The sequence below is a fragment of the Podarcis muralis genome, chromosome 3, assembly GCF_964188315.1.
Source record: "Podarcis muralis chromosome 3, rPodMur119.hap1.1, whole genome shotgun sequence".
In the NCBI taxonomy this organism is placed as follows: Eukaryota; Metazoa; Chordata; class Lepidosauria; order Squamata; family Lacertidae; genus Podarcis; species Podarcis muralis.
Genome location: NC_135657.1, coordinates 92,126,882 through 92,271,060, shown reverse-complemented (window position 1 = coordinate 92,271,060; position 144,179 = coordinate 92,126,882). Strand labels below are relative to the sequence as shown.

General features: G+C 42.8%; 2 protein-coding genes and 2 long non-coding RNA genes across 4 annotated transcripts; 2 read left to right on the top strand and 2 right to left on the bottom strand.

Moving 5' to 3' along the window:
- Positions 1-97,741: 97,741 nt before the first annotated feature.
- On the bottom strand, positions 97,742-128,743 carry LOC114593793 (uncharacterized). Its single transcript, XR_013392355.1, has 4 exons — positions 128,443-128,743; positions 125,814-125,886; positions 106,295-106,647; positions 97,742-101,517 (listed from the first exon to the last, which is right to left on the bottom strand). It is a non-coding gene; the product is annotated as an uncharacterized LOC114593793 (long non-coding RNA).
- Positions 98,479-112,005, top strand: HPCAL1 (hippocalcin like 1). Its single transcript, XM_077926350.1, has 3 exons — positions 98,479-98,856; positions 100,247-100,352; positions 110,891-112,005. Exons 1-3 carry the CDS (start codon positions 98,479-98,481, stop codon positions 110,986-110,988), a joined length of 582 nt encoding a protein of 193 aa, XP_077782476.1. The 3' UTR covers positions 110,989-112,005.
- An 18-nt stretch (positions 128,744-128,761) lies between the features above and the next one.
- On the top strand, positions 128,762-136,275 carry LOC114593792 (uncharacterized). Its single transcript, XR_003705784.2, has 3 exons — positions 128,762-128,889; positions 130,256-130,401; positions 136,048-136,275. It is a non-coding gene; the product is annotated as an uncharacterized LOC114593792 (long non-coding RNA).
- Positions 131,565-142,332, bottom strand: ODC1 (ornithine decarboxylase 1). The gene is made up of 11 exons (XM_028722525.2): positions 142,087-142,332; positions 137,866-138,009; positions 137,566-137,739; positions 137,247-137,419; positions 136,866-137,000; positions 136,676-136,757; positions 136,343-136,426; positions 134,586-134,748; positions 133,764-133,876; positions 132,975-133,189; positions 131,565-132,042 (listed from the first exon to the last, which is right to left on the bottom strand). Exons 2-11 carry the CDS (start codon positions 137,965-137,967, stop codon positions 131,901-131,903), a joined length of 1,383 nt encoding a protein of 460 aa, XP_028578358.2. The 5' UTR covers positions 137,968-138,009; positions 142,087-142,332; the 3' UTR covers positions 131,565-131,900.
- Between the last annotated feature and the right edge of the window lie 1,847 nt (positions 142,333-144,179).

Here is a 144,179-nt window from a genome sequence, read left to right as displayed (position 1 = left end):
TTATGAAAAGATGTTTATCCTGCATCTTTAGCCCTTGCTACCAAGCTACTTTAATATTTCACAAAATCTTAGAAGCAGTACAGGCCAGATGGCAGGATTCTAATTGGTCCATCTATGGGTCCCTGATGACCTTAATGATTAAATCTACCTTTCTGTTTCATAGCATTTAGCAGGATTTTCAAACGCTACCTCTCAAAAGAATGAGGGTCAGTCCTTTGGCTGCATCCAGCAGGGGGATAATGGACTGAGCAAATCAGATCAATAGAAGGGATTTTGAAGAACTGTGGGATTGAATGTCATGACTCTTCATTATTTCCTGTCTATCCCTCCTGCAGCTTATGTCAAAACCTGATAAAAAATGAGCACAATATAGATCTTGGAAGTCAAACTAATCCTCTGAAATGTCTTTTAATGGGTATTTCCAAAGAACCATTTGCAATCATTATAATTCATGGTTATCACACTAAATTCAAAATTTTTGAATGTCTTCCAGAAAGGCTTAGGACAAGTATGATTTAATGTAAGACCCTCTTAAATTCAGCAATGGTGGGATTATCCGGGTGTTTGCGAGCATCCAAATCTTAAAACACTTGAATATAGAAAATGTGCACTCTTAGGGTAAACACAACACCCAGAAATTAAGGAAATGGCTTGCTGGGCTGGGCTGTGGACAGAGTACAACCGTGAGGGGACACATCCTGTGGTGATCGGTGGAGCAAGAAGGAATCTGCTGTTTGTGGCAAATTGAAAAACAAAGCTTTCATCTAGCTTTTTGCTACTGGTCTAACAGATTTTGCAGGTTTATGTATTGTTTCAAAAACCTGCATCTGTCTGACCAGGTGGATCCATGGGGTAAAAGAAAGAAATGTGTTTACAATGGGAAGCGAAGCATCTCACAAATCACTTTTAATTCTCATAAAAAACGATTGGCTGTGTATGTCAGATGAAATAAAGGAGGATAGCTCAAAGTGTACTGTTCAGTGTGGTGAAGGCAGCACTTTCTACATACATGAGCTCCCAAGTTGATATATATCATCTTGTTGCTCTTGGCTGAATGGCTGGCTGCCCGTGCAGTCAATTCCTCTTTCTCCTGTATGGGAATAAGGCATCCCATTTCTGATTGCCTCCAATGGAAGAAGTTGGTGTCTCTTCCACTGAAGAAAGATGCACATATTTCCCTGTGCATTATTGGGTTAGGAAACTGACCCCAGGGTGAAAAAGTGGGAGTCTGCTTAAATGTATTTTGGTCCTTTTGGCATCTCGCGTTTTAAAAGAGGCTCCTTGGGTAGCACACCTGGGAAAACCATCTTCTGGGATCTTGGAGAGTAGTTGGCTGTCAGAAAAGACAGTAGTACTAGAGGGACCGAGTCAGTAAAAGTGTGCTTTTCTGTATCTTAATTAAAAAAAATAAAAAGTAAAAGCAGGCTTCAGAGAAACTCTTGGGATTAATTTAGAATAATTCATACTTACAAATGGATTGCCAGAAGGCAGATGTTTTCCATATCTGTCAAAACCTATAGCTTAATTTGTGAGAAGGAGGAGGAGGAGAAGATTCAAATGAAAACCTGGCAACACGGCAAGAAAGAAAGAAGAAAAAACATATTCTCTCCTTCCATGAAGAATATCTTTCTCTGCTATTCATTCCTTAAAAGTTAGACCTAACTTTTCTCATTAGCACTAAGTACGGTAGATTGGGAATGGTGCAGGGAGAGAGAGTGAAAGAATAACACTTTTATACTAAAGCAATGTTGGCTCAGCAATGCAAGTTAAAGGCTGAATTCTTTTCCATTTCCCCCATCCCCCATCTGTGGCACTGAATGTTAAAGATACCTATTAAGTAAGTCATCTGGATGTCCCATGGCATCTCTGATGTAAAAGATGCTTGTGTTTTTATTTCTGTGCAGCATATGATTAATGTACATTCCATACTCATGAGAGAGTTGCTTTAGGCGCAGAAGAATTTTGTTTATAGGCGAGAAAAAGAAAAGTCTCTCTCTTCCTTGGTATTTTTAAATGCTTTGGCTAAACAGTTGATTAGTCACAAAAATGTCTTCCAAAATCTTGTGTGTCATTAGCCTATGTTGATCATTTGATGTTAATTAGAATTGATAATGAATTGATCTGGAAGAAAGTCCCTTTCAGATATATTGTAAGGAATAAATGCTGTGCGCAGGAATGTACCATGGGCTGGTTTCCCCCCAGTGTGACGGAGGCACTTAAGTAGTCTTTCACAATTGAATTGTTCTCTCCCTCTTTCTGTAATTCTTTGATTCACTTCCTGCCCCATTCTAATTTCTTCCTCATGTAGCTCCTTCGTCCTCAGTCCCACCCGCACCCCGCTTCCAATATGCCATTCATTACAGATTCCTGGGAATGAAAAGGGAGAGGACTGTTGTTCATGCTCTTTCTGTGGGTATCTGGAATCCCTCTGGCTACTGTGGGAAGGCATATCCTGAACTTTTAGTCTGACCCATCATTAGGACTCTTCTATTGTTATTATTGATATTAGAGCCAGTGGGATATACTGGCTAGAATATCAGGTGACAATTTGGGGTAAGATCTAGGTTCTCATCCCTAGTTAACTTTGAATGTACCTAGTTGACACTCGGCCTGTCACAGTCTCTCAGACTAACCCACTATGTGTACCACCTCAAGGAGAGTTCTGCAAATAATAATAATAATAATAATAATAATAATAATAATAATAATTTATTATTTATACCCCACCCATCTGGCTGGGTTTCCCCAGCCACTCTGCGCAGCTTCCAACAGAATATTAAAATACAATAACCTATTAAACATTAAAAGCTTCCCTAAACAGGGCTGCCTTCAGATGTCTTCTAAAAGTCTGGTAGTTGTTTTTCTCTTTGACATTTGGTGGGAGGGCGTTCCACAGGGCGGGTGCCGCTACCGAGAAGGCCCTCTGCCTGGTTCCCTGTAACTTGGCTTCTCGCAGGGAGGGAACCGCCAGAAGGCCTGTGGAGCTGGACCTCAGTGTCTGGGCAGAATGATGGGGGTGGAGACGCTCCTTCAGGTATACTGGACCAAGGCCATTTAGGACTTTAAAGGTCAGCACCAACACTTTGAATTGTGCTCGGAAATGTACTGGGAGCCAGTGTAGGTCTTTCAAGGGCAGTCTAGTCCATATTCGTCCAAGATGCCTCCAAGGAAAGCATTACAGCAGGATGTAAGTACAGAAGCACTCCCCTCACTTGTGTTTCCCAGCACCCGGCATTCGCCTCCAGTACTGAAAGCAGACACAGCCAGCATGACCAGTGGCCTCCATGAATTGGTCTAACCTCCTTTTGAAGCCATCCAAGTTGGGGGCCATCACCACATCTTGTGGTACAGTCAAACCTTGGTTGTCCAACATAATCCATTCCAGAAGCCTGTTCAGCTTCCAAAATGTTCGACAACCGAGGCGCAGCTTCTGATTGGTTGCAGGAGCTTCCTGCACTCAAGCGGAAGCCGTGTCAGACGTTTGGCTTCCGAAATATGTTTGAAAACCGGAACAGTTACTTCTGGGCTTTTGGCATTTGGGAGCCGAAACGTTCCAAACCAGAGGCGTTTGGGAACCGAGGTTTGATTGTAGTAGAGTCCACCCACTGTGTGAATAAGTACTTTTGTCCGTCCAACTTCATTCAGTGGCCCCAGGTTGCAGTATTAAGAGAGAGCAGCTTTTAAACTGACCCCTGGGGGTAAGCTAACAGGAACTAATGAGCATCTGGATTGGGATGAATCATCCCTAAGGGGTGAAAATGAAACTGTTTATGATTGTCAGAACGGGGGCTTTTTTATTTGACATGCCAACAGCCTGGCTGAAGTGAAGCCGGCTCCTTTTGTACTGGCCTAGCCGTTCCCATAATATTCCCTAGGTTACTTGGCTAGCTTACAGTTCCTGTTTGCCCCATGCGCCTTGCACCATATGCATGGGGCAAGCAGAATTGCAATCATGTTCTTGCAGCTGCTTGCTTGTTAGATTTAATTAATTCTTCACAGTTGCGAAATCGTACACATTCTTTTAGGAAATGTCATTTGTATTTATTTTTTAATCCACCCCACCTTTCCTGTATAGTAAATTAAATTTTAAAGCTTAGCATGTGAAAGACGTGATGACATTGCTGGAGGAGAATTCCAGATTCGTATCAGCTCTGAAGCACTTTCTGCAACACACTTGTGCCTTTATAGTAGCTTATTATTTCTTTCCCATGCTTACTCTCTAACCTTTATCAAGATACAGATAATATTGTATCCATGAGCAGAATATTTAGAAAGCTTGCAGGAAAGCCATAGCAACTGGAAGAAAGCCAAGTAACCTTTACGAAAGGAAAATGAAAAGAATGAAGCAAAGTCAGTTGGCAATATCAGAAACTAGTTGAGTATGCCCAAGAGACGATTTAAATGAGAATTGTGAAAAGAAACAGACACAAGGCTATTTATTATTAGGCTTTTGAGTGGCGAATACTTTCTTCCTAGTTGTGGAAATCAGTAACTCTAATAAACACGGATCTGAGTCAGTTTAATATATTAATATTAATATATTAATATTTATACTGGACTTCTTGGGCTTTTTCTTTCCATAGGTCTCTCATTAAACCCACAACCCAACTCAGTAAACAGTGATTTGGTATAAAGCACTTAGGAAGAAGTAAAGCATATACATTAAGGCCTCATGCCAGGATGTACCGCCTCTTATATTTTCCCATCCTTAAGATTCACTTATTTACAATGTACTTTTGATTTTCCTTTGATATCCTGTGTAGGTTTATGCTTATAGCTTTCATAGATTAAAATGCATTTATTGGTTTTCTGCCAATGGATTTTAAATAATTTCCCCAAACTGACTTCACTGGGAATAGCCTCTGGCCTTATCTGTTTAACACCTTCCTGCTCTCTGGGGCAAATTGAAGACAGCACTTTCAGATGGCACATCAGGGCCAGATATTTCTTTTATCTGTCATTGCTGGGGAGACATATGGGTGATAAGTGGCTCAGCAGCAGCAACCATGCACCCCCCCCACTGTCTGCTTAAGCCCTAACGCATTATACCTGTGGCATTTCCCTACCCAGAAAGTAAACTTTGTACATTGTTGTCTTGTCTCATCATGTGCCACATGCACGCACAAACTATGAACATTTTTGCAGTTCAAAGTTGTCAGAGTTGTAAGACTGGTGTGAAGGCAAGGGGAGCTTTGGAAGAGCTTCAGGGTTGTTTAGTGGCAGAGCATTTGGGGGAACAGAAGGCAATTGTTCCTTCAGAGTGATGCACGGAAGATTCTCCTCCAATTCCCCAATCAGAGCCTTTTCATCTCTCTCAGGTCTCTTGTGTGTATCCGAAGCAGGGGAAGGCAACTGGGCTGCTTCTTGACTGCTGGAAGCCCTCAAAGAAATCACAGGTCTTGATTTTGAAGGAGCTGAACTTTCCCATTTGATAAAAGCCAAATGGCACCAAAATAACTTTAATGGCATTGCATCACATTGTGATATTGATTTGAGGTAACAGTCGAAGTGTGGTGTAAATAATTCACCAATAGGACTGAATGCTGTATTTCTTAAGCTTTAAGTTCTGCATTGTCATCTTCTTTTAAAAAAAAGTTTTTTAAAAATCAGCAGACAGAGAAGAGTCTGACTTAGAGAGCTATTTCCTGCCCAGCACTTCTCTGTTCAAAGGAGGACAAAAGAGGGGTGATATACAGGAATTGGAGGCTGCGAAATAATGGGTTAGTCTTCTGGTAAGAGCTAGTGCAGTATCTGAGCCAATTACAATTGATGAATGGTCTGTAAGAACCTGCTGCATAATTGCAGAGGAAGTGGAAGAATAGCAGATTCAGTAGCCGGAACCTAAATGATGCAGTTACAGTGTGAGGTTTCTTTTTATTATTATATAAAAAAATAGATCTTCTGTTAAGAACTGAGTTGTTCCTCAGAATGGGTTTTGCATCCCACTTGAACCTGCTAATTATAGATGTGCATGAATGACAAAAGTAGAGGCTGGTTATTATTTTTCTCTCTTGTTCTTTCTCAGAGGTTACTGACATTCCCCCCCTTCCCGCCACAAAGTCTCTTTTAAAGCAAAAACCATTACCCCCCGGGCTTTCTTTTCAGCCGGAACTCACTGGAACTCAGTTCTGGCCCCTCTCAAGTGGGCGCAATTGCCATTATAAGAGAACAAGTGAGGTTGTTCAAACACTTCTTTTTCTAGTAAAATAGCACTGACTACTCCCATAAGTCACTTGCAACCAGATAAAGTGTGGATCTTGCCAATGCAATGAACTTTGCTATGCAGGACTGCACACGACAAAGGGAAGTATCTTTTAAAGAACTTCTTTGTTTACTTTCTTATGCTCTTCTTAATTGCCGGATGAATTTAAAACGCCAGCAAAGCAACGTAGAGTTCCACTTTCACAAAGAGACTGGGTTGTTGTTTTTTAAAAAATGCTTTATTCAGAATAAAAATGTGATAAGGAAGGGTTTTCTCAAAGCCACGTGCATAATACTGCCCCTCCCCCACCAATCATATTGTTTCAGTAGCGCATTTGCACCACAACTGTATTGACTATCATCAACATTGTTTATGTATAAAAAACATTTTTAACCCAGTGTTCACTGAAAAGTTCCAGCATACATTACAAGTAAAATGTAGCTAAAACGCACATCACAGGCCCAGCTCATCCATGGCCACCTCATCTGCCTGCCTCCGTCACTGACAGAGAAGCGGCACTAGCATTGATATGGATTTCCAGTGAGGTATTGCTAAAATCTTGTGAAATCTCACCCAAGTTCTGAGAGATCTCACAGAGTGTGTGAGCTCTCGCAAGATCTGGTGAGATCTAACTGGAAACTGGCTCTTCTGATTCTCTGCCACCGGCAGGGCAGCGTGGTGCTTCCTGTTTTGCCTTAAGCCATGCTAGCCCTGGCACATCATAGCACATCGACAACAAAATGAAACAGATAAATCACAACTGAGTAACCCTCCACACACAACCCTCCACATGGGCGCAGCCAAGGGGGGCAGGGAGGGGCAGCTGCCCCCCAATCAATAAAAATCAATAAAAATACATAGCAAACTGAGTTCTTCCCCCTCCTCCGACAAAAGGCCTGCCCCCCGCATAAATGCCCAAGACCCTCCAATCTGACATTAAACTCCTGGACAAAAAAGCACTGGTCTTTAATAGGCACCGGTAGTTCAGCAGCATCAGTATGGGTCATATCTCAGAGGGGTAGAAGTTTCAAAGCTGGGGTGCCACCACCAATAAGGCTCTACTTTGCATTGTTTCCAGTTGAACTTTAAAGACAGGTGGCACCACAAAGGATGTTCCCCCTTGTGTGCTCTGAGTTTGTGTGACATGAGAACAGAGAGAAATAGCCTCATGTTCTCCTAACAAACTAATAATAATAAAAAAGGTTCTCTCAGATAGTGTACTATTTTTGCCCCTTTAGGACCATACATGCAACAGAAGCAGTATGTATTCTAAAAATGGAAAATCACTCCAGACAGAAACATGTTTCCCAGAAATTAGGCCATTATCTTATTGTCTTGGAATGAAATGCAAATAATAATTATCATAATTATTGGTTGCAAAACCAGCTGCAATATACAGAGGAAACACATCGTGTCTGCATTTTGCAGGGTGTTTGATGAAGTGCCAGTATCAAGCAGCAGGGATGATGAAAACTGAAGGCCTCCAGGTAAGCGTTGCCAAATCAATGGAAAGATGCCTTTCTAAATGTGTGTGTGTGTGTGTGTGTGTGTGTGTGTGTGTGTGTATCCCTCCCATCAGAGTCTTACAGCTAGAGTCGTTCCATCTTTCTCAGCTACAGAAATCAGCTATGGAAAAGATAAAAATAGAAAGACTCGTCTCCCTGTTCCAGGTGTAGAGAGGGAAATGACCAAAATGGACATTCTAAATCATAATTTTGAATAGTGATGGAGGGTTAACAAGGATTTAGAATTAGAACTGCACCCATACTGACCAGAATTTCCGGAGCGGAAGCCGTGTTAGCCTGTTTGCAGCAAAACCATCCCAGAGTCTTGTGGCACCTTAAATGTTTCAACAACCAAATGATGCATACAGAAATATATACAGTAGAAGAAATAGTGCACATAAATGCAGATATTAGTGACAATAACGCAAAGCACAATATATTAGAGATAACCGCTTGCAAAAATGTGCATGCCGGGCAAAATTGCATACAAAATTGCGCTGATGACCAAATGCAGGTTTTCGCTTTCATAAAACATTTCACCCAGAAACCACTCTATATTTGCGATGACTACAGTTGCTGAAATATGTGTCATGCATATGGCGATGGGTCCACGAGGCTTCATCTCTCTGCAGCACAGCAATGCCTTTCCCCCATGTTCATCATGGACTCACGGATCCATGACAACAAGGCCTACGTTTAGTAAGTTAATAGTGTTTACCTTTTTGAAAACATATTCTTTGATTATCATGCAAATTACAACAACTGTGCTGAACACAACCTTAGATACATGCCTTATTAGAATTTTTGCCCACAAACAACTTGGTGCTTTATTTAGCTATGAGGAGCTTAGCAATTTTAAAAACAAGGAATGCTGATTGGATGGTGTTACTATAATTACCGTATCAGGTATCACAGCTCATTTTAGCCTGCCCTATATATATATATACCTTAATTGAGCGGTAGGCGAGGTATATTTATAAGCTGCATATCTAGATTCAGAATCCCCAGGAGTGACAGGGAGATTATATTGGTTATGGTATCCTCATCAGCGTAAGAGCTTACTTCACCCCCGCCTTTTTTAGAAACTGGGTCTGGTTTCCTCCTCAAGATGGCATATTCTGAGCATGTTTTCAGATACCCTTTTTTGTCATTTTAGATCAACTATTTAACAGAGCATGTTGCTTTTTCATGAACAAGGGAAATATCCAGCTAATAGATGCATTATCAAATTATAGGGTAGTCGTTAGCAAAGTTTTACTCTGAGTAGACCCATTGAAATAAATAAACATGATTTAGCTAGAATGCAGGTGGGGCTGTGGTCTAAACCACTGAGCCTCTTGGGCTTGCTGATCAGAAGGTCGGTGGTTCGAATCCCCGTGACAGGGTGAGCTCCTGTTGCTCTGTCCCAACTCCTGCCAACCTAGCAGTTCAACTTAGCCATTCAGGGGTCCTTTACCCCCCCAAACCTTTTTAGTAATCCTTTCTTAAGTTTAATTGAAAAATGCAGATGTATTTGTGCAGCCTTAGTTTAACCTATAGACAGTGGCGGAGGAAGGGGGTGCGGGGTGTGTGGTCCACCCTGGGTATCATCACTGGGAGGGGTGTTACAAAATGACAAAAATATGTGCTTAAAAAAGAAAAAAGAAAAAAAATAGGCTCATGAAGCTTTAGTTCAGTCAACAAACGCAACCAAATGCGGCTGGTATGGGCACCACACCGTGGGGGCCGGCACTTACCGCAGGGCCTGCAGTGTGAGAGCCAGTGTGGTGTAGTGGTTAAGAGCGGTAGACTCGTAATCTGGTGAACTAGGTTCGTGTCTCCGCTCCTCCACATGCAGCTGCTGGGTGACCTTGGGCCAGTCACACTTCTTTGAAGTCTCTCAGCACGAATCACCTCACAGAGTGTTTATTGTGGGGGAAGAAGGGAAAGGAGAATGTTAGTTGCTTTGAGACTCCTTAGGGTAGTGATAAAGCAGGGTATCAAATCCAAACTCTTCTTCCTCTTCTCCTGGGAGTGACATGGGCACTTGGGCGCCTGCAGACTCTGCGCTGCCTTGCCCCCCACTGCAGGATGCGCGTGCCATACCGGGCACCCGAGCTGCTAGCTATACCTCTGCCGATAGATATCATCAGGCTGATATGTAGAGTAGGGTTGGCATATTTCAAAAAGTGAAGATCCTGACACAAAAGTTTTTGAACTCTTTTTTTGCAAGATTTTGAGTTATTTTTAAGGAAATACACCCACACCCACAAAATCAACGGTTCCAACATTGTGTGCCATACAACCAGGTTCCCCTGGACACTACAACCGATTTTCAAAAATTCCTCCTGGACGCTATTTACGACAGAGAAATTCTGGATATGTCCAGGGAATCTTGGATGTATGGCAGCCCTAAGTAGAGAGCCCTTCTGTTGTAGTGGATAGAGTGTGGCCAATACTTAGACTGGGACATGGGTTCCAGTCCAGCCTATTCATTAGGACTGATTTGATTCCCTTTACCACTCTCAGCAACACAATCAGATCTTGAGGTGCTTCAAACTGAAGCTGAACATCAGTCGAAGACTGCTGGGAGCGAGGAATTATTATTTTAATTCACGCACCCCTGCCCCAAGGGTTTTCGTTTTGATTACACACCTTGGCACAAATCTGCTCATGCAAAGGGCAAAGGGAAGCACAAGGGTGTTGTAATATAGGCTCCCCCCCCCCAAAAAAAAGGAGTAAGAAGCTTCCACACCGGCAGTGACTGCATATGTGTACCATCTTTACTTGATCGATTTTCCACTGTAATGGAAAATCTGAATTAAAGAGAGAAAAAGTCCAGCCTGCAATTTTGATTATGCTCTCATTATGTGGACGCTGTGGGTTTCTGAGCATGAGCATCAGTGAGTCCATAATAAATTATGTGTCAAGGCACTCTATTTAAAAAGAGAGAGAGAGAGAGCAGGGGAGAAAAGAAAATATTTCATATACAGGATAAACATATCACCTGTCTTCAATCTTTCATATTTGCATCTCTGATATGCTGACCAGCATAGACTGGAGAGCTATTTTCCTGCCTCCCTGGTTGGAGAATGACATGTTAATGGCTCTCAATAACACACAGTGAGTCCTCCCTTTTATCTTGCAAGGTGCTAATATTGAGGACAATACATCAAAACTCACACTGACCTTTTGTCTTTATTAAAAAGGCATCTTTCCAGATGCTGGGCCAGATTTCTCAGCTGGGGCAAATTGGCACAGGCCTATGTTAAGTCTGAAAACTTTTGCAGCAAAAGCAACCGAGAATCTACCCTACTGACTTCTCTCTCCCTCTCTTTAATAAATCTAAGCGAAACGGAAATTAATAACTATTCAAGTAGATAATGGTCTTTTCCCTCCCAAGAGCTGTGAAATAGCTTTCCCACTTTCCCTTTTGATAAACTAAACAGGGTGGCCTTCTCAGACAAAGATTCAATTAAAATGCAAATACCTGATTTCAGAAGGGGGGGGGGAGAGAATGTACTTACACTTCTGGTTCTTTGTGAATATCATTTGTAAAACATCACAAATTAAATGACTGGAGGAGGGGGGTTGAAAACCAGGTAATTGTAATTGGTGAGCACCTCTGAAGCTAGGAGTTTGATTTTTTTTAATGATAATAATCAGGGCACATCCTAGGCTAGGAGGGGCTTTTCTCATACTTTGCTGAGGAAACAAAGATCTCCTGCTTTTCTCACAATGTAGCCTCCAGCAGAGTCACCTCTGTCTTTCAGCCTAACCTGTTCTGAGGATACAATAGCAGAAACTCTTGGATACTGCTCTGACTTCCTTAGAAGACTGGCAGATTCAAATGCGATAAGCATAATAAAACTATAAGTGAATAAGCCACATGAACTCAACCCTACCTGCTGGATTTATTGAATAAAAGCTTTGAACACCTTCCCCCTAGAGTTGCACTCCTATGTTCCACTTACTTGGGAGCAAGCCCCATGGAAGTCAGTAGGACTCCCGGCATGTGTGCATAGAGTTGCATGCACATCTGTGTATTTCTCAGGAAGCAACCCTATGAAATTACTGTTACCTGGAAGTAAGCTTCAGAGAACTCAGTGGGACATAGACGTGCCTTGGATTTCACTGTTAAAGTGGTATTATCCACAGTAGGAAAAGAAAACTGTATCTCGACTAATAATAGTGCTTTCCCTCACTGTCACAGATACAATGCTTTGCTTAAAGCAATCTAAAATACACCATTTGAGGAAAAACCGTAGGTAATTTGTAGGCTTTTCTTGTTCTGCAATTTGTGCATTACATTTTCCTATCTGCGTTTCACTTTCTGGGATCTCTGTTTGCTTTACTGTTTATTCTACCCCAGCAGTACTCCCAATATTCCCCATACTCCACTTAAATTCTCAACCAAACTTACAAGCAGCTTTTTTCTTTTCTTCCTCCAGCTTTTGATTGGTTGGAAGTTGGAGAAGCGCATTCTCTAGTCCACCGTAAAATAAATTACTTTTCAACAACTCTCCAACCGATTATGCTTGTTTCTCTGCAGAAATAGCACGTCATGGGTAAAGAGCGCTGCAGGCAACATCCCTGGTCTTATTGCAAATTCAGAGAACTCTGCCTTCTGTACTCTGAACTTCTGTATCTCTCAAACCTCAGTTGTAGCAAACTCATACATTCAGAATGTCCACATTATAGATATGGTAATAATTCTGGCTCCCTTGCTCCAGAAGCACTGTGATGATGCTTCCCTGGCTTCTGGTATCATCCTGGAGCTGTGATGCTTCCGCTGCAAACCCTGATGCCGATCTTTTCATTACATTCTTCTGGTTTTTGTTTACTATCATGCCTCCGTTCCTTCTGGTATTCGCAGTTGTGTTACCTGGCAGCTTCGGGTGGACTCTACAGATGTGTGTGAGGATCTTTGTTAAACAACAGCCATGATTCTCCCGCAGCTCTCAATAAAACGAATCATTTCTAGAAGAAACCCTGACAGGCATCCCACCCAAACACTTGTTCATGTAGGGCTGGAAGCGCCTGTCCAGCTCCCTTAATAGAGTATCCGGTACCAGGCAGAGCTTGAAGTGCACAATGCCAGAGGTGTGATTGCACTGCAAATAATTTATGTTAGCAGGCCTTTGCCATTTATGTCCATCAAGCCAAAGACAAAATGCCATATCCACAATACACAGTGTTTATTCTTGATCCTCCCACCGCTATCCAACTAAGATAGCATTGCCATGGAATGGCTGAGATTATATACAGTCGTATTTCTTTCAATCTAGGGGTTGCTTTCTCTAACTTAAGATCCCAGAAGTCTTATACAGTGGTACCTCTGGTTGCGAACGGAATCCGTTCCGGAGGCCCGTTTGCAACATGAGCAGAACACAACCCGTGTCTGCACGTGTGCAGGTTGCAATTCACCACTTCTGCACATGCGTGTGATGTCATTTTGCACATTTGCGCATGCGCGAGCGGCGAAACCTGGAAGTAACCCTTTCCGATACTTCCAGGTCACCGCGGGACACAACCTGAAAATGCTCAACTTGAAGCAAACGTAACATGAGGTATGACTGTATTGTAAAAGCTTTAGTCCTTTTGAATGAACATCAGATCAGACCCCTGGTACTTACACCTTGTCTAGCTAATCCAGAAGCTTCATGCTTAGATTGTCGTATTGCCTAGTTTAGAGGTTTTCAACTTTTTGAGTCCATGGCTCACTTGACCAACAACATTCTTTCTGCGGCACCCCTGTGGAGCCCAGGAGCCCAGTTATGTCACCCCTTGCCTGCAGAGCTGGCAGCCTCTCACCATTTTTCAAACACCATCCCTTGTGTCAGCCTCCTCTCCTCTCCCCTCTCCTACCTAGGGAGTCCACTGGGCAGCTGCAGCTGCCCCCCCCCCGGTCTCTGAGCTGCCCCCCCCCCCGGTCCCAACAGGGCCTGGGAAGCTTGTAGTCAGGGCTGCTGCAACGAACACCTTTGCAAGCCTTTGGGAGGCAGAGACACAAGAGAGCATCAGAAGAGGAAGGGAAGGAAAGGGGGCAGAGGCCAGTGTTGCCCATGTTGAAAACCACTGGCCTAGTTGGTTTACTTTTGCCTGGACCACTAGTCATGCCACTCAGTGTCAGTTGGTTAATATGAATGCTGTTTAAAAAAAATATTTATTTATTAAGTTCCTGGTTAGGTGAATTTGTCACTACCAACCTGCAGGGTCTGTCCTTAAGGTGGTATGCTGCACATATACTCTCTCCCCCTCTTTCTCTCTCCCCCATGTGTACACACACACACATACCAATTATCCTTTTATGAAAGCAACATTTTAGGCACAGAGATCTAAGCAATATAGAAATGTGGCATTAAGAAGCGTTTGTTGCTGAGACTGAAGCTGTCTTTTGAGACAATAGACTTTCTTTTTTCAATGACATGCATATAAAAAGACGTATTCATGGATCTCTTCATAAATGCATCTCTCCCAATTATGCAATATTGATGCACTGAGAATATTGGGATAAGTTATAGGTTCTTTTAAGAAGTCTATGTCTTTTCATCAGATACTCTTCACAGCTTTATGGGAGGGGGAGCTTACAGCCTCCTAATTGCATCTATTTTTTATATTTTGAGATATCTCATTTCCCCAAGTGAGGCAGCAATATCAGACCTTATTGTCATTCTTATATGAAAAAAGGAAAAACAATTTTAAGAAATTTAATATTTGACAATAAAAGGGGCAGGCGGTGAAACCCATTTGAAATGGTGATGATACTCATCAATATGGGAGAAAATTGAGTTAGCACAAACAATAGCTACATTGAATATAGCCTATCAAAATCCTGGGTCTTTGAAATTACTGAACAAAGGGAAAGTGAAGCTCTGGGGAAAATTTCAATATTGTCAACAGAAAATAATGCTAAGGCCAGAAGCTGCGCTGGCATCAGAGTAGATACCAGTGTTTGGCTTCTATTCTTTATGATACAAACATATTGTTGTACGCCATCCTAATCTCTAAGTGGTGAGAGATTCCAGGAGTAACAGGTGCTTACCCAGGGTTTCCTTGGAATGAGGGGCATCAGAGGCTGTGCTGCCTCTATGATATATGGTTTATTTACAAATACATACAACCTGGTATAGGCCAGTGTTTCCCAACCGGTGTTCCGCGGCACACTAGTGTGCCACGAGACGTTGCCTGGTGTGCCGCGAGACGTTGCCTGGAGGGAGGCGGGCGAGTCGGGCAGCGAGAGGCGGGGCGGCGGCGGCGAGGAGAGGCCGCCCAGCGCGGGGCTCTCGCCATCTGCCTGCCTGGCTGCCTGCGTGGCGCTGACGTCACGGGGCTGTAACGTGCCCCACATAGTCACACGCGGGGCGGCGAGCGAGCTCCCTCCCACATCCCATCGCCGCTCGCTTCGGCCGGCCTACTGGGCTGTCGCAGGCGGAAGGCCTGCGCATGCGCGAGGTTTTCGCGCCTTCGGGATTCCCTTCACGCCTTCCTCCTCCCGGGTCCTTGAGAGCGCGGGAAGCGGCAGCGCGAGACCGGCGTTGAGCCTGGTAGGTATTGCGCTTGCCAAGGCAGTCATTTGGGAAATGAAAACTTGCAAAGCAAGCAACCAGTTCAATCTGAAGTACGTGTATGCTTAATATCCTGTATCTGAAACCTGTTCTGCCCCCTCCCCCACACTTGGTGCCATTTTCATCTACACATGCAGCAGAGTAAGTTGACCCAGAATAGTACCAATTCAGATGGCAGATGGGAGAATGACAGTGCTGAATGCTTTCCCATGTAGAACAGTCCCTGCAAATAAAAACCTAGCATATTTGGAAGAGGGATGCTAGCCTAACCATTACCTTCTATGCTGTTACTATTTTTTTATTTTTTTTACATAAGTAAAAAGTGACCTTTCCCCATCTGGCATGGTGGTGTGCCTCGAGATTTTTTTCATGAAACAAGTGTGCCTTTGCCTAAAAAAGGTTGGGAAACACTGGTATAGGCAAGCCTACAATGGAAAGGCTCACAGCATTAACACCCCAAGACGTAATGCTTCTCCTGTAGTCACAACCTTGGATTCAAGCAGAAATCAATCACTTTCTGGCTTCTGCCAGCTTCTAGTCCAGCTGCATAGCCAGCCGGCCCATAAGGCGGGGTGAAGCAGCTGCCTCAGACGGCACACCACAAGGAGTGGCATGCCTGTTCTGCTGTGCAGCTTTGCTGCCAGTCTCCCTGGCTTCTAATAGCAGAGAGGGACTGGCAGCAAAGCTCTGCAGAACGTGTCCCCTCCTGCCAAGCCAGTGAGAGGGGAGGCATTCCACAACTGAGCTCTGCTGCTGCGCCAGGAGGAAGGCCTTTAAAGCCCTAAACGACCTCGGTCCAGTATATCTGAAGGAGCATCTGTCTCCACCCCCATTGTTCTACCTGGACACTGAGGTCCAGTGCCGAGTGCCTTCTGGCGGTTCCCTCCCTGCGAGAAGCCAAGTTACAGGGAACCAGGCAGAGGGCCTTCTTGGTAGTGGCACCCGCCCTGTGGAATGCCCTCCCACCAGATGTCAAAGAGAACAACAACTACCAGACTTTTAGAAGACATCTGAAGGCAGCCCTGTTTAGGGAAGCTTTTAATGTTTGACGGACTATTGTATTTTAATATTTTGTTGGAGGCCGCCCAGAGCCACCCAGATGGGTGGGGTATAAATAAATTATTATTATTATTATTATTATTATTATTATTATTATTATTATCATCATCATCATCATCATCATCATCATCATCATCATCATTATCACCACCCCTGGCAGTGTGGTGGGACTTTGCAATGGCTTCTCCCTTCCAAGGGGGGATTGCAGAAAGGAGAAGCCTTTACAGAGTGTCCCCCCTGCCCCAATTGCGGGAGTGGCGGTGGGGTGTTTCACTTCAGGTGCCAAAATGTCCCAGGCCACCCCTGCCCATACACTGGATTGATTTCTGTTCTGGATATTCAATCTGCCAACATTTCTGGTTCATGTGAACACAGAGCAGATTGTAGAGGGCTATGATACCGCAAACTTCATTCCATTGAGTGTCACCTATAGTATCCTGGAAGTCCACTTCCCAACATTCCTTCAATTCCTGTATCATGGGCTAATAGACTTCCTCACAGTTTGTAAACCAGACCTCTTTTGAGCCAGTGTGGTGTAGTGGTTAAGAGCGGTGGACTCGTAATCTGGGGAACCGGGTTCGTGTCTCCGCTCCTCCACATGCAGCTGCTGGGTGACCTTGGGCCAGTCACACTTCTCTGAAGTCTCTCAGCCCCACTCACCTGACAGAGTGTTTGTTGGGGGGAGGAAGGGAAAGGAGAATGTTAGCTGCTTTGAGACTCCTTAGGGTAGTGATAAAGCGGGATATCAAATCCAAACTCTTCTTCTTCTTCTTTTGTTCACATTCACCAAGAGAAAAGAAGTTTATTAAATTCCATGAGAGCCCTGGATGTCCTGCTGTTAAAGAGGTGACCTGTCCGAAGAGCAACTAATTACTCCCAAGAGTTACCGTAAATTCCATAGCATCAAGCTAAATCATAGGTTAAACTGAAATGTGGATGAAGCAACAAGGTGCCATCTAGAATGCCAGATATCTATATAAAGAAGCAATTTCGAATTCATTCTTATTTAGATTTATAGAAGTCAGTAATTACACCCAGAAAAGGTGTTAGTTACTTGTTGTTGTGACTAGGACCTACATTCCTTTCCTCAGAGGTGCAGTGCCTATTTCCATTTCTGGTACGAATTTTGTTTCTATAAAATCCCCCACAGTTACAATGACAATACAGCATTACTCACTCTCCATACTAAGTTGTTGCAGGAGGTCACTGTGTGCCACACAACAGATGCAGCTTTTCAGCAGTGTGCAAAGTTTCCCCTATAAATAGTTTGCAGGGAGCTCTGCGATCATTCAGAACAAAAAGCTCCTAAATATAACCACGCAAAGTAACAGTTTATACAGCATTTTTTTATTTGCAGACCTCATATTCTTCAGTACACAAAATCATACTGAAGAATGCAAGTGTCATTCCATTTGCTTCCCCCAAAACCAAACTCTTTCAAGAGTTGCCATAAGGATGGATGATTACTATATTAATTTATATTTCCTGTTCACACTACAACTTATATTTGTTTATATTCTGCAGTCAATTCCATTACAATATTATTGCCACAGTAGTACTTCTTATCATTTGGGCAGGGTGATCCTATGGTCCATCTATGCTAGGAGCTATCAGCAAACCACAATCTGAAGCGATGTTTGCTTACAGATCTTGATTTGTTTTAACAATTACATGTGAACGCAAAAATTGAGTTGTGGGGACCTTATCCTTACCAGTGACCCACGGCAAATGTCCAAAGCAGCTAGACAAGGGCTGGTCCTACCATTAGACAGAGTGATCACCTCGGGCAACCAATATGGGGTTTCATAAAAGAGTGCCAAATTACTGTATTTTTACTCCTAGGAAGTGACATTGCCTCAGGTGCCAAAATAACTTGCCCAGCCATAGGCACTGTGTGCCTTGATTTGATGACAGGGGCCATGCTGTTCTGCCTCAGGCAGCAAAATATATTGGGTTGGCCCAAGTGTTATGGTGGAAGACCTCCTGCTTAAACATGAAGGCAGCTGAGGAGAATAACAGGCAGAGTAAGGCTCCCACCCTGGACATGGGTGGCGCTGTGGTTTAAACCACTGTGCCACTTGGACTTGCCAATCAGAAGGTCGGCGGTTCGAGGCCCCGCGACAGAATGAGCTCCCTTTGCTCGGTCCCAGCTCCAGCCTACCTAGCAGTTTGAAAGCACGCAGTGCAAGTAGATAAATAGGCAACGCTCTGGCGGGAAGGTAAACGGCGTTTCTGTGCACTGCTCTGGTTCTCCAGAAGCAGCTTAGTCATGCTGGACACATGACCCAGAAAAACTGTCTGCAGAAGCGGACGAACGGTGGCTCCCTCGGCCCTAGAGTCATTCACGACTGGACTTAACTGTCAGGGGTCCCTTTACTTTTACCTTTAAAGCTCCCAACCTATCTGCTAACCATCACAGGACCAACCAGACACACTGCTGAAAGAGCCAAGGCTTCTCCTGACCCACATCAGATGTGTGACAATCCTGTTTCTCCCTCCTCCCTCCAATCACTGGGTAGAAAAACTATCATGCCCTAGGACTTCCCCCACCCCACCCCGTAGATAATTAAGTAGCGCCTCCCCTTCTAATTTTTTTAAAAAATGAAGTTGGGAGACTGTTCCCTACAGTTGCGTTGTAACTTTTATCCTGGTCCTAAGGTAGGTCCTTATTTCCGAAAGAGGCATGTCTATTCCATTATGCTTTCTCTTTATGGGTAATATATCTTCCTTAGATCTGAGTGTTCTTCTGCCTCGTGCTATAATTATCGTAAAATTATACTCTTTCCCCTAACTCCATCCTCCGAAAGGTTTTTTTAAAAATAGGTCTCTGAATAAATTATTCAGGCTGCCGAAGCTTGCTGCTGCTTTTTTCCCACTTGCTCTTATGGACTGCAGTGCTTTTAACTAATGTGAATTGATGTACGCTTGGCGCACGCTTGGATTTTCCACACAGTAGAAAGGGAGTGAGCTACCTTTTGCTCCCCTCATAGCCAGCACCTGCATGCTGCACTATTGTCTTTTGAGCCTCCTCACTCTCTAATGCTGGGAGCTGTTCCATTTTACTGTCCCAAGACCAAGAGATGTCCAATTTCTTTTTCTTTGCCCTTTTTGAAATTGCTGTCTGATTCTTCTGGTGAGGTTTTGGGTCTTAGTGAGAGGGAACAAGATGTATGGGGTGCTGTTAAGGGAGTACAATTCAGCCAGATCTAAAGACCCCCCTTTTGCATATATTCAAGGTTCAACTATAAAAATTACAAAATGTTATAAAAATATGTGTTGTGACTAGGAATGATGGAGAACGTCAATTAAGTTCACATTTAAAGCCAAATGTATCAAATTCACACATCCTTAAACAATATGAGAGCCTAAACACAGCCATCCTTTGAAATTTGCATGTCACCAAATTTTGAGATGCAATTCTCCAACCAACGAGTGTTTGAAAAATGCACATATTGCACACAGGAATGCATATATTACTGCAAATAACACAGAGAAATGCATTATATTAGGACAAATTGCTAGCAATTGTGTCCATTCCTCTAAACAACATACAAAATGAGTTTATTGGGAGAAATTCGCACTAAAATGCTGAAGAATTTTCAGGAGGTTTTCTTAAAAAAAATAATAATTGCAAATTGGTGCAGAAATGCAAAGAACTGAATTTAAGATTGAAAACATAAGAAACAGAGAGAACTGAATTGGCAGCTCCTTTCTTCCCTAGTTGTGATTAATATATGTGTCATAATCATCTGAACATTTATAGCATCTCTGCAGTATAAGATTGCTAGATATAATTACCTCACTGTCATTGATTTTTATGAAATCATCTTTCCAACTGAAGAACAACTCTAATAAAGTTTCTCAAGTCAATCTACTCTTTCCAGTCCAACCTATTCTGTTTGCAGCACCAAACGAAAACAGCTGCAGGAACACTTTTCATTGGAACTGTAGGTGGAAAGGTATGGTAGGCAAGGCCAAATCCATCTTCCAAGACAAGCTTATTTGGTCCCTAGGGACCCTACCATATTGAATCAAAAGAAGATATTTAAACCTATCCAACATCCCATGAACTATGGTTATATTTAAGGGGGCATGCGCAGTGCAGGAGAGACTGAGCCAGTGCAAACAGGAACAAAGCAGGAAGAGCAAACAGTCTCCCATGCATTTGCGGGGTAATTTGCTGAGTTTTTGAGGAGTTATTTACTGAGGCCAATTCTTACCAGAAAATAGCAACAGCCTGAAAGCACCCAAAGTGGCTGAGTGTGACTTACAAGAAGTGATCGAGAGCTGCGTAGAATGTGGCAGTGGAAAAAAGAATGACCGCAGCTGAGATAATAAGACTGCAGCAATGATGTAAGATGGTGAGAGAACAGTTAAGTGGGTGGTCATGTGTATGACACAAACAGCAGTGGGGCTTCTGTGCTATTTTGAGCACGGGATACGCTTTAGAATTGGGCTAAGGGTGCAGACCTTCCCGGTCAGGGCAAAATGGGGGTGAAAAGAGTGAGCGTTTGCTTTGGCACTAGTGGATTGTTCTCGCTCTCTCCCTCTCTCTGGTATTTGAGCTAGTAAACATTTTTATCCTATTCGCAAGGTTGAAGTATAAATGGCTACTTCATGCTTGCGCAGTTATAAAAAAAAACGATGCAACATGAGAATCAGTCAGCCATAACAGGATCTGTGTGAAAACAAGCAAAGGAACTCTTTCTGCCAAATGCTTTGCTTCTTGGAATCTTACCGCTTCAGACTGTTTTTCCCCCTTCCTCTTTTCTTTTCTTGTTTTGATAATAAATAGGAAATTAATCTTGCTATCAGGAAAGCAGTTTCAGGCCAAACAGAGCTCAAGTAAAAGTGGACTTCTGCCTGGGCATTATACGAGCCTACAAAGCTCAGAATAACCTGGTCACACTAAATATTAAAGGAGCCAACAATTGCAAATGGAGCAGAGGAACTGGATGCACACTATACATTGAAAGCACATGGCTTCCCTCAAAGAACCCTGGGAACTGTGGTTTATTGACTACAGAGCTACCATTCCAGGCACTCTTGATAAACAGGATTCTTGATGTTGATATGCTATCAATGTATGATGTGTACACAGCCACATTCAACTTGAAGACAAAAGTGGTGTGTGGACAGAATGAACATCAGGCCAACTGAACTTGTTTATTTTTATTTTTACAGTTCCTTTGATGAGAAGGGGAAACTGGTCACCCTGTCCCAAAAGTGGCCTTTGCAAAATTAGTTTCAGGTTATGGTCCTAGTGAATTACAGGCAGTCCAACTGTATGCATGCCTACTCAGGAGGAAGCCCCTTTGAGTTCAGTGAGGCTTACGCCTAGGAAAGCAGATACAAAGGTTGCAGCCTGAAAGATTGCTATCCCATTTTTAGTGACACACCAGTTAAGTGAGCTGGTGGAAGTCATGCAGTAAGTCTTAGCTGGGAAGGCAAATCGGAACAATATCTATTTCACGCCTCATATTTATTTTTCATTTCAAAGATAACACTATTTTCTATCGCGGCTGGTTTTTCTTTTTGCTGTCACTGTGGAATCTTTGCCGAATGCAAGCAAAATTGCATTCTGTGACGATACGCTTACATGGGAGAGATAACCAGAGTCTGTATTCTAGTCAGATACTTTGGTACCATGTTCATTAAATGGATACAAAACAGGTGTCATGAAGCACTTAATGTGAAAGAGTAATACAGCTAAGAATTTGGGAGATACCCATCTAGCAACTTTTTATTATTATTCTTTTCTTCTTGCTTGTCAGCCAACGCAAACAGAGGGAAATCCATAGACGGTGCATAAAAGGCACCAAGCTATGTGAATATTATTTGATGTTCAATGTGATACCTAGCATCACTCATGACACAATGGGATCTTTCAGCAGATTTGCATATAAGCTATGAGCTGGCCTGATGTTTTCTAATATTTGTGTGATACACGGTAAGGAAAGTCAACTGTGAATGAAACTGCTGTCTGTTGCCTGCCTGATCCTGCGTGGAAACCAGCTGAAACAGAGAACACTGCAACATGTTTTTGAGGTTTTGGCATGGTTTATTTTATTCGGGGTGTTCAAGGTTGCTCGGATTAAATAATCCATAAACACAGCAATGCAACCAGTTTGGTTTGATTGTGGGTGAAGTGGCTGACCTGGTGTGTATTATTGAGACCTGGGGTTTCTGACCTTCCCAGTTGTACCCACCTGAGTATTCAGTGCAGCAGCAGTCAAGGTCAGAAGGACAGGTTACAACAGTGATCCATAAAATTTCCATCGTTCTCACCAGGAGGCCAATCCACCAGGAAGCTGAATTCAAGAGTTTGTACTTGGTCTTGGGAAGCAGGGACAGAACCAAGATCTTATTGGTGTACTGAGTCAGCCCCTGACTGAGCTGGCAGAGGAGGTCTCTGCCATGGTGTTGGAGAATCCCAGGACTGAATTTGAAGAGATTCTTTATTCTTTTCTACCTTTCTATTAGGCTATAAGGGATGCCGTATCTCCAACTATATGAAACTACTATATGAAACTATATGTAACACTGCACCCCCTGCCGTGCGCCGTCTTGCCTTGGTGCCACTCAGTGTGGGTGAACCAGTCATGCTCCCCTAAATCCACCTCTAGGCTGGAGGAAATCAAATTATTTTGCTGATGATGTCACAATGCTTTGTCTGGCTAGTTGAAGTCATGGACCAGAAGGTCCACAACTATCAATGAGGGAAAAGAAGATGAAAAATGACAAGGTCCAGGGAAGCAAAAGGGCACCGACTGGCATTGGAACAAAGCAAATATTCAGTGCTGTGGATTTCTTCTCATAATTTGTTGGGCTGCATCAAATATGCCACGTTTGAAGTGAAAGTCAAAACGAAAAAAAGATTGGCACAGCCTACAACCAGTAGATATCACACAGCGCTCAGTTCAATTTCCTAATCTCTGTGTACCCTGCATTTCCTCTGCCCTCACATATTTGGCTCTTCATATCTCCTAACTTTCCATTACACGTTTGATTGTTTATGGTATTCACACGCTACTTTGCAGGCAAACCTCACAAAGTAGTTAACATAAGGTTATTATAACAAGAAGCACTTTAAAAAAAAAAAAGTTACAAGTTAAAATGAGAAAGACCACTGCAAACGCTTCTTCTTCATCCCCTCAGAAAACCCTTGGGGTGACAGTTGGAGGACAGTTGGAGGAGGAGGAGGGAGCTGGAGCTGGACAGCAGCATCTAGCCAGGCTCTTTATTTTCTTCTCCACGCTTCAGGAGCCACACACAGAAATGTTGTAAAAGCTAAGTTGCCCTATAAAGCCCAGCAGCCATTGCCATAAAGCATATAAACAGGTCTCAAAAAATCCCAGGCATTTTGTCACTCAGCTCGTAAAAACAACAACAACCAATACTTGAAGCTAAGGATGTTTACTCCCCTCCCCTCCATCCACCTCACATTTTTGCACTGGGTTTCTGCTAGTTATGGATTCCTGTTACCCCTCCAAGTAGGCATGGCCTCAAGGCCTCCAGAAATAGGAGCAGCCATTTCAGGGAGAAGGGGCCAAAACTGGTATCTTCCCCCTACCGCCCTGGTGGCATCTTTTTATGAAATGATTTAGAAGAGAATGAAAGAGAAAGCTGCCTCCTACAAACATTACTCTGGAAAAGGCACCCTCCAAACCCAAGCCTTGGGACAAAAAACAAATGGCTAACCCAGTTTGCCACCTACAAGCAGAGACAGCCATTTCAGACGTGCGTCTTTACAGAAATAATTTGGAGGGCAGGGGTTCTGAAGTAGTTGAAAACATCCGCAGCTAAGCAAATAAAAACAGTTCCGCTTCTTTGCTTTCTCTAGCAACCTTATACATATCACCTTTGTGCCTTTCTTTCAACCATTCAAAACAGAAGCAATAAGCTTCTGCTGCTCAGCAAAAAGGATTTTCGCTACCCATTTCCTGAGAGCCTCGTCGGCACTTTTGATTTCTTTCCTGCTGGGTTACTTTTGGCTTCTACTCTTGGCCAACACTCACCCGCCCCTCATAAAGCAGGGCTAGTCCTCCAGCAGCTTGAAGCTCCTCACCTGATCACCAAGAGCCAGCACAACTCCTTTGCTTATATCATTTGAACATTTGCAGAAGCAGCATCATTAGATCACAAGCAGTGGCTTACATCTCAGCTCCTTGCTGGCCCAGGAAGGCTTTTCTCCAGAAAAGTGCAGAGAGCCTGTCTGGCACCCGCTCTCAATAGAAGTGGTCTCAGAGCTCACTCTAAACCTCTTGTTGGCTTGCTGTGAGTGTGTGTATCTTAGGGTTACCAGATGTCACCAGTTCTCGGGGACAGTCCCCGGATTTGCAAATCTGTCCCTGGGAAATGTGGCAGTGGCAGCCTCAGCAGCCCAGAGCCAGCCTGGTAATGCAGTTGGTTCTGGCTGGCTTCATGAGCTACTCGCTGCTCACTGCCTGCTGCCGTGGCGCCTGCCATTTTTCCTTGATGGAACTTCTGGTGAGGAAAAATGGCAGACACCACAGCAGCGAGCAGCTCCTGAAGCCAGCCAGAGCCAACTGCACTACCAGGCTGACTCCGGGCTGCTGACTGCCGCTGCTGCCGCCACTGCTGAAGGAGAACTGGGGTCGTCCGGCGGTACAGATCTCCTGCCCCCTGCCCCCTTTGTTTTGACTGAACAGGGGAGGCTCGGGAGTTACGGGCGGGTGGCTGTTGCCCAGTTTTTTAAAAACTCTGCGCATTTATGTTTCACATTGTGCAAAAAAAGGGCTTTGCACCTTGATACAATATGCATGTGTGCTTGGGCCCAGGGTCTTTTGCCTCACCATCCCCACTACTGACTCCCTGTTGCTACTCAGCTTCAAAAAAAAAAAAAAAAAGTGTCCCCGGATTCATTGAAAAAAATCTGGTAACCGTAGTGTATCTCTGTGTTTATATATGATTCCAGTGAGGCAGGGCAGTTGCCCTCTGTTGCTCATTCCCCCTGCAGATACTCATGATTTAAGGTTAGCCCAAGTTTATACCTACAAATTGGAGAATGGAGCCCAGCCATGCTATTTTGTTTCCAGACCAGCTTATGAGTGAATTGGAATGGCAACGTCAAGCATTACTCAGCACTGATGGTTTTTTATCAGAATGTGTTTGTTGTGTTATCTTACGAAAGCCCTTAGGGATGGGCATACTTTCTATTTTCGATACTGTCACAATTTCTTATCACTGAACTGAAAAGCATTTTTCTTTTTCTTTTTTGTGAGCAACTTTATGGCTTGGTCTTATCATATATTCATACTTCCGCATGACAGTGTCCCCCAGGGCACTTTCACACAAAAGTCGGGACTGAAATGCAACCTATTTTCTTTGTCTAGCTGTGCAAGTCTGTATCTCACGTGTGTCATGCTGGGTGCATGAAAAAATACACAACGGTGGCTATTCTCAGAACTTGGGGAGGGAAATGAGGCAGGCAGACATTCTCAGGAAGGCAACTGTGCACTATAAAGCATTACCACGAACACTGTATTTTCTGACTGACAATCTTTTACGTTGTGGATAATGTGGAGTTAACTAAAAACATTACAGCTTAACATGGATCTGTTAACATTTGGTGAATCCTCACAGAATCTTTGGGAGTTTGTAGAGATGTGCTTCAGGTATGATACGATAATAAGACCCACTGAGACTCTACCGTTAACTAATTCACTATCATGCATATTTAACTTGCCGTGAGAAGCAGCTGGTTTTCTGGGGGAGGAGAAATAAACACAGCACATCTGCTCCTGTAACCAGATCTTAAACATATTCAATTGTAAGCAAGCCCCATTCATTTCAGTGGAATTTACATCCAAACAACATGCCTGTCTCTGCTTGCAGATGGAAATTTTGAGCTGAAGGGAAATAAAAATGAAAGTCCCATTAGCTGTTTCTTATCTGCTGTCAAACAAATAATTTTTCAGAAATCCCGCCTGCCTTTAGCTTAACTGATAAACTACAGCTAGACACCAATTCTTCTTGCACTAAACTAACCTTTGCTGTCTGATCAAAAAATCCACATATGCAACTAGCATCTCAAAGACCTATTTATGTACACTCTAAGCCCAGGTTAGCAATCCGGAGGGATCAGGAAGTGCTGAAGAGCCGAACTGAAATGGGCAAAGGTTCAAGTATCAGCATCTGCCAGCAACAAATGTCAGGCATTTTGTTAATTTACACTGAATACTCATCTAGTTCTATTATTCCAGGAAAATATTGTCCTGCAGAAGAAAATGGTGCTTTTAGGACAGACTTCCTTGAGATTTCCCCAAACACCACCATTAAAGATTAATGCTTTTGACTTCATTGCACTAAAAGTGGGTTGATTACCTCAGCTGGTGATGCTGCTTGGCATGTATTTCAAATCCCCCAGAGTATCTTCCTTTAAGAATTTTGCATGAGCAATCTGAAAGTAGGAAGAATGATCATTGCAGAATTTGATCAGACGGTAGTAGTGAAGATGTGATTAAAAAGTGGCAACCCCCCCCCAAAAAAAACTCATTTCATTCTTTTTGAGGTCAAAACCCAGGTCTTCTGCTAACTGTACATTTGGCAGGAAACCACAATCTACACCAGTTGCCAAATAATGTACAATACACGTGCTTGAAAATACATGTATGTTTTTACGTATACTGCACATTTCTTAAAAAGCAGCTTGGCTCTCTCATTTAAATGAAGCCTGCCTAGGATGACTGCTGCACTGTAATTATTTTGGTGAATATAGGAGGACCAGTTGGTTCACATGCGTGGGGTCAATGGACCAGTGCACACGAAGAGGTGGCTGGCTCAGTTAAACCATAGTGACTCCTTCAGTTCGCAACTGAATTAGCTGGTTAGTCAAATACAGTGGTACCTCGGGTTACATACGCTTCAGGTTACAGACTCTGCTAACCCAGAAATAGTACCTCGGGTTAAGAACTTTGCTTCAGGATGAGAACAGAAATCGTGCAGCGGCGGCGCAGCAGCAGCGGGAGGCCCCATTAGCTAAAGTGGTCTTCAGGTTAAGAACAGTTTCAGGTTAAGAACGTACCTCCGGAACGAATTAAGTACTTAACCCGAGGTACCACTGTAAAAGGGGCAGGGCGCTATAGAGATTTGGAATTAGAGGGACTCCCCAAAACATATTATTTCCTGCACTCTATATAGCAATGCTCAAACAGAAACTGGATTATGTGTAACTCGTCTATATCTGTGGTTCATGCCATGTGTTGCCCCATGAACACATGCACTTCCACTTCAGACTTTACAGTGTTTACCATGGAAACAGGGGTTGACACATGATCAATGCATGCAGCATGTGGGTGTGATGGATCACCACCTATGGATTCAAGAAAAAAATCCCTTTTCCTTGCACACATCAACTAGCCAGTGTGTGTGTGTGTGTGTGTGTGTCTTTCCCTGTTCTGTAAGAATTCAGAAAAGGACATGGCAGGATCAAACAAGCAAGAAGGAAAAGCCAAAAGACATGCATTTTACATTACTAATAACAATAAGAACAAGCAATAGAGCCAAGAGCCTTTAACCGAAAAGCATGCTCTTCTAGTGACTAAATCCAACCTCATTTGTTCATACAACAAAATTCTATTAATATTACCATTGTTGGGAAACACACGGGCAAACAGCCATTCATGGAGAGGTCCCTGCTGGCTAATCTGTCAGATCTTATCCTGGCTTGCCAACAGCTTCAACTCACAACTCTAGAAGAAATATAACAAGAAGGTATTGGAACAAAACTTAGAGAAGGTGGCCAGTTTCTTTTTCTCTGTAGCTACTACAATAAGGTTATATAATGATCTTCCCTTTTAAATACGTGACTTTCCTCCAATTCGGTGTATACTTATTTTAAAATAAGCCCTAATGGGTTCAGTGGAGCTTACTCCATAGCATTAGGCTTCTTTTCTGGTATCTCTCTTTTCTACACTTTCAAAAAATAATTCTGATGGTTACACAATAAAGAACCTAGAAATTCATTAAAATCAAACCAGGCTCCATAACCTCCATTTTCCCCCTTCCTCTGCCCTGGCTCTTGATGGTATACAGCCAAACGGTTCTCCTTTTCAAGATTGGTCTTGGCATAATTCCTAGGATCAGCTCTTAGCTATGGCTACTTCTGCCAAATAATCACAATATTAGTACTGAGTGCTCTTGATTATATACAACAGTTTAGATTGCTCTAATTTTAGAAAATGAGGGATAGTGCAGATGTTTGGCTTGTGTAGTTTGAAAATTATTCTCTCCAGTGATTCTTTGATAGTCGCATGTATGCTCCACATGCTAAATTATTTTGCAAGAGGGCATTAAATTGCAAAAAGACACTTTTCAATTAAGGGTTGCATTCAGCTAATTTTTAAGAATTGCATTAACCTTAGTCGTGCCTATTAACTTCGTTGGGTCTACTCTGAGTGCCACTAGTATAGGATTTGTACAAAAAGTTTTTGCACAAGAAAATTTTCTGAGACTGGGATTTTTGGGGTGCATATAAACAACGGAAAGCAAATATTCCCTTCTGAGAAGTGGTCTTAACAAATGTCAGATTTTATATATAATTTGTTTCTGACAGAAGTTTCATTAGATGATTTCATGCCTTATATTTTAAGGTGCACCCGAAGCCCCACAGACCTGTGCAAAGTCTCCTCAAGTTATCTTTCTGTCCATACAACAGCTATAATAAATTATAGGTTGTGCTGCCAGAGAGAAGAGCCAGCAGTGTGTGCAGGGCGAAGGGGCACGAATCATACCATATTTCTTTCTGAGTGCTGCTTCCTAGATAAGTATAGAGAGGACTGCTACTGACCTGCCTTACAAGATTATTGCAATTCCAAAGCACAACTGAGGGCTGTGCGGCAAGGAAGTATGCAGGCCTTCACAACAAGCCTGCATATATGAGACTGAGTTAGCTTGTAGACAACCTATTTATTGAGCATTCATCATCTGCACAAGTTTGTGGGAAGGTTAGACAATATTACCTGTTTAGTGAACATTTATTCTGATTTGTTTGTAGGGGAGCTATATGACGTATCAAGCAATTGTTATCCCACACTTTCCCATCACTTTCCTTACTGCAAAAAGTCTGATTTTGACAGGGGGGGGGGAGTGGGTCTGTTATACAGGCGCACCAAATCCACTTTAATTAAGCAATGTGAATTTGCTAGTAGGTAAAGCTAAAAGGTAAATGACCCTGGACGGTTCAGTCCATTCAAAGGCGACTATGGGGTTGCGGCGCTTATCTCACTTTCAGGCCAAGGGAGCCGGCGTTTGTCCACAGACAGCTTTCCAGGTCGTGTGGCCAGCATGACTAAACCGCTTCTGGTGCAATGGAACACCGTGATGGAAACCAGAGCACACAGAAACACTGTTTACCTTTCTGCTGCAGCGGTACTTACCGTATTTATCTACTTGAACTGACATGCTTTCGAACTGCTAGGTTGGCAGAAGCTGGGACAGAGAATTGGGAGCTCACCCTGTTGCCAGGATTTGAACCACCAACCTTCCGATTGGCAAGCCCAAGAGGCTCAGTGGTTTAACCCACAGCGCCACCCGTGTCCGCTAGTATGTGAGTGGGAGACAGAGGAAATGTGTCACTGTTAATTCTCCTTGACCTCTCAGCAGCTTTTGATACTATTGCCTGAGGTGTCCTTCTGGTGTCCACCCCTAAAGTTAGGGGTGGTTGGCACCGCTTTGTGGAGGTTCCAGTCCTACCTGGATGGACATTTCCAAAGGGTGATGCTTGGGGGGGGGGGTGCTCTGCAGCCTCACGGCACCTTCAATGTGGGGTTCCTCAGGGTGATAAGAGAAACATTTTTGCCTGGTGCCTAAAGATATGCTGGCTCCAGTGACTGAACTAGTCAAGCAGATCTATATCTATATCTGTATCATCTATATCTATATATCTATATATTTATCTATACAGTAAGGTGATCCTTCAAGTAAACTAGTTCCAAGCTGTTGAGGGCTTTTATATACTAATAGTAACACCTTAAATTTGGTCCTGTAACAAACTGTCAGCTAGTGCAGATCTCTGATTTATGCAGTCAGATGGTAAGGTGTCTATTCTTTGATTCAGTGTTCTTAACATCAAATTGCCAGCCTGCCTGCCCCCATAATTTAATCCAGATTTACCCTTTCCAGGAAAAATACAGTTAGGGGTGCTTCCAGGTAACCTGTTTATTCATTCTGATTTGTTTGCAGGGAGCTTAAATGCTGTGGCTATTTAATTCCTTCTGATTTGTTTGCAGGATAATGTGTCAAAGCAGGTATTACCTCACACTTTCTAGTGCAGTTATAACAAGTCTGATCTGTTGAGAAAGCAAGTTCGTTGCGCGAGACCTCCCAATCAACTACAACTGCAAAACCTGACTCTGCCAGTATATTATCAAATCCCACTCAAAAAGAGTGACAGTCTGGAAGCACCCTAAGCTGAGAAAAAGACCTGTTGCCAACCACCCATTTTCAATATCTGACCAACCCTTTACAATATTGAGCCCCCTTCTGGAAGCCCCATAGGGTATTGCTTAACAACTAGGGAGATCTGAGTTCTGATCCTCAGCTAAACTTAAGAGAGCTTTTGGACAGGAGCTTCATATTTTAAGGAAAGTCTGGATACCACAGGCAAGTGGTTGGCAACAGGTTTTGGGTTTTTTTAATTTATGAGATTTTCCCCAGGGAAGTTGTAAATCTAGGGATTAAAATTGGGTGGGAAGAAATACTGCTACAGTGGCAAAATAGGTCAGTGCATCTGACTGTTAACCAGAAGGTTGGTGGTTGGAGTCCACACAGAGATGGCTGTGGACAGGATCCCTGTATCGCAGAGTATTGGACTGGAAGGTGAAACACGGTGGAGTGGAGTGGGAAGTAAACATGTAAACCAGGGATGGGGAACAATCCTCATCCACGATATGTGTCATTGCCTGTGGTACCTTCCTCAACCTGGTGCCCTGCAGATGGTGTTAAGACTACTACAGCTCCTATCATTCTTGACCTCTGGCCATGGTAGCTGGATCTGATGCGAGTGGAGAGTTAAAAACATGGAGGGGGGGGAAGGAGTGACGACAACAGATTTCCCATCCTTATCAACAACTGAGGGTGTGATGTTGCACGTGAGCTGCAATAGAAAGGCTAACCGCTATTGCTGCACTGCAGAACCGTTTCTGTTTTAATTTGCCTTGCAGAATGTTAACTTGAAACCGCCGTCCTTACACAGAACGGGCACAGCTCAATAAAGAAGCATCATTAATAAGGATTCAAGGGTAACAGGGCACGCACTCTGACACAGAACAGTAGAGCTGGAAGGGACCCTAAGGATCATCCAGTCCAACCCCTGCAATGCAGGAGTAAGCGGCTATCCCATAATACGAGATCAAACCTGCAACCTCGGCGCTATCAGCACTGTGCTAACCAACTGAGCTATCCAGCTGGCAACCTTAACGAGCGAGGAAGCTACAGCCGTTTGCGCTGGGACTCCGAGGCAACGCAGCTGCCTCTGCACGGAGTCGAAAGCAGCCGGGCTTCTTCCTGGGCGCGAGCCGAGCTCACACTGCCGCCCCCTCCGCCCCTGCCCGGCCGCTTCCTTGCACATTTGTTTTCCCACGCGGGCAGCGGCGGCGCACCAACTCCCCTCCGCCCTCCACTCGAGCGGCGGCAGCGAGTCACTTTTGTTTTTCTCGGGACTTCCTCGCAACTTCCTCCCCGCGGTCGGGCTGGGCAGCGTGGTATCTGCGGGGCGTGGAGGGCGATACCAAGCGCGGCGCAGCAGCGGGAGGCGCTAACTCGCTCCGAGCCCCAGCCCGGCCGCTTGGCAGAGCCGCGCTGCCCTGTCCCTGCAGGCGAGCCCTCCCGCGGCGGAGGAGACACGGAGGGCAGGTGAGGAAAAGGCGACGCGGAGCGGGCGCGCGGGAGCCGAGAGCCGCCTTGCTAAGCCGCTACCCCTCCCGGGGCGCGCGTGGTCCGCCCCCTAATCCAATATGAGCGCGGCTTCTTTTCCCCGTCGGGCGTAAACCAGCGCGGAGGCTGCGAGCGGCTCCCGAGGGCTGGGCGCGCGGTAGTGCTTGGCTGTGCGCGCTATGGGGAAGTGAGCGCTGCTGGGCGCACGGCCCTTTTTACGCGCCTGGCAACTTCGGTCTCTCAGACGCACTTTTCTTTCTCTCTATCTTCCTCCGCTTCCTCCTCCCCTCCCTTCACTTGGGCCGCTCGTTTCCTTTCAGGCTGCATCGGCTGCTGCCGCCGCTGCCTCCTCGCCCTTCCCGCTCTCCCTCGCTCGGCTCCCTTCCTCGCCGACGCCGAGGCGCGGCTGCAGCTGCGAGGGAGCAGAAGCCAGCCAGCCAGCGAAAAGCGGACTCGCCCGTCGCCAGCAACTCCCATCTTCCCGGTGGGTCTCGGGGCCCCACCGCGCCCTGCGAAGAGCGAGGAAGAAGAGCCGCGAGTCCGGTAAGGGGGCTTTGGAGCGGGCTGGCGGGGTCTTCGTCCTCTCTCGGCTCGGTTGTTTTCTGGACCAGCCTCTCCCTTGCCAAGGCGACTCTTTGAACCCAGCGGGGAACTTTCCTTGGTTTCGCAGCCATGTCACGGGACTCGAACCGGAGGCATTGCATTTTTGCAGGTATCCTCGCGCAAAAAAGAGATGCCCAGACACGTAAGACGAGGCGGGGTTGACCGCTATGGGGCGAGGTGTGTTCTCACAAGCCTCTGGGCCAACTTGAATTAATGTGGCCAGTTCGGGGAGAAAACTCATCCTTCTCAGGCTGCCTTCCAGGATTCCTGGCAGCAGCTTTTATCCCACCCCCACCCCGGTGTGCGCTTGGTTTCAATTCATTTTGCAACAACGCTGTGGTGTTTTTGGCTGCCGCTTCGTGATTCGTGGTTGTTGAGGCAAACTCCTACATTTCTCTCTTTCCTGAGAGAGAGAGAGACTTGGTTCACTAGGGAGACGAACGGCTCTTCCAACTTCGTCCTGCACCCGGGGTGGGAGGAAACCTGTGGCCCTCCCGATGTTATTGGGACTACAACTCCCATCACTCCTGACCGTTGATCGTGCTGGCTGGAGCGAGTTGGAGAGGCATATAGGTTCCCCACCCCTTGTAGACGCCAGTACTTGGAGGCACTTTCTCTACCCCATCCCCTGCTTTCTGAAAGGCTACAGTCCTTTGCTTTGGGCTGTAGGAAATAGAAATGTGTGGTGTTTTTGTGACTGTGAGCATGCAAGCTGTCCCATGCCGCAAAATAATACTAGCATTAAAGTTATTCAGTACCCACAAGGCTTGTGTTAAGGGTAGTTAATATTTGACTGGTCAATGTACAAATGCATAAATATTAAGCTGCTACTAACTTCCAAACAAAGACTCCTAGCTGCTGTTCTCCAAACTGTCTTGTCAAAACCTCTTGTTCCCCCCTTCCTCTTAAAACACAGATCAGACTTCTTCCAGATGTGTATATTGATAAGAGAGACAGTTATAAATCTAGGGTTTGCGAAGGAAATTTCAATGAACCCTTGTAAACTGTTTCTGGTTGAATTGGCTAGATAGTTTATGGAGACACATACTTGAGCTTCTGAAAAGATCTTTGACATTTGGAGTTTCTTAGGGAATGACGTGTAAAATAATCCACTTGTCCTTTTCAAACAACTTTCCATACAAACAGATTTAACGACAGAATAAGCAGCAAAATGTAACCTGTCAGCATCTGAAATAACACTCTCCTCTCCTTGTGAGTTCGCATAACAGCTAGATGACTTTGCATCTCTCTTGAGGATATATCTCTAGCTTAAACTCATCTGCTTCTTATAAGTAGCACTAATTTCAGTGGAAACTATTTGCATATATCTGTACTTAGGATCACAGCCATCAAGACTTGTTTGTTTGTTTGTTTTAAATGATTTCTATGCAGCTTTTTACTTACACACACAAAAAAGTGCCACGGTGCTTCACATCATTAAAAAAAAAGAAAACAACCCATCAGTAACTGAGTAATTTTACTCAGTATTAAGTCCTGCTCAGATCAGTGGAGCCTGCTGGCAAGTCTGTGTTTACAGCATTGTTATCCATATTATGTGTTCATGAAATATTGGCAGCAGCAACAGAAAAGCTTCCATTGGGCATGTCAGGCAGTGCAAATGCTTCTTGCAATGAAAGGCACTAGTCCAGTCCTTACATTAGCAACACATTCTGCAAGTTAAGGCGCCATCTTGAGCTCGAACCTTCCAGTGTTTGAAATTAAGCTATAGTGTTGGGAGCACAGGGAATGTTCTGTAAACCATTATTGTGATAAAGCTTGCCTTGCATGGGTTCTTGCCAATGTCCCGTCAGTGCTTCCTGCTGCCACTAAAAAAGAAAAGCCGCGACAACAGTTAATCTGCTATGACTTTGAAGTGCCCTGCCTGTTGGTCTTTGAGAACCGCTTTCTGGCTTGTATGACTGACCCATGCCTGTTGCACACATATATATATATGTGCTTTTGCAAGCTCCAGACTGCCTGGGTGCAAGCCAATCCAAAAAAGGCTTTAACTGACTGAGTAGTCAACACCCTCCTTTTATCAGGGAAAATCCAACCTAGGCTTGTCCCACCTGCCCCTCAGTTGTCTGGATGTCCCTCCTCATGGGGCCTGTTCCTCATAAATTCTCAGATCTTGGTCTAGTTACAGTCTTGATGTAGATTGTGAAGTCTTCCGGGGGAAGGGTCCCTGTCACATGTGAGTTTTGTATAGTATAACTGGCACTAAACAATTCTTTTTCAGGAGAGACATGAAGAGGACCCTGAGATTGTCAATTTTAGTGTGTTGATAATTCAGTATGTCAGTTGCCTTTTGCACTTAGTGGTTGTGGTTCTTCTGTGCATCTCATACAAGCAAATTTAAGAATTACGGAGTCCTCTTCTCTCAAGGGGTACATGATTCAGTGGAAAGGGAATGTTCCAGAGAAGTAGACCTGAGCTATAAGAAAGAAATTAGTTTGCGTCACATTTCTTTTCTGGCAGAAGCAGAAATGCTAGTTAGAAGTATTTGACCCCTATTAATGTGATGCTGATGAGCATTTCCAGTACTTTGAAAATTGTTTTTAACTGCAAGAAAGTAACCATTTGAGTTTAATGTGACAGAAGATCTCAGAGCATTGCTTATGGATTTGTAATTTACTTGCTGAAATAAGATGATTTATCCCAAAGCAAAGTCAGTTAAAGGAGAAAACAGTTTAGCGTCAGTTCTTTCCAGCAAGGGAAACACTTGCTGATTATAGCCCAACAAATCTGGAAAGTACATATTTTGGGAGAGAATCTGTAGTTATATTGCCCATCCTCCCCCCCCCATTAAATCCTGTTGTAATTTTCTAATTTTGGAATACTCTGAAAAACTCTTTGTGATCGTGCAGTCCTGTGCATGTCCACTTAGGAATAAGACCAAATAAGTTCAATGAGGCTTACTCCCAGGTGAATGTGTATTGGCTTTGTAGCCTCAAAGTGCATTTGTAAGCATGTGTGCTTGGGAGCAAGTTGCATTGAATTCAATTTACTCCCAGGTAAGTAGAGTTAGGGTCTGCTTAATGTGTTTTTTATATCCCTATGATCTTGCTTAATTTTGCAAAGGCTATAAATGAAAGCCTTGCATTCTGCTCTGTTCACTTACTCCCACTGAAACCAGTTTGGGTTTCTGCTATATAACTGATTATAGAATTCCATCTGAAAACTAGCTTGCGGAAAATATTAATTCCTTAAGAAAGAAGATTTTGAATGTTCTGGGAAGTTGTGATGTATTATGGGTGTTAATTTGTAGTAATTGGAATTGTTTTTCGTTACTGGATTGAAAGATCAATTATTTTGTTGTTATTTGGCAAGCTTTTAAGTTTCTGATATTTAATAATACTTCATCTTGAGTCAAAAATATATATACCTTTAGGGCATATGAGGCAATGAGAAGCGAGGGAGCTTAACCCTCAGTGGAGTTAATTTCTGCTGGCAAGATGTCATTTATCTCTTGCTCAGGTTGACCGTATTAGTAAGGTAATGTTGGCTACCCCTGGTGGCTGAGCTATAAATTCTTTACCAATGCAAAAAGGCTTTTGCATGCAGAAACCCATCAATTAAACTTCAATGAGTATTGCATGTTTTAAGTTAATTCTGGATTTTTCGGTATTCTGCCTGTTTGCAATCGAACAAATGTGCAAGGCAAATCTCCGTTGGCATATTGATTTTACATGTGCTTGCTTGCTTTGATTGATGTAGTCCAAAGTCTTCCTCCAGTTGTCATCTTCCATACTACAGAGAAAAAGCGAAAGAAAAAAATTGTGAAAGAATATTAATGGGGGTGGAATGCTTTCCTCCCCTCCTTCCAAGAGTAAAGGAAAAAGCAAACTCTAAAAAGTAACGGGAGGGAGAACTATTGATTGATTGCTACACATGGGACATGGAACCTTCAGGTGCCTACTAATTTTGGCTGAACGTGCTTCTTTGTGATCTCTGAATTCATTAGTGCTGCGGCATTCATGTCTGAAAACTAAGTAGCTTTTTTCATAGGGGAAGTGCATTAATTCCCCCAGAGTGCACTATCTAGGGCAGGTAGTTCCAGCTAAAATATTACGTATTACTCATAATTGGAATAATGAGGCCTATCAGTCTTACAGGAAGCCAAACTGCCTACCAAAACGTGGGATAGCTCAGTCGGTAGAGCAGAAGACTCTTAATCTCAGGGTCTTGTGTCCAAGCCACACGTTGGGCAAAAGATTCCTGCATCACAGGGGTTGGGCTGCTAGATGGCCCTTGTGGTCCCTTCCAACTCTACAATTCTGTGATCTCTGATGTCTAACAAACAGAATACTTTGTTGTCTAGACAAAAGCGGGCACCTTCCCAGTCAATAGAGGCAGGGTAGGAAACCTGTGGTTATTCAGATTTTGCTCCATTCATCACTGACCATTGACTGTCCTGGCTGGGGGCTAATGGGAGCTGGGACATTTGGAACTTCCTTACAAATGAATTGTACTGAGGAAAACACATTCTCCCCCACGTTGTAACTTCAAATGACTATGATGGTGTTGGGGACCATTCTGGTTGACCAACAGACTCTCCAGTCATAGAACCACTATCATGTGACTTTTAAACACACAAGAGTGTGAGTAACCAAATTTACTTTGACCACTCAGTTCTAACTGCTTCACTCCAGTTATAATATACTTTATTTTAATTAAAGTAGCTTTAAGAAATAACGCTAGGGTTCTATGCACATGTTCCTCAGTTACTCTACGTGGCTTTCCAAACCACTTGAGCTGCGACCCCTTTTTGTCTGTCATATTGGAAATAATACATAAGTACCATATTTTTCACTCTACAAGACACACTTTCCCCCTCCTAAAAAGTAAGGGGAAATGTGTGTGCGTCTTATGGAGTGAATGCAGGCAGGAGGCTCTGCTCAGCACTTCCTTTAAAGAGCCACATGGAGCATATGTGGGGCTCTTCAGGGCTTTTCCCCGAGGATGGAAAAGGGCTGCCCTTCTCCCTCCTCGGGGAAAAGCCCCCAAGAGCCGCACACACACTCCGCACGCTCTTTAAAGGGAATGCAGCTCTTGGGGGAGCCTTAGCTGCACGTAGCCTCTCCTGGGCAAGGGGAGCCTTCATCCCCTGCCCGGGAGAGGCTGCGCACGGCTATCCCATAAGCCAGGACAGCAAGCGGGATTGCTGCTCAGCGATCCCACTTGCTGTCCTGGCTTATGGGATTCAGAATGTTTTTTTTCTTGTTTTCCTCTTCCAAAAACTAGGTGTGTCTTATGGTCTGGTGCGTCTTATAGAGCGAAAAATACGGTAGCTCAAAAGGCAAATGTATACAAGAAGACTTTGCAGGAATTTGAGTTCTGAATAACTCTGGGCCAAATTTAAAAATAAATAAATACTGGGGGAAAATATTTATTTCAGAAAACCAGGACACAAATTAAAGCAGAGTTGAAAGTTTGAAACACACACACACACACACACACACATTCACACACATTCCTGCAGTTTCACACTGTCCTATTTTAGACATCAAAGGCTGGAAAATAAGGCAGACAAATACACAAGTTTGCAACATTCTTCCTTGGCTCACGATAAAAAGATCAGGGATTTGCCTTTGCTTTTCAAACTTAAGAGGTTCGGAAGTACATTCATCTGATGGGTGTAAAAAAAGCAACAATATTGACCAAAGCAGGAGCTGTGCATACCTCTGTGCTTAAGATAAAATGAGATTATAGGGGCTTCTTTAATTGTTGTGGTCTTGCATCCTAATTGGAGTCTATCCATCCAAAAGAAATTGTTTGACAGTCTTCCTAATCACAACAAGTTACATCTTATTTAGACAAATTAGATAGGAGATTAGGTAGAAAAAGGTGCCACCACTCTAATGGGCAGGAAGGCATACCACTGTATTTCGTAAGAGGGAGGAAATCTTCCACTGTGGCCTTAAAGTGATTTCATAATCAATATAAATATTTTAAAGTAGTATAAGTGCATGCTGCAATTGTTTCCTGATAAAGAATTCAAATTAAAGCCAAATGTGTTGTGTACCAAGTGCAACATCCTTAGTTGCCAGAGCAACACACTGTAGTGTACTTTGTGAGTTGAAAAAAATTAGAACCAATAAGCCAAGAAAGTTTGGGTAGAGGCACTTTTAATGGCGTATCCTATCTGTAGAACATCTGGGGCCTGGTTAGCCTTGAACTTCAGTCTTCCGTGTAAATATACAGCAAGCAGGCCAGAACATGAATTGGATTTGTCTTCAAGATGGCCGTAGGTTTGCTTAATGCAGTATAATACCAATATGTTTAGATATCCAATGTGTGTGTGAAGACTTCTGGGAGTGACTGATAGGAATTTTAACAGTAAGTTGAAATGTTGTGTGCAAAGAATAATCTGAGATTCGGTAGAAAAGTTGAAAAAATGGGAGACTTCTGTATCTAATGGTCAAAATGCACAGCAGACTCCTAAGTAATAGTCCACGCCACACCAACAGTGAACGAACCAAACCACATGGAACACAAAATGCCTCAGACTTTAGTAGCAATCCAAACACCTAGATTTTAAGACTGTCAGTCATATCTTCTAGTAGTTCTGTATATCAGTGCATACACTGTTGCAAGCACATCCTTTAAACGGGGGGTGGGGAGCCGTATTATGAGCAGACCTGAATCAGATTCTCTTCACACGTTACTCAGAGCTGTGAGGCCATGTGGTTGCTCATCTCCCTCTTACCCATTACATGTTGAGTAATTTCTGAACTGAGGAGCATTTTCTATTCCTGTAGGCTCGCTGTGTGGTTTAGGACCCTGTTTGAGGATTCTAAATATTTCACTGATAGAAAGAGCTTCAGAAGCTATCCTTCAGCCCTGGAGGGGATATTGAGGAGCTGTGCAACCTCAGGGGCAGAACTAAATGTCCAGACTTATTGCCCCTTATGTGTTGCCCGTTCACTCAAATAACACATCAGGAGGGCTCTTGCACTGAGTCCAATGTGTAGGCAACGAAGAGAAAGGGAAATCTTGCTGGGAGGGGAGATTACCTGTATGATACACAGGGCCAGCCCTACTATTGGGTAGAGTGAGGCAGCTGAGAATAGAGGAGAGAGACGTGCATGTTCCACGCATAGCCCGGCCTGCACCTGATGCCATGAGATGTAGTAGATGTCTCTCTCCCATTAGCTGTGCTCTCTGCATCAAGGCAAGGCCTGACTCGGGTGTTGGGATAAGGTTCCTTGCTGGAGGCAAGGTAGGGTTCAGGCTGTGCTCTGGGGAAGCGAGGAACAAACTGAAACTGAACCCTGATACTGAGCGGTAGAAGTAACAGTAGCAGCAGTCACCTATTTGTTGGCAGCATTTGTGCTGCAAGCTGCTGCTCTGTATATGAGGGACCCAGCCTTCTCCTACTGCAGGTCTTCCCGGGTTGCCTTAAGGTCCTCCGTTGGAGTCCTCTGAGTCCCGAGGATGGCAGTGCCACACCTCCATACCAGTGGGACACTCGCTCCACAGGTTCATCCAAGGGTTTGGCGCTGCATGCCCTCCCATGGGTCATGGCACCATTACCAGCGTTGAAATAAGATTTATCTGCCAGGCTGGTCAGATTCTGCACATGGAACTTGATGGTGGGCAGCACCATTTCGCCCTTTGTCTCAGCAGGCAAAATTTATTGGGCTGTCCCTGATTAAATTTAGCACACATTACAACAGGCTTCAGTTTTCATCTTGGCGGAGGTGCTCCTGCATTTGTATTGAATATAATGGGACATATGACTAGAGGAGACTCTTGCAGTTTCAATACACTGCTTCAGTGTTAAGCTTGAGCAATGGGAAGCAATGCCTGTGAACAGGAAGGAGTACATGGGACGAGGCGTTGCACAACCACCTTCTGTTTGGGGTGTGCCACCCATACTGCCCTGACAGTTTTGCTGGGCTGCTATATAGACAGGGAGGTGGCATGTGTGAGTTGCATCAGATCTGCATGTCAGGTCCTGCTGAACCCTCTGCAAATGAGCTGTAATGTTTGATCTCTTCTAAGAAACAAACCAAAAAAACCCCCCTTTGCTGCAAGCAATCTTGTCAAAATAACAGATACTATTTTTCTTTTCTTTTTTAGTCAGAGATCTAGGGAATGGCCAGGATAAGGAAATGCATTTTGCCGAGGTCATTCATTTTCGGCATGTACTATATTGTATAAACTTCATTTGGAGTTTTGGGTTGGTAATATGGGCAGAGGCAGAAAGGAGAGCATCTTCTTGAGCCACAAATCAGGTGTGTGGGTGGGTGGAAAGCAAAGTCAGCCTGGCTTTCCATGATTTTTAAGTTCATTTTGGGTATGAGCATTCATTCTGCTTTACCCCCTTTATTTCAGTTTTACATAAGTGTGTTAAATATAATTCCTTTGCTTACCGTTCGCATGTGTGAGAGAACCCCGGTTGGTTTCCAGCTGCGATAATATCTGCAATCAGTCTTAACTTTACTCAGCTGGCTATGTTGTTGTTGTTATTTTGTTCTTTTAAGTAACCTTTCTGTAATAGTGTATTATTAGAATTTGCTTCTGCATGTTGTTGTTGGCCTTGCATTTTATATCTCTGCATGGTAAAAAGCAGCTGTTTCCGCTTGGTCTCCTTTGGAGGTTCAGTTCACTGTATTGTGTATGTGTGAGGGATACCCACCATTTCACCCTCTTGTTCATTGCATCTTCTCTGGCCTTCTTCTATAGCTACATCGTGGCAGCCTATCCAGTGGCGTAGCGTGGGGGGTGCAGGGGGGCGGCCGCACCGGGCGCAACATCTGGGGTTAGGGCAAATCCACAGGTTAGGGGGCGCAAATCCACGGGTTAGGGGGCGCAAATTACTTGCCTTGCCCCGGGTGCTGACAACCCACGCTACGCCACTGAGCCTATCCCATCCACATAATCCCAGCTGATCAGTGTAGTCTACCCAAAGCCTTTGTCATTACAGCTTTCCATGCCTCCCAGGACTCTTAAGATGTGCACTAAATTCACTGTAGGTTACAGAATGATTTGGAATGTGAGTGTATAGTAGAGCAGTCTTCAACCTTTTTATACCCAGGACCACCCAGTTTTAACCCCAAACTGTTTGGTTTTAACCTAGACATGCGTGGGGGTGGGCATTCTGAATCTTTTCCCATACAGTATATTTGCATTGTTGCAGCGCTCCTGTTGCAACCCACCTTAGATCAGGCCATGGCTTAGCAGTGTATCCTGACCTACCAGTTGAAGACCAGTGAATTAATATATATAAAAAATTGCAATATGTTAAATCTATGAATGCAGACCCACTTTCCCCACTGAGGATTCCATAGCGTTACAAAACCTTGCCGTGACACAGACAGCACAGAATAGAAAGAGCAGTGAAAGATGGATGGGAAATTGAGAGGAGCAGCCTCCTAGAACTCTGCTTGTACTGCAATTCCATGATATTTACTCATAAGTAAGACTTGCTGGGTATAGTGGAGCTTTCTGACAGATAAACGTAAATAGGATTATAGCCCTGATAGATAAATAGGAAACAAAATGTGACATTCATCATTTTCACTTCTCCCATTCTAATTTTCTGCAGTTGGAGCTTCTGCGTGCATTTTCAAAAAAAAAAGGAGGCGATGGAACATGAGCATATGTTTTCCTAAAAGCCACAAATTATTTGTAGTGTATACAGTATCTGGGTTTGTATGTAATGAAGATAATTAAGCAATAGCATCCCTTTCTGGCACCCCCTTCTCTGATGGTGATAAAGCTGTTAAAGAGTGTGAATGGAAGGAGCACAAAAATCAACTGCCTTGCAAAACAGTCCATGTTGAACTGCTGAAAATGAGTGTATTGAGAACTATGGACTTGGTATGCTGTGACTTCAACATAATGGCCCCCACATACCCATGATGTTGAACAAAACACTCATTATAATGATATGAGCTCTCCTCCTAAATGTGTAGGCATGTAAAATCTTATAAATGTCTACACTAGATGATTTACTTGTTGAAACAGTATTTTCTGAGCACTGTGGCCAAGAGCTAACTGCTTGGCCGTCTTCCACATGATATTCTTGCAGAGAAGCTGGTAAAATTTGGTCTGGGTGTGGTGACTGGTAGGTGTATTTGTAGCTTCTTCCTTTTTAACATGCAAGATGTACTTGCATGTAATCGTGAGGGATGCATCCTTCTAGGCCAGTGATGGCCAAACTTGGCCCTCCGGCTGTTTTGGGACTACAGTTCCCATCATCCCTGACCACTGGTCCTGTTATCTAGGGATGATGGGAGTTGTAGTCCCAAAACAGCTGGAGGGCCAAGTTTGACCATCACTGTTCTAGGCGGTTCAGGCAATTGCAACTCACATTTATGTATGTGAGTTCTGTGTTCGCACAGAAGTATTTGCTAGGGGGAAGGGACAAATCTCGGTGTGGTTTGCATTCAGTCACTGGCCTCTCTGGGTAGGGTTGGGAAAAACCTTTGTCTGAAATCCCGGAGAGAGCTTCCAGTCACTGTAAGCAATACTAAGGTAGAAAGACTACTGGTCTGACTTGGCTTAAGGGAAAGCTTCCTATGTTCCAAATATTGTTGGGGGGAAATGTGTTTCCACAGCATATAAATTTTATTGTCGTGTGTAAAATGGCCCCATGGTTCAGTATCAGATTCATTTTCACCCCTTGTGCTATGCAGTATTCTGCCTAGAACTGCAATATGATGTTTATTTCAAGCATTTCTCCTTATTTTTGGGTCTGTTCCTTATTTCAGAATGGCATCAGACATGTCTGTTCAAACTAAATTTGAAATCGTCAATTTCATAGGGCAGCCTGAATTTTGGATAGGCGGCGAAGGGTAGGGTTGTGCAAAGTTCTTACTGGTTAAGCTGAAAACATAGCAATGGAAGCTGTTGAAATATTTAGTCTTTCTTGTTTTAAAGTTAGTTTCAGCCGCAACCTTAAGGGTCATGCTACTTGGCATCCTGGACAGAAACTGTCCCAGTGGCCTGGAACATTTTACAGCAGCTGAGTTAAGTGACGTGTAAATATTTCAGCATGTGAAAAGTTGGAAGGCTACTCCTGACCCAGTTAATGGCTGTTTCAGAAAAGTTCTTGGAATTGGCAGGCTGTTGCTGTCGATCCTCTGCCTCTTAGAAGCAAGTGCCATGTAAAATGGGATTTGCTCCTAATTAATAGTGGTTGCTTGGGATGAAAGCATTTTTAGTTCAGAAGCCAGAAAAGAAAACATAGATGGAAAGGCGTGTGGGAATGTTTTCCCAAAAGAAAAAAGGCAGAGTCAGAAGAAAGCCAGAATCATTGTTTGGGGTGTCAATATTCATTTATTATAATCTGACTTTGAAGACAGTACAAATGCTACTGTATTGCCACGTAATAGTGAATTAAGTCAGACCTCAAGGAGGAAGAGTAAACCTTTTTTTATTTCCATGTAATAGGAAAATTGTGGTACCAGAAGGTAATGAAATGTATTTATGCTTTAAATTAGGAACTAATTAATTCCTCCTTCCCTGGCCTTGGAGAAAAAATTGTTTTTCCTCAGAGTGATTAAAAAAACAACGCCCTGGACAACCATGACCTGCTTATTCACCTTATTCCAGCTCAGTACATTCGGTTGCAATAGAACAGGTATGGCTAACCTGTGCCCTCCCAAGTGCTTGTGGCCTACTCCCCGCCATCATCCCTGACCATCAGCCATGTTGTCTGGGGCCGATGGGAGCTGGAGCACCTGTGAGGCCGCAGGTTTCCCCATCCCTTCCATAGAACTCTGTGGAGACTTTCTGGGACAGATGCAGTCTGCAATCCCTTTCCCCTCCTTGTTCCCTTGTTTGGGATTTACTGCACATACAGAGAAGAGAGGACTCCATTTCTGAAGTTTTTGACGTGGGAACACTAAGCATTGTGCTTCCACTTCTTCCCATGCCTCTTGCCATGATTCATATATTATTCCCAGCTTGGGTAAAAAGTATAATCCATGTATGGAAAGCCTGCATGTGTGCTGCAGTGTAGATTTTGTATGGGAAGTGGCTTTTGCAATGCTAGTACTGACCAGCTATTGCACTCTGATTGAAAACTGTTTTGCTGCATGCCTTGTTAACAGTATACCGGTATTTGGGTTTGCTTATTTCTCTTCTCTGCCCCATCCCATTTCATCTTCCATTTATCTTTCTCCTTCAACCTGCTTTTCTTCAGTGATGGACAAGTACCATCTGCCGTCAGAAATATCAGTTTTTAGAATTGGCTTGAGTATTTTAAAATGAAGACCTATTATTTCAGAGCCTCTTTGAAATTTCACGGTCCTGTTTCTCGTGATTGATAGCAAGGCCTGATTGATGAAAGGACACAGCCCCATCAACCCAGTGCTTCTTCAGAGGGGCTGCACCGCTCTTTCGTTCCCTTAAAACTTCCATGGCACTGAGGACAGCAGAGTCTCGCAATAAGGAGGGCTGACCCAGAGCCTCCATTATGTCCTAGAATGCTGCTGCTGAAGCAGCATCCCAAATGTTAGGACCCCTGGGAAGCATAATGAATTATATATTGTTTTAAATTGTGCTGTTTTCTGTAACCCTGCCCTCGGACCATTTGGCGAAGGGAGGATAGTAAGCATAACTTATATATAAAACAAAAGGCACCCTAACTTCTTTCCCAAAGGGCAAAGAGAAAGGGGGGGGGGAGGACAGCTGTAGATTATTCCTTAAAGGCTTATTATGATGAGCTTCTCAAAACAAATAACTCACTGCTTGGATCAGCACCAATGTGGTTGGATTTAATAGAGCCAAATAAAGCTGTTCAGCCAAATAAACTGGCCTGAAGGGTGTAGCACAAAGGGTTTTGGCTCCTATGCATTCAGGTTTGGCCAGAAGGCTGGTGCAATGTGATATTACAAATGCGGAATGAGAGTGCTACAGAAAGGTCAAGTCTTATATAGGCAGAAGCTGTGGGAACTTCCTCTAACAGAGCTAGCTGTTTCTAGCTCCTTTCTTTGGGTGTTTTTTTTTTTTAAAAAATGTGCGCATAGCAGCTGCTGAACCTGCCACAGTATGACGGGGCATGCAGTCTGCTCTTCACTGAGCAATCCTGACGGTGTCTTTACACCCACACCCCTCCGGTGTAATAATTTTATCCATTTCTTGGCTTTTCAGACCTCCCGTCGTCATCCCTGTCGGCTTTTGGTTTCCACAACAGTCTTAGAAGTTCAATTGTGAACATGAAATGCATGTTCCAACTAATTGTCGGAAGGAGTTGAGAGAAAGAATTCTCACAGTGGAAGATTTGGGGTGCCTTTATGAACTGGTGCCCAAACAATTCCCTGAAACATTTTCTGCTTTGGAGCGGAAAATAGCAGTAGAGGCAGAGTTGCCCATTTGTACCATACGCAAACCTTTCCTAGACAAGTAGAGCAGTGTTTCCCAAACTTGGGTCTCCAGCTGTTTTTGGATTACAGTTCCCATCATTCTTGACCACTGGTCCTGCTAACTAGGGATGTTGGGAGTTGTAGTCCAAAAACAGCCAGACCCAAGTTTGGGAAACACTGCAGTAGAGGATCCACCTAACTGTGGAAGACCTGGTTTACAAATGCTCAAATATATTACAAATACACTTTCCTCCCTAAAGATGTCACTTGATGTCCTAAAACCTTTAGTAATGCTGTGTCTCCTTAGTACACCAGTGATACAGATATTGTGTGATAGCATTCTGCTGCTGCTTCGTCAGTCTCTTCCTTCTATGAAATGCCCCCACTAATCACACAGACCATGCTGACACCAAATTGTCCTTTTCTGCAATTTCAGCCAGGACCCTCTGACCAGTGACCTACATGTCTGTAGTTTCCAGATCGCTGGCCTATGGCTATGAGCCAAGGGAGTGTCCATTAAGTGGCCTATCAGCACTTGACCTTTGGAATTTTCCTGTCTCGAATATAAGCTGATAGGTTGGACTGTAAACCAGTAAGGCCTGCAACAGCTTCCTTATAACTGTAGCAACTGATCATTAGCAGGCTACATAACAAAGTAACAGCCAGGCTTCAGCTACAGGTAATGATTTCGCCTCTCATTTTTGTCAACAATATCACATTCGGAACATTCATTGTCATGCAGCTGCTGAGAGTATTCCCACCCATCTCTGCAGGTTCAAGGTTCAGAGAGAACAAGAGTTCACAGAAATAGTTGATACACTTGAAATACGCTGAACTGCACCTGCATTTCTACAGAGTTGGACGCTACTGTCTTACAGCCGTACAAATTTTAGGAAGAGAATTCTGTGATAAAATCAAGAATGTAGAGTACAGCGCCATTAATTGCAAAATCATTACAGTTAGCACTGTGGAGTACTTTAATATATGTTTATAAATGCATGAATACTGTACTATTATACTGCAGGTGAATAACATACTACATTTTCTAAAATCATCTTCTGTTCAGCAGTTCTCATCTGAAATGTTCTCTCTGGTTATTTTTAAATCTGTCGCTTTCCAGATGTTCCAAGCTATGAAATGGCTGGTTTTTTATGACTTTCCTATTCATGTTAACAGAAATTCATTTAGACCTTTCAATCTAATTTTCAAATGTTATTTAATTGAGATTCTACTTGGAAAATTTTATGGTAGCCGATTAATTTCCTACTTTCCCTCAATTTCTTCCTCCCCACAAAGCTGTTATTACATTTTATCTGCTGAAGAAATAACTGTGGCAGTTAGGTTCCTGGGCAACTGGAAGTGCAGTTGATTGGGAAATGATAAACTTCCCGAGTAATTAATGTGCATAGATATAATTGTGTTAACCTTATTGGAAATGCTTTAACATTAAAAAATGGAAAATCAAATTAATGGGCACAGTTCTATTGTATGCTGCCTATTTCCTCACCCCATCGGCCCCCTTTCTTCCTTGGTAGTTGATCTATTTATTTAACAGAATTTGAATATTGCTTAAATAAAACCTCTGAATGGTTCGCGAGGAACTACAGTATGCTGCCAACTGCCAACTAACAAATATATTGTAGCCTTAGTAGAGAAAGAAGGAAAATAATAAATCTCACGTGTGATCTTCAAAAGTTGAAAGATGTGACTAAATGAAATGTAATGCAGCATTACAACATTTTACATGAACTGCTTCTGAAGAAAATTTGAGGGAAGTATCACGTTCAGTATATTCTACTCAGTGTAGCAAGTGGCTTATACATTTATATTTTATGTTGCAGATGGGTAGCCGTGTTGGTCTGCCATAGTCAAAACAAAAAAAATTCCTTCCAGTAGCACCTTAAAGACCAACTAAGTGCATACCAAGAACTAACTTAGTTGGTCTTTAAGGTGCTACTGGAAGGAATTTTTTTTGTTTTTATTTATATTTTATGTAAACCTCTTAGACGTTTTGGTGATTAAGGGGTATAGAAACATTGTTAAATGCAAAAGTGGAGGGTTATTGAATCAGTTTTCACATAGTAAAACAGGCACAGAAAGGTTCTTGGTAGTTACTGCTAAATATTTAGAGATCAATGAGAAAAGCTGGTAGGAAATGAGGTTTTTTTTGTTAGTGGTAATATAAGCATAGGTTTACTCCTTCTGTCGCTCTTCTTGACATATGAGTATATGAAGTGGGCTTACTCCAAGTCAGACTATTGGTTCAGCAAGCCCCAGTGCTGTCTACTCTGACAGCAGCTCTCTGAGGTCTCATTCAGAGAGATCTTCCCCTGCACTGTTCCCTGAGATGCTAGGGATCGTACCTGCATTTATATATGCAATGCTTGTGCTCTACATCATTGAGCTAAGCGCCCAAAAAGAGCAGAAAGAGGTCCAAGCACCTGTTTCCCCGATGAACACGTTTGAAGACTATGAAATCTATGTAATGCATTCCATTGGCCAAGTTTGCTAACCATGGTGGTATTGCACAATGTTAGAACCATGCCAGTTAATGAATATGCAAGTTCATGTTACGTGGAGGGCTCCTCATTCCCAAGGAGTTTACATTCTAAACAACAGGAAAACAAGAGGGGTTGGGAGGAAGAGATAGACAAGGACAGGGGCAGGAAAACGTGTGCAAATTCCGTTACATGTAGTTAAAACCTGTCCCGAAAGATAAGCCAAAAGTCACACAAAAAATGTGGTTTTGAGGAGGAATTTGAAGGAAGCGGGAGAGGTTGACAGAGTTGCTTCATGCTGAATCTCCTGAATATTTCGTCTTGCTGTGATGATGAATTGAGCTGCACAGAATTTTATTACGTAATGCAGGGTTGGGGAACCCATGGCCTTGTAGGTGCTGGACTCAAATTCCCATCAGCGCTTGCTAGCATGACCAGTGGTCAGGGATGCTGCTGCAGCCATGCAACATCTAGAATGCATCAGGTCCCCCCCCCTCCTCTTGTGGGGTAAGATCGGTTCCATGGTAAACAAGAAGTCACCCTACCCTTCTGGAGCATAAGAAAACTGTATCTGATGTCAGAGCATGTCTATTTAAAATGCTGCTGTGGAATGTCTGATTATACAATTCAACAGTCATGAGTTATGCAGTGAATAAAGCTTGCCTAAATCCACGTGTCTGTCTTAAAGGATTTGTTGCTGTTTCTTATGGGAGTAGTTCCATAAAGCTGTGTAATCTTATGAATGCACTCTTCAAAGAGAGCTCCAATAAATCCTTGGGCCATACTTCCAAATAAATGTTTGCCACAGGATTTTTGTAATTGGTAAACATTTTAATAACGTGCTTATTTAAAAATGGATGGTTTTTCCTAAGTATGTAATGTTAATTTTAGATTAGGGGCTAAATGCCCTGTACAAGAAATCTTTTCCCTGGGTGGCTGTAACACATTGAGCATAAAAGGGCCGTTACGTGCTAACCTTTTCTTCTTCATAAAGCATCTGTTAGTAGTGTTGACTCAAGTTATCTTACAGTAGCTTAAAGAAGCAATCCTCCCCTTCTAACTTGAAGGGCTTCCTGCCCAAGTTCATGAAGCTAAATGTGGATAAGCATCAATAGGGCCTCCACTGCTTTGCTTCAACGCACTTACATTTGAGCCTGACCAAGCAGGAATGTTGCTGGTACTTCTCTTTGAAGCCATCCCTCTTTTCCTTGTAGCTGCATGTTATATGAACTTGTCAAAGATGGGGGAGGTTCTGTGTTTTTAATAGCAGTATTTAGACGGTACAGTTGAAAGCCAAGGCTTGTTTAATTTTTATCAATGTTTGATTGACCATTGATTTGCAGTATTTTATTATTGTTAGCTAAGAAGACGCCACAATGTCTTATTAGCAAAAATCGAAAGCTAAGCTAGAGGCAAAATAAAATTGCAAATGGCCATGCAGTTAAGCTCCACAATCTCAGCGTGATCACCATAAAAATAACAGTGCCAGCAAATGGCCTCAAAGTTGCAGCAATAAAATCAACAATTAAATACCTGAGAGAAGATATTGATGCTGGTTCTGAGATGGTGGCAAAGATGGGGCCAGTAGTCACATGCCTGATACCTTTTAGATTTCCTCTTCTACACAACTGTCCAAAACTACAGAAAAATTACTCCTTTGTTATGGGAATATTGTATATTCCAAAGGTGCCATGGTAGACTCTGTACCAGCCTTAATAGCTGGTTTATCTTACTGGAAGTGAGTGAAATACTAACACTACCCTTTTCAAGAAGTTTTGTTTTCCTATGGCATCTGCTCTGGAGAAATAACAAGCTGTTTCAATCCCATGCAAATTGGTACTGTCATCTGATGTTAACTAATCATTTTAAAGGAACAAATTATATCACTTGCATTATTTGTTGCTGTTGGAAAGACTGTGTTTTCTTGATTTTGTGTGCCCCATGATGAATTGGTTAAAATTGTACTGTATTGCGCTTGTACACATGAGGTGTGTGTGTTGTGCCTTCATATCCCCCTGATTTCAATAACAATATACTTAATTCATTGATATTGATATCTAAAGTAAAATGTTTACCTTCCCACCACAGTGGTATGTATTTATCTGCTTGAACTGGTATGCTTTCAAACTGCTAGGCTGGGACAGAGCAACGGGAGCGCACCCTGTCACACGTGGATTCGAACTGCCAACTCCCGATCGGCAAGCCCAAGAGGCTGAGTGGTTTAGACTAAGGTTACTAGACGTCCTCATTTCCCAGGGACAGTCACCGGGTTTACAAATCAGTCCCCTGACAAAATCCATTGAAGTTGAAAAGTGTCTCCAGATTCATTGAAAAAAATCTGGTAACCTTAGTTTACACCACAGTGCCACCCGTGTCCCTATTGATGTCTATGCCCATGGAGGTGGGTTTAAAATACCAGAATTTATTTAATTCCCCGGCAGTAAAGTGTGTTAATAGGACACACTTTTCTGTGAAGGTTGTTATTGTTCTGTTGAATTTATTCTGTGTACAGTATTTGATTTTAAATGGTTGGCATGTTGTTTGGTATTTTTTATATTTGTGTTGCTTTGAGGCATTTTATGTAGAAAGCAATCACTAAATGCAATTAATAATAATTGGGGGGGGGGGTCAGTGAAACTGACAGGTGCACTGTTGTAACGTAACATGAATATGGCTTGTTAATTATTAGGTTATAGGAATTTTTAGCAAACCTATTTGTTTTGTTTATACTATTCATGTTTACACAGTCACGCCTGACAAATTGTTTTGTAGTGTCCTAGATTATTGCATTTTTAAATAATACATAATGAAGCTTTTGTGGCTAAGAGATTTCTTCCCTACATAGTTTTCTTTGCGGATTTTCTTTGTGTAACTGGCTGCAAACAAGAAGTGCAATTAGAGTGTGCCCTTTGGGTATTTGTAATGTGTTTCAGGGAAGCACTTTGTAGTGTCATTCATTCAGGTAGCACATAATAATGTTCAGCCATTGCAATAAGCACGTAATGTGAAATGGTATGAGTAGATTGGAGAGAGGGGAATTTGAGGGGACCAGAACAAGCAGCATAAAGTAATGATAAAAACTGACAAGGGTTTTAAAAAAGTCTACAACATTTCAGTTGTCACTGTGATGAGAAATAAGTCTCAAGATGGATTTTAAGCTGCTCTGCAGGTTTACGCTTGGCTCTTGAAATAGTTTGTATTTGAAACTACTGCTAACAGGGTAGATGAGGAGGCTGACAAGCAAAAACTAAAGTACCGTAAGTATTAGAAAAGAAATAACTTGGAAACTTGGGGTATGTGAACAAAGTTGAAGGCTTGGAAAAGAGAAGAGAGTTTGTTTGTTTTTTCAAAAACCCTGAATAATTTTCATACATGGGAAATTGGACTGGCTGGGTTGTAGAAAGAGAAAGTCATTATAATGAGAGCAGTGTCTTACAAGTAACAGATGGTTGAAGAAACCCAAGGCCTGTTGTTTAAATGTGAGATAGATTGTGTAATAATCTGAACGGTGTGAGATCCTCTGCATCAAAACAAGATTCTGTTTTGAACCAGGTGACTTCTTCTGGGTGTAGATAGTTTAGTTTGTCAGAGATAAAGTGCTTAGGCGGGCACCATGTCTGTGAACATTGTAGAGCCCAACTTAAGTAAGGCAGTGGGTGTGGGGAATGCTGCACAGGTAAGATCTCTGCTGCCTTGGAACCATGTATCTTGAGCTACTTGTGACTTCACATTGCCTAAACTTCCTATAGAATTTTATATAGCAATGGAAAAGGGAGTGTAAAGTATGACAGACCATTGCACTGTCATTTAATGACTCCTTGGAGGTTACAGGATTTTAGGTACCGTATTTTTCGCTCCAAAAATGAAGGGGAAATGTGTGTGCATCCTATGGAGCGAATGCAGGCTTCGCACCGACCCCTCTCGCTCTCCAGGCTTCAGGAAGCTATCCGCAAGCTTTCGGAGCGCGGCGGGAGTGCTTGAGGATAGCAGCCTGAAGCCTGGGAAGCGCTGCGCAGCGCGCCCCAGGCTTCGGGCAGATATCCGCAAGCCTTGGGAGCCGGGCAGGAATTCCCGCCGGGCTCCCAAGGCTTGCGGATAGCAGCCTGCATCCCGAAGCAGCGCTTCTCCCCACCGCCAGCCCCACAAGCTCAGGGGACAGTGGGGAGGTGGAGCGCCGCCTTCCCGCTGTTCCCCGACCTGGTTTGGAGGCTGGCGGTGGGGAAAGCATTGCTTCTCCCCACCACCAGCCCCACAAGCTCGAGAGAAAGCGGGGAGGCTGAGCGCCGCCTTCCCGCTGTTCCCCGACCTGGTCTTTGGGGCTGGCGGTGGGGGAAAGCAGCACTCCCCCCCCCCACCAGCCCCAAAGAGCAGGTTGAAAGGAACCCAAAGCCTCCAGAGCCCAGCGGGAACTCCCGCTGTGCCCCGGAGGCTTCGGGTGAACGCACCTTGAACACACAGAACGCACCTTGTTTTAGAGGGGGAGAACAAGAAAAAAAGTCCCCCCCCCATTATCCCCCTCCTATGGTCCGGTGCGTCCTATGGTCTGGTGCGCCATGATCCAGTTCTGTTCCAGAAGTGCCTCCTCATACTTTGAGCCTGTGGCTGGGGAGTGGAGTGGATGCTGGGCATCCTTCACAGAAGTTTAGAATGTTTCTGCTGTGAAATCGTAAATGCTACCACAAACAGTTAAATGAACTCTGCTTTGTGAATACAGGGGAAGTTTTATCTATTAACACACCCAAAATATTGGCCAGCACCCATCTTCAGTGAGGGATGTCTGTCCCACAGGGGCTTATGTTGTAACAGGGAAGTATGGTGAGGAAAGACCATGATGATGTGTCTTTATTGCTATTCTACAGGATGATTTCTAGCTTTAATTTTAGCTTTTATACATATATATGTTTGGGGTCCTCAAGTGCATGCATAATGGCTGTTTCATCACATTGCTGCATTAGGAATTGTGGCATAGAATCATAGAATTGCAAAGTTGAAAAGGGACCCTGAGGGTCATCTCATTTAACCCCTACTATGCAGGAATTGGCAGTTAGGGCACTTTTCTTTTATGTGCACTTTTTATTATTTTCTTTTATGTGCACTTTTTATTATTTAGCATTACCTGGCATTTTCAAAAAGGTAAAATTAAAATTCTTTGCTTTTCCGAAAGGAGTTTATGTGTTTCTTCATCAGACATAGACTTACCAGGATATTGTCCAGTCACAAAAATAATAGCAGATCTGCATTTCTCACACCCAAAAACTTATTTTTAAAGACCCCCTCCTCCCTGAAGAAATTTGTAAAAATTAAATTTCACCCCCCCATAACACTCCCTACTGGAGTATTTAAGCTGACTCACTGCAGCAGAGTTTGGAAGCCTGTGCTTTTCACACAACTATCCTGTCGCAATTCTTGTTTGCTGCTCTACCTGTCTGCGTATCATTTATGCACCAGTTTCAGTGGTGGGTTTATGCCTGTAGAGCATTTTCAGTGTTTATTATTAGTGAATGCTGCTAACAGTACTTCTTAAAATAGGGCTAATATAGCAACTAAATGTAGACCTCTGAAGACTTGAGAGAGTCTCCTTTCCACTTAACCCCAGTTACTCAAAGTTAGTGGCAAAAGAAAACATTGGACCGTTCCACTTGCTAGAAATGCATGTCTGGTCTTTTCCCAGGTGGAAGCAATTCCATAGCTGCAAGTTTAGGAACGTGTATATTAAGAAGGGACGCAGGGCGGGGGACGCAGGTGGCGCTGTGGGTTAAACCACAGAGCCTAGGACTTGCCAATCAGAAGGTTGGCGGTTCGAATCCCTGCAACAGGGTGAGCTCCCGTTGTTCGGTCCTTGCTCCTGCCAACCTAGCAGTTCGAAAGCACATCAAAGTGCAAGTAGATAAATAGGTACCGCTCCAGCGGGAAGGTAAACGGTGTTTCCGTGTGCTGCTCTGGTTCACCAGAAGTGGCTTAGTCATGCTGGCCACATGACCTGGAAGCTGTCTGCGGACAAACGCCGGCTCCCTCGGCCAATAAAGCGAGATGAGCGCCGCAACCCCAGAGTCGGTCACGACTGGACCTAATGGTCAGGGGTCCCTTTACCTTTATATTAAGAAGGGGCTCCTGGCACATTATGGAGATGGCAGCAAGCCATAGAGTAGATAGCAGTTTCTTAAGTTCTATAGGTTCTGAGCTATTCAGGGTGTCTGTAGAGCTAAACTTGCACTTTCTCCAGCAGCCTTAGTCTTTCTGGATCTCATGCGTACCATACAATAAAGTATAGCTGATGCTCCAGTGCATTTATTATATTCAAACTTCCTGGAATGAACAGTTGCGACCAGTTCCATTGTGATTTTTCAGCCCCTCCGAGGTTTCAAAATAAAGTAATATAGTGGATAAATAGAGCAATTTGTACATGTTTTAATTGCAGCATCTTTTATATGGGTAGTTTTGTATTTACCCAGCTTGCTTTTTCGTGTGTGTTTAAATGTTGCATCTTTTTATAGGCAATTTTGTACTTACCCAGATTGCTTTATTGTACTCCATAATTTTATTGACTTTTTCTGGTCTCCAAAGTTAATTGTGCAATAAATATATCACAAATTGCTTTGGAAAGTCTCCGAGTTTCAAAAAGCAGTTTTCCATGTGAGAGGGGGAGCTGCTGTTTCAGAAAGTAGCCCAAAGTTCCCTTGTAGGCACAGAAATACTTGCGGGATCCTCAGGATCACTGTCATTACAAGGTTTATAAATATACTAAACAGAGCATTTATTGTGCTCACAATGTATTTTGGGTTCTCTAATTTCTCTCCAACCCCCCCCCCCCCTTTTTTAAAAGACATTATTTCATATAACCTGAACATTTCTGAGGAAATTTTACATCTCTTGGACACTGGTGTTTATCAGGAGACGTTTACAAGCAAAGGTGACAACTAAGGCTTTGGAATCTTTTAATCAACATATTTGTGTATATAGAAGGTTTCTATCTTCGTACATTATCCTAAACTTGTCTCCTTGAAAGCAGTTCCCATTGCTCCTCATGGGAATAGTTTAAAATAAAAATGAAGGCTGTTTAGAACATAAACTTCTGGCTGTTCACTCTTGTTATAAATGCTCTAGGTTTGGCTAAAACCAAATATATGGGATTGCCTTTTGCCATATACTGAACATTTTCAAAATTGAGTGTATGAGAAGGAAGAAAAGGATGAACTCTGTCCTCCTACAGGCCTGTGCTGCTGTTTCACTGCTATTACAATGCTCATCCTTTAATAGCATGGGATTACACCGTATTATCATCTTCAGATTGACTCAGGTGGCACTATTTTTATTTAATCTGTATTAAGGTATCGCTGGGCATCTTTGGTCTTGCAGTGTAGTGGTAATGCGATTTGCTATTTTTATAAAAGTGAACATGGCTGAATAAATCCAGCCACTACCAAGAACTGAGAAGATTATAGGCATGAATTTAGGGCTTTCAGTTTCTTTCTGTTGGTGAGAAGTTGCACTCTTTGAATTTTGTTTACAATTAAAACACTGATGGACGGTCTCAGAACAGTCTAACCCAGGGGTCAGCAAACTTTTTCGGCAGGGGGCCAATCCACTCTACCTCGGAACTTGTGGGGGGCTGGACTAGATTTTTTTTGGGGGGGATGAACAAATTCCTATGCCCCACAAATAACCCAGAGATGCATTTTAAATAAAAGGACACATTCTACTCATGTCAAAACAACAGACAGGCCCCATAAATCACCCAGAGGTGCATTTTAAATAAAAGGACACATTCTACTCATGTCAAAACACGCTGATTCCCGGACCATCCACTGGCCAGATTGAAAAGACAATTGGGCCGGATATGGCCCCCGGGCCTTAGTTTGCCTACCCATGGTCTAATCCAGCCTTTCTCAACCTGTGGGTCCCCAGATGTTTTTGAACTACAACTCCCATCACCCCTAGCTAGCAAGGCCAGAGCTCAGGGATGATGGGAGTTGTAGTCCAACAACATCTGGGGACCCACAGGTTGAGAACCGCTGGATCCCTTTATGAAATTGTGGTGCAACATTTCCTCCTACCGGAAGTGAAAACTCCTTAAGATACCCAAACAAGTGTATATAATTTTTGAGATGCATGAAAATGAAAATTTTCTTACCATTGCATAGATATAAATGCATGATTTTTAGGCAGTGCAAAACTGCTTAACATCCATTGCAAGTATTCATTTATTTGCATTAGGTAAAGAGAGGTAAGTACTGTGCATGTCTTCGCAGCATGACAGCCTTAACTGACCTCTTGAACTGTATCCTTTAAGTATAGGTTTGCATTGTGTTAAATGTTCCATCAGTCTTTATTTCTTGCTTAAATGAACTCTGAGCAAGAAAAAAGGATAATGTAAACCCTCTGGTTATAAGACTCCAAGGACTTTCCTACATGGATATCTTTTTCGGTGTATTAAAGTTTAAATTGTATGTACCCAAGATTGAAATGGATCTAAATAATCCATTTCACCCAAGAGAAATTGCAGTTGATCCACTTTATCACCTTGCTAGTGAACGAAATGTTTTGAGCCTAGCATTTAATTTCCAAGATTTTATAGAAAATCCAAGGGGGGTTTCTTCAAACTGGGTTTTATGTCTGCTTCCGCTACTGTTTATTTGTAAGCCGCCTTTCCACCAAAGAGACCCCCAAGGCAGTTCACAAAGGATAAACACACACAATGAAATACAAATGATACAGATTATGAAAAATTCAAACTAAGCTTCCTTAACTGTGGAACCCACCCCTTCACTGAGCCTTCTCTTGGCTTGTTATAATTGAACGGTTTGTACAAGGGCCTAAAGCAAAGATGGTGGATGGACAAGGTGCAGCAATTGAAACTCAAGCAGTTCTAATAGAATGATGTCATTGACATCCAGTTCGATGCTACTTAATAATTATAATGAAAAAAATAATAAGAATAAAGGAAAAGCAAGCCATTATAAATAAGCACAGCATCCAAGTCAGAATGGATTTTAACAATTTTATCCAGGTGTCCTAAAATGGAATGGAATCTGATGTCTGGCTGCCCCCAGTCCTACACTAAAATTTGCACTGAATTCTGGCCCAAATGTTTATCATTCACACTAACTGAAGCTTGATGACATAGCATCACTCATCAGGCTACGGTGAAGAGATATTTTCTGGAACAAATTGGTGTCTTGAGTTTTGCTTTTGTTTGTCCTCTTTCCTCGTCCCTTTTCCCTTGTGTGTTGTGGTTTTTAGATTCTAAGCCTGTGGGTAAGGAGTGGCTTGTTTTTATCTAACGTGAGCTGCTCTGAGACCCCTTTTGGCTGAAGATTGGGGTATGAATTCTGTCAGTAAGTAAATGTCTACCCTTAAGGAAGGCATAAATATAACAATGCTGCCTTTCTCCCATGGTACTAATGAAAGGGTCCTGGATCTGAGTTGATCCACGCTAGAGAGATTTCAACAACTTGATGCATATTTTAAAAAGTCTCTTCCAGCTTAAGTGGAAGCAGTATTTCATTAACAATTCAAAGGATGCTTGCACATTTGTTGCTAGTTATACAGTACTGAGCTATGCTCTGCCAAGTTGTCTGCCTTTGCACCTGCCGGTTCATGGGGTGCTCACTGCTCATCTGGTGTGTGATAGTGGGAACAGCAGTGCCAACTGGATTTTAAGTTGCTCTCATAATTTATTCATTTTGTCTGTTAATGCTGCTCAACCACCCCAGTTAAGATTGCTTTATGTTTGTATATTAAGTAAAAATGCTGCTTTGGCCAGTTTATTCCCCCCTCCCCCATATTTTAAGTGTGGCGGAATAGTTAATTCACAAAGGAAACTCGGCTTTGAGAATTCTAATGAGAACTGATTTGCTTTCAGCCAATCACCTTGCAAGTGTTTGGGTTCCATTGTTCTTTAACAGCATTTAAGAAATGAAATGCACACTTGGTAAAACCAGGGGATAGTTTTTTGATAGAGAAGGGCCCATAGCTCATTAGAACATCTGCTTTGCACACAGAATGTCTCTGACTCATCCCATATATATCCAGGTAGGGCTGGTGAAAACTCCATCTGAAACCCTGACAAGTCATTGCCATTCAGTGTAGACAATGCTGAGCTAGATGAACCAATAACTTCACTCTATTAAGACAGCTTCCTGTGTTCCTATGCTTTCATGTTCAGCAGTGGCTTAGGAGTGGGTGGTAGTACGTCTGCAATCCATCTTGTATGTCCTACCATAATATGCCAGCTGAGATTTATGCTTCGTTTTGCGAGGTAATAGGCAGGGAATATGGATTAGAGAAGGGGCATTGTTGAGTGTCATGGACTAGCTGGGCACAGAGGAATGGTGGGAGGCACCAGCTAGGCAACCTCCAAAGGAAGAAGGCCCGGAGCCCGGGAATTACTGGTGGGACAATGCTGAGTAGTCTGAGGGAGAAGGAGGAGAAGCCAAGGAGGAGGAGGTGGCAGAAGCTGAGGAGGTAAGAGGGTTTAGTGAGGAGGGAGAGTCTATGGAACAGAAGTCCAGAAGCAGGAGAGGAGAGAGGCCAAGAGGCAGAGATGAGTCAGGCTGGTGAGGGTGTCTTCCCCTCCTGTCGTGACAAACTCCCCTCCACCCTGGTCTCCCAGGACCAAGAGATGTATGAAGAGAGAGTAGCAGAGATCGACACATTGGCATAGTCTCAGATTGCTTGAGAAGGAGATTTAGGCAACTCTAGGAAGGCAGGGATCTTCAGCCTCTATAACTATCTCATAGAGATTTTAGAGTAGGTTATATTGAAGATAGTGTAATGCTTCTGATAATGATTTTTGTCAGTGGTTCTTTCTCCTCTCTCCAAGTGATAAATGGAAAAGTACATTAGTATTGCAGCACTTGAATGAACACATGACAGGATTCATCCCAGTTATATGCCAACTATCTCACAAGCATTCTTCCAGTAATGCCCTATCGAAGCTTCATTTCAAATAATTTTTAGTCAATAAGTAAAACGGCAATAGAACAATCATTTAATTCCTCTACTACCGATGATTACCGGAAGGAACCACATTATAAGGAATGACCCATGTGCAAGTTATGCTGGAATACAAATAATCCAGCTATGGGAACTTCCTCCTGCCACTCAGCACCCATTTCACAACATGCATTTGGATCATGCAAACGTTGCTCATGTAGACTACTTGGGGTGATACTCTTGATCTGCTGGTCAAGAAGAAATACTAAATATTATTTTAAAAAATAAAAAGACAGTTCTCTTTCTTAGCTCAGTAGACTCAGTCCTCCAGGACTCCTGAATTTCACAGGAGTTGGAGCTATTGAACCTACAACTCTTGTGGGAGTTCGCTTTGAAGTGTTTGAAGTTTTGTGGCCTGGGATCTTGAGCATGTTTCAAAGTCTTGCAGATAGGCTGATCAAATTCATAAAGTCTTGATAATTGATAAGATTTGGTTGCGTCCTGAAACCCCTGGATGATGAAGGCAGTAATAATATATCTTACAACATTCCTCTTTCTTTCTTTCTTTCTTTTTTGCATTGATATTCTCTTCTCTGTCCTCCAGAAAATGTTCCCAAGACTATCTTACTTGGAAGAGATGAGGAAATGTAATGTACTGTACTACTTAAAAAGGGAGAACACTGTATTAAGTCCTGATTTCCGTCTCACAATCTAAAGAAGTTCTGCTTAAACTTTGCTCTGGTTCCCATACATTTTTAAACCTTTGTCTGTGCAGTGACGGGGGGCTGAGATACTGTATTTTATATGCTAGATTGTCTGCCCAAAATAAAACACATGCTTGTGCGGTACAGCAGGGCAGAATGAACACTGCCATGGAAAAGACTTTCAGTTCAACGATGCCAGAGTTCTATGAGCTCTCACCATTGTAGAATGAGAACCATTCAAACAACCAAAAGCTACACTGTTTTCTGTTCATACTGGCATTGCCACACATCCAGCACTAGTAGTACAGTTCCAAATTACCATGGATGCAGTATATCAGGCATATCCAACCAATCCAATTTTTTTGTCCATCTTCCCCCCAAAAAGCGCAACAACTCTGGTTCATCCTTGCCCCAAAAAGCTAGTAGGGGGAGGTGATACACTGAAGAATGCTCATTCTAAAAAATATTTAGAAGGGATCAAAGCATCGTCAGTCATGTTACAGTCGTTCAGTGGGAGGTGCCTGTGACATTCATGCAGCCGCATTCTACATAGCACTCAAAAGTAATCTTCCCTCAAACAAAACATTGTGGTTTGGGTACTAGGGGAATATGATGTTGCCACAGCAGGAATATTTTTAGGGAAGGATGTTTCAATCACCCCCTCCTTGATGAATGAGTAACTGATGCACAATTATCACACAGCAAAGCTAACAGTGACAGGTATGTTTCAACAGAGGGTTGATCTTTTGTGTTGAACTAGAATTTAATTTTAGCGCATCTTGGAGGATAGTTGAGGCATGATCTGAAAAAGAATAGTCATCAATCTCATTTACTGTAAATATCCTGCTCTTTTGAGGACCTTGTACTAGATTCTTCTGTTGCCTTATTAATTTTGCCTGGAAACAACCCCACCACGTTGGCTTCTAGAAATCTTCAGTGAAAATAACTTGGATGTTTGTTGATGGCCCTGATAGCATGGGTGAAGAAAACATTAAAAAGGGAAGGTTTTTGTGTGTGGTTGTAATATGCTGTTGTTGGTATCCATCTGTCTTGGGAGACAATGGAGGAGTCCGTCTTTGGGGGTGAAGTCAAACCACTGGAGACTTACAGCGCCTGCTGTGGCTGTAGAGACTGATATGGGAGTGACATGTTTTGTTGAGCTGGGGCAGATGAAGGCATCCAGCCTTCATGTCATGTTTACAAACATGTACCATTCAGACACCATTTCCTTTCATCACCTATTCCTGCCGTCTCATGTTGCCACCTTGCTGTGTTGACAGAGCCTGTCTGTTTCGATCTCTAAAGACTTTAAGAAACTATTTGATTGAAGCACCCATGGTTTTTCCAATCAGGAACAAGCTGCAGGAGCTCCCTCTCTTGCTCAGTACCCTCCAATTGTTGCTGTTGTTAGGTTTCAATTTCCATCTGCCCCAGTAAGCATGTCCAATAGCCAGGGGTCATGTTAGTTGTAGTTCCACATAACATGTGGAGGGCACCAGGTTGGGGAAGGCTGGCATAAATTAACATATGCATCTAAATTCAGGTAGGTAGCCGTGTTGGTCTGACGCAGTAGAAATATATTAAAATATATATAAAAATTGTCCAGTAGCACCTTAAGGTAAAGGTAAAGGTACCCCTGCCCGTACGGGCCAGTCGTGTCCGACTCTAGGGTTGTGCGCCCATCTCACTTAAGAGGCCGGGGGCCAGCGCTGTCCGGAGACACTTCCGGGTCACGTGGCCAGCGTGACGAAGCTGCTCTGGCGAGCCAGCACCAGCGCAGCACACGGAAACGCCGTTTACCTTCCCGCTATAAAGCGGTACCTATTTATCTACTTGCACTTAGGGGTGCTTTCCGAACTGCTAGGTGGGCAGGAGCTGGGACCGAAAGACGGGAGCTCACCCCACCACGGGGATTCGAACCGCCGACCATACGATCGGCAAGCCCTAGGCACTGTGGTTTTACCCACAGCGCCACCTGTGTCCCATTAGCACCTTAGAGACCAACTAAGTTTGTTTTTGGTATGAGCTTTCGTGTGCATGCACACTTCTTCACTTAACAAGTTTATACCAAGAACAAAATTAGTTGGTCTCTAAGGTGCTACTGGACAATTTTATTTTTATTTATTTTTATTTCATACGCATCTAAAGAAATCTAAGGTCAGTTCCCCCTTACTATATCCATAGCTCAATTTGACATTGAGCAGTGACTCGTTTGTGAGTGAGCTTGCAGATCAAATGCAGCAAGCAGAGCTTTCAAAGCCCCCTGGGAGTTCCTCAAACACTTCATTTATTTATTTTATAAAATTTATTGTTGTTTGTTTAGTCGTTTAGTTATGTCCGACTCTTCATGACCCCATGGACCAGAGCATGCCAGGCACTCCTGTCTTCCACTGCCTCCCGCAGTTTGGTCAGACTCATGTTTGTAGCTTCAAGAACACTGTCCAACCATCTCGTCCTCTGTCGTCCCCTTCTCCTTGTGCCCTCAATCTTTCCCAACATCAGGGTCTTTTCCAGGGAGTCTTCTCTTCTCATGAGGTGGCCAAAGTATTGGAGCCTCAGCTTCACGATCTGTCCTTCCAGTGAGCACTCAGGGCTAATTTCCTTAAGAATGGATGCGTTTGATCTTCTTGCAGTCCATGGGACTCTCAAGAGTCTCCTCCAGCACCATAATTCAAAATTAATTCAAAATAAAATTTATACACGTCTTTATTGTAAAAAATAAAACAAAATAAAATAAATACACCAAAGCGCTTTACAGAAAGATAAAACAACAAAATTCAGAAAAATTTACAACCTTCCCTTAAAACATGCGAAAGTTAAAATGCTAAAACAAATTAAAATTACTTCAACTTTGTAAGCACCTGGGTAAACTTGTCTGAACAAGAATGCTTAAACAGGCGCCAAAAAGAGTACAGTGAAGCTGCCTGCTTGATTTCAGCGGTTGGGGAATTCCGAAGTGCAAGTGCTGCCACAGTAAAACAATCAAATTTTTACAAGTGCGGAATGGGTATTATTATGTGGCACCTGTAGTAGTGCCAATTCCGCTGATCAGAGTGCTTGAGTAGGCCCATGCAGGGTGGATAGCCACTTTCCTTGACCCTTGGAGGGCTACGCTGGCTGGGGAGAGCACCAGGTGCCTGCCAGACCTTCTCAGTGTGGCCTGGTCAAGACTCCTGCCCCAGGCCTCAGGCAAACTCTGCATGGGCCTGGATAAAGCAATCTTATAGGTAAACTGCTCCCTAGTTGTCAAGGGCTTTACATGCTAATAGTAGCATTTTGACCTTCGCCCAGCAGCAAATCGGCCACCAGTGCAGATCTCTAAGCACAGGTGTTATATGTTGACCAGGTCTCACTCCCGTCAGCAGTTGCGCTGCAGTATTCTGCACTAACTGCAGCTTCTGGATCAAGCACAAGGGAACTAGTTCCCATGCCCATCTGCAAGTTTGCAGTTGCCAAGGTGCTGCGGGATGTTCACGTGTGTGTGTCAATTTCAGGTTCCAAGACCCAACTGTTCCATTGTTAGGTGTACTTGATGCATTAAAAACAAATTATGTAATGTCACATCTGTTTGTAATATATGGCTTAATGCCGCAAATAAAACAATACTAATTTGTTTACCTTCCTTCTCAGCCAAAGAAATAAGTTAATACACAACCATTAAATAGTTACTTTATAACATTTACGATTGCCAGTTCAGTCAACTTTCCAGTTGTGTGCAATAAGTCTCCATAAATTAAGTTTCCAGTCAGCAACTGGGAAGTCAACAGGAGTTTAAAAAGAGATATTATATGTGTTTACATTTTTTTATCAGATAGTTAAAAGTGCACCTAAATAGCATCCTTCAGCATTGCTGTTTTAAGAAAAAAAATCCCTACCTTCTATGTTAAAATACACCCCTATTATTCTATAGGCTTGGAGAGAATTTAAATAGGTTCAGACCCTATATCAAAGGAGAACCAATTCTATCAAAGGAGAACCAATTCTCTCTCCAAGATGTGACCTTTATGGAATGAAATATATTTTCAGCATTTGTCAGTGTTGGAAGAACAAGTTGAGACAGCTAAGCCTACAGCATTATTACTTTCTATTGAAACTGAGATGCAAAATTTTACTTCTACTTACTGTATATATACTTTGAGCATGCAGCGCATTACAGAAGTGCATAAAGCACGCAGCACATCTGAAAACAAGGTGTGGCACAATAATATCTACTGGTCTAGGCTATTCTTGCTATTTTTACACTATTTGGGCTAAAAGAATATTGTTGGGAAAAAGAAATGCATTCAAAGTCTTCAGTTGCTTTATTTGTGGGGAGGTATGGTGATGTTGCATCTAATTCATTGGTACAAATAAGAACATACTGAACAAAGGTATAATTTAAATTGAGAACCAGGAAAATTTGAAAATTTAGTAAGGAGAGGGGAAGAAAATGTTTTCTAAAGTCTACAAAATAATAACAGGGGGGGGGGGGGAATCTGCAGAGATTACAAAGAGAGTTCAGTGGTGCCTTGCAAGACGAAAAGAATCCGTTCCGCGATTCTTTTCTTCTAGCGGTTTTTTCGTCTTGCGAAGCAACCCCTTGGCGGCTAAGCAGATTAGCGCTATTAGCGGGCTTAGCGACTAAGCTGTTAAAAGGCTATTAACAGCTTAGCCGCTTTGAAAAAGGGGGGGGGGCGGGGAAAAAATGGCGAGACTCGCAAGACGTTTTCGTCTTGCGAAGCAAGCCCATAGGGAACTTCATCTTGCGAAGCGCCTTCGCGACGGAAAACCCTTTCGTCTAGCGGGTTTTCCGTCTTGCGAGGCATTCGTCTTGCGGGGCACCACTGTTCTTCCATTTATGGTATGGGTGCAAAGTGTTTTAGAACTGTGTACAGTAGCTGAAATTATAAGAAAAAACCTGCAAATTGATCTCCTGTTAAGTCCCCTAGTCTGCTTATACAATTTTGTAAAAAGACAGTCCCAATATTTATATAAGATCCAGAGTCTACATGTTTTGACTGTTGCAAGGCTGTTATATGCCAAAGCATGGCATACAACCAACAAAGCAGAATATCATCAAAAATATCTGGGAGCAGCTGAGCTTGATTAAATTGTCAGCAATGTTAAAGTAGGCAGTTAATTAGCAAGAAGAATTAAATAAATGGAGTCAGCTAACTACTTATGTAAAAAGAGAATTGGGTATTTCCAGTGTTGGAGTGGACTGCTTGATTTTATAAAAAATATAGAGAGCAAAGCAAGGGTAGGAAAATACAAATAAAATGTTAGCATTTGAGATGTGTTTGAGGGTAACTTGTTGTATTATAAAAAAGATTTTCCTCTTTTATTGTTGTATATATTTTATTTGTTAATAAAGTTTAATTAAATGAGAGAGAAAGGATAAACTTGGTTTCCTTGAGTGAATGGGAATTGCGCTTCAGTGGAAGGGATTTGATGAAGTGTTTTTTTCCAGCCCTACAGAATTGACAGATGGGAGTCTGGTTTTCTGTATAGCTAATTAGCTTGAATTATGTTGAATTGCAGCTTGTTCACTCATATGTTTCTTTTTGTTTAGAAGCAAAATAGCTCCTAAGCACACATGGATGTGTTTAAAAAAGAAAGAACCCTGTTGAGTTAAATATGCTTTGCAGTAACCATGCCAAAGATGCTTAAACCTGCAGTGTGTGGATTTAGCATATTGATACGCCAGCTAATTATGAATAGAGATAATCTTTTCATTAAAGGAAATATTTTGTTGGATCTGTATAATTCATTCACAGAGCCATTCACTGGAGACCAAACTTTGCTAAAAGTATTGTGATGTTCTTCATAAAGAACCTTATCAGGCTACAGAGCCGAAGAGGACAGGGAACGTCTTTGCAGTACTACAATAAAAGCATGGCTGCAACATGCTTAATTGTCTGAATTGTATTCTCTTCCAGCTGGTATTCTGTTCCAGTTAGTTTGCTTTATAAAATAATTGGCTAACATACAACCATGTATATCTCTAGTGACAGAGGTTGCATGTCTTTCAAAGAGGCAATCAGTCATCATAGTAGACAGAGCATGTCTGCAAATAAAACTTTTAAACCCATGTGAAGGGATTACCACTGAAAAAAGCCCCCACAATAGTCCCAGGAAGGTGGTGTGGCGCAGAATTTCTCTGCAGTAGTGCCATTCAACTGGTTAGCCTCTTAATATACAGTCAACAACCATTTCTTATCGGAGTTCTGTTCCTGGCCCCTGCATGCATCAGTGGAACACATATAAGTGTGCCCTGCCCTGTTACACCCCCATTACAACATTTTTGTGATGTGTTGAGTGACTTTTTGGTCAATTTCGAGTTTAGTGCCATGCGCACATGTGCCATCAATTGTCTTTCAGACGTGCCTTAATTTGTTGTTGCCTGTATGTCATGACACCTTGGGTGGAGGCGTTGCCATGTAGAAGTGTGTGTGTGTGTGTGTGTGTGTGTGTGTGTGTGTGTGTGTGTTGTAATGTATATACTACTACCACAGTGCATGAAGCAGCCTTAATTCTTTAACCACAATTCATTTAATATTTAATGGATATGTTATCTGTACCCTTTTGGTTTGTCTTGGAGTATTTATACCACACCTACTAACTAGAGCAGTGGTTGGCAAGGCTTACCTTACCTGGGCTGGTTCACTGCTGTGGAGCCCCCTCTGTGGGCCGGATTGTGGGTGCGCGGGAGTGTGCACACCCGCGATTTCTGGCGCCACGAAAGCAAGTCCCTGTGCTGCGCTGTGCTGTGCCGGTTTAGCGCAGCGCACAGGGACTCGCTAAGTGGGCGGCTTGGTTCGGGGGCGGCTCATGGGCCAGTAAAACAACCCCCGTGGGCCGCTTGTGGCCCATGGGCCTTAGGTTGCCGGCCCCTGAACTAGAGTTCTTGAGTTGGCTTGCATTCTCTATAAAATGCAACAAAGCAGAGAACAGTTAATTGGGAAGGGGGAAATGTGATCACAGGTTTACCTCCAGTCCTTAGATATTCCCTGCTGCTGAATATCTAGTCCTGCAAGAAATATTCCCAGCCCAGAACTGGCTGTCGATTTGACACTGTAATGTTGAGTGAGTGGAAATTAGAGGACTAAAGAGTTGATGTAGTAATCCAGTTTTGCAAGTATTTTGTCTCTAGCATAAATTCACTTGATGGCCTTAAAAAGCTGCAGCTAACCGTCTGCAATATGGTGATGATAATGATGTTGGCTTACTTCAGAGTTCTTTGGATTACTATGATAATTCCTGGGAGGGAGTGCTTTGAACTTTCTAAAGCACTATATAATTCTCAATTTATTAATAAAAAAAAATTTAATTACTCTAATTGTTTAGGCCATAGCTTCAGTCCATATTTTGCTCAAGTTTCCCCCTACAGTGGTACCTCGGGTTAAGAACTTAATTCGTTCTGGAGGTCCGTTCTTAACCTGAAACTGTTCTTAACATGAGGTACCACTTTAGCTAATGGGGCCTTCCGCTGCCGCCGCACCGCCAGAGCACGATTTCTGTTCTCATCCTGAAGCAAAGTTCTTAACCCGAGGTACTATTTCTGGGTTAGCGGAGTCTGTAACCTGAAGCGTCTGTAACCTGAAGCATCTGTAACCCACGGTACCACTGTATTTCTCTTTATGTGAAACTGTATGAGTAATATAAATGTTCCTAGCATGCAAGGTCCAAGGGACACTGGTTAGATTGTTTTGTTGTCTCAAGTCCTGAAGAAAAGTATGCTTAATAAGAAACAAATATTGGATCCTATCAGCCCATAGGGGAAAGAGGTTCCAAGAAAGCAATAAGGCTCAAGAGTTTCTGTTCCTTCTTTTATGTGCAAGAGCAGAGAACCTTATTGCAGGCTGGAATCGAGGTTAGGCTTCTCACCATCATGCTATCCTTTACTGTACTGTTTTTTAAGGGTGTTTTATGTTTTATTGAATACACATTGTTGTACACCACCTTGATATTTTATGACATGACAGTATATAAATACCTTTTAAGATAAACATTGAGCTTCTTGTGTCTCTTAATAGCCCCTAGTTGAAAGACTACTTAATTCCTGTACCTCTTTGTCTTATTTATAAAAAATACTTGTTTTGATGGGCGATATGACTCATTGGCCTTCCTGGAGCACGAATTCTCTTAGTATACAATACAGATAATTTTATTATCAGTCAGGAAAGTGCTGCTGTGCTGATGTGGCGTGTAAATGGCGTGGCATTCTCCTGCCTTGTTTCCTTCCTTGAACAGAGGCCAACCTGAAATCTGCTGTAACTGGTTTGGGCTACCCAGCAAATCCTATTATGTCTGAAGCGTCTTTAATACAATGTGTATAAAACTTCAGTTCAGATGGGTCTATTTTTAGCCCTGGTATTAAGAGTATTGCAGACACACAGCTTCCCCTTATATACACCTACGCGGCCTAGGGCATTTGGAGTCTTGTCCTTTTAACAAGTCTGGGTTTTGGCTACCTCTAATGTGATTTGTGAATTATAATGAAGGTAGTGGATGTACTCTGCAAAAAAATCAGTGGTGGGGACCAATTGTTCTTACTAATTTTGAACTTCATAAATGTGTGCTTTGCATTTTAAAGCAGAAAACGTAATATTTTGCATGGATTTTCAAAGAACATAGAGTATTTAAAAGGAAGAGCTAGTATAATTAAAAGTCAGGGAGAAGCTATAAATGGAAGGAGTCAATAAGCATTGATATAACAGTAGCCACACCAGCTGAACTCAGCAAGCCTTCCCAGATAACCTCTCACTTCTGAGGTTTGATAAGAACATGCAAATAATTCCAACACACTTGCCTCCCTACCTACAAAGCCTAGTAACATTCCACTTTAATATTTTTAAGGCTGATATTTTGATGGCAGCTTTCTCTGAAATACAGTGGTACCTCGGAAATCGAACGCAATCCGTTTCGGAAGTCCATTCGACTTCCAAAACGTTCAGAAACCAAGGTGCGGCTTCCAATTGGCTGCAGGAATCTCCTGCAGCCAATCGGAAGCCACAGAAGTTGCGTCGGACATTCAGGTTCCAAAGAACGTTCGCAAACTGAAACACTCACTTCCGGGTTTGTGGCGGGTTCGGGAGCCAAAACATTTGACTCGCAAGGCGTTGGGGATCCAAGGTACGACTGTACTGCACAAGAGTCCATACTCACACAGCAGACTTATAGACAAGGAAACCATCATAACCCTAAATGGAAAAACCCTAGAAATGATAATTGAAAACAGATGTTAGGAGCCAAGTCCTTTGTCCTTCTCTTTGATATGTTGATATGAAGTATGGGGAGCCAGCATCTCTCATAGGTTGTGCATGTCCATGGAGCTGCTGTGGGGCTAACTTGGGGAGGGGTGGGGGGCCTCTTGCAGCCCAAGGGATGCATTCCCTTTTGTGCAACATCCTGAGCTCCACATGCCCTCGGTAGGTGGGGCTGGACACTGAAGTGAGCAGAGCAACAAATGTAAAATTTTGCCTATGCGCGATAGGCCAGTTTCCACGCACACTCACATTCCAGCCAGGCAACAAAACGTGCAAGGAGGTTGCAAAGCAGGGCCAGGAATGGCTGTGACCTAGAGAGGATCCCTAGGTCAAAAAAATTGACACCCAGGCCTGAGGTTCACTTATCTGGACCACCTTCCAAACTCCTCCTCTTCCACTGCTGTCACGAAGGTAGTACAGCAAAGCACCCAAATGATGCAGCAGATGGATCGTCTGCTTCAGCTATAAGCTATAATAAAAATGGTACTAGTAATGTAAATATAGTGCAAGTTTTATCGAAAGAGGATAAAGAGACCAAAAGGAAACCTTTCTGAATGCCAGTGTTTAGCAGTCTTCCCACCAACACACACAGAGTTCAACACAGAAGCAAGATGTGTGTAAACTTCCTGCTTCCACAGAATCTGCAGCATGCAGATAGTATGTCCATTTCCTCATTCTTGTAATCTCAATTCTGAAAGTCATGCCCTTTCTTTTTTAAAAAATTCAACTGTATATTGCCATCTGTGGCAGCAATTATCTTCTTCCTAAGGAGTTCACTTTTGGGTCAATAGCATAGCAGGAGCGGCTGAGAGAAGAGACACTTTCTATAAATTGCTTTCTGCCTAAAGGGCCTCCTTGCGGATTTTAAGTTTGTAGACATCTCTGCAAACAATAGTTTTGTTCTTACTTTTGAAACGCTACTGAAAACTTGAGGAAATTACTGCTGTGATTGAATGGCGGGAACGTCTTTCTTTCCCTTCATGTTTCTTCATTGTGATGAAAGGGGGAGGGAGATTTTCTTATGGCAACCTTCTCAAACATTTGTTGAATTATCCAGAGTGTTCTGCTTCATGAAGAGACTTTATACTACTGGTGGGCATGCCTAGTGAAAGTTCTAAAGTTTTATGGAGTCTTCTATAAAGCTTCCTCCATGGGTGGTGGTGGAAGAGTAGAAGTCTATTCCATTGGGGCTGAAGGTGAGGAAGACCCAGTCAGAACAGACGTGTTATTTTCTCCAAATTTTGTGATTTTCGTTTTGAATTACTTCCCAGAAATTGACAGTTTAAACCCACTTTTGAGTTTTGATAGATGTAGAGTTCTGCCATTTCTTAGCTTGGTTAAATAATATTGGAAGGAGTGAAAAAGTTTTTTTCTGACATTGACGTGCTATATGTTGCCTGGGGCAAGTCGCTTTTTTTCTCAGTGTCAATTCCTCATCTGTACATGAGAATAATAATTTCCAGGGTGTTTTTAGGGGGGCAGAATGACCGAAATTGGAGGGAGAACAAATTGGTTGTGAAGGCATTGCTTTTATTTTGAACACTGGGTTATATGTAACATAGCGCTACAGCCAAGATTCTGTCAGGGCAAGGATTTCCCCTGCGCAACCGATCGTTTTTTCATTACCCTCCCACACATGCCCCCTAAATCTGTTTTGGGGATTCCCCCAAACCTCGGGATCAGATTTGGGAATGGCACAGGGCACACACTGGCGGAGGAGAGGTGGGAAGCCTTTGGACTGGCCTGGGTGCTGCTTCTGTTTAGATAAAACCGAGTATAGTTAGGATTGCAGTCGTAAATATACTGATCAGAAAACCAGTCACTCTAAATTTGTTTGCACCCAGCAGTCAAAACTGGGAGTGTAGTCGGTGGTGGGGAGAGGGGCTGTTTAATGCTTTCCCCCACCCATTGCCCTCCTCCAACATTTGGGGCTGAAGAAAGGGGGACTATCCACTTGGCAACAAAGAGTTGGTAGTCTGAAAATACAGTTGCTGTTGCTCTTTCAGCTTAAAGCAGAATGATGAGTGGGTGTGGCTAAATCAGCCATGTATGGATGCATCCCCAGTGGGATATATTCCCAGGGCAAAATAATTAGGATCAAGGTGTTAAGTGAGTTTCTTTACTGGTGTAAAGTGGTACCTCGGGTTAAGTACTTAATTCATTCCAGAGGTCCATTCTTAACCTGAAACTGTTCTTAACCTGAAGCACCACTTTACCTAATGGGGCCTCCTGCTGCCGCTGCACCGCTGGAGCACGATTTCTGTTCTCATCCTGAAGCAAAGTTCTTAACCCGAGGTACTATTTCTGGGTTAGCAGAGTCTGTAACCTGAAGCGTTTGTAACCTGAAGCGTATGTAACCTGAGGCACAATGTATTTGCCACGTCTGAATATTTGGAAGCATTTCTACTTATATAATTTGTTTACATGGCTTTTTCACTACAAAAATGCCAGAGAGTTGTGTAAAAGTATGTTGGGAGCCAACTGTTCTTACTGAAGGGCACTTTATGGTGCTTGGCATGCTCAATATTAACACTGGATCATGTCCTCTTACAGGGTTTGCCTCCTGGGTAAAGGTGTTCTTAACTGGCTATAAATATAAAAGTTAAATAGCATTACTTCTTTGAAGAATTGTATTAGCTCGTATAAAGTTTACTGCTATGATAGTGTTACGTATTTCATTTTTAATATAAAAGATAGGATAGTACACATACAGAAATCTGATTAGTTCATGCATACAATTTGGTATGAAGTGAATGGTGCTGGAGTCAGGAAGCTTCTTCCCACACCCACTTAGCCTAAATAGCCACATATGCCGATCTGTCTCCCTCGTAGCTTACTTGTGGTAAAAACCAACTCTAGCTTCATATCTTAAAATGTTTCTGGCCGGCAATATCCCTTGCATTTTATTTCTGCTTCTAACACAGTATCTAGGGCAGGGAGGAGGAACCTTCCTCACTCTAGATATTGTTGGATTACAACTCCAGTCAACTGCAACCAGCATGACCAGTGGGAACTGCAACACAGCAACCTTTTAAGAGCCACAGGCTCCCCATTCCCAGGCCAGGGTTTCAGAACACCAGGAGGTCCTAGTTGTGGGATGATGGGGGGGGAATAGATAATATATCGCCCATGTGGGACAATAAAAGAACTGACTGGATCCCTAGATTCTAGTTGTTGTTGTTTAGTCGTGTCCGACTCTTCGTGACCCCATGGACCAGAGCACGCCAGGCACTTCTGTCTTCCACTGCCTCCCGCAGTTTGGTCAAACACATGCTCATAGCTTCGAGAACACTATCCAACCATCTCGTCCTCTGTCGCCCCCTTCTCCTTGTGCCCTCCATCTTTCCCAACATCAGGGTCTTTTCCAGAGAGTCTACTCTTCTCATGAGGTGGCGAAAGTATTGGAGTCTCAGCTTCAGGATCTGTCCTTCCAGTGACTAAACATCGTCTGCACCAAGAGAAAGCCCCCGGCAGAGTTTAAAAGTACAGAATCATGCAGCACAGTGAAGCCCAATATGGCTGTTAGACTTTTTAAATATCCCATTCTGGCAATGACCCCACCATCATAGCAGCAGCACTTTATGAACATTCTTGAGAAACCAGCTTTGCCAGATAATAGACACACCCTGTTTAGTTGGTGAACTGCTTCCATCCCTTCTCCTTGCTTTATAATATCTTAAGGTAGAGTAGAGGGTCTTTCAAAGACAAGACATCAGTTCATCCAGTTTCAAAATATTCAAGAGTGGCATGCACCTTAGTTGTTTACCTAGGAGAACACATCTCACCATCTTTTTCTGTCTTGTGTTCCATAATCCATGCTTCTCTGTCAGATTGCCGCATAAAGTTGTCACTAATTGACATCTGAAAAATCTAGATCCCCTCCATTTCAGAATTACGCCTATGATTTCGTTCCAGGAGGGCATAAGAATCAATCTGTCAGTCACCCAAGAAAAAGTTCCTGGGGTTGTGGTGGACAGCTCACTCACGTAAATGTTAATAACCAGTGGCAATGAAAAAGGCAAACTGCATGTCAGAAGTTATTAGGGAAAGGATTGATAATAAAATTTCCAGTATCATAATCCTTTTTCTATTACTTAGAGCACAGACACATTTGGAATACTGTGTACAATTCTGGTCACCTCATATCCAAAAGGATAAAAGGGCTACAGTAAAGAACAGAAAACAATTCATTGGTTGGAACATCTTCCCTTATGAGAAAAGGTTAAAGCTTTGGGGGGACATGATGGAGTTTGATAAAATTATTAAAAGGATAGTTTTTTATATTAAAAAAATCTCCTCCTTATGAAGCTAGAAACTAAGAGTTATCCCATAAAATTGTTTGGCACTGGATTCAGGACAGATAAAAATATAGAATTGAGTCACACAACACATACTGTAATTAAAGATTATGTTTCCTGACAGTATTGGTACGAGGAGCGAAGTATCTACTTGCAGCCCTGCATGACAGTAGATATGTTACAAAATAATCTGTTATAGCCAAACATAGAGCTTCCAGAGGAAGCTGTTTCTTTCTTGCATTGAACACTATTCTACCTACACACACAACACACACACACACACACACACACACACACGAGAGAGAGAGAGAGAGAGAGAGAGAGAGAGAGAGAGAAATGTGAGCCTGAAGCCCTGCAAGCTCCTATTGCATTGTTTTATTTCTTCTGCATATCTATCCTATGTACTTTTACCTTTTACCTATTTAATTTTCTTTCTGTAGATCTAAAAAGACTTCCTGGCAGTTCATTCTGTAGTTAAAAGGGCAAATGGCTCAGGTATGAGAGGTCACAAGAACTGCCCTTCTCATCCTTAACTGCATGCTTTCTCCTAGTAAACTAGCAATGACCTTTCCCGGCAGAGGACTCATCCAAAGCAGAGTTTAATGTGGATTTTGCAGCTGCTGGTTTCTCAAAATACACAAAATATTTCAGCCAGGTTGCTGACTTGGGGCTAGGTATCCAGAACATATTGCACCACTTTGCTCACTCCACACTGGCTGACAATTTGTGTCCAGGCTCAATTCAAGGTGCTGGCTTTAAGTGTTAGGTCCTGAATGGTTGAGAGCTGTGTATTCAAAGGCCACTTTCTTAACAAACGTTTCTCCCTGCATAATGTGTTCAGCATCTGAAGGCTTACTCCAGGTTCCACAGCTTAACAAGATATAGTGGGTACCCACCATAAGTAGGATGGTTTGAGCAGTAGCCCTCACTTTAGTGGAATGCCCTCCTAATTGTTTTGCATATCTTGCCCAAACATGTCTGTACCAGAAGGCTTTTAGTTTATTCTCTTGGCTTTGTTGTTCTATTTTTGTTCATCCATGTTTTGTTTGGGTTTTTTTGTAATGTTTCTGGGGTATGGCTTTATGTAGTTATGTTTATGCTATAAACCTTGATGAGTTCACTTTTGAAAAAAAGGTAGGGTATTAAGTTTTTTAAACAAGTACTTTTACTATACAGTAGTCAGGTGACTCTTTGGAAACTGATTGCTCAGTAGTCCCCATGTTATTAGTCTCTTTCAGGAGAGAGTGAGAAGGTAAGTTCAGTAATCTTGGTAAGCAGTTCAGTAATCTTTACTTTCCAGCTAATAATCTTGATTCACAGGGCTGATTCACCAACTTTTATTATTAGTTGGCTTACTGACACTGGCTTCCTACTCATTTGAGTGAAGAAGACTATAGAAGATGTAAAGAAAATGTATTAATCTGGGGATAGCCAACCTGGTGCCCTCCAGATGTTGTTGGACTACAACACCCACCCATCATCCATTGGCCATCCTGACTGGGGCTGATGGGAGTTGTAGTGCACCAGCATCTGGAAAACACCACATTGGATACCTCTATGAGAATTCAATAAAACAATTGGAGTCAAATAGTAACATGGGGGCTGTCTTAAAACTTTTGCAAATCTCCCTGAAACTGCTAGCCATAATGATAATCTGTCAAGGTGGGATAGATATGGACATTCAGATGATACCCACAAAATATTTTGTCATTGCCCAGCACAAGCAGAGTGCACAGCTTGTGAAATTTGGTGCTTTAAGAATTATGTCCTTTTAGACTAAAGCAAGGGTTCCCAAACTGTCATCCATGGATCACAACAGCACATAACAATTGCTACAACAGGCAAAAACATCAATAAGTGGTCCACCCAGACCCTCAGTAATTTTCCAGTGGTCCATAAGTTTAAAAGTTTGGGAATCAATGGACTAATGGGCTAAGAGCCACAAACCACTCATGCTAAGGCATGCTGGCCCTGCTTGTCTTACTAATAGTACAATAAAAAGTACAAAATTAAGACAAAGGATAGGGTAAGTTTGAATTTTTTTACTTTGGGTGTTATTGCAAGCTAGATACCCTGTTCTGCTGTGTGTTGACTGAGCAAGGTATGAATGCTGAGGTATTGTTTCTGTTTTGTCATTCTGTTTGTAATATGCCTCCAGTTAACGTCAATATCCAAATGCAATTTACCTGATGTGTGTGTGTTTAGGATAGAATTCTGCATTTCATGCTTGAGCCTCAGCCATGACCTACCCATTTTCCAAGGTGGCCAGGAAAGATACTTTAAAAAACTCACAAAGTGCATTGCCATATTTGCCTTGAAAAAATAAAATATATAAATGAAACTTCTAGCCTGCTTTTGATTCTCCATTTGAAGTTTAAACACTAGCTTGATCTCTGTGCCCATGCAAATAAGCAAAGTGGTGTAATAATAGGGTATCCGCAACAAAATCTGTCAAATACTGTAGTTTGTGAAGGACAGTAACCACTTCCCTTCTGTTTGCAGTAACTGATTTAGCACTGTAGTTTGCTCTGTGTGTCACTGCTGCTGCTGCTGCTGCTGCTGAATTTGGCAGCTGGCCTCCCTAAGACAGATGGGCTCTGTGTAATATGTGTCGTGTGCATAATTAACCTGACAGAGTAAAATTTAAGACAAGTTGTTAAACAGGGCCTGAATATAAGAGGACTGAATCTATATTTTCTTCCCTCCTTCCCCTAAACAGAATCTTTATGTGAAATCTCAGTTAAAGCCAAACTGGAAGGGAACCTTTCATAAATAAATAAATCAGGTTAACTGTTCAGACTCAAAATTTCCCTGAAAACATGGGTGTGGTGGTATACTTAGTGGCTCCAGCTTGAATGAATCATGGACGTTGGCTCAAATTTTAATGAATCATGGACACACAAAGCAAAGATCTGAAAAGGGTTGAACTGCTTTTACTTTATCCAGGTTTTGGTACTTCATCATCTTCAGGAAGCAGACAGGATGGAAACCTGTTGTTTCAAGGCTATAATCCACCATAGGGCAGTTTGTGAAGTTAAATGGCATTTGTGCCTTAAGAGTTCCTACCCAATGCCATGGTGCTCAATGAATAGTCTTGCTTGGACAATTGTATCTTACAAGTCAAGATGCAAGCAGGCCTTGTGTCGTATGAGCCAAGCCAAGAAACAGCCTTCCAAACATGGCCACATCTCTGTAGCTGTTTTATTTCTAACTGGATAATGGTACCTGTGTGTCTTCACTTAGCAGTCTGCCAAGAAATAAGTGTACTGATGCAGATGTTAAGAGGTAGCTTTGTTTCTGGGTTTTTTGTTATATCGTTAGGCATCACAGACCATTGTTTTAACCTGGGTTAGTGGAATCAGGAAGATCAGGCTGCGATAGATCCTTCAGTGCACATTCCATTTGAAATAATTGGTCCTTAGTTACAAACCAATGAGATACTGCATTATCCGAGCGTAACCTTTGGTTGAAAGACTGGCTGAAGAGAATAAAAAGGCAGACACAGCATTGCAGGAGCTAAAATGAAGCAGCCAGAGGAAGAAGCTATGGCAGGGCTAGTGCTGAACTGTTATTGTTGCTGTTTCAATTTATATACCACCCTTTCTCAGAAGATCCCAGGGCAGTGTGCAACATCAAAAACACATTGCAGAATATCAATGATATAAACATAATAGCAACATCATAAAAAGCATACTGACAGACAGCCTAATAATAAAATAGTCATCATAATAACAGTCCTTTCCCCCCAAATTTTCACAGGCCATAGATGATTTAATAGCCATAGGCCTGGGTAAAGAGGAATGTTTTTGCCTAAACACATGTAAGACATGTAATGATGGCACCAGGCGAGCCTCTCTGGGGAGAGCATTCCACAGTTGGGAGCCACCACACACAGAAAAGCCCCGTTCTCTTGTTGACACCCTCCAAACCTTTCCCGGATGGGGGACAAAGAGAAGGGCCTCAGAAGACAAGTGCAGGGTCTGGGTCGGTTATAGTGGCAGCAGGTGGTGGCTGTCCAACAAATAAGAAATTTGCGCACCAGGGCTGAAATTTTATAAGGCTGATGCTGAGACCGTCTACAGGAAAGAAGGACTCCAGTGAGGCAGGTGTGTTGTTGTCTGGGCAGCCCAGGACCTCCAAACACACTGTCTTGGCTTGCGCCCTAGTGAGGTCACTTTGGTGCTACAAATGCAGCAAAAACAACTCAGGAGGCAGCAGTTATGAATTTATATGTACACTGGACTTATGACTATGTTGACACTGCATTCATGAGGTCCTACTACAAATACTTGATCATTTTCTGTGTGGAGGACGTTGGACTTAAAATAATGAGTAAAATCCATAATAGCAAAGCACAGAACAAACAGAAAAGCCTCTCCTATGTAACACATAGAATGAATATACAGCAAGCATGAGTGCACGCTGAGCATTTGAAAGTACGCAACAACACTATATGCTGGTGGCTCCTAATAGTTTCATGTGTGAAAAGATAAGCCAAAGCCAGTTTTTGATGCTCTGTTATTTTAAGGCATTAATGTACTATTTGTACATTTGCCAGTAACCTTATCTCGCTGCCGCACATGATAATTACAGCAAGGTCCTCCCCACCAGAGACTGTGAGCATGGCTTCACTTTCAGTCTTATTTTTGCAAGACTCCTCTGGTTCCAGTAAAAGCTCTTTATGAGCTTTTCGCAGCTCACACTTCAGCTGTTGTTCAGATATGTGCTGTGGTGGTTCTCCTGCCCTTTCACCCTACAGCTTCTTAGTTACATAAGCGACTTAAGCCATGCATTGCATCAGTCGGAGACATTTTGCACTTGATCTCTTTATTTCATTGTTGTTGAATCAGGACTCTGTCTGTGTGGATGTAATTAAAATACTGTTTTATGAGAATGAAGTTATGCACTTAAGGACAGGGCCCAGCATAGGCGTGTACACCATACTGCTGCCTGGGGTCGAAAGGCGGCCAGGGAGCTGAAGGAGGGGAGCCAGAAGTTTTCTGGGACCTCAGAAAAAATTTGCATATATTGTGTGAAGACTAGCATTTACATTTTGTATAAGACTACATAAAGAGCCTCAACCCTTATTCCCCCACCAGCTTCCTCTTCCGCCAACGTGTCGCCGCTTACTTCTCCCAGGCAATCTAGAGAGGTGGCACTGAAATCCCAGGGAAAGATAAAGTGAGTGAGCAAGGGAAGAAGGTGGGCTTGCCTTGTCTCTCACGCTCCACCTACTGAGGGGACTGCCATCTGCCAGTGAAGGGCAGCAGGTATTGTTGCCGAGAGTGGCCCACCTTCAAGTAAAGGTAAAGGGACCCCTGACCATTAGATCCAGTCGTGGCTGACTCTGGGGTTGCGGCGCTAATCTTGCTTTATTGGGAGGGAGCCGGAGTACAGCTTCCGGGTCATGTGGCCAGCATGACTAAGCCGCTTCTGGCGAACCAGAGCAGCGCATGGAAACGCCATTTACCTTCCCGCCGGAGCGGTACCTATTTATCTACTTGCATTTTGATGTGCTTTCGAACTGCTAGGTTGGCAGGAGCAGGAACTGAGCAACAGGAGCTCACCCCGTTGCGGGGATTCGAACCACTGACCTTCTGATCGGCAAGTCCTAGGCTCTGTGGTTTAACCCACAGCGCCACCCACATCCTCAAGTAACTTCCGAGGAGGGCAAAGCAGCTCATTGCCACCATTATCATCATAAACAGATGAAGAACTGACTACATCAGTAGAATTATCTTTTACAGACAACTCTCTTAAGAATCCGGAGATTAAATTAAAATCAGGAGATGGGCGGGGTATAAATAATAAATTATTATTATTATATTTGCATTGATTCAAGTTATATTTGTTGGAGCCACTCAAGAAAAGAAAAGAAACCCACCCAGGATATTTCATAGTGCTCTGCCTCATTAATATTATGAATAGAAGACTGGATAATTATTCATCTCTGTGTATTTTAATTTGGACTTTCTCTGACAAAAGGAGTAGTTAATTTGGAATTATTGGTAAAATTAAGAAACAGTGCTGCTCAGATATAATACACAAGGAAATGTGAAGTCTCTTTTTCAGCTGAGCACAACTCAACCTCTTTCAAAGTTTGCAGGGGAGCTCTTGCTGCATTGTTGTCATTTTGATCAAACGAACACAGGAGCTGCAATTTTTACTTATATTTTATTTAAAATATTGCTTACAAATCTGAAACTGACTGAAAGAATGGTGAAGACTGGAGAACATTTTAAAAGTTGGAACAGAGGGAGATCAGTTATAGCATGAGGTAAAGGGCAGTTTTAGACAGTCGAGATTAGGACTTCTGTGTCTAAGTCTGTACTGGTATCTGCTGAAGGCTGGGATTCTAGTGGGAAGTGGCAGAAACTACAGGATCCAAAAACATGAAAAAGGCAAGTCACAGAGAATGTTACTTAGCTTGATGAGTGCTAGAAAGGTGCCTGCTGTCTGAGACAGGCGTTTACATCATCTTAGAAGCATCAATCAAAACTGAAACTGAAATGGTAGAAACTTTTAAAGTGCATCATCAATGTTGTTCTATTCCTGAGAGAACGTGGTCTAGCATTTACTGGTTTCATCCCCTAGAATTGGAGATTCAAACAATAGCAAATTTTTAGACTCATTAAACTGCTTTCTAGGTGGGACCCATCCTTCAAGAAAACTTGCTAAGTGTAGAAGAAAAGGAGTGAGCAGCTTGAAGTTCATTATCTGTCCCCTGGCTCACAAAATGAATTTATTGCAGAATGCCTGAATCTTGTAAAACAACACATTTTGCTTGAGAGGCAATCAGCAAAGTACTTTGCAGTAATATAGTATATTCCACACACCAGATTCCACCCATATTGAACAAACAACATTTCTTTTCAGATATATACTTTTAAAAGAAACACAGTGTGAGATTGAAGAAAAATTTCTCAAGTTTGCAGATTGTAGCAACAAAAGAGGGGAAGAAATTGCTCAGTTGATAACTGATACATTGGAAGAACATGTTGTACCTCTCAGTGATTGTAGAGCTCAAGCCTACAATAATGGGGCAAATATGGCAATATGGCCAGAAAATACAACACAGCACAAGCAAGGATACAAGAACAATGTTCAACAGCATTTTTTTTAACCTTGTCTCACATTAAACTTATCTGGAAATGCTGATGCTGAAGACATACATGAAGCAAATGTTTTTTGGAACAATTCAAATTGTTCAGTTCTTTTCATTGTATGTCTGAAACATGTTGACCAGATCGTGTTGAATGTGCAAAACCTTTTGCAGGTCACTTGCTTGGCATGAAATTGGCACTGGAATACCCCCTAGAACTAAATTTGATGGACAAAACAATAAATGAAGTCCATGGAGTTTTATTATATGTGACATCTTTTGCCTGTGTGTTAATGTCAGCCGTGTGGTACAAAATATTAGCTGGCATAACAAAACACACAAACAACCCCCCCCCAAAAAAAAAAAATTAGCTGGCATAAATGCAACAAGGTCATTCAAGCTAGAGATGCCACACTGGATATTGAAGTAGCAAACATAGAAGCTCTTCTCACAGAGCTCTTGGAAACAAGAAATAAAACTCTACCATATACTACAGCACACCTGATGCTCACTTGGAAGAAAGGAATGACACAGATGATACTCCAGAAGAGGCCTGCTTCCGAAAACGTGTGTTTGACATTTTGATAGACCATGTTATAGCAGGATTAACCGTTCATTTCAATGCTGTTAAGCAGTTGACCGAAAAAATTGATTTCTTGTGGAAATGTCTCACAATGTCCGTAAATGATGTGGAGAGAAAAGCTCTATCACAGCAATATCCTGCTGACCTTAATGGAGATGATTTTGGAAAGAAATGAAACATTTTACCCATAGCACATAACACGCATTTGTAAATCCACAGTTAAAGCCATTAGATCTGTTGAACTTGTTAACAGAGTACAGAACTTGCCAACCTGTTTCCAAATGTTTGTGTTAGCTTAAGAATACTGTTAACAATTCCAGCAACAGTAGCTTCTGGAGAGAGGTCATTTAGCAAACTTAACCTAATTAAGAATTATTTAAGGTCTGCCATGTCTCAGGACCATCTTGTGGATTTGGCCTGGCTAAGTATTAAATCAAACCTTGCCAGAACAATTAATTTTCATGCTGTGATTCTTTTTTTTCCCCACATAAAAGGCCAGAAAAGCTTTTTTTTTTAAAAAAAGTAAATCCTAAGTTTATCTACCTTTTTTAAACTAATACTAATGTCTTCTGATGAAGTGATCTGCATTGCAATATAAAAGGATGTTTCAGTGTAAATTCTTTCTGCTTATCTGTATTGTAGCATAAACAAAGATGTTCAAATCAAATGTGCTTTCTTATCTCTGCTCTTCTTTTATTTTCGATATATTTGTGGTAACAAGTACTGTTGGTGCATCTGGTGCATATTTGCCAGAGGTAGTTTAGAAAATTTCAATAAAGATCGGGTTGCAGGGGGGAGATCTTGTTGCTTTTTAAATGGAATTTTTATCTTTAAATATTTTGTTGGATCTCATATCTGCCTGGCTTAAGCTGAAATCAAGTGTTGGTGGTTGTTCTGAGTGCCTCAAAAAATAATTCAGGTCTTTGAAGACTATTGAGTGTGATATAAATTTACTTATGGTCAGGCCGCATTGCGGCCTGGTCAACGGTCCAGCAGCAGGCCTGGGTCTGGGGATTCCCCAGGGGGCAGTCCCAACCAGCCAATGCTTGGGTCCATCCCCTGGGAAACAAATTGAGGCGAGCCCAGCATGCTTGTATTAGTGTTGCGATGTTTGACAAATGGCACACGTGTACATTTATGTAATGAATTTGTTTCCAGGGCAGAACTAGACATTAAAAACAAAACGACTGTGGAGAACGATGGTTGGGGCGGGGGACTTGCAGGGGAGGACTGGCAAGTCAGGAGGGGTGCTTCCCCTACTGCCTGTCAATTCTGTCCTGCAGATGCCCCTCCTGGCCATCGGCGCTCCAGAACCAAAAGAGAGCTTGGCCACATAGAGCACAAGGGGGAGAAACTGCTCCAGGAGAGAAAGTGTGGTGGAGGGAAAGGGTTGAGCATCTCTCTTTCCTGCCTGCTGATTCTCACCTGCAAGCATCTCCTGTCCCGTTGCTGTTATCTCTGCAGACACAAGCTTACAAACATGTATTTGTCAATTTCCTGTACAGTGGTACCTCAGGTTACTGACTCCGCTAACCCAGAAATATTGCTTCAGGTTAAGAACTTTGCTTCAGGATGAGAACAGAAATTGTGCTCCGGCGGCGCGGCAGCAGCAGGAGGCCCCATTAGCTAAAGTGGTGCTTCAGGTTAAGAACAGTTTCAGGTTAAGAACGGACCTCCGGAACGAATTAAGTATGTAACCAGAGGTACCACTGTATATAGGTCTACCCAAAGATGTAAAATGGCTGTTCTTTTCCAAGAGAACAGTTAGGCTGAAGTGTGTTGAACATACTAATTGTAAGGCATAGCCCTCTCAACCTGTTAGCATTTTTTCTATATCCCAACTGTAAACTTTTATGTCTGTTAAAAGGAATTCTCCTTTTTCGCACCCGCCCCCCCACGCTGACTTCTCCCCCACCATTTTCTCTTTGTTTAAAAACAACCATTGTGAGATTGAGAACATTTGTCTTGGAGGCTGTGCTGTATTCTAGGTTGGTGTAACCTCAGGAAGTTGCCAAATAAAAGATGTCCTATGTCATCTGAGCCGAAGGCTCTGTCAGCAGATCAGCTGGATCTCCCTGTATTGCCAAGATCACAGATGACTGAGCATGGAGATATGTAAAGAAATACCCATGCCCTCTAGATACATCCAAGTGTGCCTCCCTTTCATAACACCATCTCTCTCATCGTCACCCAAACAGGGCACAGTGTCCATTGTGCTTTTCCACGCCATTTTAAGTGTTCTCTCGCTGCAAGTCTTTTCCAGTGATGCTCTTAGTAATCTTTATTTGCCTTCAGCAGGCTTTTTAGAAATTAGCTTCCTTTTAGAAAGCTAGCTGCCAGATGGTCTCTTTTATATTTTAGCTTAATTTAATCTTGAGGTCATTACTATTGGAAAATATTCTCTTCTTTGTCAGTTTCGCCCCCTCTTCAGCAAGACAGCAGAATGATTTCACTGTCGGTACATAAACATGAATGGCAACTCCCTGTGACTGCATACCCTCACCTGCTCTTCAGGACGACTTGGTGCATTAGGTTGTATATAGCTCCTATTAGTTAATTGTGCAGGATTTTATGCTAATTGCCAGATATACAGTAAATGATTTCTTAGTTTTGTTTTATATTGCTTGCTTTGAAATACTCTCTGCGGAACTGGGTTGTAAATCATTGCAGAAAACTATTTAAGTTTTGATTTATACAGATAAAAGAGACGGTGGCTAATTAACAATGGCTTTATTGTAATGCATATACAGCTTTTTTTATTCCCTTCAGCAATACTCATTTCAGTACCAAGGGATGGTAGTTTTATGCATGTGTTGGAAAAAATACTTAAAATATTGGGCGGGGGGGGGGGGGATACTAATATTGAAGGATGACATATTTTGCAACAAACGTGTGCCTGGCCTATTCCAGATAACCTACATTTAGGCAAAACAGCCTAAAGGGAGGTAAAGAGATGCACATTCGTTTGTCCTTGGATGCATATGAGTAACTCAAGATGAAACCTCATGGCTTATGTTTGTTACAATTAGTGAGGAAGGAAGGGTACATAATGTAGATATTTACAATGAAACAAAACCAAAGATGTGTTTTTAACTGGCTCTTTTCATCTTATAGTATTACTTACAGGTGTAATGGGTCAAAATAAATTAAAAAATTAAAAAATTGTCCAGTAGCACGTTAGAGACCAACTAAGTCTCTATAAGCTTTCGTGCGCATGGACACTTCTTCAGATACAGTGGTACCTCGGGTTAAGAACTTAATTCGTTCTGGAGGTCCGTTCTTAATCTGAAACTGTTCTTAACCTGAGGTATCACTTTAGCTAATGGGGCCACAGCTGCTGCTGTGCCGCCGATGCGCGATTTCTGTTCTCACCCTGAAGCAAAGTTCTTAACCCAAGGTACTATTTCTGGGTTAGTGGAGTCTGTAACCTGAAGCGTCTGTAACCCAAGGTACCAAGGTACACTGAAACAGAAGTCACCAGACCTTATATATAGTTGGAGGGTGGTGTGGTGTATTGGGTATCATTCACCATCCATGACCTTGTAGATCAGGCATAGGCAAACTCGGCCCTCCAGATGTTTTTGGGACTACAACTCCCATCATCCCTAGCTAACAGGATCAGTGGTCAGGGATGATGGGACTTGTAGTCCCAAAACATCTGGAGGGCCAAGTTTGCCTATGCCTGTTGTAGATTATATTTGTTTCTTCGAATTCCTTTGTATGCTTCTGGCATAATAAAATCATGACTTCGTTCTCAATGAGAAACTCTGGGTGTTGTGTGTGTTTGCTCTGTTAATTGTGAATGGAGTGCAGGAAAGGGAAAGATAGAAGAGCTCAAAAGCCCTTGATTATGTGTGATGTATTACTGTTTTCCCTGCATAAAGTAGAAATTGTGAGAAGCTTCTTCTCCCCGCAACCCATCAGAAAGTACCTGTATATCTTTCAAGGCAAAGCAATAGAAGGACATAGTGGCATAAAGCTCTGAAGATTGAGACTTATTTAAAATTCTTTATTCCATTCAAGTAACAAGGGAAGTATGAACTATTTCCTTCCAGCAGGTTTTTCTGCCCAAATTCCATTGATTCCCCCTCCCCTTTCCCTGCCTCCTCCAGCCCTGCTTGGAACTTTTCCAATCCCAGTCTCTACAGAAGCTCCAATGGGTACATAGTTTGTCCTAAGATTTATATCTTCTCTTGTGTAAAGCAAAATGTTTTATAATGCCTATTGGAGCATTGGGCTTAGCTGTTTTGAACAACTGTGTAATTTCCACCCCGATTCTCTTGCTTCTTTCTTCCCTTTTGAAATTAAGGAGCTGCCACTCGTTTGGAATTTCCCTACATTACTTTGTGTGCATTGGAGTGCTGCCATTCTGGAAGGGAAATGTTCAGCTTCCGCAGAGTCTCTATTTCTGGTTCTTTGTTTTCTATAATAATAACAACAATCATCAACATCGACCATCAGGCCATTGAACTCCTATATTGTGATAACTAGTAATGGTTTCAGGCTGGTATTTAGGCTGCCTTTTCGGAGCTCCTTGTGGAATGTTTTTGGGAACCATAGGGATAGCTACAGATTAATATTTTTGTCAGCGAAATGTAGCAAGAATATCTCTCATTACTTAATCTCCTTGAGAAGGCAATGGGTGCTATGATTTGCTGGTATTTTCATTTTAAAAGGAAATAATAACAAAAGAGGACTTTTCCCCCATTGCAAATGGACTCACTGCAACTTAACTTATAGGAGTCTTGTTAACTAGAATGTCAGGTCTTACACACAAGACAAGATCTCTTAGCATTTGATATAGAATGTCCAATTCACTTTTTCATTCTACTTGCACTGCTAAAAATTAGTATAAAGACCTGCTGAATATCTGGCTACATGTGAACACATATATGATGAACCCCTCTGAAAACATCTGCATGTGCATTATCATAAAATGTCTCAAGTATTCACTTGATTGCCCTCATTATTTTCTACTGAATTTGCTTTTTTCATATTTGGATCATAAGGACAGCAGAGCCTGCCATTTTCAAAATGGTGTAAGTTCTACATTAGATCAAGTTCTGCCCTCTTCTAGACCTGTGTGTTGAACTAGCCTGAGGAATGAAGTGTGATTAATCTGCCTCTGATTCTAGCCACCTTCGGGCCATCAATTTCCCCCATTTTCTCTGGATTTAATTTCTCTATTTATAACTAGCAACTTAAAGAGTTGAGATACAGTCAGACACACCACTAGTCATTTTGAACATTTCTTGGGAACCTCTTTTGGCCAAAAGGCTCAACCCCTGGCCCAACCTCTGGTGGGCCAAGCTTGACAAGTGAGCAGGGCCATCTAGCTGTCATCTGATGTCATGATGTCATTGGATAATGCTGCACATTGAAGCCCTGTTTGTTGGGACTAAACAGCACAAAGCACAGGGCAAGGCAGTTGCAACATCCTTTTGCAAACAGCCCTGTGTTGCCTTTTGAGTGCTGTGGTTTTGGGGAAATGACCTCAAGGGCCAATTGTTACCCTGAGCAGGCCAAGTTTGGCCCATGAACCAGATATTTTGCCCCCCTGGACTACACTGTAAAGTTATTCTGTGCCTGAAGTTGGTAGAGAAGGTGATACTCATTTGACATGGGGAAAGCTCATTGGAGGTTGCTACTTGGTTTGTCATGTTTTTCCTAAACCCTTCTCAAGATGTTGTCACATTATGCAATGTGGGGCTGTTTTTGAAAATGATCTAGAAACTTCTGTTTGGGATACAGTGGCAAGACTGTTAACTGGGACTGGGTGATTTAAGCACATCACGCCCAGTGCTTTGCCACCTTCACTGGCTTCCAGCCCGTTTCCAATCCTAATGGAAGATTTTGCAAAGTTTTTATTAATTGTTATACATAGGGTATAGTGCAAACGTAGCCATGCTCTGATGTGATCAAGGTGAATTCACCTGTGTGACTTTATGCCAGGGGTTGTCAGCCTGGTCCCTACCGCCCACTAGTGGGCGTTTCAGGATTCTAGGTGGGCGGTAGGGGTTCTATGGCACAAGCTGAATCCTCCTTCCATCGAGCACTGGTCGGCGGTAAGGAAATTTTACCATCAAGAAAGATGCATTAGTGGGCGGTAGGTATAAAAAGGTTGACTACCCCTGGTGTATGCAATGAAACAAGTGACTGTAAACAACCCTAAAAGTGTAATAACATGCAACTTGGCTCCCTTAGCTAGGAAGACTCTCTTTTAAGACAGGAATTTTAAAAGGCAAGGGGAAAATGGTAACTGACAGCTGATGATAAGACTGTGTACACATGTAACAAGTAGTTCTGGGGAGGAATGTGTCGTAGTTATTTTATCACAGTGAACACACTTGGAAGTCTTTAAATATAAAATATGAAATGTGCCTCTTAGAACAAAGCAGGGAGGAGAACTAATGCGTTTTATATATCTTCATGCTCCATGGTACTAGGTGGCGTGGCACAGCACAGAAAATCTCTTACTAATGCACAGTGTATTTTGATGTGTGTTGCTGGCAACTCATAGATACAACATACACAGTGAGCAGAGCTCTTCCACTGACCCTGTACACAAGAATGCTAAGCCCTAAAGAGGCTTTGGTTCTGACAGTTAAAGGACATCTGGCATGGAAAGAATATGGACACTGCCGTGATCTAATGGGTAACTTGTACTGAAAATATCTGAGAAGCAAACAACAGAACTTTGATTTTGATTCACTTTCTTTTATTGTGCATTTACTTTTAGCTAATGCTTCTTTTCATGCTCTTTTCAATAACGTCAAAGGCAAACAACAAAGCGATAGGAGGATCACATATTCCTGCCCAGTTCATATTGTGAACTTGTCACTTTCTTGAAATCTTTCAAACAAAATTATATATTTCTGAATGGCACTTTACAGTAAAAATGTTTAAATAAAAAGTGCAAAAAGCTTGGGGCAAATCCTTGGCGTATTTGATTCTGTCCTCAAAATATACTCAGTGGTAAGCCTGCTCCCCCAGCTAACATGCATTTCTTTCCTTTTGGTAACTGTGTAGCTCACAAAATAAAACAGAAAACCTTAACCTTGTTTTTTAAGTAAATGCAGTACATGAAAAATGGAAGTAGTTTGCAATATTCAGGTATAGTCTGTATAAATTGTACTTCAGGGCAGGGATAGGTGTGTTCTTTCAAGGGTTGCTATGGCAAAGTCAGAGAATGAGACTCTGGGAAGTGATTTGATAGAAGCCTTTTAGAGCTATTGAAGGAAATGTTAACTTGGATGCCAGCAGCAAGACTTCTTTTCTTCGTCACAATTAATGAGATTTGGGGGCATTTAATTTCGTAGGAACTATCTGAAGCACAAGTTATGCTCAAGGGCATGACATGTGTCTTAATAAATTAATTTAAATAACAGTTATGGGTTAATTTCTCTTAATAAATTGATTATACAACAGAAGGCTTATACTAAAGCCCATCACACTGAAAGAACCAGGGCTTTTTAAACAAAACACTGAGTACAAAGTTAACAACTGAAACAATTCATTTGTTAGGCATTTCCCTCACCAGGGATGGGGAACCTGTGGCATCAGATGTTGTTGGGCTCCAGTTCTCATCAGCCCCAGCCAGTGTGGCAAACAGACAGGGATGATGGGAGCTGGAGTCCAGCAATACAGTGGTACCCCGCAAGACGAACGCCTCGCAAGACGGAAAACCCGCTAGACGAAAGGGTTTTCCGTTTTGGAGGCGCTTCGCAAAACGAATTTCCCTATGGGCTTGCTTCGCAAGACGAAAGCCCATAGGGAAATCTCCGGGGACCTCTTTTAAATGCTAGCGGTGGGGAGCAAAGCCTTCCCCCCCCCTCCGGCCTTCAGAAGAGGTCCAGGAAGGCTGGCGGGGGCCGAAAGGCTTTGCTCCCCACCGCCAGCATTTTAAAAGCAGTCCAGGATAGCAGGGAAGCGCTTCCCGCTATCCCGGACGGCTTTTGAAGGCAGGAGAGGTCCGCGAAGCCTGGGCGCGCTGATCTCAGCGCGCCCAGGCTTCGGCATGCCGGCAACTCTCCGCAAGCAGCGGCAGCGCTGCCGCTGTTTGCGGAGAGGTCCGCGAAGCCTTGGCCGGACAGCTTTTGAAGGCAGGCGGGGGGGGGAGCAAAGACTTTCGCCCCCCCGCCAGCCTTCAGAAGAGGTCCTGGACCTCTTCTGAAGGAGGGCGGGGGGCAAATGCCTTTGTCCCCCCTGCCTGCCTTCCCGGGAGAGCTTTTAAAGGCAGGCAGGGGGGACAAAGACTTTTGCCCCCCGCCCGCCTTCAGAAGAGGTCCTGGACCTCTTCTGAAGGCTGGCGGGGGGCAAAAGTCTTTGTCCCCCCTGCCTGCCTTCCCAGGGGCTTTTACATCGCCCCGGACAGCGGAGAAGTCCTCCGCTGTCCCGGGGCGATTTTAAAATGCCGCCCGCCAGCATTTTAAGATCGCCCCGGACAGCGGAGAAGCCCTCCGCTGTCCCGGGGTTTTTTAAAATGCTGGGGGTGGGAAGAAAAGCCCTTGTCCCCCCCCCCCCCAGCCTTCAGAAGAGGTCGGGGGACAGACTGTCCCCGGACCTGGTCTGAAGTTGGTTTCCCTAGGAACGCATTAATTGATTTTCAACGCATTCCTATGGGAAACCGTGCATCGCAAGACGAAAAACTCGCAAGAAGAAAAAACTTGCGGAACGAATTAATTTCGTCTTGCGAGGCACCACTGTATCTAAATGGCCATGGGCCCCTGATCTAAACAATGAAAAGTACACTGGGTGTTATTCCTGTTTCTTTAGATTACAGAGTCTTCCTGTGACCAATCAGGCACACAGGGAGCACTTTAAATATTCTGTAAGGTCATTGGAAGCATACTGCTCAGGTAAGGTTGCAAGAAGATGTTCTTAACAAGCTATGCAGAATTCTTCTTTTTTCCATTAACATGAACTGTGTCTGAACTTGTGACTGCAGCTGAGTCAATATTTAAAATGGGGAGCAGCCCTTTGATATTCAGGTAGTGGCTCTTACCTATTTCATGAATTGATCAAAACGATCTAGCAGAGACACACTTCCATGTAAGGACTGACATTGTTTTTGCCAGGTAGTGAGGTTTTTGAAAATGAAGCGTTAGAAGTTGCCTTCTTGAACATGTGATTTCTTTCCAAACTAAAATATGGCAGTGGGGGATATTAGGTGTGCAACATCACACATGCACAGTGCATACTTTGTGCAGGTGTTGGAACTGCATGAGTGTGCCACACAGTGCAACCACTGGAAGAGATTAAAAATGATTACAAAAGCCAATTTGGAAAATGTTTGTATGAATGATCTATGAGGAATATCCTAAGTTATTTTGACTAACCCCTGTGTTGGGAAAGGGAGCGTGGGAAAAGCAGACAATATAAGACCAATGCGTTTTAACAATGTGAGGCAAAATTGGAACAAAATAAAGGGGATATCCTGCAGCAGAAAAAGTCTTTCTCATAGACAGCTGCCCATTTCAATTTTCCATTGCTTCAAACAGAGAACATTAAGCTGGGCGAGTTTCTTCCTTTCCCATTTCTGTTCCATGGTTTCAGTTTCATTGGACATGTAATATAGATAGATACATAGATAGATGGATTAATTTCAATGTGGTTTACAAGTTGCTAATGCACACAGTGGACATCTTTCACAGAGTGTTGCTCTTTGGATCTAAAGATTTGTTTGGAGGCATGTCTTAAATGGCTTATTCCACCATACTTGTGGAAAAACAAGCATGAGTTCTAGTGCCTCTTTTGCCATTGTTTCACCCCCAATTTGCCCTCCATTGGACCCCTCATGTGGCCACACTCTTTGCCTCTGCCATGTCCCTTAAAACCACATCCATATCCCATTGAATCGCATCCACAAAGACCTTTCCCTTCAGAAATGATGGGAGTGTAGCCATGCAATGTCTGGGGGAACCCCAAATTCCCCACCTCTGACATAGGGCATTTTTGCTCTGAGCAGCTGACGGCCTCTGGGCCAAATCTGATCAGCCTAGTGTGGAAGTCAGGGGCATTGGTAGCAATAGAGCCTGTTGGCAGGCCAATGTGAGGCGTTGCTGTTGACTTCGCTGACCCAGGGTTTTATGCTGCATAAGGGACAAAGAAAAAAACGGCCGTTTTCTTCAGAAAGTAAATGGTGTGGGGGAGTGTGGAAATACAAGATGCCAATTATTTGTCTTTTTAAAGTAGCCTCTCTGATAGTCCCATTCATGCAAAGTTTGTCCTTGTTTCCATAGTGAGGCTGGTAATTACAACTGCCCTTTAGCATACTCGAGAATGGAAAGGGTTTGGCTTCTTTCTTTCTTCTCCCCGCCCTTTTGCGCAAGCAGTACATCTTATGTAGCATTCTGAAAAAAGGATAGAGAGCCAGGTATTTGCCTAGATGTCAATGTGTGCAATTAGCTGGAGAGTTCCTCTGTGCTCTTTACGTGTCTTATGGCTCTCCCAGCTGGGAGCTTAGTTTAAACATTTCAACATTTGGGAAGCAAGCAGGGCTCCATTAGAGCAAACAGTGAATAGAAATAAAGCTAGGAGGCTGGGATGTTTATGGTTTCCTTCAGTGCAGAAGTAGCTAATGATATAAACACAGGTTTCTGTTTAAACCTGATGTGTTTTATTAATGAGCAGCTGGCTGCCTTTTCTTTTTCTTCTTTCTGTTTCTGAGCAGGATAAAGATTTTGTATCGCCAATGCTAGGTAGAAAATAAATGGAGTATTAATAGCATACCAGAGTGTGTCATTTCTGAGAACTCTGGTTATGTCACCATTTCTTGATAACAGTCCTGCCCCACCCCCCACTTTTGATGCTCATATGCAACTTGGCCTGAGAAACTACATGAGCATCGGTCTTGGGTTGCTTGTTTTGTCCGTGTTTGTGAGATTGTCAGGCCCATAGTCTGTTGTCAATCCCTCCGTTAGTCAAGAGAAACTCAGGGTGTGGTGAGGAAATCAGAAATAATGTGTGTCAGAAATCGGGAATGTGTTTCTGTATAGTAGAGAGCCCCAGACTATACAAGCAAATTCACGTGATGTGTACGTAATCTAAAAACATTCTCTCTCTGCCCTCCTCCCCCCCCCCCCGCCCCAAATCCCAGTGGAAGCACAGTAGCACTGCCAAAATGCTTCTTCCAAATGTTGGCAGCAGAAGAGCACACAGGTGCAAGCTTTCAGATGGCCGAGAGTCAAGCAGAAGAGTGGCTTACTGCTTGCCAACCTGGGAGCCAAATATATGAGAAGGGTGCTTCTTCCAGACCAGGGGTCTGCAACCCGCGGCTCCGGAGCCGCATGTGGCTCTTTTACACCTTTGCCACGGCTCTGGGGCGGATACTAGTGAGGGGAGGAGGCGCATTGTGCACCCCGAAACTCCCCACTGTGGCGGGCGCTGTACTGGCTGTGACGTCACATGGGGGCGGTGCATGCGTTAGTCACGCACCGTCCCAACGTCACCTTCCCGCCCGCCCGCTACATTGTAAGGGGCATGTACGCTGGTCACTGTTTTGAAGGGGAGCGAAGAACACACACACACACAAAAAGGTAACTTGTTAATTTAACGTTTATTTCTATGAGGAGGAGTAATTCTGAGGGGTCAAACAAAGAAATAATAAAAAGTGACAAAAAAGTTATTTTTATAATGATGAGTTTTGCGGCTTCCAGTTTTTTTTTCTTCGGAAACGGGTCCAAGTGGCTCTTTTTGTCTTAAAGGTTGCAGACCCCTGTTCCAGACCATCCTGGCCATGTCTTAAGATCCTCTACAGGAAACCCAGTTGCCTTCCCTATCCAGACTATGTTATCCAGCCATAAAAGAGGGTTGTTGTTGTTTTTCAGTGACGACACTCTGGCTTTGCTAGCCAGGCACCCACCCGACAATCCTTTGGCTGCCAGGTTAAAAGACTTTATTTACCCAGTTATGTTGTTTAAGACAGGAGCGACTAACCCAGTGGCCCTCCAGATGATGGATTCTGATTCCCATCATCCCTAGCTAGCATGGCCAGTAGTCGGGGGATAAGGCAAGTTGTAGTCCATTAAAACCCAAAGAGCCACAGATTAGCGACCTCTGGTCTAAGGTTTAGCTTACATAACAGTTTTAATTGCTGCCTTTTCTCATATTTGTTGTGGATAAATTATGTATTATTAGTTTTTGTTGTACACTGTCATAGGGTGGATCTAGACCAGGGGTCAACAACCTTTTTCAGCCGTGGGCCGGTCTATCGTCCTTCAGACCATGTGGTGGGCTGGACTATATTTTGAAAGAAAAGAAAAAATGAACAAATTCCTATGCCCCACAAATTCTACTTATGTAAAAACACACTGATTCCTGGACCGGATTGAGAAGGCGATTGGGCCGCATCCAGCCCGTGGACCTTAGGTTGCCTGATCTAGACAATGGAAAAACCTGCTATAAATAAGTCAGAAATTAGATTGTTATAACAAAAGAAAAATTCTTTATGGAAAATTGTGTTTTAACATTTTCTGCTCTCTGGCGCCCTCTGGTGCTGCATGTTTTTAGCACATTCAAATTGCTGTTTCTTTACTAATGTCCTTGGATTCTGAACCCAACAAAAAGTGGCATATAAATGTTTACAAATAAATATTTCAGTAGACTGCTTGGGCTTTGAAGTTTAAATGGAGATTAGATTTTGTGGGAAATTGTGGAGAAATCATCAGTTCCTGGAAGCTCTGTGGAAGAGGTTTTTTAAAGCTGAAGCTGCATATTGTGTTCTGTTGTGTACAGAATTGTGGTATTTTTAATAGTGTAATTTAAGTTTGTGTTTTCTGTGGTGTTTATGATGAAAAGCTGTGTAGGATGGTTTTTAGAAAAGGTGCTGAAATAGTCTTTTAAATTGTATTAAACTGTATGTAAATACCGGTAATGGTGTGGTAGTATGTGAGAGTGAGTTTGCATTCTTTTGCACTTGGGTTGCTAGTGTTGCATTGATAACCCAGTTCTAACAATATCAATATCCATGGAGTGGTTATCTAGATTATTTTTTTATGATTTGGCTGTGATTGTAACAAAGAGCACAACACTGGAGATAAGTGTTGGGGGGAGTGATTCTGTTCCATCAGGAGAAGACATGGACTGTTAAAAAAAGAGAGATCTCACTTCCCAACTTGCTTTTCCTGCTTTTAAGGCTTTGATCGGGTTTCTAATTATTATTATTATTATATTTATTTATTTATACCCCGCCCATCTGGCTGGGTTTCCCCAGCCACTCTGGGTGGCTTCCAACAAAGTATTAAAATACAGTAATACATCAAACATTAAAGGGGGATGCCTTCAGATGTCTTCTAAAGGTCTGGTAGTTGTTCATCTCTTTGACATCTGGTGGGAGGGCATTCCACAGGGCAGGTGCCACTGTCGAGAAGGTACAGTCATACCTCGGGGTTGAAGTAGCTTCGGGATGAATATTTTTGGGTTCTGCTCTACAGCGACCCGGAAGTAACGGGTTTTGCTGCTTGCACATGCGCAGATGCTCAAAATGACATCCTGCGTATGCACAGACGCACAGTCGCGTGTTATGTTTGCTTCAGGATGCGAAGAGGGCTCTGGAACAGATCCCGTTTGCATCTAGAGGTACCATTGTATATGTAATAGTTGGATGCTTTACAAGCATAATGTTGCACCAGGCACAAAATGTATTCCTTCTTGATAGCTGAATTACTTGAATTTCAAAGAACCTGAAAAGTTCTTTGAAAGAATGATAAAGCTTAAAAAGAGATTCAGGTTAAAAGTATGTAATGTGTTTCCCATACACTCCCCACTCCCCCCATGGAATGGAGTATAAATCGAAATTTTGACTGCAGGAAAAGAATTTACAGGCAGCTTGCTTTTGTTTAAAGACTTATTTCTCATGAGGCTTTATATTTCAAATATGATTGTACATGTGTTCACTTGTGTACATGAATTCTTATATCTGAAGGAAGGTATCCTTTGTTGTTGCTTGAGGCTCAGGTGGCCACAGTGTCACGAAGTGCCTTCCATCAGCTTTGGCTAGTGTTCCAGCTGTGCCCCTATCTGGACAGGGACTGCTGTTGTTTATGCTCTGGTAACCTCTAGGTTAGATTACTGCAACGCGTTATACATAGAGCTGCCTCTGAAGATGGTTCAGACACTTCAGCTGGTTCAGAATTTGGTGGCCAGGTTGCTTTGAACCTATTTCCAGCCTGACTGCACTGGCTGCCATTATCTTATGATTAAAACATTCTACTTCAGAGACAAACTAGCCCATTTGTACACATCTCTTTTGAAATAAAGGGTAGCATTCAGATTGCAATGACTTATTATTGTTAATTATTTCTTCATGCAGGTAATGTTTCCCTAACATTCAGTTTGCATATTACCGTGGCTGCTTGCTAATGTGTATGCAAACTTTATGTAATGTCTTTTTTCAAATCTCTGCTTGCATACACTGTAAATACTGTGGCTCTGGTGACATTGGGAAGAACAGTTGCTCTCAGGATCCTAAAGTATTTAGCTGCTTTGACAACTCATGACCAGAGTCCATACAGTCCATTCCGTCATTATTTCCAGTGATTCCAGTGTGTGCATTAAAGCTCTCTTTATTTCCCCCTCTCTAAATGTAGCTCAAGAGTACTGCACTCAGTGCTACTCCAATCTATATTTATTGAGGTTTATAAACAAATGATTCTTGTATAATGGTTTTGCCAATCACAAATCCCCTTGATGTTGCTGAATGGACTGGATTTGGGAATGAGAGGAACATAGCAAATTTTCACAGCTAAGAGAGAAAGAGGTGTTTGTATCTATTTGTAATCCTGTTTAATGAGAGCGGCCTTTTCCTTTTGTAGATATGTAGATATGTATGAATCATGTTAACCCTTAGGAAAAATGCTTGTTCAGTGTAGCAAGCTACTAAAAGTTTATTTTGCACTCTCAGTCTGTTGTTATGACTCTTCAGATTGGCCCACTGCCATGAACACCCCCCAAAACCTGGAAGCAGGCAGAGTTTGGTTTCTCACAGATCCTTTTTAGAGGGGTTTTGATGTGTGGTCTTCGCAAATTGACACTGTCATCCTGCAATGGATGATAGTACAGAGAGTTACTGTTTCCTTTTCAAACTGTAAAGAATGCTAGTGGTCGCATTGAAGCAGGGTGGGCTTATTTTCCTGGCTTGTTAAATACATGTTAAATCAGGTTAATCAACCTGAATGCTCACAAATGAATTTTCCTTGAGAACTTCTGTGTAATGTGATAGTGAGTGTGAGAGAAGTGCTCCTCTAGAGTTAAACATAGGGGTGGCTGTTAGCCCAGGCCTCCCAGTGAATTTATCCTATTTCCTTCCGTTCTTCCTGTATCCTGCTTATTTGTTTTGGAATTCTTCAATCAACTTTCAAAACATTTCTAAAATCTTTGGCCTTCCAACTGTGTGCTTATTTAGCTAGAACAGAAGGTTGAGAGGAAAGAAAGCCCAACGTTCAATGTCTTAATTATACAATATTTTTATGAGGGGGAGAAGAAACTTATATGCTAAAATGGGCACCACATTGACAGTATCGGTTGATACCTTTGGGTATTAGAAATTCCTGTAAAATACTGTATATTGCCACTTTGTTCATACACCTGAGGTGATAAAGATGTACATGTAGATATGAAATTGGGCTTGAATATAATCATGACAAACATGGGAAATGATTTCAGGACAGATCTGATGAAGTTGCAGTAAGTATGTCTAGAAATACTGTCCTAAGAGTGTTAAAAGCAATAAGAATAATAGGTCTTCTTAGGAGGTGGCAAATGAAGTAGTAGCAGTAGGACTGTAATCATCATGATTGGGTACACAAAGTGTTGGGAGAACAAAATCCTACGCTTGAGGAATAGTTTGTCATAATGGTTTTTGTAACATGTTACACAAAAAATAAGTTTGTATGTTTGTGAAAAGACTTTTGACTCATTGAAGCCTTCCATCAGTGGAAGTTGTGGGAGGGTGATTTTTGCTGATTTCCCCCTCCTTCATTTAGCCATGTGTTTCTCAAACTTGGATCTCCAGCTGTTGTTGGACTAAAACTCTCATCATCCCTAGCTAGCAGTACCAGTGGTCAGGTATAATGGGAGTTGTAGTCCCACAACAGCTGGAGAAATACTCATAGCCCCCCCCCCAAAAAAAAAAACCCTGCTCCAGAGAGTTTAGGAAACTTTCCAGAAAAGTGTGGGAGTGTGGAAAGTAGCAAAAAAGAACCTCACTATAGCAAAGTAGCAAAAAAAGAGCCGTCACTAAATCAAAGGAGGATTCTTTTATTTTTATGGAAGCAACTCACAATGGAGGGGTGGACTCAGAACTCTTTATGTTCAGTACAAGTAAAGGTAAAGGGACCCCTGACCATTAAGTCCAGACGTGGACGACTCTGGGGTTGCGGCGCTCATCTCACTTTAAAGGATGAGGGAGCCAGCATCCGCAGACAGCTTCCGGGTCATGTGGCCAGCATGACTAAGCCGCTTCTGGCAAACCAGAGCAGTGCACGGAAATGCCGTACCTATTTATCTACTTGCACTTTGACGTGCTTTTGAACTGCTAGGTTGGCAGGAGCTGGGGCCAAGCAACAGGAACTCACCCCTTCACGGGGATTTGAACTGCCGACCTTCTTATTGGCAAGCCCTAGGCTCTGTGGTTTAGACCACAGCACCACCCGCAATCAAAATGGAAGAGAAAGAAACTATTGCATAGTGATCCACATTGTGCCACTGTGGAATATGAAGGAGATACAGTCAGCAGAACTAAACTTGGGCAAAAGTGGAAAGGATGTTGGCTGTTTCTTCTGAATTTTTTTTAAAATCAAACGTCCTCTCTTTGCATGAAATAATCCATTTTCTCTTAAATTCAGTATATATGCATCACCCTTTTCTGCCATTCCCATATGTTTAATATCTGTGTTTAAAACACAGTGTTTTGTATGTCACCAGGGGCTTTAAGAATGACCGGATTTTTGTTGTTGTTGCAGCTCTAACCAAGAACAAAATGGGGAAACAGAACAGTAAACTGAGACCTGAAGTGCTCCAGGACCTCCGAGAGAACACAGAATTCACAGACCATGAACTGCAAGAGTGGTACAAAGGCTTCCTAAAAGATTGCCCGACTGGCCATTTGACTGTTGAAGAGTTCAAAAAGATATATGCTAACTTCTTCCCCTACGGCGACGCCTCAAAATTTGCAGAGCACGTGTTCCGCACTTTTGATACCAATGGCGATGGGACGATTGACTTTCGGGAATTTATAATCGCATTGAGTGTCACTTCGCGGGGGAAACTTGAGCAGAAGCTGAAATGGGCATTTAGCATGTATGACCTTGATGGCAATGGCTACATCAGCCGTGCAGAAATGCTTGAGATAGTGCAGGTAAGTAAATCGATACAGGAAGGGCACAGGAAGTTCACCCAGTACAGTATAATTCATTTACCGTATATACTCGAGTATAAGCCAACTTTTTCAGCACATTTTTTATGCTGAAAATGCCCCCCTCGGCTTATACTTGAGTGAGGCGGCGGCAGCGGGACAAGCGACCTGAAAGGAGCCCTTTCTCACCACTGGTCCCGCCGCCGCCACCCGTCTCTCGCAAGGGCAGGCACAGGAGCCACAGTTGGGAGAGGCACTGTGCTGTGCTGTGCCTCTCCCAATCGCAGCTGCTATGCCTGCTCTTGTAAGCGGCAGAGGTGGGCAGTGGTGGAGGGACGAGCAGCGAGAAAGGAGCCCTTTCAAGCTGCTCCTTCCTCCACCACCGCCTTTGCCGCTGTCACCAGCGGTGGAGGAGGAACCAGCAGCCAGCTTCCTCCGCCACCACCAGGTTTGTGGTGTGGTGAACCAGCTTATACTCGAGTCAATAAGTTTTCCCAGTTTTTTGTTCTAATATTAGGTGCCTCTGCTTATACGTGAGTACCGTATTTTTCGCCCCATAGGACGCCCCGGCCCATAGAACGCATCAAGTTTTTTGGGGGGGAAATAAAGAAAAAAAATTATTCCCCCCCCCCAGGCGCTTGCGGGGCCGGCAGAGGGGAGAAGCGCTCTTCTCCCCGCCGCCCGCCTTCAGATCAGGTCCGGGGACAGCAGGAAGACGCGCTGCGTCTCCCAGCTGTCCCCGGAGCTTGCGGGGCTGGCTTCAGTGAAAGCCTGCATTCGCCCCATAAGACGCACACACATTTCCCCTTCATTTTTGGAGGGGGAAAAGTGCGTCCTATAGGGCAAAAAATACGGTATATATGGTATCTTTTGTTAACAAACATACATACTACATATTTTAACACTTAAAGGTGTGCATAATCCTGATCAGTGTGCCACATGCCTGAAGCACATTCCAGATTAAATTCTTGTCATCTTGTACCAGACTACCAAACAGAAAATATTTAGGTACTTATTATATATTTTACAGACCCAAATCTTAGAACCAGTTCCAAATGTGCAGCCCTCTGCATTCACGCATCATTCCTCCCAATGAGTAAACAAAACACACACACAATCTATCAAAATGATGGGCATTTTCTAGGAAAACATAAGGGCTGTGTATTTGTTATGCCTAAAAATGTAACTTGGCATATAAACAAGCAAATGCAGTATCTGGAGAATACATTATGTACATATCATAGTGAGTGTCCTGATTTTTTTTGCAACAGCATAAACAACGACCAACATGTTCTTTTTGTTTATCACTTATTTCCCATAACTTGCAAAATAAGCTTCCACTACTTCCTTCAAGGATGCAAAACTGACTTCCTGTATTTTGCTGTTCCTGTAGGCAATCTACAAAATGGTGTCTTCGGTAATGAAAATGCCAGAGGATGAATCAACTCCAGAGAAACGAACAGACAAAATATTCAGACAGATGGACACAAACAATGATGGTATGTTTTTTTGCAGCAAGTTACTATAACAAACACAATTGGAACACTGGTGCGTGTATGCATGTGCTCATCACTCCTTAATCTCTAGGGTCTAGAGATCTACATGGCCACAATCTGTGACAAATACCGTATTTTTCGCCCCATAGGACGCACCTAATTTGGGGGGGGGGGATAAAGAAAAAAAATTATTTCCCCCCCCCCCCAGGCACAGGGCAGGCGCGGGGGAAGCCCGAGCTTCCCCCGACCCCAGCCCCCAGAACAGCCTGCTATCCGCAAGCCTAGGGAGCGGCGCCAGTCTCCCCAGGCTTGCGGAGAGGTGCGTGAAGCCCGGGCGCACTCTTCAGCGCGCACCAGGCTTCGGAATGCAGGCAGCTCTGTGCTACCCTCCGGAGCCCCGCACGGCTTTGCGCCGGGATCCGGAGGGTGGCGCAGAGCTGCAGGAAGCCCTGGAGCGCAGGCAGCTCTGCACTACCCTCCGGAGCACCTCGCGGCTTTGCGCCAGGATCCGGAGGGTGGCGCAGAGCTGCAGGAAGCCCTGGAGCGCAGGCAGCTCTGCGCTACCCTCTGGAGCCCCGCGCGGCTTTGCGCCAGGATCCGGAGGGTGGCGCAGAGCTGCAGAAAGCCTGCATTCGCCCCATAGGACGCACACACATTTCCCCTTCATTTTTGGAGGGGGAAAAGTGCATCCTATAGGGCGAAAAATACGGTGCATTTAAAAAAAACACACAAAAAAACCTGAAAATCTTACATTTCCATTTTTTACAACCAAACCATGTTCTAGCCCTTTGGCTGCAGAAAATGTAGTCTGCTGAAAGCAGCATTTGCGAGGAGTGACGCCTGGGCATGCATTTTTAACCCTTTCTCCATGCCCTAACTTTTCTCCTCCAGGACCACAGTCCCTGCCAAGCAATGCTTTGCAACTGAAATAAATTTAGGGCATAAGTGCCAACCTAGCAGTTCGAAAGCACGTCAAAGTGCAAGTAGATAAATAGGTACCGCTCTGGCGGGAAGGTAAACGGCGTTTCCGTGCGCTGCTCTGGTTCGCCAGAAGCGGCTTAGTCATGCTGGCCACTTGACCCGGAAGCTGTACGCTGGCTCCCTCGGGATGAGCGCCACAACTCCAGAGTCGTCCACGACTGGACCTAATGGTCAGGGGTCCCTTTACCTTTTTTTTTTTTTTTCCGTATTGCTTTTTATTGGTTTGCAAAATCAAAATACAAAGTACAAAATAAATTATATCAGATCATCACAGAAAACAAAAAGTAGAGACTTCCTTCAGTCTTGCCACGAATTGTCCGTACTGATATTTACAATACATCTGCATTTCGTAAATTGTAATGCCGTGAGTTATTCACCTTCTCTCCTTTCATTTTTGACATTACCCTTAAATATTACAAAGCAGTTTTGAAACCCACTAGGGTTATCTGATCTTCAGTTAAGTTTTCCAGATATTTCGTAAAACTTTCCCAATCTTTGACAAACCTCTGATCTTTAATATATCTGATTTTGCCTGACAGCCTGTCCATCTCCGCGTATTCCAATAGTTTGGATCTCCATTCCTCCAATGTCGGTGTACCCTCTAATTTCCAATTTTTAGCTATTAGAACTCTTGCTGCCGTGGTTGCATATTGGAACAACCTATAATCCTTTTTCTTTATCTCCCTTCCTACCATACCAAGCAGGAACGCTTCCGGCCTTTCCGCAAAAGTATATTTTAGTATTTTCTTTATTTCATTATAAACACTCTCCCAAAACTTTTTGACCTTTTGGCATTCCCACCACATATGGTAGAAGGAACCCTCCTTCTCTTTGCACTTCCAGCATTTGTTACAAGATCCATACATTCTGGCTAATTTAACTGGGGTCAGATACCAGCGATAAAACATTTTCATTAGGTTCTCTTTGAGTACCACACAGGCCGAAAAATTTAGATGTTGATTCCAGAATTTGTCCCATTCTTCAAAGTAGATGTTTCGACCTAGATCTCTAGCCCAATGAATCATTGTAACCTTGACTTCCTCGTCAGCTAAGTTCCATTCTAGAAGTTGTTTATACATTTTGGACAGGATTTTTACGTTGTTATCTAAGATCTCTGTTTGGAATCTGGAGTTCTTATCCGCGTATCCATTCTCCTTAACATCTTTCTTAAACATTCCATTTATCTGGTGATAATGTAGCCAGTCAAAGACTAAGGGTTTGACCTGTTCGAATGGTCTCAGTTTCCATTCACCTTCCTCTTTCTTTAACAGATGTTCATAAGTTACCCATTTAGTTCTCTTGTCTTTCCTGGTGACCGACATGGCTTCTAGTGGTGACAGCCATTTTGGTGTCTTTGGTTCTAACACTGTTTTATACCTCTCCCATACTTCCAACAAGGAACCCTTAAAAATATGTTTGGCGAAATCCCTATGCACCTTCTTCTTTCCGTGCCACAAGTAAGCATGCCACCCGAATCGATTGTTGTGGCCCTCTAGATCTAACACTTCCATGTCTTCTAATTTTATCCAAGTTTTAACCCAGCACAGGCATGCTGCCTCATAGTATAATTTCAAATCTGGCAGGGCGAAGCCTCCTCTTTCCTTGGCGTCAGTCAGAATTTTAAATTTTATTCTCGGCTTCCTCCCTTGCCAGATGAATTTGGAAATCTCTTTGTTCCACAATTTAAATATCTTTGTACCTTTGATCACTGGGATGTTTTGGAAATAAAATAGTATTCTTGGAAGGACCGACATTTTAATTGTTGCTATTCTGCCCCAAAATGACAGTTTAAGTCTACTCCATGTTTCTATGTCTTTCTTAACCCCTTTCCATGTTGTTTCATAATTATTTTTAAATAAATCTATGTTCTTTGATGTTACCCATACCCCCAGATATTTTATTTTCTTTGACACTTCTATTTCTGTTTCTCTTTGCAGTTCCTCTACTTGGTCTTGTTGGATATTTTTAGTTAAAATTTTTGTTTTCCTTTTATTTAGTTTAAAGCCCGATACTTCCCCGTAGAGCTCAAATTCGGCAAGTACTTCTTTAATTGAGAATAGTGGGTCTTCAATTGTGACGACCAAGTCGTCTGCAAAAGCCTTTGTTTTATATTCGTGTTGGCCCACCTTGATTCCTTTAATTTCTTTGTTGTCTCTAATCGAATTTAGTAAAACCTCTAATATCATTATGAATAGTAACGGGGATAACGGGCACCCCTGTCTTGTTCCTTTCGTTACTGCTATTTCCCTCGACTCCTCGTTGTTTATTATCAATTTTGCTTTTTGGTCCGTGTAAATTGCTTTTATCCCGTTGTAAAATTCCGAGCCTACTTCTATACATTCCAGGTGTTTTAGCATAAATTCCCAACTTACATTGTCAAATGCTTTTTCAGCATCTACAAATAGCAATACACCTTGTTTATCACTTCTTTCTGTTAAGTATTCTATGATGTTTATGATATTTCTTAAATTATCTTTCATTTGCCTGCCCGGCAAGAAGCCGGCCTGGTCCTTATGGATACTTTCTGCCAAAATACCTTTTAGTCTTCTTGCCAGGATTCCAGCAAATATTTTGTAGTCTATATTTAACAACGAGATCGGTCTATAGTTTTTAATTTGTTCTGGATCGGAATCCTGCTTTGGGATTAGCGTAATCAGTGCCTCCTTCCACGTCTCGGGTATTTCTCTATACTTAAGAATATTATTCATCACTTCTTGTAACGGGTTTAGCAGAACTGATATCAGCTCTTTATAATATCTACTAGTAAACCCATCTGGACCTGGGGCTTTCCCGTTTTTTAAGTCCGTTATTATTATTTTAATTTCATCTGTCTCGATTGGGGCGTTTAATTTTCCTTTTGCTGCTGTGGGGATTTTGTTAATATTTTTAGATTTTATGTATCTCTCTATTTTCCTCGTCTTATTCCTGTCTGAATTTTTAAAGAGTTCTCCATAGAAGTCAGAGAAGGCTCTCCTTATTTCTTTTGGCTTGGTTATCTCTTCTCCTTCCACCACTATCTTGTTTATTGTGCTCTGCTCTTTCCTTTTTTTCAGTTGCCACGCTAACAACTTCCCAGGTTTATTAGCATATTCAAAATTCCTCTGTCTCAGTCTTTTGATCTTCCATTCTATCTCTCTGTTTATCAACATTGCATATTGGGATTGTAGTACTTTAATGTTCTCTTTTAGTTTCTTATTTTTTGGGTTTTGACTTAGCTTCTGTTCATTCTCCGCTATTTGTTGAATAATTTCGTTTTTTCCCTTTTCCCTCTTTTTGTTTTTAATTGCACTCTGTTGGATAAAAAAACCCCGCATTACCGCTTTGCCTGCATCCCACACCACATTTGACTTTGTACCTTTACCTAGATTATCTTCAAAATATTCCTTTAGTTTGTTTTGCGCTTTTTCTGCTATCTCTTGGTCATCTAACAGATAGTCCCTTAGCTTCCATCTGTTTAGTCTACTTTCTTGCCCTTTCAGTACCATTTTTATTGGGTTATGGTCTGAAATTGTTCTAACCTGGATCTCCACCCTTGTTGATCTTAGTACTAATTCTTTCGAAATCCAGATCTGGTCTATTCTTGATGATGACTCATTCGGTTCTGAATAGAATGTATACTGTTTTTCTAGGGGATGTTTGGATCTCCAAATGTCCACTAAATTGCAACTTTGAACCAGAGAAAAAAAGGTTCTGGGTAGTTTTCCTTCTTTCCCTTTAGAATTTCTTTGTCTGTCCGATTCTAACGACACCACCCCGTTCATATCTCCCAAAAGTATTATCTTCTGGTCAGCGTATTCAAGCAACTTTTCTTCAAGCCTTTCATAGAACTCTGATTTTTTCTCACTTGGGGCGTAGATTCCCACTATTATTAACTTTTCTCCCTGCCAATTAATTTCTACTGCTACTATCCTTCCTTCTTCATCCTTAAATATTTGTTTTGCTTCAATTTGTTTTTTGATGTAAATAACCACCCCTCTCTTTTTACTCAAATCTGAGGAAATAAATTCGTTTCCCAGTCTGTGATTAAACAGCATTTTTTTATGTTTTCTCGCTATGTGTGTCTCCTGTAAGCAAATAACATCTAGACCTTCCTTCTTCAAGATATGCTCTATTTTGTTCCTCTTTCCCTTGTCATTCATTCCATTAACGTTCCAGCTATAAACCTTTAATGCCATTGTGATTTACTTATAAAGTAACAAAAAGAGCAACCGTTGATTTCAATTTAGCTTGCTTCTTCAGTCTCCACCACCCCTCCCCCCCTCCCCCTCAGAACTCTCCCCCTCCCCTCCCGGATCCCCCCTAACTCCCACCACCCCGTCTTTATCCCCCCCCCCCCTTAGTGGTTTCAGTTCTTTATATTTCCTTAGGAACTTTTCTACTTCTTCTGGATTTGTCAATTTTTGCCTCTTGCTCCTATATGAGAAAGATATACCTTCGGGAAACTCCCACTTAAACTCAATATTGTTTTTCTTGAGTATCTGCACCAGTTCTTTATAGGAGTCCCTGCGTTTTAGGAGTCTGACTGGAATGTCTTTAAAGATCACTATATTAATTCCTTCAATAATTAGCCTTTTCTCTCTGTTTTTTTGGAGAATCCTATTTCTTATTTCTCTCTCCTTGAATACAACTAGGCAGTCTCCTGCCAATTTTTTATTTCTTAGTGTCTTAGGTTTCAGTCTGAAGGCCGATTGTAGTGCTTTTTCGACCTCTTCTATTGATATCTCTAGCCAGGGGGCTAGTTCTGATATTAATTTTTCTTTAATGTTTTCTCCCTGGACTTCTGGTATACCTCTCATCCTAAGGTTGGTCTCCCTCTGTCTTAATTCATTCAGGGCAATCCAGTCTTTCATATCTTCCTGACTTTTGTTCAAATCCAGAATCTCAACTTTTATCTTTTCTTCCTCGCGTCTTATATCTCTCACTTCTGCTCTTGTCTTTTTCAGACCTTCTTCCACTGACTTTACCTTTAGTACTTTTAACCTCGTTTGTACAGTTTACTCTCACTGCAGTATTTTGAGCATTTTAGCACATATATTTAGTTAGCTATTCTTTTGCATAACACAGGACTTGTACAGGTTAAAATATTATGTCAAATCCATTTTACCCAGTGCAGCACAGTTAAAACTGTCAGTGTGCTGCATCATATGAAAAGGGTAACAATTCAGTTATAACTTCGAGTCAAGCGATACATTACCCAGGAGAGCCCAACTGCATCACCAAGTGTCTCTTTTTTTTGCTTTTACAAATTGCTGTGGTGGAGGACTCCAATTCTGATTAAGAAGTGGGATAGTCTTCTTCCAGGTGTTTTGTTAATGACCTGAAGAAAAGGGGGAAGGACCAAGATGTTATTTGACAGTTGCCACTTAGTTGGACTCTTACCCATCTATAAAGAAGTGAACTGAAATTTGATAGGACAGTGGGTGTGACTGCTCTGAGACCGCAGTTTGAGACCAGCCTAACCTCGGGGGAAATTTGGAATCAGTATTTAATTACAGACAGTGGGATCTCAAAATATATCCCCAAATGGGGTTTCTCCATCCCATGACTCATATCCCAAACTGTGGAGCCATTCTCAAATACTGGTGGTGCCTTCAGGGAGATTGTAACCATAAAGAAAGACTTAGGTAAAGGTAAAGGTACCCCTGCCCGTACGGGCCAGTCTTGCCAGACTCTAGGGTTGTGCGGCCATCTCACTCAAGAGGCCGGGGGCCAGCGCTGTCTGGAGACACTTCCGGGTCACGTGGCCAGCGTGACAAGCTGCATCTGGTGAGCCAGCGCAGCACACGGAACGCCGTTTACCTTCCCGCTAGTAAGCGGTCCCTATTTATCTACTTGCACCCAGGAGTGCTTTCGAACTGCTAGGTTGGCAGGCGCTGGGACCGAGCAACGGGAGCGCACCCCGCCGCGGGGATTAGAACCGCCGACCTTTCGATCGGCAAGCCCTAGGTGCTGAGGCTTTTACCCACAGCGCCACCCGCGTCCCTAAAAAGAAAGACTTATTTGGGTATAAATCACCAGTGTAGCTCATAACATGAGCATGTGGCTAATGCAGCAATCGCTGAATTATAACTGTTGCAGCAGGACTTAAGAATAGCTAAGATTTTCATTCCATGAAATGTTACCTCTCTTATGGCATAAGAGAATGCATAAAAATATAGTAGTTATCAAAATAAGAAGTAATATTTATAATGTAGGAAGAACATAAACCTAACTGTGAGTATATTTAATGGGGGGGGGAGGGGTAAAATCCCACAAGGGTAGAAGTGTCCTAGCCTTGCAAAGATTTAACATCTCAGTTGATAACAATGGCATGAACAAAGCCCCTTTCATGATAGGTATTACATGACTTCCAACATTAATAACCTCCCCTCTGGCAAAATAAATGTGATGGAAGTTATTCTCATAATAGGAACAATCAAAACTGGGATAAAAATTGCCTTAAAATTTGTTTTTTTACTTAGTAGGGTTTTAAAAAAATAAATTAAAAAATGTCCCCAGAGGCACCAAATGCAAATGTACATCAATGATTCAAAGTGAATTTTAAAAATAAATTCTACCTATGTTCAAACAGCTTTGAAAATGAAGAACCCTACCTTATGCAGTACATAGACATTGTTAAGAAACAGTCATATTTCGAGAAGGGGTGAGAATATTAAACTGAGGCGCTCAACTATGAGACCACCCCTGCTCAAATCACTGTGAGCTGAATTAAAACAAGATACAACCTATCTCAAGCAGCCTCCCCAACTTTTCTGCTTCATCCCAGTCCTCCCAGCTCCTACCCTGTTCCCCAACAACAACAAAAACCCCAACTTCAATTGGAAGGAGAGAACACGGTAGCAGTTATTGGATAACTTCACCAAAATCAGGAGAGTAGTAATTATGCCTAGAATGTCTTTTCTTTTCCCTGCTAGGAAATCATGGGATGAATTACAGGCTCTATGATTTCCTGGCTGGCAGTTATGCTATACCTTTCATTTGCTGACTTCCCAGTTTTCACTGAAGCCCTCTGCTGGCTGGTACTCTTAGAAGAACATTTACCCTAGGAGAGGTGGGGTAACAGTTGTTGGATTTGTACTCTTTGAATGCTTGGAGAGCTTCCACAAGGTTTTACAAGCATTTCATTAACACTTCTGGCGCCAGTGCATTTTGGAGTAAGCACAGTGCATCTTTCTCTCTCTAGTAGCATCAAGTTGTGGGAGAAATTAATTGAAGGGCAAGTATAACAATTTTAAGTCAGAGATCCTGCTACTTTTAATTGTGATTTTCTGAAAGGCTATAAAAGAGAGAGAAATAGATGCATGTTTCCATTGTGTAACTTCTGTCCTGCTGTATCCCTGGGATTTCTAGGATGATTTGATCAAGCACAGATGGCCTCCACAGTATGTGATGTCTGTGGAGGTTATATCTGTGTTCAACCAAATCATCCTAGAAATAACTGTATCACTTCTAGGGCTGGGCGATATATCGTCCAAAACCAGTTTGAAGTTCACATCGTGATAAGCTTCATAATATTTGACCTGGCAATATATCGTGAACCACAATGCATGTGATGGTTAGGTGATACCTGGTTTTCCACATCGCACTACATCACCAGCTGAACATTGTAATCTACCATAATGTCTGAAATAAGGGTTGAACTATGCAGAGGCGAACAAGCTAATGTCCTGGCAACTGCTACTGCTTAGGGGTCTAAAACAGATAAATGACGATATTATCAATCACCACACAATTTCATCAGCAGGCAAGCCAAAATGCACCCAACAGGACTTTTGGTTTGGGGCTTGGCTACCAAATGGTGGTATTCAGGACAATCCAAAGTATGGCAATGAGTCATAGTGAATTCAAATAATCTGGGCCTGCAGCAAGGGTGTCACTTTCAGAGGTTGCCCTGTGTTTCTCATAATGTGTAGTTCTGCTCTAATTTGGAATGAATGTAAGCCATTTACTGAAGCACAAATATTTCCATTGATGCAGATAGCCAAGCATGCAAATAAGCTAAACTAGAGTAGTTGGTTTTTATGTCTACTTAGTTTCAAATAGATCCCATCTCTTGTGGGGGCGCAATTAGTGCTAGCACCGTCCGTTAAGAGTTTGGGTGTAATCTTCGACACCTCCCTTTCCATGGAGGTGCAGATTGCAGCTATAACAAAGGCGGCATTTTTTCATCTCCGCCAAGCTAAACAGTTGGCTCCTTACCTCTCTCACCCTGACCTAGCCACTGTGATCCACGTGACGGTCACCTCCAGACTGGATTATTGTAACTCATTCTACGTGGGGCTGCCCTTGAGACTGACCCAGAAACTCCAGCGGGTGCAGAATGCCGTGGCGAGACTCCTTACGGGGTCCTCGCTGTGAGATCACATTCACCCGGTGCTATACCAGTTGCACTGGCTCCCGGTGGAGTACAGGATCAGGTTTAAGGTGCTGGTTTTAACCTTCAAAGCCCTATCCGGCCTAGGACCCTCGTACCTACAGGACCGCCTCTCCTGGTATGTCCCACAGAGGAACTTACGGTCTTCAAATAAAAACATCTTGAAGGTCCCAGGCCAAAGAGAGGTTAGGCTGGCCTCAACTAGAGCCAGGGCTTTTTCGGCTGTGGCTCCGATCTGGTGGAACGCTCTGTCACAAGACACTAGGGCCCTGTGTGACTTGACATCTTTCCGCAGGGCCTGCAAGACAGAGCTGTTCCACCAGGCCTTTGGCCAGGGCCCAGCCTGACTTCCTCCTTTGGCAATCTTCGCGGAGCTCTGGCCCAATGGTTGCCATTGGTTTGATTTGAATTAATTTTATAATGAATGATTTTAGAGTGTTGTGTTGTGTTGTACTGTTGTACTGTCTTATTGTTGTTAGCCGCCCTGAGCCTGGCTTCGGCTGGGGAGGGCAGAATATAAATAAAATTTATTATTATTATTATCATCAACATCACTGGTTTGTATGCCATAGTCCAAGAGCAAGGGAGGTGTTCTACATTTGTTTCAAAAACATATATGTCTGAGTGAGATTCAGCTGCTGTCTGGATTTATTCAGGTTCACACCTCTACAAGGTGTCAGTTCAAGGAAGCAGTGAATCACTACTGAGATTAAATATGCTTTTCATGTCAGTTCCATTAAAAATATCTGCATTTGTCTTGAATGTTTGGGATACGCAAACGGATGTGAAAGTCTTATCTGGTTCACACTCTTGATTATTGTTCTATTGTCTACATCATATCAAGATTTCCTTACACAGCCCATCCCAAGAACAGTCTGCTAGGATCTTTGGAATAAGGATTATTAGGAGGAACTAGGAATATTGTTAGTACCATCATTTGGAATGCAAAGTTCACAATCCTATCTAAATGCACCCTGAACTGGGAAATGTTAGATCTGTTGTAATAATTGCCTGGGTCATCTTTTCAAGATTATATATTTCATCTTTAAACTCATTGGCAACTAATTAGATATATTAAAAGCCAATAATTGAGAGGCTAAGTTTATTTTTGTAAGTTACTTTTGGCTGCCATTTACTGTCAGAGAAAATGATTTGATTTTGTATCTTTCTCTTGTTTCCCTTCAAGGTAAACTATCTCTCGAAGAGTTTATTAAAGGTGCCAAGAGTGATCCCTCTATCGTGCGGTTGTTACAATGTGATCCAAGCAGTGCAAGTCAGTTCTAATTAAACTATGGACAGTTTGCAAAGAAAATTACTGGCTTGTTCAAGCTTTACTCGTAAATGGATGCCTTCTCAACCATTCCTCAGTGGCTAGTGGATGAGATTCCACTGCCAGATTGTCTGTGTATCCAAGTGAAAAAGAGCCTCACTCCTCTCACCAACATTGATGCAAATTCCTCCTTCCACTATCCCGTCCTTTGTTTCTTCCCCTTATGAGTCACTCTACACATCTAACATAATTGAAGGGTATGTTTACAATGGCAAGTTAAAGAGGGGTTTATTGCACATCACTTGGTTAATATGAACAGATGACTTTCTAGTTAGCGCCTAAGAAAGAGATGCCATGTGTTCCTTTTGACCAACACAAATGGCAGGCATTTTAATTTGCTTCCCAGAAAATGGATATAAAATGTGGAATAAATTGAGTAGAATTTTCTTAAAGAGCATGATACCAGTTTCCTGCTATGAGGAAAATTGCTTGCACTTACTTAATGGTCTTTCCATTCATATATATATATATATATATATATATATATATATATGGTGAAGTAAATTTTTTAATATTTAGGTCATATTTAATATATCAAGTAGAATCCATGCTTCATTTCTTCTAGTTGTCTGTGATTATTCAAATCTTTTTTTTAAGTGATATTTATGCATAGCAAGGTTGCCATTAAGGCACTGCATGACTAGCTGTTTGTGGATAATAACACTGTTTAATTACCAATTGCAACACTTTGTTCATTTTTACTGTTGATTGTTCAAGCGTTTTACTGTGTTAATGAAATTAAAAAGGAATATTTTTCCTTATGTGTTTATCAGTGAAGTGCCACTTTACTGTGGCTGCAGCATTTTTAAAATGGCATTTGAGTGAAGTGAGGTGATTTAACACACACTTGCTATGGCCGTCCTACCTTGTTGCGGTCCATCTCTGTTAATAGTCTTGTGCATTCCAGTGTTATTTAATATCTGCCTAATGCCAAGAAATGTTAATTGAAATAAAGACTTGATTTTCTTGTCTCTCTGTGTCATACTTCAATGTTTCAGGATTGTGCATGGCAAGGTTTCTCTGAAAAGCAATAAAAGGGCCAGTTGTGAGGAGCTAAATGCTTGGTTTAAAATATCGTTCTCCCAGTTTAGGAAAAGTGTGGGGGGATAGCCATCGTGCTCAGCAGAGACCTACATTTTAAAGCCACAATATTAAAAGGCAAAAAAAGGCAGATTCATTTTTGCCAAGGGATCACTAGATGGAAAAAACCAACTGACAATTGGTTCTGTATATGCTCCAAACTCAAAACAGATAGACTTCAGTTCCTTATCTGAAGGGAAGCAATTCTAGGAGGCAACCTCAACTTAGATGGGAGAGGCATCTCCCTGAGAGACATCCACTACATATCCCCATGGGCAACATTCCTCTGAGAAACCTCCCCATCAAAAAACCCTATAGACTACTAAAAATTCTTTTAAAAATAGAAGACCTATATGATATATGAGATCAAAGAACCCAGGCAACACCAGCCACACATTCCAATCTGGGCACCATGGCACAATGTCCAGACTGGATAGCATTTTGCTCACACCAGGTCTGATCCCCCTGGAACAAACATCACTAACGTTAAAATCACAGACCATGTCACAGTAGAAGCTACCCTCAAAATAGGGGAGGAAATACAAACCACCCCATCATGGTTCTTTAGCCCCATACTGCTCACAAATCAAGTAACAAGAGAGAGTCTCAAAGACCCTCCAAAACAATGGTGTAGCCAGCATAACAACCCCCCCCCCTCTGGGATGCAATGAAAGCAGTTGCCAGAGGAGCCTGCATAAAAGAAAAGGCATCCCTTAAAAAACAAACAAACCTCCTGAATAATTAGCAAACTAGAACAGGGTATCACGGCCCTCTCAACATGCTACAAACAAACAGGAGCCAAAAAAAACCCCTCATTAAACTCATAGAACAGAAAAGAAGGGAGATTGACTCATTAGAAATTAATAAAACAATGATCAACATCCTATGCTTGAAACAATGCTTTTACAAATATGGAGGGGGAAACTCCAGACTATTAGCAAACAGGTGCAGGGGGGCAAATCACTCCAAGCATGAATACAGTGGTACCTCGGGTTACATACACTTCAGGTTACAGACTCCGCTAACCCAAAAATATTACCTCGGGTTAAGAACTTTGCTTCAGGATGAGAACAGAAATCATGCAGCAGCAGCAGGAGGCCCCATTAGCGAAAGTGGTGCTTCAGGTTAAGAACAGACCTCCAGAACGAATTAAGTTCTTAACCCGAGGTACCACTGTACATTACCATCCTTTTTGGTGATGCAATGTAACATTCTCCTCCAAGAAATAATATCAGGTTTGGCTAGATTCTACTCTAACCTATATACCTCCCACAACCTGACCAAACACGAAATGAACTGCAGTTAGGGTTAGGACTGACCATCTTAACCCTAACTGCAGAGAAACAAGAATTCCTGGACAGTCCTAATACCACAGAGGAAATGGAGACGGTCCTCAAAAACCTAAAGCCACACAAAGCCCCAGGCACAGATGGCTTTACAACAGAAATCTACAAGAAATTCAAAGAAATCCTGGTGCTCTACATGATCCACATGTTTAACAACATCATAAAGGGGTCCCCATCCCTAAAACTTGCATGTCCTCCGAAACAGTCTCTATCCCAAAGCCATTCAAAGATAGTCTCAAAGTAGAATCATACTACCCAATCTCAGTGATAAATCAAGACTATAAAATATTCACATCAATCCTGGCCTACCATTTAAAATGCTTTCTACACAAACTTAATAACCCCAGACCAGCCTGGCTTTGTCCCTAGTTGCAAATTAGGAAATTAGTGGATTTGCTTGAACACAGCAAAACAACCAAATCCCCACTGATGATCATCCCTGGGCTTCCTTAAAGCCTTTGCTTTTTTGGAATGGAAATACCTATTGGAGGTATTAAAGGGACCCCTGACCATTAGGTCCAGTCGTGACCGACTCTGTGGTTGCGCGCTCATCTCGCTCTATAGGCCGAGGGAGCCGGCGTTTGTCCGAAGACAGCTTCCAGGTCATGTGGCCAGCATGACTAAGCCCGTTCTGGCGAACCAGAGCAGCACACGGAAACGCCGTTTACCTTCCCACCAGAGCGGTACCTATTTATCTACTTGCACTTTGACGTGCTTTCGAACTGCTAGGTTGGCAGGAGCAGGGACCGAACAATGGTTGGGCCTACAAGTGAATTTCGCAAAATCTGAAACTATGTGTTTCAACACCCTTCACCCGCATATCCCAAAAGAATTCACCGACACCAGAAAGATAAACTGTGCTGCTCCTAATTCAATATCTTGGGGTACAAATAACCAGAAACCTCATCAAATTATACTACTCCCTAGGGCAGGAAATCAACAAAGACTTAAATAAATGGAACAAAACCAACCTCTCAGACAAGATAGCCATGATCAAAATGATAATTTCCCCAAAAGTGACCTGCTTATAACAAACCCTTCCAATCTGGATTCTCCCAACCCAACTCTAGGTGGCAGAAAAAACACTTATCTTCTCACACAAAAAGCTATGAATAAGCTCCCTTAGAAGGAGGATGGGGAATTCCCAGTATAGAACTATACTACATCGCCAGCTAAGTGCACCCATTCCTCCAAAACAAACTAAGGAAAATTCCCACAACATTAAACAGGTTCACGCAGTCCATGGACGGAAAAAGTAGAGAAAATGTCCCCAAACCCATTCCCACTAATCCCCTCAGCCCACCACCCATTAGTCCATCATGAAGCCTGAGCTTCCAAATAAAAACATGGCAAGCCAAAGGCTTACACCGCCTAACAGACTTCTACAAAAATGACAAACCCTTGCCGACACAAGGAATACAAGACAAATTAGGGGGCATTCTGGCTGATACATCACCAACTATATGCCTTCTTAAATAATCCAGCAATAAAAGCAGCAGCCACCAGACCCCCAACCACCTTAGAAAAACTTCTGACACAATATACAACAATATACATCAACAATAGCATCAACAATATACAAAATACTACTCCAAGACCCCACAAACCCAATGGTCTAAACTCTGGCCTAAACCAGTGTTTCAAGACAACAGTGCACACGCACGCTATAAAGAACTCATGAGCCACCTACTCTCAGCTGCTAGAAGTGTCTTAACTAGACATTGGAGGGACCTGTCAAGAATGAACATAGACCACTGGTACCAAACTATATGGGAAACAGCCATACTAGAAAAGCTAACCAATCAATTGAAATTAGCACAGGGACAAGAGGATGCCTTCACCCTGGTGTGGCTTCCTTTTATTACATATACAACAAAGCCCAGCAATACAACAGCATAACTCCCCCAGTAGTATACAGATTGATATGGCTAATTTGACTCAACAACTCCCACCCCCTTACACACAAACAAAATTTGCTGCAACCAACCAAATGCAACCAACCATGTTCTGGGCTCCCCAATTTCCCACAGAGCCAACAAAAATAAATGAATAGAGAACCTATCCACGCGACGCTGACAGAAAACTCTGTACATACATTATGCAAAAGATGGAAACAGCAATGACATTCTCAGCTGCTGTCAGACACATTTAGTGCAGACAACTGGTCTGCCTATATAGCAGCTTCCATGTGCAGGCACAGACAGAAACTGCTCAGAAGCGGCTCGTGCCAATGAAATTCCCTGTCACAAAATGTGTCTTGAACAATGGGAGTTTCAAACACTGTTTGCATTGTATTTGTTTATAATCTGTTGTAAGCTGTTTGGAGACCATTTGAGCAAAAAGGGTACACATTTTTAAACAGGCACTAATGTCTAGTTTTTCTAACAACATGCCTCTGAGTTGCTGCAAATGTGCAAATAACAGCAAAGGGGTTAAAAGGAAAAACAAAGCTGCTAGTAATGCCAGTGAACTAGGAAGAACTAGGAAGACTTATTTGTTGTTTTGCCTCATCTCCCACACAGTGCAGTTGGAAATCCAAGAGATGCAACCACTGAAGTTGTATGAACAAAACTCACCACAATAAAATCTCTGCATAAATCATTGCAATTTCCCACAGGCAGAAGAGATGACAGATTTTGTAGGTAACTTCGTAGTACTCTCCTCCATACTTCATATTCCAAGGTCAACCTATTCTCTCCATTCTTGGGATTGATGCTGAGGGCAGGAATCAGCTAGATAGTCCTGCTAGTGGAAGCCCACACAAAGACTTAGGCTGGGGCAATGGGACTTCCCATTCGGTACCCGACCCCAATTTCCTCAGGGGGTAGGGAGACTTCCCAGAACAGGGGGAAGAGAAGGGCTTGTTCCATCTGGCAAGCTGAAAACTTGTGCAGATGGAACAATTGACATAGTGCTCCCTGTGCAAATATTGGCATTGAACAGGAGGACCACCTGCGGGCAAATGTTTTTGGTTGATATAAAAGCTATTGTTCATAAGAAAAGATGTCGGAAATACATGGGAGATGCAGCATACTGTATATTTAGATGAAACTGCTCACTTGGCTGTACTCTGAGCGTACATAATTGGATAAATGGCTCGGCCAGGAAGCATAAATAGGTCATGGTCCCAACATTATATACCATGGAAAACTAATGAGATGTGTGGACATACAGTTTGTTCAGGGTTAGGGTTTTTCACTAGGACTATTCTTACTAGCGTCGCACCAGGCGTTTATCAAATTGTGGGCTATCCATCCCAGCACAGGGTCCTGTTCTAGCTAGCAGGATCAGTAGTCAGGGTTGATGGGAACTGCAGTCCAAAAACAGGTGGAGACCCAAGTTTGGGAAATGCTCTTTTAGCCTGCTGTTTTCCCCAAATAGTGGGCTATGTAGGAAAGTAAGCTTGTTTTAGGGAAATGGTGGGCACCACTGAATAAACTACTACAAATCAGGTCTTTAGAGTCTGATTTACTCATTCATGTCCAGATGGCTGCAGTATTGTGTGATGTGTGTGTGTTTGTGTGTGAAAGAGAGAATTAATGAATCAGCCATCTTAGAACAAAAGCAACAGAAAGAATCTTCATTTTGCCTCAAGTACAATGTTTTACAACTGAGCTGGGTCACACATTCATCATCCCTGAGTCACCAAGTGTGAACCAGCCTACAGTCATAGATAAACAGATAATATTGCCATATAACGGCCCAGAAGGCACAGTGTGTTTGGGAACAACCAGAACATACTAAGTAATGAGGACTGTCTGCCCAAAGAGAAGGCTCACCCATAAGTGCCCTGGTACTTTTTAGCATATAGGGTCTTGATTACAGAAGCTTTGCCAGTTAAAATAGCAAAAGCTTGTAGCTTCCTCTGGCCGCATCCAACAAAGTCAGCCCACAGCCTGATGCTATATTTTTTATGCATTTGCCTCAGCATTTAATCACTTGCTGTGCCACTTTCTAGAACAGATCCTAGAGGTAGGCTGTGCTCCCAACTCCCATCCTGCAGAGTCTGTCCAGTAAGATACCATGGTCAACCATATCTAAATCTTCAGAGAGAACTAGGAAAATCAATAGAGTCACAGTCTTTCTTCCACATAAGGTCCTCAGTTAGGACCTGTTTCTGTCACAAACCCAAGCCTGAAACCAGAATGGAATGAGACTAGATAATCCATTTCCTCCAAGAAACCAAGCTTTATGAGGAATGATTGAAGGAGCTTGATATGTTTAGCCTGGAAAAGAGGAGACTGACAGGAGATATGATAGCCATCTTCACATATCTCAAGGGCTGTCCTATGGAAGAGGGAATAAGTTTGTTTTCCCCTGCTCTGGAGGGTAGGACTCAAAGTTACAAGAAATGAGATTCCAACAAAACAGCAGGAAAGGCTTTCTAACAGTAAGAGCTGTTTGACAATGGAATGGTCTCTTTTGGGAGGCTGTGGAATCTCTTTCCCTGGAGGTTTTAAGCAGAGGTTGGATGGCCATCTGTCAAGGATGCTTTAGTTGAGATTCCTGCATTGCAAGGGGTTGGACTAGATGACCCTTGGGGTCCCTTCCAACTCTACAATCCTATGATTCTAAGGGGTTATTTGCAACTTAGTGGTAGATGCCATGCACCTCTGGGTCCACAGTCTCTTTAAAGGCTGCAGACTTTGGGCACACACACCCCCACCATGACGTAAGGAGAGTCAACCCCGTACCCTCTGCAACATCAACTAGTGTCAGATTATAGCCAATATTGTGAAATCCATTAAATTAAATTAAGTGCATATCATACAAAATCTACCAATGCTAACATTGCAAATAGGCCTATAAAAGTTACCGGCTTACTAAAATATTATCTAGATTTACTGCCAATACAGTAAATTATAATCATATATGAACTGTGATGCTTTGGTCAGAGGTAGATTTAGGGCAGCACAACAGGTTCCCAAGCCAAGGGACACGCTGCAGGGCATCACATCTATGACATAGTGCACATGCAGAACAGAAGGCGAGAGGCAGGGGGCCCAGAATTTTGGCCTTGAACAGGGTGCCGCTAAAATTTGAAATGCACCTGCATTGGTGGCCTTACATCTCTTTAATTAACAAAATCTTCCAAGCTCAGCAATACTTATTTGCCATAAACCACCAGGCAAGTTTCTCTCTGCAGATCTGTCCTATGCAATGCTGCATGGTTCACTAATAGAATATTTGTTTTGTACATGATATTACTAAGAATAAGATGACTGGTTGAGGTAGCCAAGTCCAGGAGCCCAAAATAGTGTGACCATTAACACATCACCCAAAAAAGGGAAATACAATACAAAAAAGGGGGCAAAGGTGGATTCAGATTTGCATATGCTGATGTTTGTGCATAGCAGCAAATTGAAGGAGAAATACTCTAATTAAAACAGAAATATAATTCACTGCATACTGGGCAAGACAGTGATCAGCTGATCTGTAAATCTACTCGGTCTGGTGTTTAGGTGCTAACTGTTGATGTGCAACTTCTAGGCCCCTATTCCTCACTGTTTTTATAGTTCCTTAAGACTTGGCCTAGACAGCTCTTCAAGCAGAGGAGCTTTTCAAATAGAGAATTATCCCCTATAAAGTAGGACACAAGGACAACCTGACCATTGTAGTCTATGCATCAATAACCTCAACTGGATTACTGCAATGTGTTCTTTGTTGGGCTGTCCTTGGGTCTGGTCCAGAGCTTTAGCTAGTGCAGAACACTGCTACTAGACCGGTGATGGTAACAGATTGCCTCCAACACATTACATCAGTGTTAAAAGACCTTCCCATCTGCTACCAGACTAGGTTCAAAGTTTTTGTACTAGTCCAGAATATCTTAAGCCCTGAATACCTTAAGGAAGACCTTACTCGTATGCCCCAGATCAATCCCTGAATTAGGGAGAGGACTGTGAGTGGTCCCTCAAGACCAGAAACACAAGTGCCTTCAGTGCAGTGGGTGCAACTCTATGGAACTTATGGGTCAACGATGCAAAAAGCTCCATGAATGATTCAGCACAGGAGCCCTGTGTGTGTTCATCCATGCCCAAGTGCCTGGATACTATGGATTTTAAAATATTCATTGTACGCATCTATAAAATACACAATGCATAATGTATCATTTAGATGGTTTTTTCCTGAACTCTTCCAACCAAAAGCTCATTCAGTAGCCACCTTTGCTCATCATGCTACAATAGGTCTTCTTCTGCGGGGCAACATTTGAGGCCAGATACAAGTGAAAAGGACACATATAATCCTGGCTCCAATATAGGTCTGGGAATGGAGAGATTTACATGTTCTAAGAACATAGAAGACACTTGCCGGATCAGACCAAAGGTCCTTCTAGTCCGTAACAAATTGTGGTAACCAGACTGCTGTTCAACTTGAAATACACATCTTAACGTAGTGCCAGCTAGCATCCTTTTATAATAGTAAGATATATATTATCTGGTTGAAATGTATATATTTAAATACTCTTGTTCCAGGTACCCTAGCCAAATACTCCAGAATATATACTTAATTCCTTGCTATGTAGCAGCATAGTGTCATTATACATGGTTAAATAATGAATGCTTTTTGCTCCAGTGCTGATTGCATTTCACTGGTCAGTGGGCTGTATAGTGCTTGCTCAGAGCTTTACGTTTACTCGGGGCCTGTGTATGCACGCACACATGTACGCCATTTCTAGCCCTGCCAGACAATTCAAACATTGCAACTGGGTCTCTGCTCTTCTTGTTGTTCTTTCACTTTAGTAAACCACTAACTTTAACCACCTCTTCACAGTGCCTTCAGTAAGAAGTGACTTTTTTTTGTTTTTTGCATATGTGAACAAATAGCACATAGTCTTCTTGATTGTATTGTACCACTCTTTGCTTACCTGGTGGCCTTCAGCTCTTTTGTACTACAGCTCCCATCAGCTCCAGCTGTGTAGGCTGTGGCTGATGAGAGTTGTAGTCCAAACCACCAGGTTGTCAAAGGCAGTGCTAAACTATTCAGAGCACAGGTGGGAGGTCCTATGATTGAGTGCTCACTCCTGTAAAAACGTTTTTATATATGATGTGTGTAACCCCATCTCAAAAATTCCAGGGAGTAAAATGCTGGTCAAGCCTTCTTTTTGACATACTAAATATGAACACCTTGATGTACCCATGAAAAATTCTTTTTCCTGTTTCATATGTGTGGAGTTAGTGAGGCAGACAGAAAGGCCCCACAAAAGAACAGACTTTTCTGCCTGGCTCAGTGTGTACCTGGACAGATTAGCAAGATTGTTAGTACATCAAGAAAGGGCAAGAAAGAGGTTTAGGGATATGAGTGAGACGCTTCAGTTTGAACCTTCTAATACAGTGGTGCCCCGCAAGATGAATGCCTCGCAAGACGAAAAACCCGCTAGATGAAAGGGTTTTCCATTTTTGAGTTGCTTCGCAAGACGAATTTCCCTATGGGCTTGCTTTGCAAGACGAAAATGTTTTGCGAGTCTTGCGATTTTTTTCCGCTCCCCCCCCCCTTTTTCTAAGCCGCTAAGTCGCTAAGCCTTTAATAGCCGCTAAACCGCTAATAGCGCTAATCCGCTAAGCCGCTAATAGGGTTGCTTCGCAAGACAAAAAAACCGCTAGACGAAGAGACTCGCAGAACGGATTATTTTTGTCTTGCGAGGCACCACTGTACTGGAGTAACCAATAGGGTGCTTTCCAGATGTTCTTGTTTTCATCAGCCATAGCCAGTATGGCCAATCGTCAGGGATGACAACATCTGGAGGGGACCACAATAAAAACATAACACACACATAAAAAAGTAAGGTGTCTGAATATTATCCATTAGCTCTGATGCAGAGCTATGGAATGTGCACTCCAGTATTTTGCTTAGGACAAAGCTAAGGCTTCCGTGTGAGACTGTGGAACAATGGAGCACACCTTCTGCATTTTTTATATGCAACCACCCCCCAAAAACCCCCCCCCCAGCAAACAGCTTTCACCTTTACCAAACACAGGATGGTATATACATTGCATATTAATGGGATCGTTGCATCCCGTGTGTTTCTGCATGAATGCAATTTTCTTTCTTTCTCACAGAATCACTTTTACAGATGGATGGAACAGTCTCCAGACAAGCAGTTGGCAAACAACATATGAATCACTTGAAATGTTTAATGAACATACTTTCAATGCCTTAGGTTTAGGCTTAAAAGATTTAGAGCCTAATTGTCATCTCCCATGTATGCACTTTATGCTACTGTTTACTACAGGGTTGGCTGACATGGTGCCTTCCAGATATTGCTGAACTACAACCAGAGGCATAGGAAAGGGGGTGGGTGGTCTGCCCCAGGTGCCATCATGGAGGGGGGTGACAAATTATCAAGGAACAATTACTGCCCTACTAGGGCAGTTCATAAAAAACTTTTTTTAAAAAAAATGCCTGCTCCGAAGGTCTTATCTGAAATTTCATGCATATCAGTTAATATCTTGACCCTCCTCCACGAAAATAGCTGTTTACTTGGCCGTTTTCCTATGTCGTGAAGGCTGAAATTTCAATTCAGTGGAGCAGGGTCAAGATGTTAACTGATAATCCCTAGTTTAGTAAGATAAGACCTTCGGAGCAGGCATCTTTTAAAAAAAAGTTTTTTATGAATCACCCTACTGCCCTACCCTCCACTGGGCTTCCCGGGTCCTGGAAAGTCGGCCTATGTGAAGATTAGGCCTTGCCTTGGCTTTGCCCCACCTTCTGCATGCAGTTGATTTTTCTTGATTTTACTGCTGTGGTGTGTTTTTTTGGGGTTTTTTTGGTAAACCACTTTGCAGGTTTTTTAAAAAAATAAATTTTATTAAATAAATAAACAATAAATGTAAATAAAATAACACAAGCCAAAACACAATCCATCCTGTAGATTTAAGTATCTGTCCATAGTCGCCTACTTATCATCAGAGGCCCAGAATCCACATTCCTTTGTAAGAACATATGAAATAACGTACAGTGGTACCCCGCAAGACGAATGCCTCGCAAGACGGAAAACCCGCAAGACGAAAGGGTTTTCTGTTTTGGAGGCGCTTCGCAAGACGAATTTCCCTATGGGCTTGCATCGCAAGACGAAAGCCCATAGGGAAATGCTGGCGGTCGGGAGCAAAGACTTTCGCCCACAGCCGGCCTTCAGAAGAGGACCTCTTCTGAAGGCCGGCGGGGGGCAAAAGTCTTTGCTCCCCCCGCCTGCCTTCCCCCCGCCTGCCGGGGGCGATCTTAAAATGCTGGCGGGCGTGCCGACCCCCAGCATTTTAAAATCTCCAAGGGACAGCAGAGAAGTCTCTGTCCCGGGGAGGTTTTAAAATGCTGGGGGTCGGGAGCGAAGCGCTGCCGACCCCCAGCATTTTAAAATCTCCCCGTGTCCCGGGAAGGCTTTAAAATGCTGGGGGTCGGGAGCGAAGCGCTGCCGACCCCCAGCATTTTAAAATCTCCCCGTGTCCCGGGGAGGTTTTAAAATGCTGGGGGTCGGGAGCGAAGCGCTGCCGACCCCCTGCATTTTAAAATCTCCCCGTGTCCCGGGAAGGTTTTAAAATGCTGGGGGTCGGCAGCGCTTCGCTCCCGACCCCCAGCATTTTAAAACGCTGTTCCGAAGGGGGGGGGGACACCTGCCCCAGCCGCCCCACTTCGGAAAGCTGTTCCGAAGCGGGGAGGGAGGGGGACATCTGCCCCAGCCGCCCCACTTCGGAAAGCTGTTCCGAAGTGGGGAGGGGGGGCGGGGACATCTGCCCCAGCCGCCCCACTTCGGAAAGCTGTTCCGAAGCGGGGAGGGGGGGCGGGGACACCTGCCCCAGCCGCCCCACTTCGGAAAGCTGTTCCGAAGCGGGGAGGGGGGGCGGGGACACCTGCCCCAGCCGCCCCACTTCGGAAAGCTGTTCCGAAGCGGGGAGGGGGGGCGGGGACACCTGCCCCAGCCGCCCCACTTCGGAAAGCTGTTCCGAAGCGGGGAGGGGGGGCGGGGACACCTGCCCCAGCCGCCCCACTTCGGAAAGCTGTTCCGAAGCGGGGAGGGGGGGCGGGGACATCTGCCCCAGCCGCCCCACTTCGGAAAGCTGTTCCGAAGCGGGGAGGGGGGGCGGGGACATCTGCCCCAGCCGCCCCACTTCGGAAAGCTGTTCCGAAGCGGGGAGGGGGGGCGGGGACACCTGCCCCAGCCGCCCCACTTCGGAAAGCTGTTCCGAAGCGGGGAGGGGGGGCGGGGACATCTGCCCCAGCCGCCCCACTTCGGAAAGCTGTTCCGAAGCGGGGAGGGGGGGCGGGGACATCTGCCCCAGCCGCCCCACTTCGGAAAGCTGTTCCGAAGCGGGGAGGGGGGGCGGGGACACCTGCCCCAGCCGCCCCACTTCGGAAAGCTGTTCCGAAGCGGGGAGGGGGGACGGGGACATCTGCCCCAGCCGCCCCACTTCGGAAAGCTGTTCCGAAGTGGGGAGGGGGGGCGGGGACATCTGCCCCAGCCGCCCCACTTTGGAAAGCTGTTCCGAAGTGGGGAGGGGGGGCGGGGACACCTGCCCCAGCCGCCCCACTTCGGAAAGCTGTTCCGAAGCGGGGCGGGGGCGGGAACACCTTCTGAAGGCGGGCGGGGGGCGAAAGTCTTTGTCCCCCCTGCCTGCCTTCCCAGGGGCTTTTAAATCGCCTCGGAGAGCGGAGAAGTCCTCCGCTGTCCCGGGGTTTTTTAAAATGCTGGGGGTGGGAAGAAAAGCCCTTGTCCCCCCCCCCCCCCCCAGCCTTCAGAAGAGGTCCGGGGACAGTCTGTCCCCGGACCTGGTCTGAAGGCGGTTTCCCTAGGAACGCATTAATTGATTTTCAATGCATTCCTATGGGAAACCGTGCATCGCAAGACGAAAAAACCGCAAGACGAAGAGACTTGCGGAACGAATTAATTTCGTCTTGCGAGGCACCACTGTAAAACCATTTTTGTAGGCAAAAAAAACAACAACAAAAAACAATGTTTGGGGGGGTGACAATAAATTTTATGCACCGAGTACCACCTGACCTTCCTACAGCTCTGACTACAACTCACCTCATCATTGGACTGGGACTGATGTGAGCAGCATCTGAAGGGCACCACATTGGCTGCCCCTGGTTTACTACATCACATTCAGTGAACTGGACCTTCCATTTGAAACAGCAGCTTCCAATGAACTCTAGTAGGAGATGGCGCTCTTACCCAGGACTGAAAGGATTTCTGCTTTAATATTAGGATTCAGCTGTGCATCTAGAAATCCTACTGTGGACTCCACATTCATTCTACAGATTATCTGGGGATTTGGATAATCTTGCATTGTTTTCTAAAAGTCCGACACACACGGACACACGGCTGCTATGAACAGGCATGCTGGTGCCCTAAGGATGAGAGCCAATAAATTTTATTCTTTCTCCCTCTACGCAGCTCTGAGTTATGAGAGTTCAAGCGGTCCTCTGAATCTACCCCCTGCATTCTGACATGCTGAAGTGTAAGGGACATTTTGTAAGACAGTCTTCTTTTGCGTTTGGTTTAGGTCTCAAAGGCCATCTGAAAAGTAGCATTTTACAGTCTTGTTTCTCACAGTGGTTTAGGGAGCAGCTATAGTTCACTGGTAGGGTGCTTTATATTCCAGAGATCACAGGTTCAATCCCAAGCATCTCTAGGGTGGGCTGAGAAAGGCTTTTGCCTAAAATAAAGGAAAGCTACTGCTATTCAGTTCAGACAATACTGAACTAGATAGTTTCCTAGGCTTCTGTTCATTTTATTTGTTTGGAATCAGAGTATTTTCCCATTCTGGTTTGTAGAGGTGATGAGCCAAGCTAGATATTCAGATAATATCACACATCTCTTTCAGTGGGTCAGCTTTTATTGATGTAACGCTAGTTCAATTTATATGCCATTACAGATGCAGAAAATTGGTCCCTTGAAAGGTGTCACCTTAGCTATTTTATCTCTTCGCAGTTCTCTGGGACTAACCTGGCAACAGTTTTTTGTATACGGTTACTTTGCTTATTGAATAGTGGACCAGAAACCAGTGTGCAGCTCCCTGACCTGAGAACAGGTGAGATATGCCCTGTACACTTGCTACTGTGTTTTGCACAAATTGTAGTTAATAAAGGGCCCTTAGCAATAGTCCTAAGTACAGCACATTGTCCCAAGTGCAACACATTGTAATAATCTGAACAAGATTTACCACGGCATAGATAACTGGGACTAGGCTATCTCTATCTAAAAGGACCTGTTCTATGCAGACCTCTGAAAGATATTTTATGCTGCAGAAAAACCCACTAGTTTCTGTAGATAAGGCTGAAGGTAACAGGCGGTGTGCAAAGTCATCGAAAAACAGGTTGAATACTAGATGAACCACCAACCCACAGAACCTCTACCTTACCTGGTCTGGATTGAGCTTCTGTTTTCTGGTCTCCATGCTGATCACAGACAATTCAGAATTTCCACAGCTTCATCTGTATTTAATGAAAAAGAGAAAAAGAAGCAGGTGTCATTAGCATACTGATAATACCTCACAATGAAACTTCCAACATAGAGCCAATGTTGCCATTCCACTTACACAACAGACTTTACTTCCTCCTCCTCCTCCTCCTCCTTTGTAGCCCCATCCCCTCAAAATCACTGGAAACTGTAGGATAACACTTGTCCTCCAGCCCTGAAGGAGCTGCTCCAGAGGAAGAACTGTGAGGGGAGAGAAACTTTCTGCTGCTCATCAGGCAAGGGCTTTTTCCACCTGCCTTGCCCCACCCTCCAGGCCTAGGAACCTTTCTCATGCCATTACTTTGAGAACAGCAGAAACAGCTGGGAAGAGAGGAGTGCAGGGACATAAAAAATAATAATTTTATAAGTTGTGTGCCCTTGTTTCTGAATTTGATCCATTTACATGGTTTTGTATGCTTTGTGTTATTTTATGCACTGTGACTTGCTGTTATTTTTACTGATTATAGTTTAGTAATTCTTTATTGTCATTGATAAGTGTAAACAGTTTAATTACTTGCCGATATTTAATTTTACTGTTTACTATTATATTCTAATGTATTATTGAATGTTGCTTTATTTGATATAAATTTAAAACTATGCCCTTTTAAAATGTGTTTTCGTGGGGGTGGCTATTGGGTTGTTGTTTTTATTTTTATTATGTATTTTGTGGTTTTATATCTTGGTTTTATTCTGTGAACCACCCTGAGACCCCCGGGTATAGGGCAGTATATAAATTCAATAAACAAAATAATATAAATAAATAAATTGTTTATTTTAAAGCTATTGTGACTTTTTTTGTAATGGATCAGATTATTACGTGTGTGAACTTGTTTCTTCAGCTTATAAACCACCTTGCATATAGTAATGTAGAAAGGCGGTATACAATTTAAAAGTGAAATGAAATAAAATGAAATGTCAGTTTATCTCCCTGCAAACCAATCAGAATGAATACTCAATAAACAGGTTGTCTGGAGGCATCATTATTGATTTACATCCTGAAAGGAGAAAATAGGAGAAAATACACAGTGGCACTTTAATGACAACAGTGTCATGTAGATGCTGCAAAAAAAATTGTATGTGTAAGATAAAGCCATCTGACTTTGCAGGGAGTTTGATTAGATGACCCACAGGTAAAAGATAAAGGACACTTGGACAGTTAAATCCAGTCAAAGGCAACTATGGGGTTGCAATGCACATCTCACTTTTCAGGCAGAGAGAGCCAGTGTTTGTCCACAGACAGGTTTCCAGGTCATGGGGGCAGCATGACTAAACCACTTCTGGTGCAACAGGACACCGTGACGGAAGCCAGAGCACGTGGAAACACCATTTACCTTCCCGCCGGAGCGGTACCTATTTATCTACTTGCACTTTGACGTGCTTTCGAATTGCTAGGTTGGCAGGAGCTGGGACAGAGCAACGGGAGCTCACCCCATCGCAAGGATTCAAACCGCCGACCTTCCGATCGGCAAACCCAAGAGGCTCAGTAGTTTAGACCACAGCACCACTCGCATCCCATAGTGTCCCATCCAACCCTACAATTCTATGATTCTATGATAAAAACACCCATCTGGAATCACCCAAAACTGAACTTCTTCAGCTATGTTAAAGCTCTTGCCTTCTCATCTCCCATCATTGGTGAGCTTATCTGGCTGAAGATATGAACCGTGGGAAAACATGTTTGTGATTCCAAAAATGTAGCCCATAGCTAAGCAAGGAGCAGACAGAAATAAGTACTGCATGTAGCACTGCTGCCACCTACTGGCAAATGACGTCAAAACTGCATAAAATAAAGTTGTTTTATTTTAAATTCAAGGGTTCTCAATATTTTCCTGCCCTAAGACCGATTTTGTATGTTAAGTCTACTCTTCCTGGTGTTCACCCTCAGACCCAGATGTAACTTTTGAGCGTATCTAAAGTTTCTGGCCATGTAATAAAACCAACACAGATGAAATTAAGGATTTAATGTTGGAGCCTGATAATTATTTATGGTTTTGTTTCTGAAATGTATACCCAGTCCTTAAATGGCCAATTACCATTCCTAGGACAGGTTTGGCAAAAAGAAAAAGTTATAAATACAAATATTACAAAACAGCTGATGCAACAATATAACAATTGCTGAGGATAACAATTGCTCCACTCCCCCCCCCCCACTCCCTTTAGCACTCCAGTATCCTTCCTCAATTTTTTCCCCTTAGTATGCTTCCTCCATCTCTCCTCCACTGGCTTTATTGCACCCTTCCTCTCAGGCACCTACTTTATTATTATTATTTATTGAATTTATATACCGCCCTATACCCAGAGCTCTCAGGACAGTTCACAGAAACCTTCCTCTGTCCCCTTTCCACTGCCCCATCTTCCCCTTCCTTTCCTACGTCCTCCTCCCTCCATCTTCCCACCTTTCCTAGCCTCCTCTGTCTCCACCTGCACCCCTTTCCCTCAGGCCCTTGTTTATTTTATTTATTCATTTGTTTGCCTCACTCGCTTTTCTTTATCCCCATTGAGCTAACTACGGTCCATCCCAGTTTTCATACATAGTGGTATTTGTGAAGAAACCCTGTTTAGCTGAAACGGTTAATGGGCATTGCCACGTATTCTGTCATTTGTATTGTCATGTGTTTGATGGAGAAAACTGAGTAAAATTCGGTTTAACTGCCGCTGAGGAAGCTCAACTGACAACTGAGGCGGCGTTGGAGATAGAACTCTCCGTATGCAAAAGGACAGAAAGCAAGACACATTCTGGTTGGTTAACGGCAGGTTTAGAATTTTCAGTTCGACTGCGTGATTGGCTGAGGGTAGACAATGAGAACCAGAAGAAGGTAATAAAAGCCTGGGAGCAACTCAGTCCGGGGTCAGTCTGTGTTGGTTGGTGCTTGATGTTTGTGGTGGGCAGCCAAAAGTAGACGGCAGCAGAGGAAGGGGAATGAGGAAGCAGCCCTGAAAGGGAGCAAGAGTGGCTTGGTGGCCAAAGACTTGCAAAGGTAGACAAATCGCTTGGCTCAGAAATAATGGGAGAACCAGCCTCCAACACTGAGGGAGAAGAGAGGGAGTCTCAGTTTGGAAGGCTAGGCTTGTTGGGATCCTGAAAGCCAAGTTTGGGGCAAGAACTCTTTGGTGAGAAAACCAGAACAGATATTTAACTTTGCAAAACATGAGGCAAAGAACAAAGTGTGGAAATATAGGCTGCAAAACCTTTAAAATGTGCCCTGGTACAGAGGTAGACCACCCACTTGGTAAATTATAAAATGGTTTACTTACAAAACTCTTCCAAGGTCAGATCCATGTGTTTTTCCATGCAGCAGTAAAATGTTGCTTAGTTACAAAAGGCAAGTTTCTAAACTATTGGTATAGAAAAAATACTAGTTTCAAGCTCCATTCTTGTCTGAAACAAAAGAAGCTGGTTGAAAAACCATAAGGCTGGCTGCCTCAGACCTCCCCACATGTGGAGTGGGATTAAAAAAAGGCTTGATTGCCTATTTCCTCCCAAGGTGAGGGGAAGTGACATAGGCTAAGCCTCACAAGGCAACTTGCTCTATGGTTTTAACCCCTTCATGCACTAATTAAGAGTCAAGCATACTGGTTTTCTGAGGCTGTTTACCGGACAAGGCTCTGGTGTGTAGTAAGAGAGCCAGAACAAGATTTCAGGATAGTATAGCAGAAGCAGACCTGTGCTTCAATAGGTCAGTAGGGGTTGAAACGGATTTTAACACAAGTCCTCAGTTATAGTGTTGGTGAGGCTTAACTGGAATGGGGTAAATCTGGCAACAGAGTTGTAATAAAGTTCTTCAAAACTGTCCAGATTTAGTAGTAATAGTATAAAATAAGTTTAGGGTATAAGTGATATTAAACGATAGCAGTGGTATGGTTTAAAAAAAACATTGGCATGGAAGTTGGGTTTTCTTAGTAAGTATGGAAATAGCCCCATTCCCTCCACAACAGTAATTGTGCAAACGTAGCAGATAGAGCAAGTGAGAGAGCACCCATTGGTATTTTTAATGTCTGCATATCTATAGCAGATAACACCTATGGAAGATGGAATGCATTTTTAATTAACCTTGTCCAGTGCAGAGCCCCAAATGTTTGGGTAACTGCAGTGCTGCATAAAGTAGGAAGCAACTGTTTTTGGCAGCTGGATAGTTTTTGGATAACGATAGCTCACTTTGTAAGTCCAAGGAACAGAATGCACCATGTGGGACAATATGCTATTATGCTCCAAGTACTAATCAAGGTGTAGTGACTTTGACCCTTAATATCTCCAGTTTTAGGTTATCAGTCTGCTTTTCCTGTTCTGTTGCATTTTAAAACTGAAATAACCTCTTCTCGTATAATTTATACTCAATTGACCAGCAAAGCTATGCATAACTATCGCAGAACTCCATTGCCCTAGAGATCCAAGGAAAATCAGAATTTGAATACTAGTGCCACTCTAGTGGGCTCTTTCCCTGCAGGACAGCCAGCTCCTCAATACTGCCTGCTCATCCTCAGGAGTACAGGTAAAGCTACTTCTCTACCAGCTTAATAGCTGTCCTAAGTATGTTCTCTAAGTGCTTTTGGGCTTTAACCCATCATTCATAGCTGAAATTAAGGAAAAACTGTGTTGCAAATAGCTTGCTTTTCAAAATGTTTGATTTACATGCTGTAATTCACATCCAGGTTTTTATAAAACATGCTTTAGTTATTTTGTTTTATAGCTATTATACACCATTCAGAACACCAGGAATCATAGAATCTGAATCAAGTATTAATTTGTAAGTTCCTGCTGATAAAGATGACACTTGTGCAAAGATCCCCCCCCCCCCGTTTTGTGGCGCTAACACCACCATGAAAAGGTAAGACATACAAGAAAAGCCAGATTCTGATGCCACAGAAACTGTGGCAAAGGCAAAACCAGCATTTCATACACTTAAGTGGTCAAACCCAAAACTCATTCTCATGAGGACTGCAAACCTGCTGTTGTGCTTCCAAGTCTTACTTTGAAATCAGTCCCACTGAAACAAGATGCATTTACTTTCAAGACTATGTTTTATAGTGGAATCCAATTCTGAGCTACGATTCATACTAAACTTTTAAAAAAATACCTGCCTTGAAAAAGCAGTTCAGCAGATTCTTAAAGTGTTCTCATTAGCTAAATGCTACATACGGGCCATTTTCCCACACAAATGCTTTGCAGAGAACATTTTTATTGTTCAACAGAATAAACCAAAGAAACCATACAAGCTTATGTGCCTGGGCAATTTACAAAAGTTCTGTATGCAAAGTATCGTTGACTGGCATTTCTGTAATCTGAGAGAAGCAGGCTTGTATTGGATTAAAATTCAGATAGCCAAGAACTAAAAGATACTTCATATACTTTAAATGGGATGTTACAGGTATATACATAATTACAACATGCAAGCCTTATCTCAAGAGTCTCTTCCCTTCATTTTGGGGGTGTCTTATCAAGTAGTTAAAAAAATCAAAGGCAAAAAAAAAAAAGAAAAAGCAGCACACAGTGAAAGCCAGCTTGAGGGGAACCACCTTAGTTGCTTTCTGGGAAGGCCTAATTATGTAGAAATATCAAAATAATGTTCAAGCCCAGAGCTGGTGACAACGCAAAATCTTAAAATCTATTCAGCCCAGATTTTTGTTCATATACAGACAAGGAACAGCTACCCAGTTATTTCAATAGACTTTATTGTAAAACAGTCAGGTCACAATACTACGTCCAGACCATTCTGCCAGATATGCAAGCTACAATGCTTGACAGGCAGAAAGGATCAGTTTTAGTAGTATACTTGAGAAGTGAATAAAAATCCATATAAAACAATATTCAAATAGTTTCCATAGGAACACAGATAAATGTGACCTCCCCGTCTCCTAGTTGTCTATTCAAGTTACATTTACGCCACCCTAGCCATTCAAAAACATTTTAAAATTCTAGCAAGAATTAAGTTAATGGTCCCAAAAGCCCTAAAAATCCATTCCTAAACTTGCATGTTAGCCAAAACTGTATCTATACATTAATGCTAGCTGAAGCACAAGCTGCTGGATAGTGTTCAATCCCACTTTCCCAGGCACATGAGAGTGGCAAAGTGACATCTTGCTCTTCCACTTCAGCTTGAAAACCTTGCTCCTTTATCCGCTGCATCAATTGCCTAATGAGGGGGAGAGAAAGAAATAGTGTAAGTAACCTAGATGGCCTAGATAACCATGACTGTGTGTACCCCTCTACTAATCTCTTGCTAGATTCTGCACCAAAAAGGATTGTGAACAGTACAAATCACTGCACTTCCTAGCTATGGGAAAGTGAAAACTATGTACCACAAACCTTATTTTGAAAATGCTCTGCCTTCTGAGTTTTAGCCAAGCACTGCACTCACACCCTTGAGGATTTATTTTTTAAGATTCTGCTGAGATTCTCAAACAGGTGAATTCTGCACCCAACATGAGCTTCTGCACTTTCATAGAACTGTGACGAAGTCATAATGATAAAGCAAGCCTTCCAAACAGCAGCCCCCCTGAACTAGAGAAAACATGACAGCAAAATTGGCTGTCCAGCTCTCTCACAACGTTAAACTATGGTTTAACATGCATGAGGGTTTTGTTCCTCCCCTGCTATGTGTGGGAGGAAACAAACCTATCTTGTTTGTTGTAAGATAGGAACCCTGGCTTGCGTTTAATTTTCTTCTACAAACAGAAGTCAAGGTTTGTTCTTAGCTTACCCCTCATGCTGTTTGAAAGACACAAGCCCACAGTCACAACTCGTAACAAACCAAACCGGCTTGTTCCCTCCCCAAGGCTGTCAGGAGTGGTGGTGGTGGGGAGATAATAAATAATAATAAATAATATATTTAATACCTCAACCATCTGGCTGGGTTTCCCCAGCCATGACTGTTAAAATGAACTATGGATTAAAACTGCATGCAAACCAGGCAACTGAACGTGTTCTGTGCACTCAGGGTGGAGTGCACAGTCTATTTATATTCTATCCTATCATAATAATCTACATAACCTTTTTCAAACAAGAGTTTACTCACACTTAAGTCAAACTTAAGCGTGTACTTTCATTAAAAGCAGAACTACTAACCATGCTGGTCTTGACATTACATAGTGTATTGTTGGCCTCTGGAATCCATTGAAAGTAGAAGCAGCTGCCACTGTGTAGGCACCCATATTTTCAAACAACATCCAGTCCCCAACCTGCAACTCTGGCAAGCCACAGCGCTCAACAATGCGATCTAGGCCATCACAGGTTGGTCCCCATATGCTGCAGGAATAGTACCTCTCATCTGGCTTAGGTCTCTGGAAAGAATTTAAAATTTAAGTAGTTATTGCATACATACTGCCACAGCAGTCAACAATAAGACAATCGCGAATAATATGGTATTTAGAATGTGTTCCATTACTACATAATGCTGAGATGAGTTAGAAAAGGATTGCTCAAACTGTGGTTTGTGCCATCTGTGGATTTTTAGCTGAAGATGGGAGGAGGCACATCCATCATATTGAATAGTCATACTGATGTTTAAATTGTATTTTATTGCTTTTATTTCTTATATTGTATCTTATTGCATCACATTTTGAATTCTATGGAATTGCATCTGTTACATCAGGCAGAACAACAACTGAGATCCACCAAGACCCATAGTAATTTCCAAAAGGTCCTAGGGGATGTGGGGAGTCAGAGTCGCTGAGTTAGATCTACATTATACCAGTCCTGCAAGAACCGATGCTCTTTTGTTTTTCCCATTTTAAGTATCTGGCATAGATAAATGACAAGTAACAGTTACCTACAGCACAAATGGGCTTAAGTTTAACAGTATACTTTTATACAGAAATGCACTATATAATAGAATATAAAATATACACATAGTACCTTTTGCAAAACTGGTTTGACATGTGCATGATCATACAGGATGCAGTTAAAAGAGCCATAAACCCCATCATTTACATAGTACATAAGAGTTTTGTCATTTGGTTCTTCATCATCTATTTGGGGGAGAGGGGGGAAAAGAATATTAGAATAGAGCAACTGGCTAGATATTTAAAAGACAGTTCCCAACTTTGTCATGCTTTGCCATTACCAAGAAACAGAAACCTGGGATAGTGCTGTGCATGGTTACTGTCATCAGGAAAAATTACCCGCCTAGCCCCTGCTTTTGAAATTCTTATGAACAAAACAAAAACTGACTAATTTTCATTCCAACACTGGGTGGCCCAGCCCCCTCTAAGGACCTCTCCTCTGTTCCCACCATCAATTATGAGTATTTGCAAAACTAACGGAAAGACTTCAAGATAAAGATAAAAAATAGAGATTTTAAGAAGGACTGGGAACCATTTATATTATATATACAGAATCAATGTAAAGCAATTGACTCACTTGCAGGGTTTGATTAAACACTTGCAATTTACAAAATAAGTGTAGAACTAGAAACAAGATGTTAAAATGATAAGGGAAGAATAATAAGAATTAACCAATAAGCAGGATGAGATAATATGCCAAAAGAACCAGAAAAGGAAGTTGAGGGAAGTCACAGGGGGGAGAGGGGGAAGCAGAGGATTTATAATGTATTTTGTTTTTGAAATAATGATTATGATAAAATTGTAAAAATCAATAAAATTATTTTTTTAAAAATAAATTATGAGTATTTGGCCAGTTAACATGTAAGGTCCAGGATGTGATTTAAGTATTACATACCATCTGATCCAGTGTGTTCTTTTATTACTACTTTCTTTGCAATGATATTAACAGCAAGTGTAAAAGCTGATGCAACATAGTATCTGCCAGGCTCTGCAATAATTCTCACTCCAGAATCAGAAGGAAAATACTTGTCCAAGGCAGGATTGATTACGTTAGTTATCTTTTTAAAGAGAGAGAGAGAGAGAGAGAAATGGGTTTAATAGAGTTGTTAAGCAACATGGATATCCAATAAACAATTAGCTTGCACTACATTCTCAATGCAAGAGACTGATGGGTCAGAATCCAGCAACAAACTATTGGCTCTTTGCTGAATAATCTACTAAAAACTTGGATATGATTTAGAACAGAAACAGAACTTCCACACTAGGGAAAGGAGGTTGCTTTGAATTTGATAAATCATTCACAACAGTGCTCTAAAAAAAGTTATGACTTGGAAAATCAGTTCATGATTTCCCAAGCAATCTCAACTCGATTTAAAGCCAACAGAAAGTTTTTGTGAACTTTCAGCTATGCACATCTGGATTGCTCAAACAGTGTTTCCCAACCTTGGGCCTCCAGCTGTTTTTGGACTACAACTCCCATCATCCCTAGCTAGCAACACCAGTGGTCAGGGATGATGGGAATTGTAGTTCAAAAACAGCTGGAGGCCCAAGGTTGGGAAACACTGAACTAGAATGTGAAGGACTGACTTTGGATGCAATCCAAACTCCCTTTGCACTGTTGGGGGGTGAGAAGGGGACAGAGATGTGCCCTCTACCCAGAGCGACACCAGCATCACATTATTTTCACAGTAGTTTGTACTGTGCCCCAATATCAGGTGTTTTGGTGGCAGGGACAGGCAGTCAGCCCCACTGTCTGCATCAGCTCCAGGCTAGCATAGCAATTTGCCTCCCCCTCGCTTCAGTGTGAACAATGGAGTTGAGAGATGTAGCATCCCATCCCTCCATTCACCCTGCCCACTTCAGCTACTGTTAACTCAATCTAGAGTGTATTCACTTATACTAGCTGTCTAATTTAAGACTGAAGGTTCAATGTTTTGCAGCAGAACTGAAACAGCCATATATGGAAGAGTTCCTGTAAGCATTTTTTTCAAGCTTAACGCAGGCTGTATTGCCACTTTAGCAGTATGGAGGCTATACAACATAGCAAGTAAATTTCTACTATGCTGTAAAATGTATCACGGTGTAGCCCAGAAATTGATGTTGCTGTATAGCTAAGTATTTCAACTTGAAAATCACGATGCAGATTTCTCTTCCACAGTGGCAAGGTAAAAGTTATTCATGTAGGTAAAGCTATTACTTAGTACAAGTTGTTTTATACTTGTAAACTGCCTATAAGCTACATCTATTAAGCAGTATAAGTAATGAAGTAAATATATATATTAGAAATAATTAAACTGGTGGCTTCACTCTAAGCAATACTCTTAAATTTAGGCTGACAAACCTTTTTTGACTCACAGGCACATTTGCAAACTGGAGAAGCTGTCATGGGCACCACACATAATACAACCTGTTCTATTGGCTACAACAAAAGGCCTCTTTCAAGTCTCGCTTCAGTGGGAGAAGGAAACCTGCAGCCGCCATAGACTCATGTGCTTGTTGGTACTTCAAGAAACTTATACAAACATCTTTTGCCTATAATAGTGAAATCCCCTCCATGTCAATTGGAAGCAGATGCTGGGAGTTGTTTAATATGATCTGGGGAGCAAAGTTTGAAGAATGCCCTTCACAAACAAAGCACTTAAGGTTGTGTACCTCTTCAAACTTAAGTTTCACATCTTCGGAGCCAGGAAAACCACCACCAATATCAAGCAGGTACATGTTGAAACCAAGCTCAACCTAAAAGGCAGAAATATTGAAATGTGATTCAAATCATGCTTTTATTGATAGTATTGATCAGTTTCACCATCTGAACTAATGAAGCAAACAAGAATTTTAACTAATCTGAATTAGCATCTTAGACCAACAGCACAAAAATGTAGGTTTCCCAAGTTTACTTTAAATATTTTGTATTTCAGGCACATTCTGGCAATCTCACAGTACTATGACTCGTTAGTGCTATAGGAAACGATCTTAAAATGTACTTACTCCCATATCAAAGACACAACGGGCATCAGAAATAGCTTGCACAAACGTCTCAGGATCTGTACAGCCACTCCCAACATGGAAACTAGAAAAGATGGGTTGAGTTAGTGGGAGTTTTGCCCATCCTTCTTAACAAAAGCAGAATTTGTAAGTAGCAAGTGTGCAATTTCTTCCACACAACCCGGCTGCTCACCTCACTCCAATTATGTCGATATCAAGTTCTTTTGCTCGTTCAAGCAGCAACCTGCTGGTTTTTAGTGTAGCTCCAAACTTAACACTTAGGCGACAAACAGCCTTTGAATCATCTGTTGCAATGCGCAAGACCAGCCTAGAAAACATTTTAGAACATATAAGCACATGCACATGTATTTCAGAACACACATTTGTAGTTGCTCTGTGAAAAAGTAGCTTAATAGTTGGGGGTGGGGAGCTACCTTTATTCTGTCAAAAACAGCAATGCCACCTGTTTTTTGCACAGATCTGCCTAAATGGTCAACATCTGTTATCTGGGGCCTCACATTTACCTAGAGAGAACATATAGATTGTACCAAAATAAATTGTAAATGTTTCTTACTTTGCTTTTGGATGGGCTCTTGCAACTTTCATCAGCTCAACTTCACTATCAAATGTCATCATCTGCACACCATTGTTTGCAGCATGCTTAATTTGAGAGACTTGCTTGCATGGATTTGCATATATTATACGCTCTGGAGGCACACCAGCACTCTGGACCAGCTGTATTTCAGTCTGGAAAAAAAATCCATTTTTTTTAGTTTGCACATTAGTTACTAGAAATGGTTTCTCTGGAAATAAGACAATTTAAATCAAAGGTAGAAATATTTTAATTTCTAATACACAGTATTTAATCAAAACATTTAAAAGCAGTCACTTACTTTACTGGCACAATCAAATCCTGCCCCAAGAGCAGCCAGAGTTTTCACTAGAGCTATGCTATCATTACATTTGACGGCATAGAAAGGAGATACCCTAGGGAGGGCCTTGTACCACCGCAAATGTTTTTTGAGAACATCCCCAAGGTCAGCAACATAGAATGCATCTTTATCATCCTGGAAACAAAGAAAACATTCATCTGTCAATATGCAGTTGCCTACTAGTGTATATTACAATAGCAACAACCCTACGTTTAATATAAAACATTTTAAAAAAATATTCAATCTATCTACCATACTCACCGAGGAAGAAACTTCATTTATTTTTTGGTCTAGGATATCCTTTGCAGTAAAGCCTTCGTCAAGGAAAGAAAAATTGAATTCCTCACCACTGAAGTCATTCATCTTGCTTGATGTTGTTATACCAAAGTGATTTTCAGTGAAAAACTGCAAAGACATAGGAAAGAGTTTATTAGTTCTCCCACCCGTCATAGTGAGACAAGGGGAATGGAAAATACAGTGGTACATCGGGTTAAGAACTTAATTCATTCTGGAGGTCCGTTCTTAACCTGAAACTGTTCTTAACCTGAGGTACCACTTAATTTGTTCTGGAGGTCCATTCTTAACCTAAGGTACCACTTTAGCAAGTGGGGCTCCCCGCTGTCGCCACACGATTTCTGTTCTTATCCTGAAGCAAGGTTCTTAACCCGAGGTACTATTTCTGGGTTAGCGGAGCCTTAACCTGAAGCATCTGTAACCCAAGGTACCACTGTACAGCAACTTAAAAAGCCATCTCTCACAGTTCAAGGTGCAATTTTGAAGGCAACTACTTTTAGTTGTGCTCCAAGGAAGTCTCTCCAGGAAAGGAAGATCCTGAAACAGGAAAGTAACCTTTATGCTCCCTAAGCAATTTTCATATGAGTTACATGAACTGTTCTGGATTATAAAAGGCTTTTAGGCATCAACATTTATGCCAAAATGTGTCTTTTTAAGGAATTGGACCTAGGAGCTTCCTGAGTAAACCAGTACCAAAAGACAAACAAACTTTCTTGCAGTGAACATTGAGATTAGAAGAGGCAAACAATAGGAAGACAGACAGAGCTTCCTGTGTTTGTTTCTGTTTTACTCATAAAAGAAGAAGTCTGTCTACAGGTGCATGTAGTTGCTACAATTTAAGTGTCCATTTTCTTCCACAGCTTTCCGAAAACTCAAGTTCTCCATGGAGTTTAATTAAGCTACTACAAAAAGTTAAGTGAGTTGTCACACTTGAGAATTTCATGTAGTATTGCTTTGACTCAACTAAAAGGGGGTGCCCAGAGTATGGAAAAAGCGTAAGTGTTTGTGAGGAATTGCAAATACAACTGCCAAATACACAGTCCATGCTGGTCACTCAGAAGGAGTTTAAATATACTCCTGGCAGGAGCCCAGACAGGGGGGGGGGGCCTGGTTGGCAGGAAAATGGAGGAGAGAAGGCACTCTGCAGTAGCTGGTAGCTACAGATTAAGGGTCAAGAACCAGCAGCTGTGTACACAAAATCTGTATAACATTAGAGAAAACAGCCTGTTTCTTTGCTCTAATATCACTACAGATTTAAGGCTGAAATCCTTGGAGTAAGTTCCATTAAAGACAGTGGGAACATGCTGCCTATACTGTAATTCTGCTGTCACCCCAAGTGAATAACAGCACACGTTTTCACACAACCTGGTGATAAAAACAATAAAAAGCTGAATTATGGCATTAAACAGCTTGACCCACTCTGGTTTGGCTTGATGCCAGACTCCTGCATGAATGCCTGCAGGGCATAATGTCAAAACATTCCTGCCACCTCCAGGCCCTTAACAGTAAAACAATTGGCAGATGTAGAGATCCTAAGGGAATGAATGGCATAATTGGGGACAAGGCAGCTAATGCAACATAGAAACAATCTGCTGTTGTGCTAGCACAATCTCTGCAGTTCTGCAGTCCAACTTGCTTCAAAGACAGACAAGAAACAAATTGTGCTTGAATTCACTTGCACATTCCACCATGCCTTTTGTAAACAGCCACAGGAAACAGAGAACAGTGATGTAAAAATTTTAGAGACTTAAATATAAATAAAATTCACAAGGTGATATCAATTTTTATATTTAATAAGCATTTAATATGCATTGATTTTAATTATGTAATTAATTAATTTTTTATTCTTTCATTATAAGTTGCTGAGGGAGGATCTACAATTCTGAAAAACAGCATAAAAATAATTTAAACAGAGCAAAATGTACAGGCCTGAAATTTAACTCAAATTTCAATTTATTATCAAGGAACAAGATGGATGCCATTAAAATGACTAATTGTGTTTGAATTCCTAATTTGCATTCCGTTCAGTCTACTTTCCATCTCTGAAATCACCATGAAAAGATTGGGAGGGAAAGAACAGATGAGAAAATGTCTGAGATGTCACTAATGTGGTACATTACAGCCTGCACAAATGCTTTTAGAACACAAGATTCTAAAATACACCGTGCTTTTCCAATGTTTGACCCATATTTTGAAAGTGTATCTTAGCAACCAACTAAGTATGTTGAAAAGCAGTAATTTTACTGAAGGAGCAAGGTAAGCAATTTTTTTAGTATGTCCCTACTGGCTCAATCTTTTTATGCCCTTTCATCAATTTTACAATATCTTTTATAGCCTTATGCTTATGCTCCACTAATAATGTTGAACCTTGGGCATAACTTGAAGCTATTTCACTAATACCAATGGCCTTCCAATTGTATAACAATAGAATCTGAACTCAAATTCCTATGGTGGGTAAACCCATAGTAAACTGAATGTATCTTTTTGCTATAGATCCTGCTTAAGAAATATAAATCAACAGAAATTCAGGAGTGCACGTTCACATGCCACTTCAAATTCCACAGAAGCAAACCCTGTGCATAAAACTTTCCAAATAAATCCATACATCATTTTATGGAGAATTCTTCCAAGTAACCCATACACAATAGTATCATTTATACTTGTTCAACAGCTTTAAGTAACAGCATACACATTTTAGTTTAATCACTAACTGTTCCTAGGATTGTAGCAGTCACTATTTACCACTATCAAGATGGCAAAGAGTCCCTTCTTTGGAACAGAGGAGGAAGGCCAGCCCATAAGCTTTACTGGCTCGCATTTGAAAAATGCTGTTTACTCTTAAGCACTAGACATAACAAGCCATCTCCTTTCCAGCACTCAACTTCAGCTGTACACCCGGCAGACAATTCCTACAACCCAAGCAGCTCCTCCTCCCTCTTGCCTTAAACATATGTCTAGCTGTCACCACTTTGCCAGATCTCCTCGCAAATTCTGTTGAGGAGGGTCAGGCTTTGTCTTTTGTATGTGTGGCAGCCAAGAATGACTAAGTGCTACCTCTCTCCTCCTCCCCTAACTGATAAGGTAACTGTGGCAGGGTGAAGCACACACCAGCTCCAACATGTGAAGGGGGTGGAGCGGAGAGATCAAGAAGAATAGAGCCGCATCTGCAGTCGCCCTTTATATTGCAGGGGGGTGGGGGGAGAGAGAGAAAGAGAATGAGAATGGGTTGGCCCAAGTCTGGGGCTCTGTAACCCAGTTCAAACTGACTTCTTGAAACCATGCCATCATTAATGCTAGCTTTCTGGACAGAAACATGCAAAAAACGACTTCTCAACCTCCATCCCAGACCCCACCTGAACAGCAGCTGCTCAGGCTAGCACCTACCCCCATTAATATTTCCATTTCCAAAGGTTTCTCCCACCCCACCCCCTCATTATCCCCACTACCCCCTCGTACCAGTGCTGAACTATCTACTGCAGTGAGACCGAAAAGGAAAGGGCACTGCAGTATTTCCTCTCTCCCTCCCTACCCGGCACAAATAAGGAATAAGAGCCCGCAGTTCCCTATACACACCGTCTCCCCACAAGGCCAACCTCGGAATGGTAGTTACCCTACCAGGAACAGTAAGTCATCCTCTTTACCGCAACGACAATCAAGGATATTAGGGAGATGGGTGGGGGAGGGGAAGAGACACGCAAAAAGGGGGGGGGGTTTAAAGTGGAACTTCCAATACATTAATCTCCCCCGGGGGTGGGGAGCAAGTTTAAAAAAAATACGTTTGGGGTGGGAGAGAAAATAAATACTTTTAAGGCCAGCTTAGAATCTCAAGAATCTGCTAATAAAGTTAATTAGGAGACGGACATTATGTACCGGAATTGGGGACCATAAACAATCGTTCTTAATTAAATGTGCGTGCGGGTAAGTATTAAGCCCCATAACGAATACTACTACTACTACTAATAATAATAATAACTAATAATCATCCAAGCCCCTATTTATGGGTGCGCGGTGGGCTACGCCACGTTGTTTCGCAGGGCTCGCCAAAATCCTCCACATTCACCCCTCGATTCGGCCCCCCTTTCTCCGCGCACCCCCGCCATCCCCAGGGCGGCCCGGCCTGCTCGGCGGCTGTTCTTCCGCCCACCCCACCATCCACGTGGCCGGCTTGCCTGCTTAGGCCGGCCTTACCTCAGACTGCGGCGGCGGCGGCGGTTTCTTGTCCTTCAGCAGCAGCAGCCTCTCCTACCCTGCGCGGCAGCCGGTGACGGGGGGACGACGACGGGCGGGTCGAGTCTACCCAGTCGCACCCTGCGGGACTTGGGGGAAGAACCGGCCGCTGTGGAGGAGAGAAGGAGCCGGAGCCCGCTCGCCCGCCGCGCAGGATAGCCGCTGCTGCTGCTGCTTCTGTGGCCGCCTCACTGACAAAGCCCCGCCAGCCCCGCAGAGCCTGTATTTATAGGCCCGGCGGTGTCGCCATGACGACGCACCAGCTCAAACCAGCCGCGTTCGGCTGCGACCGGGCCAAAGGCATTCGCCAACCGCTATTATGACGTCAGGCAAGAGGTGGCGAAGGCGAGCGTGGCATGCCAGGAGACATGCGGCCGTCATCCCCGCCCATCTTCAAAGGGGAGGGGAAAGTGTAGGCGGGGCGGGGGGGGGGGGAGGAAAGCTTCACTTCCACGTTCGCATTCTAATCCTTCATATGCGGTGCAAGAGTAGTGGGAGGATCAATATACAGTATAAGGATCAGTGTAGACGTTTAAATTAATGTATTAATGAAATGCTAATCATATTTTTCCACATACACACACTATAGCTTAATTTTGTTACTGCAAGCCGCCCCCCCCCCCCCGGCAGCTGTGTAAAGGAGGGCAGTTGAAATCTTTTAAATACAGTGCTGTCAATAAAATAAGGAAAGGCACTGAGTCATTTCTTGGGCCACTAAGTTCAACCAGGGTAAGTCATAGCTGTCAACCTTCCCTTTTTTGCGGGAAATTCCCTTATTCCCACTGCTTCCCACTGCTACCCCAGATTGTTAGATATCCCGTAGACTGTGCCCCGGACAGGTGAGGCTGCTGATCCCTTATTTTCAAATCTGAAAGTTGACAGCTATGGGGTAAGTAGTGTCCAGCTGACAACATGATTAAAACAACACATCACTTCTTACTTGGGATTCTACTATTTGTAAGAGGGACAGTTAGAGTGTTACCTCGGGTTAAGTGCTTAATTCGTTCCGGAGGTCCGTTCTTAACCTGAAACTGTGTTCTTAACCTGAAGCACCACTTTAGCTAATGGGGCCTCCTGCTGCTGCGCCGCCGCCACACAATTTCTGTTTTCATCCTGAAGCAAAGTTCTTAACCCGAGGAACTATTTCTGGGTTAGCGGAGTCTGTAACCTGAAGCGTATGTAACCTGAAGCGTATGTAACCTGAGGTACCACTGTACAAAGGAGAAAGAAAACGGACAAAAATGTGCTTGGGTAGAACGGGGGTGGCGCTGTGGGTTAAACCACAGAGCCTAGGGCTTGCTGATCAGAAGGTTGGCGGTTCGAATCCCTGTGACGGGGTGAGCTCCCATTGCTCGGTTCCTGCTCCTGCCAACCCAGTAGTTCAAAAGCACATCAAAGTGCAAGTAGATAAATAGGTACCACTCCAGCGGGAAGGTAAACGGCGTTTCCGTGCACTGCTCTGGTTCGCCAGAAGCGGCTAAGTCATGTTGGCCACATGACCCGGAAGCTGCACGCCGGCTCCCTCGGCCAATAAAGCGAGATGAGCGCTGCAACCCCAGAGTCGGTCACGACTGGACCTAATGGTTAGGGGTCCCTTTACCTTTACCTTTAGAAAAGGGGACTTAGCTGGATAATGGCAGAACAGGCAGAAATTTGACTGGTAGCTGGGCTGCATGTGTAGCATTTTCTGACTAACACAATACACAGCCTAGAACAGCACAGAAGTCCACCTCCTTCCCCAAATTTAAAGCCTATATAGTTTTTGTGGGGGGAAATATATGATCCCGTTTATGGGGCAAATAACAAAAGAATTGGCTGGGTGCCTTCTGGAGCCACCCTCGTCAATTCTACCACCTGCCTTTCTCCTCCTTAGTAATAATTCAAGCTGCTGCCAGCGCCATATTTAGGGCGGTGTGGCAGTTCCCCACACAGGTAAAATGGTAAAGGACCCCTGGACTGTTAAGTCCAGTCAAAGGCGGCTATGGGGTGTGGCATTCATCTTGCTTTCAGGCCAAGGAAGCCAGCATTTGTCCACAGACAGCTTTCCAGGTGGT

Bases quoted from the DNA above. Each gene is read 5' to 3' on its own strand.
- HPCAL1 (XM_077926350.1), top strand. From the start codon at position 98,479: ATGGGGAAACAGAACAGTAAACTGAGACCTGAAGTGCTCCAGGACCTC. The intron at 98,857-100,246 runs GTAAGTAAATCG...CTGTTCCTGTAG, and splicing joins AAATGCTTGAGATAGTGCAG to GCAATCTACAAAATGGTGTC. The intron at 100,353-110,890 runs GTATGTTTTTTT...TTTCCCTTCAAG, and splicing joins GATGGACACAAACAATGATG to GTAAACTATCTCTCGAAGAG.
- ODC1 (XM_028722525.2), bottom strand. From the start codon at position 137,967: ATGAATGACTTCAGTGGTGAGGAATTCAATTTTTCTTTCCTTGACGAA. The intron at 137,740-137,865 runs GTGAGTATGGTA...CTTTGTTTCCAG, and splicing joins TAAATGAAGTTTCTTCCTCG to GATGATAAAGATGCATTCTA. The intron at 137,420-137,565 runs GTAAGTGACTGC...TTTTTTTTCCAG, and splicing joins GATTTGATTGTGCCAGTAAA to ACTGAAATACAGCTGGTCCA.